At 36.7% G+C, this 125,786-nt stretch overlaps 3 protein-coding genes across 4 annotated transcripts; 2 read left to right on the top strand and 1 right to left on the bottom strand.

The window, feature by feature from the left end:
• Positions 1-11,344: 11,344 nt before the first annotated feature.
• On the bottom strand, positions 11,345-15,666 carry tmem151bb (transmembrane protein 151Bb). The gene is made up of 2 exons (XM_047157758.2): positions 14,881-15,666; positions 11,345-14,367 (listed from the first exon to the last, which is right to left on the bottom strand). The coding sequence occupies exons 1-2, from the start codon at positions 14,965-14,967 to the stop codon at positions 12,970-12,972; spliced, it is 1,485 nt and encodes a 494-aa protein (XP_047013714.2). The 5' UTR covers positions 14,968-15,666; the 3' UTR covers positions 11,345-12,969.
• A 25,465-nt stretch (positions 15,667-41,131) lies between these two features.
• On the top strand, positions 41,132-87,093 carry sntg2 (syntrophin, gamma 2). 2 transcript variants are annotated; one of them, XM_017477175.3, is made up of 17 exons: positions 41,132-41,975; positions 52,417-52,554; positions 54,652-54,708; positions 57,888-57,945; positions 58,959-59,002; positions 61,016-61,057; positions 65,472-65,559; positions 65,940-66,031; positions 69,741-69,868; positions 73,405-73,534; positions 75,676-75,714; positions 76,331-76,447; positions 78,547-78,618; positions 78,753-78,962; positions 83,588-83,680; positions 84,681-84,791; positions 85,893-87,093. In XM_017477175.3, exons 1-17 carry the CDS (start codon positions 41,907-41,909, stop codon positions 86,022-86,024), a joined length of 1,620 nt encoding a protein of 539 aa, XP_017332664.1. In that variant the 5' UTR covers positions 41,132-41,906; the 3' UTR covers positions 86,025-87,093. The 2 variants fall into 2 exon arrangements, with proteins under 2 accessions (XP_017332664.1, XP_017332665.1); XM_017477176.3 differs by lacking the exon at positions 41,132-41,975 and adding an exon at positions 52,675-52,798 and having other exon boundaries at positions 52,465-52,554.
• Positions 87,094-91,495: 4,402 nt separating this feature from the next.
• On the top strand, positions 91,496-106,207 carry tpo (thyroid peroxidase). Its single transcript, XM_053682675.1, has 10 exons — positions 91,496-91,530; positions 91,683-91,843; positions 93,114-93,246; positions 94,677-94,806; positions 96,076-96,282; positions 98,395-98,907; positions 101,629-101,887; positions 105,120-105,290; positions 105,432-105,669; positions 105,985-106,207. Exons 1-10 carry the CDS (start codon positions 91,496-91,498, stop codon positions 106,205-106,207), a joined length of 2,070 nt encoding a protein of 689 aa, XP_053538650.1.
• The last annotated feature ends 19,579 nt before the right edge of the window (positions 106,208-125,786 follow it).

The raw sequence follows: 125,786 nt of genomic DNA, 5'->3' as shown, positions 1-125,786 counted from the left end.
GTCTATAGCATACAGTGATGATATATTTGCTTTTGCAACAAATGCAAGCTTAAAGAGTCTTTGGAAATCTGCTTTTAGCTTCTGAATGTGGGCGAGTCTTAAAAAGCAAAAACAAAAAACAGGAAAAACACACACCATCCCAATGAATTGCTCCACTTACCAGAATAAATTGAATCAATGTGATAGATCCCAGAGGAGCTGAGGTTTGTCTAGTTGTGTATTTGAGCTTACTGTGTGTCACTAGAACTGTGTACTGCCTGTTTATGTTAAACACAGTCGCTTTCCTCTGCTCTATTTCTGAAGCACAGCTGCGTTAAAGGTCTATAAAATATTATTAAACATCTTTGGATGAAGCAAGTTATTTGCTTGAATCACATCAGGGCTGCTTAATTCAGCTTGTACATACTCATAAGACCTCTGAACAGCCAGTGAGAGAACATCATAACAGCTGAGCAAGATAGCTGAGCAAATAAATATTCTATTTACTTTGCTTGTACACATTTGGTAAATTGAATGTCAATGAAGCAGGTGTCCAGATGGACTAACCTTCTGCTACAAAGTTTCAGGATAATTTATTTATTTATTTATTTAAACACATCAGCAGTTTTTTTTTTTTTTTGTCCCAGGCTAAAGGTTTGAAGGTCTCAGTCTCAGACATGGACTTGTCGAGGATTTTTAAAATATTTAAAAAATTTCTAGCTTAATGAGGGAGCTATAATTCAATATAAAACATGTCTATATAGACAGTGCAAGAGTAGATCTTCATTTATAATTGTAGTAGCTTTATTTCTTAGGCAAGATTTTTCATGAAGCATGCAACATTCAATTTATCATTTTGGATATGTGGAGAGAGAAAAATACTGCAGTCATTACATCAGAATATAGCTGGTGGAAAAAGTAGAAGACTGCCTACACACAGTGGAGCTATACCTGACATTCCTGGAGAAGAGCAGTGCTGGAGCTTACAATCTGCTTCATATACAGCTCTCAATCAGCTTAATACAGTCTTATAGAGCTTATATACAACGTCATCCAGAATGCTGAATAACTCAGTACTCACCTTACATGTGTATTCAAAATAGAGTGTAATTGCACCAAGTTAATGAATGTGCTTATTTCTGTATCTGTACTTCCTTTACTTTACTGGTAAATCTAATTGATGTAAAGCGATATATGTAACAGTATTTAATCAATGTGTCTAAGTGAAGCACACATTTTCAAATTGTTGCTGTAATTCCTTTGGCATTGTGAGTAAACACGTGTCTGATACCTGCAAGGAAGAGAAGTGCTCATGAAATGCGTCATATCACCAGAGTCTGCACACTATTGTATAGAAGGATTCACAAACACCACACAGGGTAATAAAAACAATCCATAGCATTTTTGCTTCATTTACTTTCAATATTAAACCATTGTTTTTAAGTGCTGCCTAGAATGTAAGACTAAAAATTTCAGACACATAGACTGATCCATGTTTTGAGTGAAAATGTTGAAATAAACTGAGTTTAGTTAAAGATCAGAGCAATACTACTGTCCTATCACCTTACCTCTCTTTGTTCTGTGATAAACTGGCCTGTACTGAGCCATTATTTTACCAAACCATCAAGCTGCCAGCTATATTGCAAGCTATATTGTAATTTTTATATTACATTAAAGCAAAAACAAACATAAAGTGTTTATTACTGTGTAGTGTTGGGCCACTACAAGCTGTCAGTACAGCTTCAGTGCACCGTGGCATAGATTCTACAAGTATCTGAGGGATGAACATCATTCTTCCAAAAGATATTCCATCAAATAATGTTTTGATGATGGTGATGGAAAGCAGAGGTGGGTAGAGTAGCAAAGTAAAAGTACTAATTAAAATAATTACTCAAGTAACAGTAAAAGTAATAATGTTAATAATTACTTGAGTAAGCATAAAAAAGTATCCAATGAAAAGAAGCAAGTTACTAGATACTTTGGATCTGATTAAAATGAAAGGAAAATCATGAATCTCAGTTAACATGAAGGACTGCAAGTCACACTTTTCCGTGAAAGTCTGTCTGTTCTGTTTATATGATATAAAACATGATGAAGATTCAAGATGAAGCAGTAAATCACAGTCCTGTGATGGGTACAATAACACACAACCTGTCATTTTCAACACAAAATCTCTCTCTCTCTCTCTCTCTCTCTCTCACACACACACACACACACACACACACACACACACACACACACACATACACACACATCTGCATTTAAACAAGACAACAGAGAAAAAAAGAACAGACTATGGAATAGAACAGAAGGGAAAGTGTGTGTAGAGAGAGGGTGAGTGTTTGCGTGTAGGTGTGTGTAGGTGTGTGTGTGTGTGCGTGTCCTGCCTCTGACACGCTTGCTTCCTCCCTCTTCGGCCATTATCTTCCAGGATTGAGCCACTAAAAAAGTGAGAGGTTTTTGCATTCACATTCAGACCACTGCAGCGTATCAAGACTCGCGACCTCATTCTACGTGATATAAACTAATTATTAAAACATTTAACAGTAACGGAGGAAAACCACAGAATGTCATGAATTAAAATTACTTTTCTGTGATTAAAATTGAACTTGAGGAGGAGTTAAGCCAGTTAAACCTTCTCTTAAATGTAAAAAAAATAAATAAATAATTCAAAAAGATTGCAAAGATCATAGTATACGATCTACATAATTTTCATATTCATCAAAGCATTCACTGAGCCTTCATGCCCTGTGGATGGGGGCTGGGTCATCCTGGAGGAGACCACACCCATCAGGACAGAAATGCTTCATTATAGAATAACAGTGATGAGTGAGAATAACTTGTGTTGATTTGCATCACTCATGGAACACATGGACCCATACCATGCCAGCAAAATATCCCTCACAGCATAGCAAAGCCACTGTTTTTTCCTTTAATCTGTCATACATCTGAATATTTATTTTAGAGAGTCCAAATTAGATGTTTTTTTTAGCCTAGGTAATGTATTTAGTCGATAGGTGGTGTTGCTGTTTATTTGGAGTGGTTTTAGTTCTTGTGAAAGGATGACCAGTTGTAAGGTGCAGCTTCTGTGGTTATGGTGAAGTACTGATGTTCATTAATCATGCTGTAAAGCCACCAGCTGCAGTTCTGTGAGCATTAGCGCTGACCAGGACAAAGGATGTCTTCTCATCCTCTGACCCAGCACAGGGTTTGTCCAACACAGCACATTTTTAGACATTAGACAGGGATGCCCTGTAGCTGGAACACAGAGCTCATGAGCCATGAAAGGCTAACCAGACAACATGCTTACTGAACTTGGTACAGTGTCAGCAGATAGGAGTGTGTTGAATAAATCAGACATCATAACTGTCACACTGGTGGTTCTGATGCGTATTTAGCAAGCTGTAATATCACAAAGAAAAATGACTTCTTCTAACCAAAATCTCTCATAGTGCCAGTTTAACGTGATGGTGAATCTACTAAAGCAAAGCATTTACCCTGACCAAAAGCTTTTATTTCACTGAAATGTACTGACTTTAGGCATAAACAATGTCAACCACTCTCCTCCAATACTGAATATCTACAGCCATATTATATGCACATATTATAATGAAAATATTCTGTGATAAAGTTTGTATTTTATATAATGAAATTAAATGATTACAGAAACTTGTGATGATATTTTCCTTATTTTTTTCTTTCAATTTTATTATTCTTCAATGACAATCCAGTACAGAATTTTACCTGCTTATTTTCCATGACTTTCCAGGTTCGCTAGGACATACAAGTCATGCCACCTATTATGCAGAGGATCGAATCGAGCATATTATACTCTGTCTATTAAAACAAACGCACACAAACTCTCTCTCTCTCTCTCTCTCTCTCTCTCTCTCTCTCTCTCTCTCTCTCTCTCTCTCTGTCTCTCTCTCTCTCTCTCTGCAAATATGCTGACAAACAAACCTACTACATCTAAAAAAAAAAAAGCCTCGCAAAATAACTGAGATTAGCCAAAAATGTGGGCATTGGAAAATGGAGAATTTTTCTCAGCCTTTGAGTGGGAAAGAAATATTTCACATATATTTCTAATATACAAACTTTATCTGCTACATAATCCCCCTTTCCTTCTCCCATTCTTTGCAATGTATCTTACAATAGAAATGGTTCTTTACATCATAGATACTTTCTGTGCTTACACTTTGCTATTTTGCAGAAATATATTACCTTGTATTCCAATTATTTGCTCTAGAACAAGATCTTCACAGCCATGGACCATTTTAAACTAGCCCAATCTGGCAACCTTGTCATTAATTGTGCTGTCTGCTCCACCTTCTTCATTGAAAATGTTTGTAGAAAGAGTCTTTTCGAATTGCTGCTCATGCTGCATCACGAAGCAGTGTAACACACTCCGAGGAAAGCACTATCCATCCCCTTCTGCATCAATGAGCTCACAGATACCTATGATTGGCTAGTGTCACTGTGATTGATTGGGCAGAGAGAGTATGCCACCCCTTCCACCCAGAGAGCAGAACCTCCGGCCATGGATGGCTGTGGCATCATTGGGATTTGAATTTGCAATCTCTGGACAGTAGGGAGAGAGCTTTTCTGTCACTGGAGTCTCTGTTTTCATTTGTTCATTAATTAATGGCATGCATGGGTTGGTCCTACTTTTTTTTTTTTTTTATTATCAGCATGTATTAAATACATTCAACATCCCACATCTAACTAGGATGTGATTAAGACACTTAACGCACTCATTACTGACAGTGTCTAATTAATTCTAAGTAGTTAAGGGAGAATGGTGATGAAATGCTGCTCTGCTGTCCCTAACAATGATCTGGTGATTCAGTTACAGCATCATTGATTCAGCCTGCAGTTATAAAATGTGTGAAAGTAGCTTTAACTGAATAATGCCAGGGTGGCATATGTTGCTGCCTTACAGTCTCCAGTTTGATCCCCAGATTGACTTACTGTCTGCATGGTTATTGGGTTACTGTCTGTTTTCTCTGGGTTCTCTGGTTTCCTCCCACCTCAAAAGAACCCCGCAGCTATAGGGAGCTCCTACAGAGAATCAGATATGTGAGTGACAACTTCGAGCCATGCCCAGTTGGCCAACAACCAAGGCAGTGAGACTATGCTCAAAGTCTATGTTGTCGGTTTCCTTAAAAAAGTGCCTTGAAAGTGTCAGCTGTCAATATAATTTGAAAAGATTCATATACATAAACTGCGCTGTATTTGAAAGGTGAGGGAAGCAACAGAGGCACCATTTTTTCTGTCTGCACTACTGAATATGCAAAAAAGGATCATGCCTGCAGATATTTTGGGGGTGGTGGGTTGGGGGTGAGTGGGGTGAGGGGGGTGGAGGGTGAATCACATTTGTCAGAGACAGACCAAACACTGCTTTACTATATGGCTGCATGCTGTACCAGCTTCAAGGCTTCTATATACAGTAGCTATACAATAATAATTCACCATGCCACCATGCCACAATAAAAAGTCAGTAGAGATATGTAAAATATCCACACATGATGAAATGTTGTAGTGACCTTCAGAACTGACTTAATACACAGTTATACTGAAATTAGGCTTCACTTTGCATTCCAAAGACTTTAATTACCAAAACCAGGAAAAGTCAATTGTTAATTTGATATCCATTATGGTTCCTACCATAATACTATTGTAAATAGTTTTCAGCACATCCTATCATACTTCATACTGTCAGGTACAGAAATACAGCTCCCCAAAGACTTCATTTTGTAATATTAACTTTCATCTCAAATGAAATGCAATCATTACTATTATGCAGTCTATACACTCTGAGAGAAGACATTCTGATAGGCTTTTATGATTGCTTACACTGTGTCATTGCACAGTGGAACATATTTCTCAGTTACTAAAGCTCTTTTGCTATTGTCATTGGTACAAAGCTTTAAACACATTTGACTGGGGTTCACATTCATTGTGAACTGCTTGCGCACTTATTCCTTACTTCTTGCAAAACACATCTTCACCTCTAACCACAATTTTCACAATTAATTATTCATGAAAACACTAAGACATTACAGTAAATACTTCCATTTACAAATGAGTGAAAACTCATTGACCTATAGTAGTCAGAAAATGATCCAGAAAATGATCCAAAGGTAATGTTTAATACATTACTACCTCTTTAGTTATAGAATTTGTAACCAGTTTCAGGTTAAATTTCTTCAGAGACAGTGACAGCTTTTCTTTCTTTCTTTAAAAAAAAAATTATTAGAAACACGATTGTACAACAACTAGTTAAATGCATGTTTAAAACTGTGAATAATCTCCAAAATAAAGGTTTGTCAGAAATTCAGTTTGTACAACTTTTTGTTGAATACTCAAAATAAACAAACTGTAAAAGCCTTAAACTTATGTTTTTATTTCTAAATAGAGGGATAATTTTGATTATTTATCTATATTATTTAGTATTATCTGATACCAAAGCAAATACAGCAATCTCTCAGATTGGCTGGGTGAGAATATGTATGGGTGGATCCATGCAAGTGTGTAGATATGTGTTCTCTTTATTCCCTCAGTATGATGAGCAATTTAAGCATGACTAATTCACACAGCACAGTGATCTCAAGCTAACATGGATAATGAAAGTGTTATAGACTCTGCTGCACTGCACTTACATGGATGCAAAAGGGCCTGATCTAACTTCTTTAGTTTAAGCTCATCACTGAAGATTTCAAGGGTAATTTACTGCTAATGTCAGTCTTATGCTATTTTGAGCACAACCAAACTGTTCACATTTGCGGTCTGTTTCTATTTTTGTGTCCATAAATGAATGTGCTATGTTGATCTAGAAGGAGAGACACAAAAGTGAGAGTGGCATTTAAAATCCACTGAGAGTTTTTTGTTGTTGTTAAAAACGTGTTTTTTTGCACCTCCTGAAAACTGCTCTTAGCACAGCCACAGATATGCTGGTTTTCCTGACCTCAAGTGTAGCTTTATGAGTCCAGTCCTGTTTCTTACAACACAGTTTTGTGAATGTGCACTACTTACAGTACATATGCCACCCCAGCTTTATCCAAAGATGAACTCAATACATCAGAATTAACTCTTTTATCTATAACAATTAAAAACAAACAAATAAGTTGTGGCTACTAAAGTGCAGTTCACGCCAAAGCTATTATGAAGTGTATTTTTGTTGCACTTTAGTTCACACCAATTATAAGTCAACCAGTAAAAACTTATTTGTTATTCTGTGTGTCATGTTATTATGTGTAAGAAATGCCATAGAAATCCATTCCAAGTCCCATAGGATTGCTGTACTAAAATAACAAATATATTAACATAATAGTCATCAATATCAATCATGATAGAATACCAACAGCATTATAACCTACATGATCCCCTACCCTGAAATTTTCCAACAGTTTAACTGTTTTTAGGCTTTTTAGGCCTGATGAACATAATTTAAAAATCCAATAGCTCTGCATATGCCTACATATACACTATATGGCCTAAAGTATGTGGACACCTGACCATTATACCCATATATGGATTTTGAAAATCCCATTCCAAATTTGGTCTGCCCCTTGCTGTTATAATAACCTCCACTATTCAGGGAAGGCTTTCCACTAGATTTTTGAGCGTGGCTGTGGGGATTTTCCCGTTCAGCCACAAGAACATTAGTGAGGTCAGACACTGATGTCTGGTGAGGAGGCCTGGTGTGCAGTCTGTGATCCAATAAATTCCAAAGGTGTTCAGTGGGGTTAAGGTCAGGGCTCTGTAACGGCCACTTAGGTTCTCCCAATCTACTATAAAAAACAACATACTGCTCTGTTCTAAATATAGTTTTGATGACTGTTTTAATTGTCCTTCTGGTGATAAGAAGTTCACGAATCTCTGGAATGTACTTCTGTAGGTATATCAGTTCCATGATGAATGCCATGAAATCTAATGATTAGTTGAATGTAATTTAACCATACTATATAATAGCACTAGTCTGTCATGGAAAAACTCTCATACCTTTAGTTTGGTTATGATATTAAAGGGAGAAACTGAACTGTATTTTAGGAATACTGAGTTCTGCACTTAAACTTTGGCAAACCATGTCTATATGGAGCTCAGTTTGTACAAATGGGCACTATCATTCTGAAAGATGTTTAGGCTTAGTTCCAGTAAAGGGACATCTTAAAGTTACAACATACAAAGACATTCTAGGCAATTGTGTGCTTTGTGTTTAGGGAAGATCCACATATTACTGTAATGGTCAGGTGTCCACATACTTTTGGCCATGTAGTGTAGCTCACATATCTGCTGGGAAGTGTCAGCTAGTGTTATTTCAACATTATAAATTGTCATTACGAAAATGTCCCTATGCTGCACTGCACACACTTGGTGGAATGAGTGGAGTTGATTTGATTGGATCTCACAGTAACCATAATATAATCATTTAAACCCAACACCTTTTTTTCAATTTTCATCAGTCTACACCATGTTTCCACCTGTGCAGTGGTGCATGAAGATATTAAAAATATACAATGTGCTCATACAATAAGGTCTTATGCCTTGTTGTATACCTTATTTATTGTTTCTATTATTTCTATTGTATATGCATTTATGGAAATTATTTTCTTTATTTCTTTCTTTGATGTTACTCTTCGTACTTAAAGGTACATGTTATCTCTCATCTTATTTTGGAGAGCACATTATGAACATGAAAATAAAGCCCAAAATGTATTTATTTTGATCATTATTATCTTATACAACGTTAGTGTCTAATGCCATCTGACACATGGGTCTAAACATTTCAAAATAATAATGATTTAACTTACAACTTTTCATACCATAAAATGATGTCGTTTGGCTTATGGGAAATCTTTGCACACAGCGCCACCTGCTGGAGATGGTGTTGAGCTTCTACATATTTTTCATGCTGCTTACTGTAGACCTTGAGCTAGTATAACAATGTGATTAATGTAGGCTCCTCTGAATATTAGATGTAATAGATGGAAAAATACACAGTGCTGCCCGTGGACTAATATTATCTCTAATCTAAGCCTCTTACCATTCTCATTATTGCCACAATGGTTACATTTAACACAAATAATATTGTGAAAAATTTGGATTTCAGAAATCTCCCTAAACATTTGACAGTAAATAAAATAAATAAACAAACAAATGAATAAATAAATAATCAGTTATAGTTTTAAAGAGAATTAAAAGGTAAGAAGCCAAATTATTTTAAATACTTTTTTCCAGCTACACTTTGCTAGCTGGAATAAACATATTAATTTATTATATAGATATAGATGTTAATAAAAGTATTAAAAATGTAAAAGAACAAAACATAACAAAAACAATAAATGGTTTGGGTTCACTTATTAACTATTTGTATTTATGTAGCTTATTTAACTGATGCTCTTGTTCCAGATGTGCATGTGTTCATAGGTAGGTGAAATTGCTTGTTTGTCACATGACTGACCTAAACTACATTCAATAACTCAGCAAGCAACTGTTCTATTTCTAGAGGAGCACGCAACCATGTTGGCTGTTTGCTTCAGTTCCTGCTGCGACCACACAGCGATATTATGCTGCAGTTAAGGCAAGGCTCTGTGCTTATCTGAGATGCTTCTGTCCGAAACAATTTGGACACTGATCATTGTTCATCATCCAACTCCATCGGGGCCTGGCAGAACAAGCAGCTCTCCATCCTGCACTGAAATACAAGAGGTTGGGAAGGTTTGATAATTCACAAGAACGTATGAATTTATAAATCATGAAAATAGTGACTCTGCATCTGCCATGGTACACTGCATCTGTCAATTGATACAAACCCATACAAACAAGAGATTATATTTCTGTTTTAAAACACAGTAATTCATGTGGCCTTAAATAAATTTATTCTCATGACCTGCATTTAATTAGAGTTAGTGTCTCAAATACTCTATATCTATCTATATCTATCTATACACAGACATGATATTATTAGCTTATCTCTCTCTCTGTATATATATATTATTGTGCTCAAAATGATTTGGATGACTGATTTAATTCTCTTGCTGGTCATAAGAAGCTCACAAAAACCTTCTCAAGTATTCAAGTTCTTTGGTTTTATTCTCCGGTGATTTTTTAGGATATATTGTTACACAACCTTGAAACCTTTTGCTGTACTCTTTGCTTCAGCATTCTGGGTGACAGAAGGATCCATTTCTTTGCCAACCACCTAAAGAGAGTGATGCTATGTTTGGCCTCTGCTCTATAGTGCTCCTGCTGGGGAAATTTCTCTGCTGATTTTAATTTGTCTCATTCTTCACAAGAATGCAATTTAATGTGACCAGTGTGCACACTTCAACTACACAGGAAGAGGATCTCGGTCATGTTGTCTATAAAGGGGAAAGCACTCAAGAAAAAAAAAAACCCTCAAATAATTCTCTCTTATTTGAAAAGCAAGACTGAGATTGAAAGTTTTTAATTGATGTTTGCATGTATTTATATTAACAAGTTTGGCCTCATGTGACATTGTATAATAGATTAATTAAGGTATTGTACTTTTTAATCCAGAGAAGGTTTAAGAGTTGGTAAAATATAAGGATCTCTTTATTCTTTAATTTGGTCATCCTTTAATTAAAGGTCATAGATGTCTAATATTTCATGGTCATCATTTAGCATAGTCTCTAAATTTGTGATTTTACAGTTTATTGGGAACACTTTGTAACAATTTTCACCATACCTTCACATTCACTATTATATTCAATGTTTGTGTTTCATTAAATATACACAATATTTTAAATAAATAGGTCACGTGTACAAATTGACTTAAATAAATATGATGCAGAGAATTCTACGGAAATGTTTCTGACATTTCTTTTTTTGCCCAATCCTTGATTATTTTGATATCTTTATTCAATTTGCCTAAATACATCTTCCACACCAAAGAGGGGTACTGCAGGCGCATGTTAGCAGTGTTCCTGCAGGGAAGTCATGTCACAGCCATGCTAAACATAGTACTCTGTTAATGTGCTCTCTAATTGTGTAATTATATAATGTAAAATGTTAAACTATCTAATACTCATCTGACAATATCCGTTGTAATTCTGATTACCATTAATGTCCTAATTCTGCTCTCTTTCATTTAGCCATTTACTTTGCTACGTTTAATATCATGTTTATTCCTTTTGTGTTTGAAAATAATGCACAATAACCTAATGAAAATAGCCGTATTTTTTAAATGACATTAGTAATATATGTCACAATCATTTCCTTTTTAACAACATTCAAATTGACCACTATTTTTTCTGCCATCTGTTTAAGCTGATTCCTGAATGAAATGTGTTACTTTATTGCTGTGTCTTGTTGAGTATTCATTTCTTCCAACACACACCTCACTTTTACACAATTGATTTATTGAATGCTTATACTTTCACCTTGATGTGTCATATTGATGTTTTATTGTGTTTGTGCTACATAAAGGCAACATTGTGTGATTTTCCACAGACCCAATCAGTAAATGTGATGCAATTTACCCAGCTAACAATTTTAGGTAAGAAGAATATTTTCTGAATGGTTCTTAGAAAGCGAACTCTGTGAAGCAAATCATATAACATCACATTTTCAAAAAAGGTTACTTTCATACCAGTTTAACCTTCTTATGACCATTACTGAATGTTTCCTATAACATTATGGGATAGATGGGTATTCAGAGAATATAAAATGTAGCATATATCTAGTTTTAACAGTTTTCTTCTAGACACAACAGTCAAAGCACCAAAGATACAAATGAATCTTGGATTTCAGTTTTGGCAGATGTCCTTGGAAGAGGATCTGATGTTCCCCAATGTTCTGATTTGACACTGGTCTGATACAACTGTTTTCTAGTAAGATGTTGATAAAGTTCAACCATTCAGTAGATGACTTTGGTTGAGAGTAGGTAGTCCAAATAATTCGCTGTTTTAAGCTCAGGAAGTTTGCAGTGCCCTTTTTCATTGTGCCATGCTTTGTAATGCTCTTGTCCAACACTTTACCATCATACAGAAGCAACTTCCCACTGCCAAATAAAGTTCTCACATAACGAACATACCACATGTTCCTGGGTTTTAACGTCCACCCTGTGATCTGTCCACAACCTGGGTTGGTGTTTTACATACAAGCAATTAAAAAAGATACAACAGTCATACATTCCATTTAAATTGTATATACAGTTGAATGGCATACTATACTGGAGGTTAATTGTTGCATAGCCTGAAATGTAGATTTTTTTTTCCCTCAGCAGATTCAGATATCCTGTGTTGTATACTTATAATAGACAATATGTTCGTAATAGCAAACCATAGCATATTATCAAGTTACATCACACTGAAATGACACACAATGGATATCTCTTGTATACAATACATGGTGTCCTACATAAGTGTAAACCATACATGTTATAGTTTTATATGGTGATATACTGTACATCGCTTTTACTTTCAAAGTACCTTGAGAACATTCTTGTTCAATACACATAATTTGGTTTATGTGACCTTGAGTGCAACATAATTACAAAGAAAGGTTGTCCAGTAAAACAAAACGTTGTGATAAAAGTCAAAAGCACACTGAGAGGATATTTGCTTTGTAAAGACTTAGGCCTCCATATTTAACAAGACAAAGAAACACTTGTCCTGCAACATTACATAAAAATCTTGCAGCAGTAATTAGACCCATGTAATAGAAAAATTATTACTTCTAACAGGACACTGATTATTGCTGTGAATGCAATGATAATGTAGACAAAGTAGCTTCTGAATGTTTGATTACATTTTGGTAAATGCAGTGCTGAGGACATTCTTAGTTCTACATAAATACAAAGTCTGTCTTTTAGAAATGCACCATTCCCATAACAGCCTCTTTGTTGCAAATATTGGGCCATGGACACTGTGATTCCTGAGCGACAGGTCAATTTTGATTTTAGTATTGGACTGTTTATTAATATCCGTTTGTTTTTATTACTATCCCTCAATGGTGCATCAGTGAGCCTCATAAGGAGGTCTCTACACATGAGCTGTTTCTGTGGAAAGAGCGGTGATTGGGGCAGCTCTCACTGCAATGCACAATGAGAACTGGGAAGTAGAGCGCATCTTGGTAGGTTGGAGGGTCATCCTCAGCTGTGGCAATATGTCCAGAGAGACAGCGTGTGTTTTCGCTGGGGCTCTCGGGCTCATCCAGGCTACCGCTCCTCCAGAAGCAGCTGCGGCGTGAGCCATACAGACGGCCCAGTGAGAAGCGGCTGCTGCTAAAGGGAAGGCGAGGACTTGCATTGCAGATGCTCAGAGCACTACGGGAGAAGACTGAAGAGCTGCTGATGGCTCGGTGGCAACGCTCACAGTTCTGCCTGAAACCTCCTGAGCGCTGGGCTAAATCCATCAGACCCGCCTCTGAGTAACTGGGCACCAGCTGTTGGTTGGAGCGGATGTGCCATTCTAGCTCAGTGCTGTCAATGGTGTTGACCCTGGGAATGCGTCTGCAGTACGGATGCTCTTCACAAGGTGTCATTGGAATGTAGTCTGTTCCGAAGAGCTTCTCCACACGGTAGTGGACGTAAGATGTGCGGTACTCTGTCAGCACCCTCAAAGGCCAAGAGAATGTTAGGAAGGCAGCTGTCCAGAAGACATAGTTAGAGATGTACCAGGGGTGGTTGTCTGGATTTGAGAAGGCAATTATGTACTCTTTGAAGTCTACATTCTTCAGATGCATTCCCTCCCGGGCCTCCATATAATCATCAAGACCTTCATTGTCCGTAAAGAACCTGGCCCGCTGAGTAAGGTAGGAGTTCTCAGACTCCACATTAGCAAAGCTAAAGCACTTAGTGAACCTTAATTTGGTGATAGGTGATTTATCCAGGCCAACTAATTGTTTGGAAACATCCTTCACTCCACAGTGGCCATAGTCAAATTCTGCTTCAGCCACATGTGTGTTCACCCTCTCATGATACACCTGAGTGGTGGTGTAGGCATCACCGTTGCGGTAGCGTGTTACCTGTCGCGTTCGCCGGACATAATGGTAGCTGATGGCTTTCCACCAAATACAGGGCTTGGCCTGTTGCATCCTCTGCACCCTTTCATAGATTCCCTCTACATCCACTTTGTACTGTAGCTCGTTCCTTGCATGGCAGTGCCAGCACTCCACCAAGTAAACCACATAGAGCATGACAAGGAATGCTAAAGGGATATAAATATAACCATCGGAGCATGGACTGTCATGATATATCATGGACTTCCCTTTGTAGGTACTGTCGAAGCTTAGCCGGGTGACCTTGGTAACATGGCACCACACCATGGCTCCCATGCACCCATACATGAGCATGGAGAGCAGGAGGCATTTCCAGAACACTTCTCTGCACAGGGACTTGCTCAGTGACTGTTTCAGAGGCCTTTGCTGCATGTAAACATGGGGACAGAATACAGCATACATACAGTAGGTTTACATGGGTGCAAATAGATAATGGCTCATTAAGCAGACTGTAAAAAATCAAAAAGCAATAAATGCTTCACGGTTCAATGTTGCTATTACATAATCAATAAATTGCAGTGGTATGGGTTAATAATTTATTTTGCATGGCACTATCATTGAATAATATTGCTGCAAGATTATTGATGCACAGAAATGATGGAACACATTCAGTGCAATAAAGGATTATCCTAACAACTGTTACACAAACATACGAGTACTGAAGGATGGAGCCAGAATGATGAGTTTGTCCAAATGTCGTGCTTTTGCTCATTTGTTTACATCAGTGGCTTCTGAATGAACCCAGCCTAAGATGCAGATGCATGCCATATTCTTAATATTGCATGAATGAAAATGATTCGGGTCTGTGTACTAGTAAATCGTGCTATTTGTTTACGCCTGGTGCAGCATGATGGTGGTGGAATGAGTCTGTTTTCCTACCTCCTCTCTCGGGCTGTCTGCCTCCTCCTCTAACGCGGTCGCAGTGCTGCTCTCACTGCCTGTCGCAGCTGAGCCTGGCGGGGACATGATACAAGGATGCACCGGGGATCACCGTGCCAAAAAAAAAAAAAAAAACCTTAAGTGATGTTCAGTTGTTTCTTTAAACGCCAAACGATTCCGTACTAATAAATAAAAATCGATTTTTAATTATTATTATTATTATTTTTTTCAGATCTGCTTCCGTTTGCCTCCCGTGCAGCAGTGTCAAATCTTCTCCTGATCTTGATTTACCATGATGTCTCCAGCCGGATAACTGGTACAAATTGAATAACAGGAACACCATTAAAGGACATTACGGAGACAAGCGTAAACATGCGCTGAAAACCTGAGCGATGCGTGTGTAGGTTGTAGGATGTGTTGGATTCAGGATGCAGCTTTAGTGCGCCGCCATGCCTCCGGTGTGGTGAAGAAGACGGGTTAAGACGGAAGTTAGACGCCATTAAAGAAACGACAGCAAGATTAGCCTATTAACGCACCCGTGCTGATTTACTAGGATTTATACAAACCAAACGAAGGTTATTAAGGTTATAAGATACTTAGTTATTCGGCGGCTGGTGGAGGATGGGGAGCACGACCTTGTGCATGGAGGGTGGAGGACTCCACTCTTTCAGCCGACAGCAGATGTCGACAATTGGGCCAAATTCAATTAACGGAATTGCCTGACTTAATCAAGCAGCCGTTATGTTATTGAACTGAAATGCAAAACAAAAACAAAAAAAGTTTATTTTTAATTTATCATTGCCAACAAACATCCATCTTGACTCCCCCCCCCCCCCTTTATGAGTTTGTGTATTTATAAAGAAATTGTTTCAACTCAAAGTTTTAGTTGCTAATTATCTGCAGTCAAGGAAATATTTTATTGTTAACCTTGGGCATTTCTATTACATGTAACGTTTCTATCCAATATGATCAACTTGACACCTAACTAAGTGATAGCATTTCTTTTTATGCTTCTGTTATGTTTATTTTAAATGAATGAATAAAGTAACTCAGAACAAAACGTATTAAGTGACTCAATAGTATTAAAACAAGTTTTAAAACATACAGTCGTATTTGTATGTATGGTCAGTATTGTGCAAAAGTCAAAGGCCCTTGTAAAGAAATGCTATCAAACAAAGGTCGTTTCAAAATAATGAAAATAAATGTTATATATATATATATATATATATATATATATATATATATATATATATATATATATATATATATATATATATATAAAGATAAGATCAGATAAGATAATACTTTATTAATCCCCAGATGGAGAATTTAGGGTAAGTGAAGTACACAGCACTAAACTGAAGAAAGTCAGTATTTGCCATGACAAGTCACAGGTATACACTTCATATAGTTTTATGAGAATACTGCCTAGTAATAATATTGGTTTGGCTTTTTAAGTGTTTTGGAGAATCTGAAACTGTTCTTTTACTGACTTTGACAGTCACATTTAGGCTACTTCTATTTTTGCAGGTAATCCCGGACAACCACCATTATTTATTTATTTTTATACAATATGTTACTTCCTTTACTGACATACAAACATCTTTTTTTCTGTAACATTTACATCTAAGACAAGAAAGGGTGCCTAAAACTTTTACACAGTACATATGAATGTCAACAGCAAACACTTGTAGAATCTGACCCAGAGTCTATTTATTAAGTGTATTTATTCACTAACCCTTAGGATTTAAGATATACAAAAAGTTCAGCAAATATTTGCAAATAAAATGAATTAGCAAATAAAGAGAGAAAAAATGAGTTACAAGAGCTATTGAATGTTCTGTTTTTACAAACAATCAGCAAATATAATTACTTGTTACTTATATAGCCAACCCAGTAATTATTTTTGCTGATTGTATGTAAGAACAGAACACTCAATAGCTCTCATAACTCCTTCAACATTTTTATTGTTTGGCAGGTCAGTTTGAAATTTATAATAAAAGAGAATTATACCCCTCATGAGCCAGTTTGAAAAATTTGGTGATGTAATTTTCTGAAGTAGAAGTAACATTTTAATTGTCCACTAGATAGCAGTATCACTTCGTGTTTGTTTTCAGTTTCATCAATCTATAACAAGGCTACTCAAATATGAATCTCAGAGGTCCACTTACCAAATTTCCACAGAACTGAAGGTCCGTATAGGACAAACGAGCAAAATAAACCCCATGTATCTCATGAAGTACAACATGAGGCTAGTGTACAAACTAAAAAAATCCAGAACTATGTACAAAAAGTGGAATTTAGTGGGGGAAATTACGTCTTGTTTCTGTTACCAAAGTTTTAAATAGAAGGAGAAATATCAGAGAGCGAGAGACACTGTTGTAAATGTTAATTTGTAAGCCTGTGGTGGTACGAAATCTTCACCATCTTCATAGTTGAACATGCAGATTCACAGGTGTATATTGAGGTAAACATGGTCAATATGTGAGTGGCCACCTTCTGCAGGAGAGGAACATTTACTCAAATCTTTGTCCAGAAAGTTACAGGGTCACAGTGAGCTAGCAACTCTGTTTGTAGATAAGCAGTATTGGCCCATGGGCAGACCTTCTGTGGTTCCACTAAGAATTCTGTGACATTTTTGACTAGTTGTGGCCAGTCAGTAGCAATGGAGACTAGTTGTTTCAAATCTATACATCTATCTCGCTTAGCAGCTGCATTATGTATTCCTAAAGGTTCTCCCTTCTTGTGTGGCCATGGAGGTTTATCAGCCCTAATCGTCTTCACAAAACTCAGCTGTATAATCATAAAATTGAACAAAGACAATCAGCTGTGCATTGTGTTTGTTGGTTCATCCACCAAACACAATGCACAGCTGATTGTCTTTGTTGGACTTAACCTTTGTTATAGTATGGCTAAGTCTTCAGACCAGTACTTCAGTTGTTCTTGCTGCAGTGGAATCTGAACAGGGAATGTTCTCTGACTTTTCATTTATTTAGTTTCCATCTATCACTTCACTCATGCACTTTCACTATTTCAGCATCAGAGAAAGCTTTCTTGTGTTTACTCAAGACCCATCCCACTCGAAGTGAAGCTTCCGTTGCTCACTCTTCCTGTGTCATTGTTCTAACCATTGTTCTGCTTGTAGCTTGATATTTTGATTTTAGTTTTTTTTTTTTTTTTTTTGTGGCTCTTACCTCCGTGTTCTGTGAGTAGTTTTGTTCAAAATTTGCATGCTTGGTCTCATAGTTGCTCTTGACAATACCACTCTTAACATTGGCCATGGTTTCATTACAAATTAAGCCCATTAGCTTAGTTTTTCTCTTGGGGAGAATGAACACTTGTTTTTCAGTCCAATCTTCTTTAAATGAGCGGTTTTCACTGTCGACTATCCTTTTCTTGATACTGAGCAAATTTTAACACACCATTTTGCATGTTGAATTCGATATTGACCTACATAGCTAAACGAGTTTTTAAAAAGACAAGCTATTAAACTAACCTCCTGTCCTAGTGTCTGTTGCCATAGAAACTGTTTTACTGGCTCAATGATTGGATGAAACGGAAAGACAGCACGCGAGGTTTCACACAGATTGTAAGAAGGTGTTTTTCACTCCAAGAGTTTGTACTTGGTCCGTAATAAAATACATTTAGGTCTAGACTGTTGTCTCTTTAATTTTTCATGTGTAATGTAAAATTGTTGCTTCCTTGAAATTGTATAGACTGATAGCAACATTTTGTAAGTATAGCCATACTTCCAATACAGTGCTCTTATCAAGTATTGGTCACCACCAACATGCAGTCACCACTTTATTGTTTTACTCAAACGTTTATTAAAATTTTTTTGACACTCTTACAAATAATATTTTGTGATGCCTGCCTGGGAGAGAACAGTGTCAGGTCTCTACATGTAATGTCTAACATAATTGGAGATGTATAGAGTGATCAGGGTCCACTCCTCCATGCAGAACATGGTGGCTACTCGGCTACGGAAGGTTCTGGGTTGAATTCCCAGCACCACCAGGCTGCCACTGTTGGGGCCTCATATGAAATTATATGAAAAGTGGCTTGCGGACATCTTTGAAAGAAAACATGGAGTAGAATTTGCATCAAATGCATTTTCTTCCCAGTAGAGACTTGATGACTTTAATGTTGGAATTTTGAGTGAGTTCATATGTTCAGTTGTGATTTTTTTGTGACTAATTTCTGTACCTGTCTATTTTTTTGCTAGATTTCTAGTATATCATATTTGTAGGTTGAGTCTGGATATTTGGGTTATTAAATCAAGTATATGCAAATATGCAATTTACTGCACATTATTTACTGTACAGTATTGTACAAGTAAGTAATGATTACATAGAGAATATATTTACAAGTTGTTATTTCCATATGAAAATATATTGAAAATATATTGAGAATACCCACAAACCCTATACAAACAATAGAAGCACAATATATTATCATAATTTTTGCTTGCTCAGATCTTGGGTGATTACAGAGCCTGAGTATATAAATCTACCAAAACACACTGAACTGATGCACTGAGTATGTTATCTGGCATAAATGTTTGTTAAGCACTAACTCCCATTCTGTGATTTCTGTGCTTCAAGTATTCATGTCAAGTCAGGGTGAGTTTCCAGTGATATGTAATCACTGTATGTACCTGAGATCATATGCAAAGATTTTGCCAGAGCCATCTCTCCCTGCAGCTCCCTCCTGTTTTCCCACTGATGCTAAGCAAGGTTGAGCCTGGCCAGTACCTGGATGGGAGATCTCCTGGGGAAAACTAAGGCTGCTGCTGGAAGTGGTATTAGTGAGGCCAGCAGTGGGTGCTCACCCTGTGGTCTGTGTGGGTCCTAATACCCCAGTGACAGGGACAATATACTGTAAAAACAGCACAATCTTTACGGATGAGACGTTAAACGGAGGTCCAGACACTCTGTGGTCATTAAAAGGACACTTATCTTAAAAGAGTAGGGGTATAACCCCGGTGTCCTGGTGAAATTCCCCCATTGGCCCTTCTCTATCATGGCCTCCAAATAATACCCGTCACTGAATTGGCTAGATCACTCTCTCCTCTCCACTAATAGCTGGTGTGTGGTGGGCGTTCTGGCACGCTATGGCTGCCGTTGCATCATCCAAGTGGATGCTCCACACTGGTGGTTGAGAAGATTCCCCTCCATCCCAAGTAAAGTGCTTTGAGTGTCTAGAAAAAAGCTATATAAATGTAAGGTAAATGTATGAATTATTATTGTGTTCAGTTATTGATAAAATAAGTGCTTGCAGAGAAATCTGACCCAACAACTCTCAATTTTGTTTTAAGGTGATTTATTTTATTCCTTATAACCAAGCAGGGAATATTTCAAGTGTAAAAGTGTCACCAAGTATGACCTGTAACTTCAAATAACACTTACAAAAATAATGCAAAGACTAACATTGCCCTTTGAAATGTAAAGAAAACAGGAAACCTGACAAAGCACTGACTTGAATATATCAAATGTGTTCTGATAATATCTTAAGTTTGAGGTATTCTCTTTCTAATGATTTATAGAGTGTTTGTTCTTTGAAACAATTACATTCTGCCCTTTCTTTTCATAAAAAAAAATCCTCACTTGAGATTTCTGGAATTATTCAAATTGAATTCATGCATTAGCATGACAATTAAATAACTAATTTTTTTTTTTCCAGTATGTGATAAGATACTGCAAAAATCCCATTTAATTTTCCCTTCAAAAAAAATTCCCCCGACACTACAAAATAATGACCTTGAAAGGAAGTGGTGTTCCCATATGGGAACAATGACACTAGAAACAACAAGGCAAGAAAATGTCACACACTGACATTTCTACAGTGGAAAATACTGTACATATGAACATAGGTATGTGTCTTTTACAGCAATAACACTTTCCTCATATGATGTCTACAGTGAACAGTAGCTTACAACCAGGTTTCATCTAATTGAGTAATATATTATTGAGCTGTCAGTGAAAGCTGTTTAGATGGACACTGAGCCTAATCTTTGAATAACTTGACAGAGGATTTCTTAGTGAAAGGCCATTTTTGCCACAGAATGATGTTTGTTCAGTATACAGCAAGCCAAGCCTCAGTTTGTTCCTCTTTCACACAGTTTTAATTGCTATTCCAGGCAGCTAATCAATACAACTATACTAAATGCAACAATACTGACTCACTCTCAGCAGTGATTTTCATTATTTACTGGCTGCTCACTCATGTAATAAGAAACACAGATTGATATTGGTTGAGTCATTCTGATCTCTGCTATTGTGCAGCTGCCATAAGTCTTAACTCGTACCAATATCAGGATAATTTTTTGGAAGCCAAGTTCAAATAGTACTCGGTCACTCCTCGGTGCCTGATCCTCTTTCTTTGTTTGGTGTGAAATTGAACTGCAGGGTCATTTGTATGTATTTGATGTAATTCCAGCTAAAAAAAAAAGAAAAAAGGATAGAAATCTAGGAGAAACATCTTACCTTTCAGTTTGAGATCAATATCCAGTGTATGGTTAAAATGTAAAAAATGGTGCAGTTAATATTTGAAAATATTTGTGTTATAAGCCAAAGTGTTGTCTGTCTACATCTTGAGGATTAACAGTGACATCCACTAGATGTCACGTCAGAGCCAAAGCATATTTGTACGTCATGTTTCGACGTGTCAACCTTTAATGGATGATAACTTCTGCATTGAAGCATATTTGCATATTTGCATCATAATTCTGAAAGGGGGTTAAGAATGGCACCTAGAGGTGCACTGATGGAATGATCAGAAGTCTTCCATAAAGCTTATCATGCATATCTAGAGTGCTGTATGTCAACTAGTCTCCTGGTGAATGGCAATTAATTAGAGATTAATTTTGTGAATATAATTCTTTAATCTAACTGCTAATGTGGCATTGTGCCAGTGCAGCAATATAATGAGCACAAAGCATCCAAAAAGTGCTTATGTCTAGTGCAATATGGGAGAGAAATGTCAAGCTGCAGCTCTTCTCATCATTGTGGGCAGGAAATGCATGCTCACAAATAACTATATTTAATTTTTGTAGAGTAAAATAACCTGTTTTTGTTAAATAGCTAAAGTGTTCATGTATTTAATATGACAATTATGTAAAAATCTAGTTGTTAAAATATAAACTGGAATGGCATACAGTAGGGGCATATTATATATTCTCTTTTAGGACATGATATCTACACTCATCTCTGACCCATGTATTTGTGGAGAAAATCCCCAAATTGAATTTTTAAAATGTCTGCAAAATTACTGTCTTTCTACAGTGGGCTAACCTGTCTTTATGGTTTTCCCAAAGTACACAAACAGTTGGTTAGTGATCTGCCAGCTCACTCCCTCACTGGAAACAGGACTGGCCTAGGCACATTATCATCTGGTCAATAGGTTTATTGATATACTATGTTGTCAGCATTTTTGGTAGGAATGCCACAGCAAGACAGGTTCAGCCACAGCTTGGCATGTTTGATTTCTGTGACTACTGATAATGCTTGTGAAAAGCTGTAAAGTGAAAGCCACTTTATGTCTGCATCTTCCACTAGTCCATATGACAAGTTGCACAAGCTACAAGCTACTTAATACCAAATCTAGTTCCACTTTAGGATCACTGCTTTGTATGAAGAATACAGATGTTATGCAGCTTTTAGGAAAAGTTAGCAAAAATGCCAATATCTTTCAGGGTTTATGCCTATTGTTTCATACTATTGAGAAAACCTTGCCTGCATGCAAACAATGTGTAGATGCAGCACACACACTTAAGAGTATGCTGAAGTGACTCCCACGGGTCATACCTATAATTTCAACGTGAGTGGTCTGCTGTGCAACAGACAGTAGGTTTGACCTTATGGGTTATGAGCATAGAGGTCCAGTTAGTAACAGGCAAAACCATGGTCTGTTTAGCCCGAATGGGGCTATCAGCAACCCTGTTTGCATAGTCTGTTGAATGTGGTGCAGTATCATCTATAAAAGTGACAGTGGTGGTAAAGTATACATCTGTCGATTTGGCCAATCATGCACCAGTGAATTGTGTCTTTGGGCCTTGAACCAAACTAGGCTGTGAGCTGTCTGTTTGTGAACAGATTGACTTCAGCTTTGCCATAATTGTTCCAAATGAACTGAACCACTTTCTTATGGATTTGCCAATCTCTGGGTATAGGCTTGCTCCAAGACTGTGCATCAATTGTCTGATTATTTATGCAGCTCTCATTTTCATTTCACTTTCAGCTTTTTCTATACCCAACCCACTTTTCCCACTGGGGTTGCTGCTGTCAGCATCCATGAAGAAAGTCTATATATGGGTGATTTGTGGCTACTCATAATATTCTGACTGCCTTTATGATCAAGACAGCTCTGTCTTCTGTCAGAGTTGCTCAGCTCATAATTGACTTTCAGTCTAAGAGCTTCCACATGTGAAATCAGGAGCCATATTTCAATAAACACATTAACCATATTTAATCTTATATAAGCAATTATAATGGCAGACTACACAGTGTGTATATAATTTATCCACAGAAGAATTTGCTTAGCTTTATTCCTAGCCAAAGATGCACATAATTAAGCTTGTATGTTTGACTAAAAGACACTCGATCACATGTTCGGTATTCTAGATCATCTGTCCAAAAGCCATTTACTGTTTTTTTTTTGGAAGATTGTGTTCATCAGAGAAGGTGCAACAAGCCAACAACAAGTGATGGCGTTCAGAGCAAACCTCCAGTAGGGCACGAAATTGGTCTCTTGGCAGCAGAGCACAAAGCTGCAAATGGACAGCAAGTGTAAGGCAGGAGCAAGACCTGAGGTAGCAAGGTGCTCCAGCTGAGATAGGACTAACTCGAACAGCCTGCTGCAGCTGATAAACTGCACAAGCTCCAACACCAATCAAATCCCAATCACAGCTAATGGCCATGCAGCCCTACAGTTGAAAATTGCTATGAGTTTATTTTAGGAAAGAAGACTAATCTTTTGGATTCACTGAACCTGCTTTGGATGAAGCAGTCCATTTGCATTCTCCTCCACCTAAGCAGCTGTGGACACAATCAAGTATAACGAACCAAACAAGAGCCTTCATCCTTCAGCAGAATGTTAGTCGTGTCAGTACAATTAATGAACTCATTTAGGATTTTAAAAATAATGAATTTATGATGATTACTTTGTGATACCCTCCTGCTTTAGTGATCTTTTAATCTCTGAAAAAGACAAGTTTTAAATGCTAAAAAGCCCACTCCTGCTGAGATTCATATTATCTTATTTAAATGTGGAGAAAACCCCTGTTTACTATAAAATTTACTATATGTCCGAATACGAAACGGCAGTGGAGCTGCAGTAACGTCCCAACACTGGTGTATGTACAAGCAATTTCAAAGACAAAATAATAACACCATGGAATCTGTACTGTAGGTAGAAAAAGACATTTCTAAAATAAAAGAATGATATAAAGATAGGCAGGCTATGACAAAAGGAAAGGAACTAGGTGTGGACGCTCTCTGACACATTTTAATAGGTGTTCCATTTGGCAGTGTGTCCTTTTTGTTGCCTTTTTACCATAGCAGAAGTATATTCTTCCTGTCAGACCCTGCGAAAAGGCTAACAATGTTCAGCATATTGGTTCAGCTTCAAACAGTCTACTGAGTCCATCTTTTGGTTTGTACCATAAATTTTTTATTCAGTTAAAAGCTCTGTTCTATGTTACAAAGCAGATACCCACTTAAAAATAGTAAAGGTAGACTACAGTGCTTTTCACAGCACACTCAAAGACCATCAAAATGCTCCCTAAAATAAAAAAGTGGCAACTCTCAACTATAATCAAGCACCACTTTTCAAGCTGCTTGCTAATGCATCCCACATTATATATTTCCCACAGTGGTCTACAAAGTTGTATTAGTGAACTAGAGATAGGGAAAATCAGATGATGAAATGAGCAATGCACATTTAAACTGACTGCCAACACTCACAAATCCAGTCTGCATGGTGTTTGATAGCAGGAGCAGCAATAGAGGGAATAGCAATGCACACAATGGACCATGATGAGGTGCCTGAGGTAGAGAGAGAAAGTGATTAGCCCTCGCACAGCTCTACTGAATTACAGAGGGGATAAATACCTCCCTGAGAAGTATAAATGTAATGAAAGAAAGAAGAAGAGGAGAGCAGGAAAACATCTTGGAATTTTAAGGGTAAAAAAAAAGCTGTCTTGGTGATGTTGGAAATTAATATGATGCTTGGCAAAAAGTAATTACATGATTCCTTAGTGGTATTTATTTACAGTCTTTTAATCACCATTAATTTATGTTTTGAATGATGGAGTGAATTAATTCCAAACCAGTCTTCCAGGAATCCCCAGTGTTTGCTCTTTTGTTCTATTATTGCTTCTAACACAGTTGACTTAATGAGGGTTTGTAGAAGGAAGATGACCTGGGGAAGATCTGTAACAAGATCTGATTTAGGAGCTTCTTAATGAGCTAACTGAATATTAGCATTAGCCACAAGACTTATATGGCACAACAATTGTTATAAAATATCCCACCACATTTTAACATTGGAATTATCTCAGACTGTAATTTTTCTGCCAAAAATCCAGACAGTCACAAGCATCATGAAATGAATAATAGAACTAAGTGCTTTTGTGCTGTGTTGATCAATCATTGTTCACAAGAGGAGGTGTTGTGAAATAGCTTCCAAAATGTTTGCTTGAAATTTACAGAGAGTACTAGGATTTGGGGGACCTTGCTGGTTATATATTGTCAAATATGTCTTCTGTATTGTGTAATACATTTAAATTAAAACAATACGTCTTCTTATCCAGGCAGAATACTTATTTTAATGCCATAATATGCATGCAGTTCTCTTATATACAATGACACAAACAAAATTGTCATTATAAGACAAATTTGAGCTGTATGACATGTTAACTCTGTGTAGGTGAAGCTTTTGATTACTCATGGAACATGAATTTTCTAAAATGCATACTTTCAACACAGCTGAAATAAATGGGCCATATGTACAGCCCTGACTCCTTCACATCACTTTCTATTAATGCACATATTAATTATAATTACATTATAATTATAATGCTTCCATGACCTCAAAACCATATGCTTTATTTTGGACCCAATGGCGCTCCATGGTTAAGGTACCGTTGGTCTCACAGCTACCATTAATGTATTAGAACCCATGACCCTTGCCCAAGATCTCAACAACCTTTATGCATTTTGACACCTCAGATTTCTCACCAGAGTGTGAGATTCTCTTGGACTCCCCAGCCTCTGTTTGAACACTCTCCTAACCAGGAAGGACATCTATTTACAGCTGCTGAGGTGCAAGCCAAACAGGGCAGCACTGTTGGACAGGATCCCCGATTGGGTGCTAAAAACTTGTGCCCAGAAGCTTTCACTCATCCTTCACCTTGTCTTCTTCAGCTGGTTAGTCTGCAACGATTGCAGTTTAATGAAAAACATCCATTATCATGTATGTTGCAAAGAAATTCCACTGATTTGAACTGTTTAACTATTAGCCTGTAGCCCTTACCATAAACGTCATGAACTTTCTGGAGAAACTTCCCGTTTATTATTGTTTTCATACTTGGATCACAATAGTTTTTCAATCAATTCATAAATAGAGACACAGATGACACTGTGACTTGATGTTTTATATTCATAGCAGTAGTAAAATTTATAATCCATTGGCTCACACATTTATCTCCAGTATCGGAGCACCGCAGAGCTGTGTTCCGTGTGTGTATATATATATATATATATATATATATATATATATATATATATATATATATATATATATATATATATATATACATACACACACATGTATACACACACACACACACACACACACACACAAATGAAGAAATCATCGTACTTTAAATACATGGACCATTCATCAGCAATTTCACAATACTACAGTATGCTTCCTGTTCAACGATCATTTATGGAGAGAAAGTAGAGACAGAGAAGGAAAGATTAGAGCTGCCAAATGAAATCACCTTTCTTGAACAGGTCACATGTCTTTGATGCAAGGGATGCAAGACTGTTACCCCCCAGCTCATTCCAATGGGAAATTATGATGATTTCACCAAATATTGTCAATTTATTTACATGGTAAAATACATTTCAGTATGTATTTAGGGTAATTTCTAAAGATGTTAGGATTATTCTAAGACAAAACTGCAATTTTCCAAATGAGCCCATTTTAAGAGTGAGCTGTAATAACTTAATATATTATAAACATTACATGTAATAGTTTTGGTGAGAGGAAGGGATGAACCTTTTTATGTTAGTGTTTTGTGACATTTTTCATCCCATTGGCAACAATAGGCATGGTCTTGTTCTCATTGATTGTCTTGTATTCAATACTTTAAAATACTTTGCCATCACACCGTAAATTAAAGGCATTTTCAATCAATGCTATAGCAGTCAAAACACCCTCCCAAAAATGCTATAGGTATATGTAAGCTTAAAAAAAAAACTGTTTGCATCAACACACCTCCTCATCCTGTACTGGATTCATTCAGCTAGTTTTATTATATTGAATTATTTGTTTGTTCAAAATACTTTTTTGCTTGACATCCAAATAAGCCCCTAAAATTCACTTACAGCCATTGATGGTGATGTTCTTCCTAATAACCAATTCATCTGACCTCATTTTTGTAGCGATAACAAGACAAGCCCATGTTACTATAAATATCCCAGTAGCTACACTTACTTTGGCCTCCTCTTTTTGGCTCCAGTTAAAGGCCTTGTCTGTACCAGAGAATAGGCTTTGGCAAAAGCTTTGTCCCTTCTTTTGTATGTGCTCTGAACAATATATATATATATATATATATATATATATATATATATATATATATATATATATATATATATATATAGTCATTTAGTGCGATTAATTATGAAAAAAAATTACGTGTTAAAATGATTAACACAATTAACACACCCCGCTCGCACCTGTACACCACCTTACACTGCATGCAGTTGCCTAGTGGCGAGCATGATGCAAGGAGACAACCGAACTCTGCTTGGCCCTCTAAAGGGAAATTTTAAATTCAAAATGCATCCAGATGGAAACACTGATAAGACGAAAGTCTTTTGCACTATCTGCAATAAGGAATTTGCATACCATCAAAGCAATTCTAGCCTGAAATACCACCTGAACTCAAACATGTTTTAACGAGCTCTACAGTTAGCACAACCCCGGGTGATACAGTAAACATGCTCCGCCAAACCACACTGACCAAGAGCAGGCAGCACAGAATTACTAAGTCTACATCGGAAAAACTAACAAATGCAATAACAAAATGTATTGCTACAAAATACTTTTTTGTTTTCTCGTGATCTCGACATAACAAAAGTTGTTTTTTTGTGATCATGACTTAATTTTTAGTGTGTACTAAACATAACAACTATTTTTAATTGTTCTGGAGGCAGCAGAAGCTTAGCACAATCCCACAGCATCATGGATGAAGTTATTTTACTTTGATCAAGTACTCACTCAAGTTGAAATATCTCTGTGTTCATCAGTGACTGACATCTTCCACATTAGCGTCCAACATTCGAGAAGGGGACACCCCTCTCACTTTATGTGGAGATAAAGTCCATCTCTACAGCAGGCAATTAATTAAGTTTGTGATGGCGATGGCGAAGAGGCCAGCATGCATGTAGCACCATTCCCATTTACAAGGCGCAATATTTTCTTGTGATAAAATTATGTCGTGAGAAAACAACTTTTGTAATGTCAAGATCATGAGGAAATTAAGTTGTGTTCACGAGAAAACAAGAAAAAAAATAAAATAATGCATGGCCACTTAGGGTTTCCATAGATTTCTGTTGACTATAGGCCTGTTAATATGGTGTAAGGGGGTTGATTGAAGGATTTCGAATTACATCCTCCGATACAACCTAAAAGTGTAATAAATTCTATGTTGAATCAAATAAAATAATATATTTGTTTCTAAAGCTATTTTTTGTAATGCCTATAATATAAAAAGTGCTCTAACTTGTATACTGTTCACTCGATTTGGGTGAAAATATACTCAAATTAAAATTGATGGGGTCTAATATGGCCCTCTTTGAAAAAAAATTGGACACCCCAGTGTTAGTAAGAGAAGTGAACATAAAAATGCTCTCAATAATGAAAGCAAACAATTAAAAATGACATTTAAGGGCAGCCTTCCTTCCCTGCTGACCCACTGTCTTACACAGTTTTCTTTTTTCCCACCACACCATGTGCAGCTCACAACAGGTTGATAAGTAGCTTCAGAACTAGATCTATGGACCACTGAATTGCTTTATCCTGGTCAGAGTCACGATGTATCCTATCCCATTAACACTGGGCTTCAGATGGGACTACACAGGATACCTCTCCATAACAGGGCAAAGTTCTCACACACATACACACACGCATCCACACCTAGAGGCAATTCATCTTAACCAATCCACCTACTGGCATGTTTTTAGGAGGTGGGAGGAAACCAGAGAACCTGGAAGACATGGGGAGAACATGAGAAACACAAACAGAAATACAAGCTCTGGATTGAACCAGAGATCCTGGAGCTGTGATGCAGCAATGTTACCCTCTCGTAGATGTTTATTTCTTAAAGCATACTGTATGTTGAACTATATTTTAATGACTGCCGTAAGCCAGTCATATGGTGCATACTGATCTTACCAAGGCATTCATTTGGAATAGCACAGAAAATAAAACCACATTTAGTGAATAAAAAATACACCTGCATAGCTTATAGACCTACTCACAAAAGCCTGAAAAAACCCATAATAACAGCTCTATTAATGATAGAATTTGCTATAGTGCTTGAACAACTGCACCAGTTTCATGCTTTATAATAATATAAAGTTCTAAAAATGTTTGTGGTCTGTAAGTACCGAGACTTTTTAAAAAAGGGTAATGAATATAATGCAGTCTGTCCCCATTTTGGACAGGAATAAGGCACAAAGGTAGAATAAATTAGTCCTGTCTGAAAAAAAGAAGCTTATTTTTAGTCTTTGAAATGTCCTACTCCATATGCCAGCATAGGTGTTGCTTTATACTCCAAAAGCTCTTTCAGAAAAGGCTAGCCATTTGTGACCTGTCACATTAAGGGCATGTAGAGCAGAAACAGACGAGCTAAACAGAGCATACTGGGTTCTGTGTACATTCAGATATTATGTTTCAGGCAATAATACAGTCTGTTCAACCCCCCCCCCCCCCCCCCCCCCCCCCCCAGCCCCCACATAGGAGAATTTGGACTGATTTTAATTCAGCTCTTTAGGGTCAGATCCTTTGAGCTAATATTCTCTAACATTCAGTGAATTGAATTTCACAGTGGATACCCTGACTAATGCTACAATGGCAGCAAATGTTAGCCTAATGCACAATGATTTCCCATGGCTGTATAGATGTGTGGTTTCCTTCATCCATAATAAATAAGTTCAGGATCTAAGCTCCTGCATTTTGAAAGGCATTTCTCTTTACCCCACTCACTGCTGTTTGATGCTACATATGTACAAGGTGTTATCACCATACACCGAAGAACAAGCTTCAGAGGAGAAGGCTTCATTATCAGCAAGGTGTATTCATTAAACAGTTGTTGCTTGGGAATTTGCATTTGCCTTTATTCTTTCTGCACTCTCAGAGGTAACCACTATTCTTTGAATAGTCCTCTACTGGAATATAATCCAGTTTGTAGCTGCTTATTGGAAATATTAATGTGTGCAGTCTCCTATTTTTATTCTTATTCTTAAAGAACACAGACTTAAAACACTATGTTTTGCTGTAAAGTGGTTGTCATTAATGGAAGTATAAATACTTATAATGTTGGGTAATTATTTTGATCCTTTGCAAGAACTAAACAATATTTACAATACGTCAATTTGCGTGGTGTTTTGGGTATTTCTAAGTTTATGTGTGAATTTTAGACAAAAAAAATAGATTATTAGTTTCTTTTTCTCTACCAATGTGCTGTAGGAAATGTTTCAGATATTTTAAAATAGCAGCACATACAGAACTGTTTTATTCCACTTATACTACAGCAATTTGCCAATTTTTACATAAAGTTTATAAATGAATTATATCATAGTTTGAACCACTTATGATTACTTTTAATATTGTGAAACATCCACAAGACATGTTAGTTCCTGTTATCACTTACATTAAAGCAGCTTTAAACAGTCATTACCTCACCAGGCTTTCTTTTTTCTCTCTGGAAGTAATAAGTCAAAAACACCACCGTTTGTCATGTTACTGAGAAAGTCCTCTACCTTTAGAAAAACTTACTGACTGGAACATTGACACAGAAGACTCTTTCCATAAATATTGAATAAATGTCTGCTTTCAGTCTTTCTTTGTTACATAACATACCTTTGATCTATTTATTATTAGCCTTATTTGTACAGAGAGATTATATAGTGTTCCTGTGAATGAGCTGTTATTACTCTAATGTATTAAAACAAGCACTTTCATATAAACCTCTCAATTGAATTACAGATAGAACTACTATTTCTAAAAATCTGTTTATTAACCTAAATTAGATTGTGTAGTGTGTCCATGCACCATGCAGGTCCCTGTCATTGAGCTGCTATTATAGAAACAATAACCGATTAATACAAGCACATTAATATGAATCTGTTATTTTAATTACAGCCAGAACTACTGGCAGAGCTGCTCTTATAGAAAAATTAATCAGCACCTTCTAACCAGTCAGATTTGAGATTTCAATACTGCTGTGGTATGCCAGTTATAATTAAGAGATACATAATTAAGATAAATTATACATCATATATGCAGTATTTTAATGGTGTCTTTCTCAAGGGTCTGAACACTAAGGTGGCAGCAAAAAAAAAAAAAGATTACAAGAATAAAGTCATAATACTTTGAGAATAAAGTCAAAATTATGAGAATAAAGTCATAGTAATATTAGATTAAAGTCGTAATATTTTGAGAATAATGTCAAAATTATGAGAATAAACTTGTAGTAATATGAGAATATAGGCTTTGAATTTTGAGAATAAATTCGAAATTTTGATGTGAATGTGTTTGAAGTGATGGAGTGTACAAGCAGGTCTGTGCCTGTGAACTTAGATTAGTTTAACGGTGGACAACCATGGTTGGATTGGACATTCGGCGCACATTTGAGATTTGCTCCTAACTTTAAAGCAAAAGTTAAAACTAACTTTACTGCGATGTAATTTTGACTTTATTCTCAAAATATTACAACTTTATTCTTGCAATCTTATTATTATTATTATTATTTATGTGGCACTAAAATGCCATCTTAGAACACACATATCTTGGTATATAATTGAAATAAAACCTTGCATAGTTTTGCTACTACTATATATTTCACCCAAAAGTCAATACTTTGTAGAGCCACATTTTGCTGCAGTTACAGCTGCAAGTCTCTTGGGGTATGTCTATATGAGCGTAACATACCTAGCCACTGGGATTGCCATGCCACAAATTCTCAATTGGATTGAGGTTTGGACTTTGACTAGGCCATTCCAAGACATTTAAATGTTTCCCTTTAAACCACTCCAGTGTGGCTTTAGCAGTATGTTAAGGGTCATTGTCCTGCTGGAATGTACATGTCCATCCCAGTCTTAAATCTCTGGCAGACTGAAACAAGATTTCCAGGAATGGCCCTGTATATAGTGCCAGCCAAATTTCCTTCAATCCCAACCAGTTTTCTAGACCCTGCCGCTGAAAAGCATTCCCACAGCATGATGCTTCCACCACCATACTTCACTGTGGAAATGGTGTTCACATGGGGTGATGGGAATTGTTAGATTTGTACCACAAATAGTGTTTCCCATGATGGCCAAAAAGTTTGGTCTCGTCTGACCAGAGAACCTTCTTCCATGTGTTCGGGTAGTCTGCTACATGCTGTTTGGTAAACTCATAATGTGTTTTCTTATTTTTTCTTCAAGCAATAGTTTTTTTCTGGTCCAGTTGATTGGACCAGATATTATTTAGGGGGTTCACAGCAAAGGAATGAATACATATGTACTTACAACTTTTCAGTTTTTATTTTATTTTATTTTAAACAAGTAATTTTTTTCATTCCCCTTCAACCATTTGGACCATTTTGTTAGGTCCATTAAATAAAATCCAAATAAAAATCCATTTTAATTCCAGGTTTTAATGCAACAAAACAGGAAAAACATAACAAGCACTGACTTAAAGTATATCTTTTTTATTTCAAAGATAATCAGTCTTTCATAATTCAAATAAAGTTCCACACTGTGATCAGCCAGGAGAGACAGACAGAGAATTGAAAGCATGGAAAGACTTAAGATGATAAAAATAATTCACCACAATAGATGAAAAAAATGTTCACAGAAGTTTCACTTGAACATAAATACAAGCAAGAGCTTATACAGTATTACTATTGTGATGGTGGGCTGTAGCCCACGCACACCAAAGCCAACACGCTCCTTGCACAACTGCTGGCAGGGTGCTGAATGGACAGCGCCATTTCATCACCCAAATTGTTTTGGACAACACAGAAGTGCATGGCTACAAGAAACACACGGCTGGCAGCCAATGAGTGGAGCAGCCACTCTTCAACCTCCTGTAGAAGCCAGGAAGGTATAAAAGGGCGCATCCAACATACCGAGGTGAGCAAGTTCTCTAATGCTTCGTCTGGCGTCTCTCACGGTCTCTTTCACACAGAGGCCATCACGCCGAAGACAACACTCCCTGGTCGCACAGCACTCTCTGCAGGCGCCCACTCTTGGCCTCTCATGCCCTGGGCACCGTCTCAACACTGTTGCAGCCTAAACGCCACTTCCAACGCCAGGAAGCTCGCTACATGTGCAGTCACCTTCTCATCTCTCAAACCCTTTCACTCATTGAAAATAAAAGAGCACTTTTCCCCACGTCTGCCTCCAGTGTGCCTGTGTTCAACCCTGCCGCAGAGCAGCCCTGAGTAGCTACACTGTGTGTGTGTGTGTGTGTGTATATATATATATATATATATATATATATATATATATATATATATATATATATATATATATATATAGTACTTTGAAAAAGTAATTACTGCATCCCGATTTATTTTGTTTTTGTGTATCTCATACTAAATAGATCTTCAAACAAAATACAACATAAATCAAAGGCAACCATCAATACAGTTTTTATTTATTTATCTATTTTATTCAAGCAAAAAGTTATCAAAAAATCTCTCCCTGAAATCTGGTTGTGCCACCTTTAGCAGCAGTAACTGCAACCAAACGCTTCCGATAACTGGAGATCAATCTTTTACTTACTTCTAGGACTTGGACTTACTCCTATGCTTTGGATCACTGTCTTGCTGCATAATCCAGTTGAGCTTGAATTTTAATTTATGGACTGAAGACCGGACATTCTCCTTTAGGATTTTCTGGTAGAGAGCAGAATTCATGTTTCCCTCAATTATTGCAAGTTGCCCAGACCCTGAAGCAGCAAAGCATCCCCACACCATCACACTCCCACCACCATGCATGACTGTAGATATTGTTCTTTTTGTGGAATCCTGTGTTTGATTTATGCCAGATGTAACAGGACCTGTCTTCCAAATAGTTCCACTGTTGACTCATCAATCCACAGAACATTCTCCCAAGGGTTAAGGATCATCAAGGTGAGTTTTGGCAAAATTCAGATGAGCCTTAATGTTCTTCTGGGTTAGCAGTGGTTGTGATGAGTCAGTTAAATTGCTGTACACTTTAATTTTCATTTTGAAAACCAGATGACCCACCTTCAAATTATAGCATGCTGTTCACACTATCATAATCATTTATATTAGGTATTTTTCATTTGCACTGAGGCTTTACTTACATGCATTTGCCGCATGCATTTTTTAATGTGCAGCAATACTCAAAGATCATTTGGTTACACATCCATGTATTCCTTAATGATCATGCATGAAGGACAGGTCTCTTTGCACTTTTGAGTTGCAGTAGGGTGTCACCATTCCAAAAAAAAAAAAAAATAGTGTAGGATAGGGCTTGAGATGAAGAGGACATCGGACACCATGACTGAAATATTTGACCAAAGTCCCACCACATCTTGCAAGAACTTTTCAGGGTGTACAGCTGCAGAAAGTTTTATTTGGAACTGCCTCAAAGATATACCATAGCCTCTGTGAATAAACTTGCAGTGAATTAATATGACTGCTAGAAAGTTATTGCTGCATACTGCATTCCATATACTATTTCAGTCTCTGGCAAAAGAATGCCTGAACACAGGGAAAGAATGCTATCATAAGTTTTTTGAATGAGTCCTTTGCAGATCAGAATGTATTTCATGATCGTAGCCACCACATTCAAAAGACAGAACTTCCTGCTCCAAATGACCCTTTATCGTGGGCATTAGAAAGGTAGCTTGCAAAGAAACCTTCAGAAAAACATTATCAGTTGTTGTGATACTATTTACACCAACATCAGCATTTCATAACTTTTCAACTCTTCACTTGATCACATTAAAAATGTATAGTTCTTAAGGTATGAGAGTTAGGTACACTCATAAAAATGTTGAAATATCAACGGTATAACATATATAACAATATAACATAAACATTATTTTAGTTACATTTAACCTCTTAAGGTTTCTTTGGCTGTTGTAGTACCCCAGTAGGGTTAAAGCGCTTTAGAATACTAAAAAAACTGTCCAAAGAACCTTTAAAGAAGTATTTATATTATTTATCCATTCATACGAAAGCCAAAAAATTTACTCTTGCAATCAATTAGGTTTTAAGATGAACCAATAATATGGTAGTGTGTTATGTAAGGATAAAAAAAACTTCAAATGTATGGTTATATGAAAACAATCAACAACTGTGTTATGTTGTGATGCAACCCATAGCAATGCATATAGTAGCTACTGTTATCGCCCTGATTATTCTCCAATACCAGTATTTCCAGAAGTGTTTTATTTCTCTAATATCACAGCAATTTAAAATAAAAAAATCAATTATTTAATAATAATTATTAATAATGACATGTTTTTATTTGTTTTCAGTTACATTTAATGTTCTGTAACATCTACGAAACAAGTTAGCTCCTGTTATTATATAATATAGCAGCTATAAACAATTGTTCTTTCACCAGCCTGTCTTTTCTCTCTCTCTTGAAATTACTGACAAAAAATCAGCTTGTCATGTTGATGGGTTAGGGTTAGATAGGGTTTTACTGTCTAAGAAAAAATAGTTTCACCTCCTAATTGTTACAAAGTGCTGACAGTGGGGACTCCTTCAAAAATACACTAAATAAACAATGTGGAATGTCTGCCATATTCAGTAAATTGTTACTATAGAAACAATAACATATTAGAATGAGCACAATAATATAAACCTGTGCTTTGCCTTGTAGCCAGAACTACTATGAAAGCCATGCTGTTAAGATACATCTTTCAGATATTCTCTTCAATCAATCAACCTTAAATAGCTGAGCGACCATGTTCTGCTTTACAGTTTTAAGTGGATAAAGATGAAAACTAAATTAATGGCTATAATTCTTTACATTTGAAGATTAGAGAGATGATAATCTTTCAATAGATATATTAGCATGTTATGATACCCAAATGCATTCAAATCCTTTGCAGTCCTTCATTTTTTACACTTGGAGGAAAAACACCATGCCAAAATACACTATATGTTCTCAAAGATTCTTTGTTACAGTTCATACTTGTAGATAAATAAATGTACAGGTTTGTGTCTGACAGACACTGATGCACCACAATAGAAAGGATGCACCACAATATCCTTCTGTATCTGACTATAGACAGAAGCATTATTTATCCAGCAGTGTCGACTTTTGCATCTTTCTTTGTCTGCCATGACAGCCCAGGATATGTCTCTGGAGTATGAACGACAGTGCAGGATCACAGCGGCATTTCCAGTAATGATCTCTAAACCTTAAAGCCAGAGACGACCTCCATCTTGCTGTATTCCACCACTCTGTGTTTTCCCTGCTCAATAAACTCTCACAACATTGATGTGGTATTGTTTAACAGTGTGGAAAAGGAAGACATGCTCTCTCAAAGGGTTTAAACAAGTCTGCTTGCTCTGCTATTCATCAGCATGCTATGACAATTTTGAATTTTTTTTTTTATGGCTGCAGAGGTGTACTTATTTAATCTCACTGCCGTTTGTCACTTTCTGAAGTTCTTGTTTTTGTTAGTGGGAGGAATGCAGCCTAGGCACATCCACGCAATTTATACTGAATTTTGATTCTATCATTAAATAAGAGACTTTATTTCCTGCTCTGTAATCCCTGAGATCTACAGTGATACATTTTAGTACAAAATGTCTGTACTAACAAGGACTAATTTAATGAAGAATAATAAGTTGCATGAATAAACAAGGAACAATTACAGAATTCTGTTGTTTCGCATACACATTACTTTCATGTCTCTTATTAGTACTGCTTTCAAAAAACCTTCTTTAATTATCAGAATAGACACCTTAATAGACTCATAAGACAAACTGATTTAAATGCTTTGGCAAACACCGAAACTTTATATGAGCATGACATTAAGGTTATAGAGGTTATTTAATTAAGAGAGCAATGTGCATGTACACAAAAGCTGTTAATGAAGTTTCTCTTTGCTCATTATACATTCTCACATTCTCATGCATACATGAGGAGATTTCATGCTCACAACACACATTGAAAAAAAAAACATAATGCACTCTCCTTACTCTATTGAGGCTATGCAGATTACAGAAAGTACAAGCGCACTGGTTTAATTAATTCACAGCATTGTGAAGATGACAGGTTTGCTGTCTTAATTTTAAGTCACTGGCCAAAACTCTATTTATATCCTTCACTACTTAAAAGGAGGAGGGCTTTTCTAGTTTTTAATATATAAAATGTACACAAAAGGTATGTACCTACTTAAAGCTGCAGTAGGGAACCTTTTTTTGGTTAAAAATGAAAAAAAAAAAAAATCAATTATTGAGCAAGTACATAAAACATAAAAATCAGTGTTCAAAACTGTCTCCTTACCTTACCCCGATTCGCAAGAGTAAGATTAAAATAATGATTTATAATTTGAGCTGTCGGATCGGGTCGTGGGAAACGCCAGTTTGACGTCATTCGTCTTTGCGTGGTTACGTCACGTTCGTAAAAAAAGAAAGAAGAAGAGCCGGCTATTATATTGCGTGTGCGAGTGCTGAGGATGGTGGAGTGTTTGTAGCTTGTTTTTACAACAGTTACTTAGAATTTAAACTTGTCATCTAGATGGCTGCTTTAATCTGGATCGTTCTAAACATAATCATCGTTGACATTTGGGGAATCAGCTGTTGTCGAAACCAAGAAACCTCAAACTGCAGAGAGCCTGCAGTCAAAAGGGGAAAGTGTCAGAGCCCGTGCTAAAATGAGAATAAATATCGGCATGGCTTTTGAGAGATGGTGAAAACTCCGAAATCTGAAGGGATCAAAGAGTAAAGGAGAGACTGCGTTTTTCTGTTGAACAGGTAAGACATTTCAGTGGCTTAATAGGTAGCTAACTAACATTAGCTGATTCAGCTATAGGTATCAAGTTTCCTATGTTGGTTTTTTTTTTGTGTTTATTTTGCTATGGTCAGTGTGGTAAATTGCACTTTTTTTCTACTAGCTATGAAAGAGAGGAATTCACCTCTACTCCAAGAAAAACGTATCCGCCACCACCTTTGTTGCGATCTACTTTGAAAATGAAGAAAATGAAGCAGCCAGACAGAGGAACGGTAAATGGTCTGCACTTATATAGCGCTTTTTTAACCTTAGCAGTTCTAAAGCGCTTTACACTGTGTCTCATTCACCCATTCACACATACTCACAAACCAGTGGTAGCAGAGCTGCCATGCAAGGCACTAACTTGCCATTGGGATCAACTTGGGTTTCAGTGTCTTGGCCAAGGACACTTCGGCATGTGGAGTCATGTGGGCAGGGAATCGAACTGCCAGCCCTATGATTAGTCGACAACCCACTCTTCCCCCTGAGTCACAGCCGCCCAACTTGTGTACTGAACATACTTGAATGAACATCATTAAGAATGGCTAACTCCTTTAGTACCTCTTTGGCATGCTGATCAAGCCATTGCTTTACTTTACATTTAATATTTAATAGTCACTCTTTAAAAGGTATAATTTAGTATTTCATTAATCTGTCAAGTGATTGCTGATTAGCACATCACTAAGCCAACCAAGGCTATATCTTATGACCCTAATGAAATGTGATGAATAAAACTTCTTTTGACTGAGAGATGTTATTTGTAAAAATATTCCTAATTGTCAGGTACACCCCACTGATCATAAACAACAGACAGATAAATTACTTGAGAACATGTTTTCACAGTTTTTTTTTTCTTCTTTAATGAGGAATGCTCCTGGCAACATTTCTCCTTTATTCTCAAGGAACCAAAACAAGACCCATAGTCTGCTAAATATTAGATGCACGCACCCTTCCTCCCAAAGCAACAATATTGTGATCCCAGACGAAATTGGTGGTCTTTCACAAACAGAACCCCGCTGACAGTGTAAATGAGAACTCGCCTGGCGAAGCCCAGGTTACATCCCACAGCCCCCGGTTTTGAAAGGCTGCTCTGAATCCCCACCAAGCCACATCTATATTGCCTGAAATGAGCACAATATATAAAAGACAACAATGAGGCCAGAGGGATGGAAAAAAATCAGCATCTGAAGAAAACGTGAAAAGAGTATTAAGTTTCTCTGTTGCATTTCACAAGCCTTAACCTCAGGGGTATATTGCAAACTCTACAAAGATCTACCGGAGAGTGTGAAAGCAAGAATACTCTCTCCAAGTGAACTGATGCACATTTAAGAAAGAAGTACTAGTTGTCACTGGTAAACCTTTCAGTTGAGGTTAGATTTATGATATGTCCTGCTCACTACAGATTAATAAAAACACAAATAGATGTCTAAAAATATCAATGTATTCATCTCATTGTGTATATATAAAAAAGCCAAATATTCATTTTTATTTATTGAATACTTAAATTGGTATATGCTATCTTAAATAAATGTACTTTTATGGAGTTTTTTGGAGCAGTGCAAGGTTGCTTGATATTTTGACTGCTCTTAAGGATGCATAAATATTCTATTGATGTCCATTTGTTGAAGAATCCATCTCTCCAGGAGGATTTTTTTATGCAAGTCAAGTGTTTTTTATCAGTTTAAATGAGTTGGAAGCAAGAGGCAGGGGGGGAGGGAGAAAAAAATTATGCTTTCATGCTAAACTGTTGATGCTGCGTTCCCTGAAAATGTGAAATATCTTCCCCAGGGTGACTTGCATCCTGACATGCAAGGAATAACAACCATTGCGGAGGAGGTGAACAAAGCTGCCTCACAGGCTCAAGTGAAGGTGTCTCCCACCATCTCGGTTAACTGCTCTGTCATGCTGCATTCCACCGAGCATATCAGGATGAGCGTGGTGCAATTTTGGACCCTGCTCCCTCCTTTGCCCTTGCCAAAGTTGAGCCTGTGTGGTGTGCAGAAGCCCTTCTGTTAGACAACCCATGTGAAATGAATGTTTATCAGCCAGGCTGTCTAAGCAGCAGTGACCGGCTCTTTCTGGAGCCAGGGCTGCTGGATCTGCCTGTGGCTCTGTTCCCAGCCACGCTTTACATCCCACATCACATCACATGGGGAAGACACGGAAATGCAGTTTTACCACTTGAAATGTAGGCTGCAACGTTTGACACTTGTTAAACCTCTTTGGAGAAATGAGGTGTATGTCATGTTTTGATCATCATGGGCTAAACAAAAGTGAAACTCTATCACCCATATTATTTATATTAGACAAAGCAGTAATCAAATTATGCTGAAATTAGATTAAGCCTTAGGACAAGCTTGAGGTAGGTATCTCTGTTTACAAAATCTTACTAATTCATCATCATCTAGGCTACATGGAGATTCTGCCAACTATAAAGTGTAAAAACAGTCCATCAGTTGTGCAGCCCTTATTAAAAGTAATAATCTGAATAATAAAAATAACAGCTTCACTGGAAGCTATAAACTGCTGTTGCGATATACCTAGCAGTATTACTACCTTTAATGAGATGTGCTTACGAGTTGGCTTACATTATTTATTATTTGTAATTATCATCATGTTTAAGGTCAGTGTCATAATTCATCTGAACATCCACAGAAACAGTTACGAGGAACATCTGGAATTGTTCAGGATGCTCAAAGTGCTCAATAAATCTTGGACGGCTCATTTACGCGCAGCGTCCCTCTGAGTTATTAGTTGTGAAAAGCTAAATACTTATGTATTGTGCTGCTTCATTATATACTCCGTGCGTTTGAACGCAGCTCATCTGATAACTGTCCAGTACAGAGATTGCTGGTGTCCTCTAGCAGTACCCGTCATTCTCCTCGCTCATTCACTGCCTTTCAGGGCTTTGCGTCACGAGACCTGATGCACCACCTCAGAAACCATTCGGGGCTTGTCCAAATACCAAACAGACGACGCAACGAATTGCTTCGACTATAAAGAGGATCTGGTTACGAAAAGCTCTGTATACAATATAGGCTACAAACCAAGTTCGTTGCTCGTTAATGCATCCAGAGAAATATTACACGTCCCACGACTTACTGCCCGGACACACGGCAGTCCCACATCTTGACGTTACAGCATGAGCGCGCGCTAAGAGTCGCAGCGTCTGTCGGCGCTGTCGCGAGCTGCCATATCCATCAGTAACTCGTCTCAAACTTCCTGTCTTACCCGGCTTTTTAAAGGCGGAAGTTCTTACTTCGTGTGCATGCTATGTCCCTACTTCTGGCGGGTTGCGCAAAAGGAGCTGGAGCTGTTCAAACCGCGCTCTGAAAGGATATTTCGCTACCTGTGCCAACTTGGACGTTCCGAGGCTCTTCCGTTTATGTGCGCGCGATATTCGGCTCCCGGGAAAGTGAGCGAACCTGAAGCCTGCTTCCTCTCCCTATCACCCTCTCTCTGTCTCTGTCGCTTTCTCGCTGTTACCGGATAAATGTGCGAGCGACGTGCGTCCGGCTCGAAGCAGCGGCTGCGCGGGAAATGAACGCGGCCGGCAAACATCGAGCCGATCCGCTCGAGCGCCCCGGAACCCTCTGGCTCCCCACATGGGTGAGGAAACCCGGGCTCTCTTCCTTCAAACACACGCTGGAAATGCATCACTGGTCACTGAGCATGTTTGGTTTATTAGGCTGATGTAAAGGCTGGGTAAACAGGAGAGAACTCGGATTGCTATTTCCTATATTTCCAGGTCCTATAGAAACACCTAACGCAACTTTGTAGTGCATTGAGAACTGATACGCTTTAATAAATGAAGTTAAACGTGAAATTTAAACACGGTGGGCACGTGAGCGAGAATCTCGCTTTACAAGCATTACAGGAAGCATCATGCAAAAGCGTTTGAGTATCTTTTGTGCTGAAAGCAACATATAGCTTAATTCAGTTCTTGGCTTATACATGTAATGCATTTATTTGGAATTACGTGTATGGCAGTATGGATTTTTAAAGTTCCACCCTGTAAGTAAAAAGTGTTTGAGGTAACGACTGCAAAATATTAATATTTGTTAGACAGTATAATTCCTTGGGACTGGTGTACTGGTATTTCTTTGTTGTTCGATCAACCTGGCATTTACATCTGCAGCTAATACCGTGGGTGATTCATGATGATCCACAGGATTCCTTGTATCATATATCTGATAATATTACACACACATTATATATATATATATATATATATATATATATATATATATATATATATATATATATATATATATAAATTATTATCAGGTAAATGATGTGGGTATATAATTTTACACCTCTGTATCCTTGCAGAGCAGAGCAGTTTGTGTGGGATTCCTTTGGTTTTCATTTTCCTCTTTCGTAGAGATAAGATGTGACAGTGAATTGACTGTTTCTGCTTTCCCAAGTCTTAAAGTCATCTCATAAATTTGCTTTGTTGAAGCTGTGCTTGTATAACAGTTGTAGTAATGATGAATTTTCTCCATAAAACAGGAAACCACATACTAACAATCAGCTTGCTATTAATAGCACTGAGGGTCTGTATGCATTGTTAGGGATGCTTTTTCTGTGAATAGGTATGCTGTTAGTGTTGAGTACAGTGAATGAACTCAAATGAGTTTGCATTGAATATTCAGTTATTTCACAATATCTTGCACAATATCCTACATTTAAAAAAATTGTTTACTTGAGTTATATATTCTGACAGAGTAAGTAAGAACAAACATGCCAGAAACAAGTCTCATTCACACTGGGTATACAGTACAGTATAATAATGCATTTGACAGTGGTGATAATAAGCTCTGAGCTTTAACATTTAAATGTCAGAAAGTCCAGAAAAGTCAAGGCAGCTAATTCCTCATGAACCATAACTGTAAGGAGGCTTCATACATTTCTCCTGACAGCTGTACATGGAAGGGAGGTGAGACATTGCCAAGGTGTAAACATGTGATTGGATTTAACAAGAGATTTAAGAAGAGAATATCAAAGGCTTTAATGCGGGAAGGGCAAACACCATAAATGCATACAAATGTCATACTAAGTGTAAACTCTATCTATAGTTGCAATCAAAATTATTCAACCCCCATTGCAAATCAGGGTTCATGTCAAAATTTACAGACTTTCAGCTGTTTGCAATGAACAAATCAAACAAAAGCAATTGAAATAGTTAAACACAACGAATGCTTCAAGTGGTTTCCCCAAATTCAACTGAAAATGACTTCTCGAGTTTAAAAATTATTCAACACCTTTATGGTAAGCATATTTAATACTTAGTAAAGCACACTTTTGCTGTTATGACCTGCTGCAAATGAGATGCATAGCCAGACACCAGCTGGCAGTGTTCCTGAGGAATCTGAGCCCATTCTTCATGAGCAATGGCCTCCAGTTCAGTAATATTCTTGGGTTTGCGTGCTGCAACCGCCTTCTTCAAATCCCACCAGAGATTTTCTATAGGGTTCAAGTCAGGTGACTGTGATGGAACTGTAGAATCTTCCAGGACTTCTTCTGCAAACAAGCATTGGTTGAATTTGAGGTGTGCTTGGGATCATTGTCCTGTTAGAAGGTCCAATGACACCAAAGCTTCAGCTTCCTCACAGACAGCTGACTTTTTCTCCTAGGATTTCCGGATACTTCAATGAATCCATCTTGCCTTCCACACGCTGCAGGTTTCCAGTGCCAGAGGATGCAAAGCAGCCCCAGAGCATCACCGAGCCACCACCATACTTGACTGTGGATAGAGTGTTCTTTCTTCATTCTTCTTCCTCCAGACATACTGCTGATCCATCCTGCCGAATAGTTCCAGTTTTGTTTCATCGCTCCACAGAACAGAATCCCAAAACTTCTGTGGCTTATTTATATGATTTTGAGCTGACTTTTCTTGTGCTTTTGGGTCAGTAGTGGTGTATGTCTTGGAGTTCTGCGTTTAGTACGTGCCTTACTGTGCTCACTGAAACATCTGTGTCTGTTGCCACCAAGGCTTGCTGCAGGTCTTTTGCACTTTTTCACAACCTACCTTCTCAGAAATCTGGTTGCAGCTGTTGATAGCTTCCTTATTTGTGCCTCATACAGATTTTGTTTGATTTGTTCATTGAAAACAGCTGTTTGTACATTGTACATTGTACGTCTGTACATTTTGACAATAAACCTGATTTGCAATGGGGGTTGAATAATTTTGATAGCAACTGTGTAAAGCCTATCTCATATATACTTTCTTAAAACATTGAGAAGTTCATGAATTAAAATACAGACTCATGAATTTATTTATTTGCTCATGGTGCCAAAGAAAAACTCAGATTGAAGTGCCAATACTTTGAAATGTGTTGCTTTCAGGTCATGTTAATGTACAGTAGCAATCGTTCAGATTAAACTTGCTAATTAGATACATTTCCCAAGATGGCATTTCTCTATAAACCCTCACTAGTTTTAAGTGATGTATACTGGTTGAACCTACAGACGTTTCTATAAATAGCTATTTAGTATATAATAGATATGATATAACATGTGTCTGTAATACTAAGAGGCTATGAGTAAGGGACTTCTGTAATATTATTATAGTTTTTAAATCTGAGCTACAGTTTTAGTGTGAAAGATGACTGTCAGTTTTTTGTCTGAAACAGCAAGGTATTGCAAGACAGCAACACATAAGTTTAGTCAACATTCCACAAGAAAGAAAAAAAAATTCTGTGCACCTGAGTATTTAGATTTGTGTTTTGTGATTTGGTAGCATGTCTTCTTTTTTCTGTTTCTTTTTTGGCCATGCTGTATAAAACACAAACATTTGTGTGATGGGCAGTAGTGTGTGCTAACACATCAGGAGTCATCTTTCTATGACGCATCTGTCCACTTATTCCCAGAGAGCACATTTTTATTTTCAGATATTGATCATATGATGACATCATTAGAGCCAAGTAAATCTGTTTTAAATATTTGTAATTTAAATGTAATTTATTTGAACTGTTTTTACTCTAAGGCGTCTTTACCATTTTCCCATTTCTACACGATCCAGCTGAGATAATTGAGGCAATAAAAGTCATTGCAATATTCTCGTGCCCTGTATTAGCTTGCCTTTTAAATTGTGCAAACAGTACATACTTGTTTCAACACAATTCTTATTATGCCATGCAAGTTGTGATGTACACATACTGTAGGTATACAAAGACAGATGCATGACAGGATTTCTGCACAGTATAACATTCACTAGAAGAACAACCAGTATAGTTTGCACATTATATTTTTGCAATATTGGCCTTTGCAGTACTGATACTGCAACAGCCTATAATATTTAAAAGGGCACACAAACAAACCATCATTTTTGATTGTGATCTGTGAGCATTGTAACCTAATCTCAGAGCTTCCAGAAAAGTTTTCTCTGAGCAGTTTGATGAATCATAGCACTGGCAAGAAAAAAAAAATACATCAACCGGGTTTACCTCCTGTAGTGTCAGAAGCACTTTGCTTGCACAGCTGATGTAGGACTTCTGTTCGAAACGGTTTCTCCCTGTTTTAGCATTTACCTATTTTACAATACGCTGGATTGTATAAAGTGTGAAGCATTTGCTGGTACTGCGTAAAATAGAACAGAGCACTCTCTGTCTCAAGCAAATCTAAGGTTTAAGTATAAGTATTAAAAAAACATTTTTTCTTTATGTTTTATTAGTTAATATTACTTCCCTGACTTTCATAATAAATGGTAGGGAAGATTGTGCAATGCATTAATCTATATTTGAAATTCACATTCATCACCATGACAGTAGTCAATGTTTCAGCAAATGAAACATGAGATCATTTCTCAATATGTTATATTTATCATAATTTGAACACAGCTGTCTTTTCACTATTTCAAATACTGACTAATATTTAATCATGACCTTAGTCTGTGTGTCCTGAAAGTCTTAATTGGTCTGAAATGACATTTTATAAATCAAAATTAAGTATTAAATGACCTTGGTTAGAGTCTTAATCTTAGAATGTGTCTCACCCATGCACATGTTGCATAAAATAGAGGCAGAATTGTATATTAAGTAATAATCATTGACAGGGTGTTGTGCCTTTACCTGCTCAGAGTTGATTATTTCCCTATAACAGCATTGGTGGCAGTCTATCACAGGGCACCAGGCACAAACACATTCATACACTCATTCACACCTAGAGGCAATTTATTTTGGCCACTTACAGAAAAAAAATCTGTGTATTAGCTTTAGATTATGTGGAGTGTCCACAATACAAGGTCCTGTGAATTAGCTGTTACTTGTATTTGAACAAGTGCGTTAATATGAACCTGTGATTTGCCTTGCAGCTGGCACTATTGTCAGACCCGTGCTAATATAGAAAATTAATCAAAACCTTATGACCAATCAGAATTGAGAATTAAACAGTGCTGTGGTATACTTGTAGCTAATATTAGCTGTCTGCTGTTGTATTAGCATACCTAGAGACATAATGATATAGTGAAATTCTACCCAAAACCTTGGATACCAGCAAATTATCTCCCCGATTAAAACTTGTGTCTGAAGCTCACTGAATACTATGCCTTTATTAATTTATTTATTTTGTAAACACACTTCAGTGGTGTGACTTCTACATAAGATGTAGTAGCTCTGTATTTCTGTATCTGTATATCACCACTGCAAATTTACATTTAAAGTGGCATAGAAACGTCTTTAAAACATTACATTTAGTTTGTAATACTTGCAGACACCCTGCTCAGTGAAATGGCCAAGGAAGATACATTTCATCCTGATCTAGAATTAGTATGCATGACTCATTTGAATCAGCAGATGCATGGGCTGTAAGTTTTGACTATCATGAGGAGTTATAAAAGAAATCTTGTGCATATCTTTGCTTACAAGAAAATATATTAATTTCCTTTTTAGTAGCCGACGGGCAGTGCATAAAAAAATTTGCATTGTTCCAAATTATTCAGTTTTTGTTTGAGTTTGTCTTTGGGAATTTGGGAGTTTTCTGAAGTGCCCCATGCTGATTGATAACAACTTTACAACAATAAATTCAGTGAACAGTTACCCAGGGACAGGGCTAAGAAACAGTATAAAAAATTAATCGGTTTGCTCTGAGCAGAGATAAGCAGTGCAGAAAATTCTTAAATTCAAACACCAACATAACATTTCTTTACCAGTTAAAACAAAATCAAAAACATGTTAATATTGTTGCTTTTACAACCCCAATTCTGAAAACGTTGGGACAGTATGGAAAATGCAAAAAACAAACAAAAAGAGTCATTTGAAAATATAATTCACCCAGTCGTATATAAAAAACATTGTTAAGTCATTATTTGATGTTTTACTTTGAGAATTTCATTTATTTTTGAAAATATACATTCATTTCAAATCTGATGACTGCAATATACTCCAAAAAAGTTGGGACAGTCGGCTGTTTACCACTGTGTAACCTTTTCGTTTAATAACACTTATTAAGCGTTTGGGAACTGAAGACACCAGTTGGTTAAGTTTAGCAAGCGGAATTTTCCCCCATTCATCCAATATGCATTTCCTCAGCTGCACAACTGTACGGGGCCTTCGTTGCCTTATTTTGCGCTTCATAATGCACCACACATGCTCAATCAGAGACAGGTCAGGACTACAGGCAGGCCATGCTAGCACCCGCACTCTCTGCTTACGCACCCATGCGCTTGTAATTCGGGCAGAATATGGTTTGGCATTGTCCTGCTTTGGATGGCAGCATATGTTGCTCTAAAATGTGTACATATCTTTCTGCATTAATGGTGCACTCACAGATGCACAAGTTACTCATGCCATGAGCACTGACACACCCCATACCATGACAGACGCTGGATTTTGGACCTGACGCTGATAACAGCTTGGATGGTTATTTTCCTCTTTGGCTCGGAGAACACGACGGCTGTTTTGTCCAAAAATTTGAAATGTTGAAAAATTTTAAATGTCAGAGCACAAAACCCGATTCCAATGCGCTACTGTCCATCTCAGATGAGACCGAGCCCAGAGAAGTTGGCAGTGGACAGTGTTGATGTATGGCTTCTTCTTTGCATAGTAAAGCCTTAACTTGCATCTGTAGATGCAGCGGTAAATGGCGTTGACTTACAAAGGTTTACCAAAGTATTCCCAAGTCCATATCAGGATATCCATTACAGACTCATGACTGTTTTTAAGACAATGAAGTCTGAGGGATCAGTGATCATGCGCATTCAGAAGTGCCTTTACACACCGAGATTTGACCGGATTCCTTGAATCTTTTAATTACATTGTGCACTGTAGAAGCTGAAAGGCCCAAAATCCTACCGATTTGTCTTTGGGGAATGTTGTTCTCAAAGTGTTGGATTATTCGCTGGCGCATCTGTTGGCAGACTGGCGAACCTTGACCCATCCCTACTCTTGAAGGACTAGGCCTTTTTTAGAGGCTCCTTATATACTATGATTAGACGGAATACAACTTGAATGTGATGCCACTCCATCACAGGACACCATGCACATGCTCATTCAGACGCTCATTCACAGCTAGGGCATAGTTAATGTACCTGATTTTCGGAGGTGTGAGGAAACCTCAGAGGAATCTCATGCAAACACTGGGAAAACATGCAAAACTCCACTCAAACAGTAACCCAAGCTCAGTATAAAACTAGGGACCCTGGAGCTCTTTGGTGGCAACATTACCCAGCTCTACATACACATATTATTGAATGTCAAACAGTAATGATATTTGGTAATGTTCATCATAATAATCCATCCATCCATGCATCCATTTTCTGTACTACTTATCCTACACAGCATCACTGAGAGTCTGGAGCCTATTTCAGGGAACTTAGTACATGAGGCAGGGGACATCCTGGACAGGGGGCTAGCCCATCACAGGGCACACTATAATAATATACTGTATAACTGATTATTAGCACATGCTCAATTTAATTAGGTGTGCTGTTTCGCCGGCTTACCCGAACCGTCTTCAGTGACTTTTAATTTCACTATTTCAGATGCAGACATGCCACAGCGCTTTCTAAGCTTGCTAATGATTCTCCACTTATTCCTGAGATCAGCTGTATTAATGTGGTTTTCTGACCAAGTGAAAGGGCTCCACTCCTTCATTATTTTTCTCCACCTCAGTATTGTTATTTTATTCTACTGTGAAGCTAGACAGTTTGAAATTTTAATGTGCTGATACATTTTAAGCTTTATTGTGCCATGCCTCTTGGAAATGCTTTTACTAGAGACATGGCACCTTTTTAAGTAAAGAAGAACAATAGTAAAAGGGAAGAATGTTGGTGATTAAGATGACATTTATTTGTTATATTTCAGAGGTCGATATTATTAAAATGGTGATGATGCCATTTAATTATGCGAAGTATGCATATCATTTGTCTTTATCAGGATATCATTTGGATACCACAGAGGGCTGGATGATTAGGTTATGCACATGAGGCAGGAACGCTAGATGGTTTTCTGGTGTCTTAAATATATTGAATTAAGAAAGTTTCTTGTTAGCATTCATTTCCAAACTGCTTCAGTACTAATTACGTATGTATCAACTCTGTCAACTCTGCTAAGCTAAAGCTGGGTTTTATTTTGCAAATCACTGTAGCATGTCTTAAAAGACAGTTGTATTAAAATCACATTAAGACTATGCTTTTGGGAAATCTTGTACATTTGAGCTTGTTATATTGTCAATTTTTGTTTCAATTTTTCAACGTCATTCAGGTGCTTACTGTGCTCCAAATAGCATTTGGCCCAAAGGTTTCGTAAAGTTTTCGGTTGTAAATGAAGATCCTGGGCAAACATCCTCTTAGAACTGGACCGTTATGGGAACATTTGAGATTGGTTAATTTCTTTCCATATCACTTTGAAAAATCCCTATTGCAGGTTTCTTAGAAAATCCATCACTTAATTCCAAACTCTATATGATTTCTCTCCATTTTGCGATTAGCAACTTGGAAAATCAGAGCACAGATGTACAGCAGAGGCTGAACTGATTTACACCTTGCAGTTTCAAGTGACTGTACATCTTTGATTTGTAAAAAATAAAAAATAAAATCACGTTTTTTAAGGTGCAGTAGGTGTGATGCACTTCAAGCTGTGACTACCGTTCTCTATCAGTGACTTTATGGATTAGAAGGAAGGTTTTTAATCTTCATCTACGTGTTATATTGACTATTTATCACCTGTCTCTGCTGTGGAGAAAGGCAATATTCTTGGCTAAGGATCTGTGAGAAGCAGGCTTGGAGGAGTAGAAAATTATCAGGGCTGATCTCCAGTCAGCAGCTGACCTCCAGTCTCCTTCGCAGTAATGTTTTAATTGAGGCACCCTGTCATCAGATTCTCAAGGAACAATTTTTTGACAAACCTGAAACAAACTTTCCTGCAATAGTCAAAGGGCTGTGTGTTGTTTTCTTTGATTTTTTTTTTTTTTTGAAGCAGGTCAGACCTCCTACTTTTTAGTAGTGAAATCAGGAACCCCTCAGGCAGGACTACAGAGATAAAAGCCAAGCTGGAAATGTCAATAGATGCATGCATTTACTTCTTGGTTGATTTTACCACATCCACCACTCATCAGCTCCCATGCTTCCCATGCTGCATTTCCTAACATTGAAATGTGAAGTAATGGAAAATAGTGTGCATGCTATGCATCAGTGAAGAGAATGCAGCATGACCTTTTCTCTTGGGCTATGATTCTGCATTTTTTACCCATCTTTATAAACTTTAAAGTGAAACAGGATATATATCAAACCAGACAAGTGCCGCAAGATGTTCCATCCACAAACTGCATTCGCTGCTTGACAAATATGCTGAGAGCATTACTAACGTGATAAATATAGCCTGATAATTAGACCACATTCGTTATTTGTTTTATGCACACATGGGTCAGTTGGGCGGAAGGGTACTTGAGTTCTTCATCAGCGAATCATGCAGTATTGTACTCCTGGCTTAGTTATGCTAGCCATGCAATGTAAATCTCTGGAGGCTGATGCAGTCTGGTGCAGATCCCAAAGCGCATAATATATCATCGTTCTCATACAGTCAGACTATGATTCAAAACTTTGATTCATTATCTTGTCCCTCTGGAGTTAAAGGTGAAGGCACTCGACCTAAATGTATGCGTCTCTTGGGAGAAACGGCCCTGGTGCCAGGCAGAGAAATAGGCCAGGACAATGTAACTATAGGTCTACACCAATTAACGTCACCCTCACATGGGTCAGAAAATATACACACAATGTGTCAGCTAGCAGTAAATCCCTTATTGTATACTTAACACACTTTACTTTTCAATAACTCAGGTGTTTTTTATTGTATTTTTTACAGCAAGGTCAGTAAAGAAGAGGAGGAACTCCACGATAGGCTAAAATTCTCTATATATGAGAGTCCCTTTGTTTTTGACACTGTACTCATTAAATTCACCTACAGGAATATTATAGATTCACGAATGAAAATCTACTTTCCTGACCATTAGAGACCTGTTTGGTACAGACCTGTTTATATTTTGGTCACGTATTGAGGAATATTTTTCAATTTACCAGCTACAGGAATGTGAGCTTAGGATTAATTTCTGAGTCTAACTAAATTAACTGGAAAGCTTTATGCTATCTGTCCTTAGCACCTTATTTTTCTTTTCAGAGGTACAGACCAGAAAGCATGTTTTATTTAGTATATATTCAGTTAATCCATTGAAAGAGCTGTCTCTCATCAGAAACCTAAAATCAGTCTTCAGGCTGGAACTTTTCCAGAGTCAAAACTTGTAAACATGTTTGTTCCATGGAAGATTTCCTTATTTACAAATATCATTCTTGCATAATAAATTATGCATTATCTTGTCATCTTAATAAATTAAGATGTATTTCAGAGTTGACTGGGATGTTTCAGCTGTTGAATATCCTTTGTTTGCATTTGAAAGATAAGAAATACTGCTACTACAACATGTTGGATCAGCAGCTATGGAGAATAATACAATTACAATGTTGCAAATAATGAAAAAAAGCCCTCTTTTTAATGTTATACACACTGACTTGTGTAAAATCATTCAACTAACATTGAATTTTCCGTTCTGTTTACAGACAAAAACCGGACTCGCCCTTTTGTATGATGAAAACACCAGTAATACCTATGACATCCGTTTAAAGTTGACTAAGGAGATATTGATCATACAGAAACAGGATGTGGTCTGCATAGGTGGTGGAGCACATCACTTAAATGTAAGTACTGAGGCCTTGAAATGCGCAGAAAGATTTAATTTCACAGATGCTTGAGCTGCTTTAGTGGATTTCTAAGAGCCAAACATGCCGCATTTTCAGCTTTTTTAACACTGTCTGCAGGACCAGTGCGGTGTAATAGGAGGATCGTTGTGTTACTGACAGATTACAGAGGATCAGCAGAAGGAGAGGCATTAGAATTTTTTTTAGCATCCCAGTCAAGTGGCATATTCTAATGTGTACTTTTGTAAGCATGGCTCACACCGTCTTTCACATCACACACCAGTTGGCTTATTCTCTGCGCTCTAGTGCCGTCTATGTAAACTGACAGAAAAACAATTTACAATGCCGATTCTGAAAAAGTTGGGATGCAGTGTACAATGTAAATAAAAACAGAATGCAATGATTTGCAATGATTTGCATCTCATAATCCCATATGTTATTCACAATAGAACATAGAAAACATATCAAATGTTTAAACCGAGTAAATGTACCATTTTAAGAAAAAAAATAAGGTAATTTTGAATTTGATGGCTGTAATATGTCTCAAAAAAGTTGGGACGGGCTAACAAAAGGCTGGAAAAATAAGTGTTACTAAAAAGAAACAGCTGGAGGTTAATTGGCAACAAGTCAGTAAGATGATTGGGTATAAAAAGAGTATCTTAGAGAGGCAGTCTTTCAGAAGAAAAGATGGGCTGATGTTCACCAATCTGCGAAAAACTGTAAACAATTTGTGGAACACTTTCACAATAATGTTCTTCAATGTAAAATTGTGAAGACTATGAATATCTCATCATCTAGAGTACATAATTTCATCAAAAGATTGTGAGAATCTGGAGAAATCTCTGTGCACAAGGGACAGGGGTGAAAATCAATATTACATGCTCATGATCGTCGGGCCCTCAGGTGGCACTGCATTAAAATCAGGCATGATTCTGTAATGGAAATCACTTCATGGGCTCAGAAAGAACTCCAGAACTCATTATCTGTGAACACAGTTCACCGTGCCATCCACAAATGCTGGTTATAGCTCTATCATGCAAAGAAGAAACCATACGTGAACATGATCCAGAAACTCCGCCTTCTTCTCTGTGCCAAAGCTCATTTAAAATGGAAAACTGTTCTGTGGTCAGACAAATCAAAAATTTTAATTATTTTTGGAAACCATGATTCTGCATCCTCTAAACTAAAGCGGACTAAAGATGAGAGGGACCATCTGGCTTTTTATCAGCACTCAGTTCAAAAGCCTGCCTGTCTGATGGTATGGCGGTGCATTAGTGCCTATGGAATGGGCAGCTTTCACATCTGGAAAGGCACCATCAATGCTGAAAGGTATATACTGGTCTTAGAGCAACATTTGCTTCCATCAAGATTCCATCGCATCTTTACTTCTGAGAGACTCTGCCTCTCTAAGATACTCTTTTTATACCCAGCCATGTTACTGACCTGTTGTCATTCAACCTAATTAGTTGCAAATGGTTCCTCCAGTTGTTTCTTTTTAGTAACTCTTACTTTTACAGCATTTTGTTGCCCCCGTCCCAACTTTGCTGAGACGTGTTGCAGCCATCAAATTCAAATTACCTTAGTTTTTTTTTTTTTACTTAAAATTATACATTTCCTCTGTTTAAACATTTGATATGTTTTCTATGTTCTATTGTGAATAACAGTGTATGGGTTTATGAAATTTTCAAGTCAGTGCATTCTGTTTTTATTTACATTTTACACTGCATCCCAACTTTTTTGTTGTGCTGTGTAGTTAGTGTGGACTGATGTACTGTGTGTGTATTGTTATGTGCTGCATTTTTTTAAATTTATTGTACACATCTATTAGTTACACACTGCATAGTATGTAGTCCTACTAGTAGAGCCTCTGTGTTGTCTTGGATATTGCACTAGGGACCTAGAGGTACAATATTTATTTTCGTTGTAGACTTGTATTTGGATGGGATGACAACAATATACTTGAAACGTATTATCAGGCTGAGTGTGTGTTCAGGATATGCATATCCTGTTACAGTTAATGTTGCCTTTGTTAAACGTGACATTCTGATAATCATGTTGCCTTTATAATCCTACCAACTAAATTCCCCTTTTTTAAAGCACAGAACTGTTGTACTCCGGAGACAGGCAACTGGAGGTCTTGGTCTAAGTATCAAAGTAGGTTCATTTTGTCTGCTTTTTGAAATAATAATAATATGGTTATTTATAAAATATGGTTATTTCAAAATATTATTACTATGGGCTGTATTCAGAGTTGCAAACACATAGTGTGGAGTTCATACTGAAATTGTGCACAACAGTATTAAGAACTCAGATGTGTAAGTTACTTGAACAGTTGTGTATGTGAGGAAGGTACATGACATTCTGACAATCTTAAAGGCTATATTAAATCTGTTTAATATAGATGCAACAGGCGATGATAAACTAAATCTTGAGAAAAGACTCTTGATCCTGTTCTACGCAATTCACTCATGCATTAACTGGCAGATCTTGACCGTTCAATATGCAAATGGCCACAAATTGCGTTATTAAAAAATGTTGCCAATGAGACATCTATGTATATAAAGTGGTGCTTGAAAGTTTGTGAAGCCTTTAGAATTTTATATATATATATATATATATATATATATATATATATATATATATATATATATATATATATATATGCATAAATATGACCTGAAACATCATCAGATTTTCACACAAGTCCTAAAAGTAGACAAAGAGAACCCAATTAAACAAATGAGACAAAAATATTACACTGCGTCATTTATTTATTTAGGAAAATTATCCAAGATTACATATCTGTGAGTGGCAAAAGTATGTGAACCTCTAGGGTTAGCTGTTAATTTGAAGGTGAAATTAGAGTCAGGTGTTTTCAATCAATGGGATGACAATCAGGTATGAGTGAGCACCCTGTTTTATTTAAAGAACAGGGGTCTATCGGAGTCTGATCTTCACAATACATGTTTGGGGGTGTGTATCATGGCATGAATAAAGGAGATTGCTGCCCCTCTGCAATTTGCTAAAGATCACATGGATAAGCTAGAACGCTACTGGAAAAATTTTTTGTGGATAGATGAGACCAAAACAGAATTTTTGGTTTAAATGAGAAGTGCTTTGTTTGGAGAAAAGAAAACACTGAATTCAAGCATAAGAACCTTATACCCTTTGTTCAACATGGTGGTGGTAGTATCATGGTTTGGGCCTGTCTGAGCTGGGTCGACTTACCATCAACTATGAAACAATGAATTCTCAATTATACCAGCGAAATCTAAAGGAAAATGTCAGGACATCTGTTCATGAACTGAATCCCAAGAAAAAGTGGGTCATGCAGCAAGACAACAACCCTAAGTACACAAGTCGTTCTACCAAAGGATGGGTAAAGAAGAATAAAGTTAATGTTTTGGAATTGCCAAGTCAAAGTCCTCACCTTAATACAATAGAAATGTTGTGGAAGGACCTGAAGCAAGCAGTTCATTGAGGAAACCCACCAACATTCCAGAGTTTAAGCTGTTATGTACTGAGGAATGGGCTAAAATTCCTCTAAGCCGATGTGCAGGACTGATCAACAGTTACCAGAAACATTTATTTGCAATTATTGCTGCTCAAGGGGGTCACACCAGATACTGAAAGCACTTTCATACTTTTGCCTCTCATACTCCTGAAATATTGGATCATTTTCCTCAATAAATAAAAGACCAAGTATAATATTTTGTCTGATTTGTTTAATTGGGTTCTCTTTATCTACTTTTAGGACTTGTGTGAAAACTGATGATGTTTTAGGTCATATTTATGCAGAAATGTAGAAAGTTCTACAATTCACAAACTCTCAAGCACCTGTGTGTGTGTGTGTGTGTGTGTGTGTGTGTGTGTGTGTGTGTGTGTGTGTGTGTGTTCTCCCTCACTTTAATCTAGAGCTGCAACAACTAATCGATAAAATCGATAATAATCGATTATGAAAATAATTGTCAATGAATCTCATTATCGATTAGTTGGTCTGTGTGCAGCACAGGGTACATTTACTCATTACGTTACTTCTGTTCCGAAAACACGCATCGGAGAGTAAATAATAAAGTTGTGTCCCAAATGACGTAATATAAACTTACACTATGCATTATATACTCTACCTTCTAGTGTATGAATTTTAGAAGGGTAGTATCATCTCAAATGGAACATTAGTGTATACCGGAAGTATACAACGTTTCCCAGGCACATGATGTCAAACACATGTAATGCGACGCGATCTGATGTTCAATCAGATCAACTGATTAATCAAAAAAATAATCAGCCGATCAATCGATTATGAAAATAATAGTAAGTTGCAGCCCTACTGTAGTCAATGTTTGGATACAATTTCAGAACAGCTATAAGTTATGTTTGTTTGTGTTCTACCAAAAAGACAGATGACATCCCTGTCTAGTTCACTGTGTAAAAAATAGGATGCACTGGATCAAGTGCTATTTTATAAGTTGAGGTGCAATAACAAGGGTGGAAGTCATATTGTTAAATTAAGACAAATTTGCAGTGATTAATTTGATCATTACAACTGTTTGTGTAGCAATACTGTATATGAAACTCCTGTTAGATGTTTATTTGCCATCTTCTCATTTGTATATCAGCGTATTAGTCTTTCTTTTAATTTATCTATTTTTAAAATTGTTACATGTAGTGCAGCTGAAAGAAAAAATGTGCTATGTTTCTTCAGTCAATGCTTTCTATCCCCCATTTTTTGGGCTTAAAGAGAGTGTGTTTGTCTTTAAAGATGGTGGTTTAGACATTATTGAAAAACATGAACTCAAGAAAAATCTGGCAGCCTTGAGGCATGAAGTACATGCAGGCCATTTCATACTTTCCCAAAGTAAATATTGGAGCATCTTTAATGCTGTCTTAAGTTTCCAACTCTGAATACAGTCTTATGTGTGTGTATGTTTTTTTTTTCTTAAATTAAGATTAAAAGCATATGTTTAACTTGGTCTGTTCTTAGTTTTAGGATAAATCTTTTTAAATACACTTGATTTAAATTTTGCCTTAATAATTGTTATAGATTTATAAGTTCTAGGCGATTGTACACTGGTTATTTAATGTGTGACATAAATGCAATTGAAATAATCAGTAGTCACATAACAGACATATGTTATTATACAGTATGTGCATGGATCTCTTTTGGAGATCAAAGAGAATACTATAGTAGAGATTAAAATTCATTTTGCCAACCAGAAGTAACTTGGATGAGTGAATAGTGTTGAATGATTCGCTAGGTTATGAAGAGTATCTTGTATAATCAGTGGGTGGTGGGTTTATTAAATAACCTGGAGGGAGTTTATTTATTTCAGGGAGGAGCTGAGCATAAAGTGCCTGTGGTCATTTCGAAGATTTTCAAAGATCAAGTAGGTAAGGTACTATTGCGCTTTCCTTCCAATTATTGTACAGCTAAATTAGTTAAGGCTCAAGTGATTACTGTATGTTACCCTCCCACTATCAACACTGATTATCTCTTTTCAAGTACGTAATTTACAGTTTGTAGTCTGAGTTTGAAGTCTAGAGCCAAAACCTGCTTAATCTCTTGAGGCAGACTGTTTAATAAGTGTGTAATTAGAGGCCATATGCTTGTTCCTAGTATACTGATGTATGTGGACAATATGATCTCTGAGCCATGAATTGGAATTCCTCATATATAAGTATGCAACATCAGTGAACTGCTACATTAGTTATCTTAACCCTGAAATGATATTGTTCATGTCTTGTTTTTCCAGTTATTAATTCCCTGACTCAGATCTCACTCATACACTGAATCAATATCTTCGAAATTTCTTTGTGCCTTAATAGTAGATTGCATATTGGTCTATATCATGTATCATGTATGTTTTCTGTGCCTCACAAGAAGACCCCCGTAGAGTGACTGAGTGAGCTGTACAGACTCAGTCAAAAGAAAGAATATGAAGCAATGAGTGAAACAATTACCCATAGCATCAGATCAGCATGACACCATATGCAGAGTTGCGGTATTAGAAATATGCTATTATTTAGTCACATTTGAAAACCGAACTCAAAGTCTTGATGAGGATTTTTGAAACCTACTCCTTAATGACTTGGACTTAATGACTTTTGTTAAGATGATATAACCAGGAGGAACATAGTCGAGCTTTTGCTGCCGTGTGTTTAATTTCAGAAAGCTAATGAAACTCAAATGTATTTGTTATTCGTGATGACAAATGAGCTAAATTTCAGAGTTGTATGAATTTTGGATTAAAGCCACTTTTGTCTAGCACTCTGCTAAGGGCTGTATTGGCAGACTTCTCAGTCACCGGGGCTGATTGCCATTTCCATCACATTAGCACATATGAAATGACTAATTGTATCCTAATGTCTCCATTAACCTTTGGCACCTTGTGTCTGGCCTGCAGCTGATCAGACAGGGATGCTGTTTATCGGCGACGCTGTGTTACAGGTTAGTGAAGCGAGCGTTAGCTTACTCTTATTCTCCACAATGCCCAGGGCCATAGGTGCATGTCAGAGCAAGGTGCTCTCTGCATCCTAATGATGTTTCCCTCTGATTCATTTTCTCAAGGTCAACTGCAGGTTTAACCTTTGATCTCGTTATATGAATCTGAGGAATAAAAGAAATTAGACTTTTTTTTTTTTAAAGTACCCCCTTACTAACACAACCTGAAATAGAAAAGATGAGATTTAATGAAATGCTATACAATTTTTTAATTTTTTTTAAAATTTGTAGCCATGTCCTGTTTTGCTCTAGGGTAATCTTATTGAGCTGTGTTCTGTTGGTAGATGTGATATACAGAACTCTCTATATTCAACAGTGATTTAAGCTTTCCAACCTACTGTCAGTGAAGGGAGGCCTAGACACATAGATGACATTTGAGTGTGATTTGTCATCACTCTGAAATTATGCACACTCAAATCCCTGTATTATGCACTGGCACAGTTATGGCACATTTATTTAACAAAAAGATTCAGTGTAGACAAAGTTTTGCATTACTCTAGCTGTTAGTTACTTATGGGTTTTAAGGATGAAATGAATTACATATTTGACATACAGATCAGTTAGAGGCTAAAAGAAAATGATTGAATGAGAGATCATTATTCTGAAAATAGTAAATAAAAATTAAAGTAAATTAATGTAGACAACAAACTTTAAAAGCTGATTTATACTTCTGCATTGATGCACATTTGCATTTTTGCTTCTCAATGCAGAGAGGGGGTTTATAGGTAAGTGTGGCATGCAGAGACACACTATCCTCCAAGAAGCTACTAGACCACAGTATAGAAACACAGTGTGTGTCTATTAGGCAAATGCTGATTGGTTGACGGGGAGGTGTGTTTGGTTGCAAACATTGTGACGAGAGGTTGTGACCCTTCTTCCATGGATTTTATCAAGTGTTTTAGATGAACAAATACATCTGAAGTGTAAACAACAAAATTGCAAATAATAAAGTGTAAAGGCTTTTAGAAAGACTTCTATAGGCTAGAGGTGTACTTGTGCTCCTCAATCCCTTTTTGAAAGAGAAAACCTTATAGATAACAGCTCTTGACAGAAACTAATGGAAAACGCTTTTTTACTCACACTGTTAGTTTATTAGGTTGGAATCTAACAAAATGTCTCCTCTATGATAAAGCTCTCACACTGGACAGCTATAAATTAACAGCGAGAGTGAAACAAATCAGATTTATTCCGCTGTGTTTGTGTCACCTGGTGATATGATTACATAATTGTATAATTGATATATTTATCTTTAACTACAATCATGATATTGTAGCATATTCAAATATAAAGTGTGAGACAATTTCATCATGCAGGACTACACACTTTACTTTCTGTTTTCTTCTAAGTAAAGATGTAGCATATAGCATAGCATCTCCATTTTGAAACATTCTAAAGCATCTGATTGCTAGAACTGTGGATTTGAACAGTAGTCTAAGTATTTAATGAATTCATGAACCAATACTGTTGATAAGTGAAAACACTTCAGAAATGCTTTCGATAAGAATTGGTTTGGTTTATAATCGAGAACGCAAGATTTCTTTTTTGCTCTTTTTTTTTGCTTTTCCCTTTTCTGTAAATTCTAGTTGGGTTTGTGGGCCATGGCCCCCTACTGTACATTATATGCAAGTATGAATGTGGACACCAATGCAAGCATCTGTGCTTGCTGTCTTGATCTGCTCGATGCAGATGTGTGGTCACAGAAGTATAAATCAGCCCTTAAATGAAAAATGTAAAGTAAATAAAACATAATGTTAAACATTTATGGACTAACCGCTAGAAGGATGGATGTACATCTGGAACTTCACAGTATGGTACACTATGGAGTCGACTCCAATTTGTTGCACTGTTTCCAGCGTTGACTATAAAAGTATGACTATGACTGCAAAAAAATTCTTTTCAAATAAGATTGAATAAAAAATGATCAAATGTGTTTTTAATGAAAACGTTTGTCTCATGCAGATCAATGGCATCAATGTGGAGAAGTGCACACATGAAGAAGTTGTAAGTATTCACTCATCAGTTGTGTCATTATTCCTGCCTGTGGTATTGAAATGACAGTGATGGAGCATTGATCAGAGGTGCCTGACTGATCCATGTGCAATCTTTTATTATATAAGAAATATTTATCTTTTTCATTCTGTTGCTACACCATAATACAAGTATAATCTACAAGTATATAATACCATAATCTCTCTTTCTCTCTCTATCTCTCTCTCCCTCTCCCTCTCCCTCTCTCTCCTTCTCTCTCTCTCTCTCTCTCTCTCTCCCTCTCTCCCTCTCTCCCTCTCTCTCTGTGTTCTCACACCAAACAGCTGGTCTCTCCTTTCACATTAAGGAAGTCAAGAGAGATGATTAATGATCTTACTCTCAGAAACCAAAAGCTAACAATGACAAGCAGTTTCAGCTCTAACAATCTCTTTGTCACAGATTGACCACTGATATTTGAAGGATTACGATTTGATTATTATGTGTAGTCATATGGTAAAGAATAGACAGTGTCAGATAATAAGCTGTGAATATACTAAGCTTGAGGGAATCCATGATTGCCATAATAAAAGATGGTCTTGTGTTGTAAATAAATTACTTGTCACTCAGATGTACAGACGGGCGACAAATTGAAGTTAAAAATGGTGGCTCTGTTATTCTGTGGGTGGTATTTTGCTGTCATGGTTTGGTTCCACTTGTCTGCATAGAGGGTAGAGAGACTACAAAGATATTCTGACTGATCACCTTTATCCTATGATGAAACATTTCTATCCTGATGCAAGTAGTATCTTCCAGGATAACTCCACCTCCATCCACAGGGCATGAGAAGTCACTGATAGGTTTGATAAGGATGAAAGGGATGTAAAACATGCTATGGCCTTCTTAGTCACCAGATCTTATCCCCTTTGAACACCTATGGGAGATTTTGGACTGACTTGTTAGACAGTGCTCTCCACCACCATCATCAAAACACCAATCAAGGGAATATCTTTTTGGAAAAATGCTGTCATCTCTAAGGTACATTTCCTGAGTCTTGTTGAAACTTGTGGTGGCTGTCACGATTTCCCCTCGCGCAAAGCACTGGAGCTCGCAGCACGCTCTGAAACCTGAAGCACGAACTCGAAGTGCGAGCATCCGCTTCTGGGTTGTTCAGTGACATGGATTTTGTTTACGTCTCGTGCGTGTTTGTTATGGTTTATGTCCTGTCTCCACCATTGTATGTTATCAGGTGGGGCGGCTGTGGCTCAGGTGGTAGAGTGGGTTGTCCACTAACCGTAGGGTTGGCGGTTTGATTCCAGGCCCACATAACTCCCAAGTGTCCTTGGGCAAGACACTTGACTCCAAGTTGCTCCCAATGGCAAGCTAGCACTTTGCATGGCAGCTCTGCTACCATTGGTGGTGTGAATCGGTGAATGAGACACAGTGTAAAGTGCTTTGGATAAAAGTGCTATATAAGTGAAGACCATTTACCATGTAACCCTCACGTGTTATTATTAGTCTCAGCTGTTTTGTGTTCACCCGTGATTACGTTTGTTATTTAAACCCCTCATGTGTCCATGTTCGGGGCGAAGTATTGTTTGCGTATCCGTAACGTACCAGGCCTTTGATACTCTGACTTTTCATGGTTTCATGGTTTTGATCCTGTTCTTGTCCTAGGTTCACGATTCCTGTCTTAGCCTGGTTTATCCTGTTTGCTGATCGCCTGACCCATTGCCTGTTTTGGACCACACTTTTGATTCACGTTTTTGGATTTGTCTGCCTGCTTCTCTTCAATGAAGCTCTTAACTGCACTTGGATCCGTCTCAACTGCCATTACGTGACAGTGGCCCAACCCCTTACACTTTATGTCGAATTGTTATATAGTTATTTTCCTGTCTGTATATACACAATTGGCCAAAAGTTTGTGGACACCTGACCTTCACACCCATATGTGGGCCTTCCCCAATCTGTTGCCGCAAAGTTGGAAGCACATGCTGTAGCTTTAAGATTTCTCTTTACTGGAAATGGGCCTAAACCTGTTCCAGCATGACAGTGCACAAAGCAAGCTCCATGAAGTCATGGTTTGCTAAGGTTGGTGTGGAAGAACTTGCGTGTCCTGCACAGAGCCCTGACCAGCTTTGGGATGAGTTTGAATGCTGACTGTGTGCCAGGGCTTTTCGCCTGACATCAGTGCCTGACTTCACTAATGCTCTTGTGTCTGAATGCGCAAATCCCCACAGCCGCGCTCTAAAACCTAGGGACTAAGGAGGGACTAAATCTGGAATGGGATGTTCAAAAAGCACATATGGGTCTGATAGTCAGGTGTCCACATACTTTTGTCCATCATTAAAAAAATCATCATCATTAAAAAAAAAAGTACAGCACTACCTCAGTCAGTAGTTCTTAACAATTCGTAAATGAGAACTAAAGGATGGTTAAGGTTAAGGGTAGTCTGGTAAGGTTTGGTTCAGCAGTTGTCAATTTATAGAAAAATATAGCCAAATTGCTCTCAATTTTCACATTTCTTTTCAACACAGTGATTATGTAAAAGGAAAGTCCAAGATGATGTAAGTAAGTGCAAAGTGCAGAAACCTGGATACAATTCCATAGCCAGAGTCAAAACACAAGCAAATCCATATATCTTAATACAGGCAGACAGCCCAGAGTGAAAAACCTGATGACAGCAGAAACACATCTTGGAGAAAGTAGAACTAGAAAACAGATAACAAACAAGGAGTACAAGAGTCATGGCTTAGAATGGCAGTGTAACTGCATGTGATTTTGGAAGGACAGTCAAAACAAACTAGACACAATTGCTGACACTGACAAAGGAGCAGGAACCAGGCACAACAGATAGAAAACAGAAAGCTAAATGAAGTGTTGTGAGAGGTCAGAGTTCTTACTTAAACAATATGAAGTCTCTTAATATCATGGCATAATAAGAATATTATTAGAAGAATTTTGCAGTGCAGTAGCCTAATATTTGTCACAGGATGATATTAGAGATTACATATCAAATATTCTCAGAATGCTTAAAAAACAAAGATTACAAATTACAGACAGGTGAATGTAATACCCACTGTGCAGTGTCCCTGACTTATCCCGAGGTGATTAAAAAGTGATATGAAAGTACAAAAAATTAACTTTTTAGAACAGGTCTGGATTTAGAGAGCAGTCAGAGCTGAACGAACCGTAGTCATTTGTAAAAAATAAGGACTATATTAAAAAGAACCTCTTTACAGCAATAAATGTTAACGGAGTAGTTTTAATTCTAGTAAATTCAAAGCATGAAATCAAACCCATGTTCAGTCATCGTGTATTAATTAGACTCATGATCCTTTTATAAGCAAGACCTTAAAAGGGCCATATGTAGTTTCAAACGAGGTAAAGAGGCTATGCTCTAAGAGGCTTTGCTATAAGTTTCTGGCAAAGCATCCAATTGGATTTAATAATAAATGATAATTTGTGAACATTGAACTGAAGGATGAAATGAAAGTGACAAACATATCAACAGAGTGAGTGTAAACCTGAGGGTACACTAAGCATTGGCCTGTTTAAACATTTATTGAACAAAAACTCAGAGCTTGGATTCCTAATATTCTCTAAAATACTGCTGCGGAGTTTAGGACCTATACAAGAAAAAAAGCCTTTCCAGCAGGTTGTATGTGATCCTATGGATTAGCAGTAAACCTGCATCAGCTGTTCAAAGTGGTGGGGCGCTGCTATAATGCGTCGAGAGATCAGCAAGATATGCCGTATCAATGTCATTAAGGGCTTTAAATGTCAAAAGCATGACTTTATAGTCAGCATGATTTGGGGTAAGCCCTTTGTAGAAATTCTTGACAAACCACTTCTTATTAATCATAGACTGAACAAATTGACTTGACTAGATTGAGTAAGTCCTCTGGTTATGGTTTTGATCAAAGACTTTTAGAAGGTTCTTTAAAGAAGACAAAATGCATTGGCACATTCTGAAAAGCATTAGGCGGCTGTTTAGATAAAAGGGGGTAGTGCGAATTACTTGAACACAGGCTTTTCATATATTTGGACAGTAGTTTTAAATCATATGCATTGCGGATGATGCAATATAAAGCTACCAGAGACTGCCGGGATAATTACGTTTCTGAGCAGCAGTTAACTGGCCTCTTAGATCACACGAAAGCTTAGCAGAGGGTACAGAACTCTGTAATTATTCAAAGAAGTCGTATTGATCCATCATGAGCTTGCATTTTGATTTTAATAAATGAATTCATTCTAATGTTGAAGACCTTTTAAAGCCAGTTCAATGTGCCATTCTCATTTTATACATTTCCTTCACCAATGTTAGCTTTTTATCATGTCGACCGTCCTGCAGTGTTAAGAGGATATTATTCTCCCTATCCGTCTCCCACAGCGCCCTCACTGCCTCTCTTCTCTCCTTGTCTCTCACTTTCTTTTGTTTCCTGGTCAGGTTCATCTCTTGCGAACTGCTGGAGATGAAGTTACAATCACTGTGAGGTACCTCAGGGAGGCACCAGCCTTTTTAAAGCTCCCATTAGGTGAGTTTGCACTGCGCACCTTCACGAGCATTCACAAGCTCTGCAGGGGGTTACAACAGCTCTAAGCTGCTGTAGAGCTAAGACCTTTAAAGGAAATGTAGTGCTGCAACTGGATTTGGCTGCCACATCAAACTGTGTTCATCTACAGTCTCTATTAATGGGTCTTTTCAGAGCTGTTTAAAATGCCAAAATGAGCAAATGCGAGACTGGTTTTATTGCTTATGCTTTGTAGAAAAAGGCTCCGTTTGTTTAGATTTACTGTTTCAGTTGCTGGTTTTACTAATCACAACTGATTACAATAGTAAATCCAGATCATACAGCACACTAGCAGTGTGGTTATATATTGAATCGTAAACAGTCTGGGATATTTTCTTCTTCAGGCTCTCCAGGACCATCCAGTGATCAGAGTAGCAGAGCATCCTCGCCACTTTTTGACAGTGGTTTACATTTAAATGGGAATTTAAGCAACACGGTAAGTACATCTCTGCGTACAGTATTCTGTCAGTCAGTTCTATACAAACAATCCAATTCAAAAGAGTGGAAAGTTGCTTGAATGACAGGTTGTAAAGATGACATTAAAATAAAATCCACCCTGACCAAGTTGCATATTAACCTTGAATTATCATATCATCTTTAGTCTGAGCTGTTGATAGTGGTGCCAGTGGGAATTAGCTTTTGCTTCATCTCTAACTAAAGTGAACGATGCAGCAGTGCTGTAGTCTATTAGTCTGTCTTGCCCTCATCTGTACAATCTGTACAGGTTCCAAAGCTTTAACTTGCATTCTAATACTGCTCTCAGTGCCACTGTGCTTGCCATTTTGTATATCACTAACTAGCTGAGCCAAGTCTCTGCCATAAATCCGTACGACTGCATGCTATAGCTGCAGTTCATAACCAAATTTATTATTAATATGACACTGAAAGTTCCTGGAGCTAACAAGTAAAACTGATAATTATGCCTTATGTTTGAGATCATTTAAATATTTCCTTCTATTAAATATCATTGTAACTGCACTGCTGCACAGCACCAACCAACATATTACCACCAGAATTACTAAACATATCGTATATTTCATGTACAGTCAGATTAGTCAATAAGAATGATCACCACTGCCATTTTGTCATGTTCTATTTATACCCATGAGACTTTTTTTTAATGACTTCAGTAAATAATAGTGAAAATCATGAGGTGTTATCGGCCAGCATTCCATGCATGAATCTTTTTTTCACAGAGGTGTGAATATGATGGCTTGCTGAGATGTGAAAAGAATGAGCACGTGTACAGTATCTCAGTAGGCTATATTCTACCAGCTCCACAAGGCGCTAGCTGTGGGACCAGACACCTCATCCATCACATATTAGTCCCGTACTAATGTTATGTAAATCTCAGTGCCCTAACCATGTGAGTTCATTTCATCTTTGTTTAGTAAATGGAATTAGACAAGCGCCCTACGTAGTAAGACATAAATAAACAGCAGGCCATAGAGATTGCTGTGCTGGCGTTCCTATAGGGCAGGGCAGGTAGGTGACAGCTTATCAGGCAGCTTATTATCAAACAGAGAGTGTCATGTGAAGGTGAACATGCCATGACTTTCATGACTCAGTGCCTCAAAGCCCCAAGAGATTCATTCACATGAGTAGAAACACATGAATGAACATGTTGAATATGCATTAATCAGCTCGGTTATCAGCTCTGTTCTTTTAGAGGTACTGCATGTGCATCCTTTGAGAGCATGAGGGTGTGTGCTTTAATGAAGCCGTCTGGATGAAATATGCTCGGCATGACAGATGAAGAAGAATGAATGGATGGCAGGCTTGTTTCTTGTTTCTCTTTTCATAGAAGACAAATGCTTAAAAAACCTGCCCAGCTGGGCCACTCCATTATTAAACTGTCACTGTATCCAGGTAGCAAACATAGTGGGTAAAGATTCTTTATCCACATTTCTTCTATTGACGCTGACTCTTTTTCTCTCTCCTGTTTTCTCGAGTTTTGTGTTCAAGGAAAGATTGTATTAAAATATGAGCTGTGGTTGTCTAATTGCTGAGTCAACAAAAGTGTTTTCTAAATGAGGGTTTTTGTTAATCCTGCTTTACTCTTGATGCTTCCTTCCCTGCAGGTGATTAGAATTCGCAGAGCTTGTCATTCCCTGTATGCTCCTCCGACATTGAGTTGATTGACACTGTTTTGCTTTCACAGCACCTGGGGATGAGCACTGATTCATTTACATGCCTTCCAATAATTAGTGTTGCATCTCTCGTTACCTCAGAAATATCTTGTGGTATGGCAGGGAACCTGATATGAAGGACAACAATGTCAGTGGTGCTGGGATTTGGTCCGTGCTAGAGAGCAGGCACTTTGTCACCATAATTCATCTTGACATGGTGACTATATTTTATTCCTTGTCATCTCGGACTTTAGCACAGCGCGACATGAAAGTCAAATCAGGTTTAATTATCCAGCCTTGGTGTGCATCAAGAGTGAATCTCACTCGAGAAAGTGCCTAAGACGTATGCCTAATTGGCTACAGCACCAAACTTTTGATTTGATTACCAGTGTCAGAATTCACTTGGACAGCCCTCATAAATATAATGTGTTGAAATAGCTACAAACATGTTACATGTATATTCAACTGCATATAATCTAATTTCCTTATTAACATGTTTATATTTGGATCTAGTGGAAGTGCAGTCTGTAATGTATAATATGTAATTTCATGGTATGGTTTAATTTAAAGTACACTCATACTGTATGACTCATTAATAATTTGAAATCTAGTGAAAACTAGTAAGATTTATCTACTATGCTGGAGTATTTTCCCCCACAACAGAATGACATCTTGTTCTATCACAGCTTATCACTGTAACCATGCTCTATACATAAGTCAAGAGCAGAACTTGCAATTCATGACAATAGAGTGTAGAGCTGTCTAGCAGATGTTTTTTTTTAACCCTTTAAACTTCCAGAACCGATCAGAACCCCTGACTCACATTCCTCATTATATGCAGTACTGTGCAAAAGAAAAAAACTCACCAAGGTTGTCTGAGACCAGAAGCAAGTGTGACAGCCAACACCTGCAGAAGAACTGTGGCAGGTTCTCCAAGATGCTTGGAAAAAAAACCTAACAGCAAAAACTGTACCACATTGTACCCAAGAGAACTGATGCAGTTGAAAAGGGTGTTTTTTTTTTTGTTTGTTTTTTACAGTTTACCTTACTTCACAGTACATTTTTAAATTTAGAAACTTTTCATTTCCGTAAACATGTTAGCATTACAGAGTTTACTTATTATGTTTACACAGTACTATACCATTCTGCTTTAATTCCACTGTAGTTCTGAATAATTCATAGTAGTTACTAAACAATATGTTACGACATACTAATCCAGTATTTTAAGCATCTAAATTTGTTTTTCTTCCCTTGCAGAATATGCTTTCTGAATGTATGCTTTCTGAAATAAGAGTACTTCAGCCTGAGAACAGCCATTCAATCCTCTTTTCTCCACTGTGATTTAGTGTGGAAGTAGAGAATTGTGCTCTGTGGAAGTAATAATTTGAGGACTAGACAATCTCCGCTTTTGAGTCAAGTTAAAGTGCTGGAGGTCTGCAGAGAACCACAATTTATTGGTGGTCTTAAGGAAAATATTACCGATGTCTAAAACAAACACAGATTTTTTTTTTTCATGGAGGTAAATGAGGTAGGGAGATTTCCATCCAAAGCATGCAAATTAGCACCACACGTATATGCAATGATATGTATATTACAAATTTTTAACTTTTATCATGAAGCTGTTTTATAGCTGAAAGCTATTATAATGGGGAATATGAATAGCCAGCACAGGCTAATTTGTTTCAGTCTTTCTTCTCTTATTTATCCTGAAATGCTTCAGAGGTCTGATGCTATTTGCATATTTGCAGTAAATATATAAAGCATTGCCCTGCTTTTCAAAGTGTCAAAATGTTCTCATTTAGTAAATACTCTAGGATGGTGGTACGAAAAGAAGACGAGGTTTATTATCTAGAGGCGGCATGCAGCTTCAGTGATGCTACTGAAGCGTGCGACCCAGTTGTTGTTTTGCACTGATCAAAGTGCACTGAAGAGGGGCTAAGATGAACTGCCCCTCCTCTCATGTTCATGCTTTTGCCTGTCTTTCCACTTCTTTTTTCTCTCATTTATTCTATCTAGGCACCGTCTTCACCCTCCTCACCCTCGGCTAATGAACCAAAGTATGAGAAGCGCTGGCTGGATGCCGTCTCCCTCCCCCTGTCCATGGCTCGAGTCTCTAAACACAAAGCTGGAAGCGATAAATTGAGGTGTGGTAATCCGTCGTGATGCAATTCTAGATCCAAAGCGTGGCACAACCTGGCCGGTTTGTTGGTTTTGCAAGCATTTTTCATCTAAGTGAGTGAGTGTTAAGTCCAATATCTATGCAGCATCATGCTGTGTCTGAAAAGGTCACTGATGCAGATCACAGATAGAGGGGCACTGAGGTTTATAAGAAGTAGCTCTAACTTTGATAGACTGCTGTTGGATTGTAGGAAAACAACACTATATTTCTACTGAAGTAGAACTCCCAACCAACTTAAGTAGAAAAATAAATATTTAAAATGATTGCATTAAAGTTTTAAGCACATAATGTCACTATATGAAATAGAGTCTCCATTTATAATTAGGACTGATGCCTTTGAGTGTATTTATATTGTTAGCAGGAAGTAATTATATTTAGACTCCACTCACTCCAAAAGTAATCTCTTATCATTATTGCTTTGCTCCAAGCATTTGGTGAATTGGACGCCTACGTTTCTACTGTTTGACACCAAGTTGTTAGCTTGAAATTAAAGTGACGTGTGGGCTTCATAGACATGAATATATACAAGCTTATATTATCATGATAAATTATTTATATATAGATTTACATTAGCGGATAAAGCTCGATACTTTCCATTATTATGTGTTATTATTTCTTATAGGAGGACATTTTTCCCTTCATGAACATTGGATACTAATCAGCAACCCTGTTTTGGAAATCTACTTTTCTACAGAATCCAAATCTAACACACCTGCTCCACATAATCAGGCTACTCAATTACATGGATCAGGTCTGTTGGATTAGGTTGGTGATCACTGCCCCAGGCTATATAATGGATATAATGGGTCTTATTCTGTTTTTTTTTCTATACCCTAGCTAGCTTTGGCTTAAATTCTAATATCCATGCAGATTCTCTCCATTACTATTCGTCAAGGAAGCCACAAATAGATTTATTAGTTTGCTTCAAATTCTCTTCACACTTTCATTTCCAAACAGTGTCATATCCCCAGAAAGAGAGATTCATTGATTTTTATCATTTCAAAACTCCTTTTTGAGGCTCCCTGGAGAGTTTGCATCACCCCCTTTTTTTTAGACCTAAATTCTTATGCCTTCCCACACCCATTCCTATCCTATTTGTTTCCACTCATTCTGTCGTTCATTCCTCTGTTAGAGCCCTTTCACAATGCATGGCAAAGCCCAATAAAAATGCACTTCTCCTGACTAATGGATTTTTTATTGTGTTCTGTCACTCACACAGACAGTTTCTTGGTTTCAGAGGACTTGACTGCAGCCTCCTGCTAGTTCAAGCAGAACATTACATTCTCCAGGCAATTTCTATCAGAACCAGACCAAGCAGAGTATCGTTCTACTGTACGCATGACCTGTATTAATTTAAATTATGGCACTTTTTAGGAGAAAATATGAGTCTAATTTTGTGACACATTATGGCATTTGGCTGTGGGAGTATGTATTATTTAAAAAATGTAGATAAAGTTCAAATAATGTTATTTGTATTTGTATATAACATGGTATTATGTGATGTCACTTCAATTTCATGAACAATGAACAATGAAAATACTTTAATTGTGCAGTACCAAACAACACTTAGATTAAACCATTTAAAACTGTACAGTATAAATGTGAAGCATTAAACTCAGTCGTTCTTCTTAATTCCTTTGATTCCCTGAGGAACAAATACTGAAAATGAATAGCTTGTTTGTGTTGTTCATCCAAAACTTTATCTAAATTGCTCAGTGTTCTAAACTAAAAGAACAATATGCAAATCATTCTCATAGCAGGCAGCTCTAATGATGTGCATTTCCTCTCATTTCTGAATGACCATGAGCTGCATTCCTGTTATTTTTGGATATAGACATTAGTATGTTGTAATAATGAGCACTGAATGTTGACAGCAACTTTTATTGTCAAGGTTTACTATAGAGTATAGATTACACAGTCATTGCACTGTAACATTTCTAATTCCTGGTGATTATCTTGTGCCACACTACGGTCTCTATTAGATAATATATTACACCAGGGCTTTGGAGAATGCTACCATATACTTGTATGACTTGGACTGACAATAAAGTTCTCTAATCTACTTATTACTCTATTAGCTATTCCCATAAATTCAAATACATATTGACAATTTTTATTTTGTCTTTCTAACACTTCATTACATGAATACTAGTCTGACTAATGCCAGAACTTTGGAGGCCAGTTCAAAGGTGAGAAGTCTTTGAAATTGAGACAGCATTAGTGATTTTGAGCTGCTAAGCAACAGGGTGTACTCATTGTTGCGCAAAACCAGTGTTGATACTGCAATGGATAATCATTTCTGTTATTAATTTTTTTTATAAATTTACAGATTATTTCTCTGTGACTTTCAGTATACAGCTTTGTTGTACCATGTTTTGTGGGGGATTGTGTAACACATTAATCCATGTAAAAATGGGCCATAACAGTAAAATGTGTGGAAAAATCCATACATTAAGATGAACTGCAACTGATAGTTATTTCCTTAGTAACTGTTTTATACTGATCAGTTTAACTGTGGTGTACTGTACATTCATACACTCATTTACACCTAGGGGCAATTTTGAGTCACCAGTACTGGCATGGGGAGGTGAGAGGAAACCAGAGAACCCTGAGAAATATTAGATAATTGTATATAATTTCTATTTAACAAACCTACATTCCTACAAATGCTGTTTAGAGTAGAATCCAGCTAAGCAAGCAGGAAGCGCCCTTTTGGTCATTATTTCTGAATCTTCTGAATTTTGTTGGCGATCTTTAGGTTATATTATTAAAAATACATTTCCTACTTTTGAGAGTTCATTCTCTCATCTCTTGAAGACCCTGATAAACACAATTGCTCAACCATCATACAAATGCGTTTTGAAACTAAACTCACAGTCACTTTACTTTCTGTTGAACACAACTGACAGCTGTCATTAAGTAGTCGGTCCACCAAATCAAAAAGTAATTCATCTACACCAGGTCGCAAACACATATATAAATGAAATGTCAAAGCCATCACATTAGATGCAATTGATGACAAGGCTACCATGTATTTTTTTTTTATTTTTTATGAACAGTTCAATAAAACTTCAGTACAAGAATTATACAAAAATAGAAAGAAACTGCTATATCTGAACGCATTTCATTCATAACGACTATTTGCTCAAAAAATGTAAGACTGTAAATAAACATGACCCTTCTATACCTCTGAGAGCATTTAATTCTTAAGAAATGATCTGCATTCTACTAATTACTATAACTATTTATTTATACACATGGCATAACATTTTATGTAGTTGTCTTAATTGCCTTAAGAAATTTCATTTCTGTGGCATCTGTGCTCATCTTACATGACACATTATCATCTGCCTATTTATGGCTGTAACTCAATTTGCTACAAAGACCTGCTCAGCTGAGGCCCGTGGAATTTTCTGTGCTTTATATTAGCAAATATATTCAGTTCCACTCTATTCAACCCCCCCCCCCCCCCCCCCCCCCCTCTTTCTCTTTTCCATCCAGGTCAAACAGTTTCGAAGTATTTGCATTAGATGGAGCATGTACCAATGTTCTACAGTTTTGCACTGCAGCAGAAAGTACAGATTGGCTTCAAGCAATATCAACCAATATTAATGATCTGACCCAGGAGTGTGTGAGTATTGTGTAGCATGCAGAACACTGATGAGTATGCTTATTGGATAGCAAAAGCCCCTGAAAATATTACTATTAGAAACTGGAAGCTCAGATAGATGCATATAACACACACACACAAGACAATTACAGCTAATTCTTTTTTTTCCCCCACCCACTAACATGGGATAGAGGCTGGTGATGAGATAAATTGTTGATCATAGCAGACAGAACAGGTAAAAGCAGCCCATTATTCTGTTTGTACTGAACCTTAGACACAGGAAGTGAGCTATACCATTGAAAGGGTAAAATTTCAACAACACGGTCAGTTATATGTGGTACCCTTTTAGTGTAACTAGACAGTAGAAATGCTCACATTCCCACAAATAATACACAGCTCCATTGCATATAAACTTTATTTTCTGCCCTGTTTTTCATAATCTTGTGTGCTTGTGCCGAATTCCCCTGTTGCAGTGTTCAAAACCAAGAACTAAAATCCTACAAGAATGTTTCCTAATGATCTCATTTCCTGTGTAGCGTGTTAATTAGAGCACTGATGATCTAGTGGGCCTTTTCTATAGCCGAGCTCAAACATGTTCTGATTTACTGCCACACAGCTGCCTGGCTTACATGCAATTACTGCCCTTACGTCAGCTAATTATGGATCCAGACACTGATTGCTAAATGTTCAATTAAATGATGATTGTATGTGTGAGTGGGAAACGGAACTCTGACTTTTATTGTGGTGACCTATAACCCATAAATAGATTGTATGAATCTTGGCTTGTCACTTGTGGCTTTGTGGAAAGAGGTTAGAAAGAGGTTACTAACAGGTCCTGCCCAGCAGTTCAATGTTGCTGAGGTTATTGCATGAGAAATTAGCTTTGTCTTTGTTTGTGAGCTTTTGACAATTATTTTTGAACACAGTTACTCATTAACAAAGGATGGAATGGGGTGAAGCGGACAGATTTTAGAGTTGCAAAAGTTTTCAGTTGAATAGTGTACAAGATTGTATGAAACTAGAACAATTATGCGCTTTGTCCATTTTTATTTTTGTATAAGCTAACTCCCTGCCAAAATTATTTGATTGCAGTATATGCTATTTTCTACAAAACAGATAGCTTAAAGCTGACCTTTTCTGTAATAGATCATCTGAACAATTGTGCACCAAATGTATTGCATATCACAAGCCTATTTACTAAGGAATAATCTACAGTAAGCGATTTGATGCAGCAAGATGCAAAATAGTGTTCTGGAAACCACTTCAAAGATTATTTTCTGAAAAAGGCATGCACCAAAGTGTTTTATTCCACTTGCACCAATGCAGTTTGCTAATGATTACAATTTTGACTTCATTAAGGAATGATATGTCATGGTTTCTGTTCAATTTTAGATACATTTATTGTTGTGGAATCTCTGTGAGACACTTTAGTTCCTGTTATTACTTATGTTATAGTTGTTCCCTCATCAGCCTCCATTTATTATTAGCCTTAGATCATATGGGGCATCTACCTACAAGTCTCTGTGAATAATCTGTTACTTTTTAGCTCATAATATATTAGAACATTAATATAGACCTGTGATGTTAATTACAGCTGGCATTATTGTCCGATCTCCTGCTGTAGAAAATCACAGACTCAAAGAATCATCATCACCTTCTGACCTATCAGATTTGAGAATTCAACACTGCTGTGGTATAAAGAGAGAATCTGAAAGTGGTATAAAGATTGGAGGAATATGGAGAAGGTTCATTTGCTGTCTTCTCTGAGAAAACTCTTTCTTTGACTGCACTTCAATTCAAAGAATCTAGATTAAGGGCTGATTTCCCTGATACGGGATGACTTGAATAACTGTGTACATATCTCTATGCATCAAATGATAAAATCATATGACAAAAAAAAATCGGGCCAAACTTGTGAATAAAATAACAACATTTTCTTTTGCTAATGGTATCATTTAACTCATTAAACTTTAAGGATTCATTGTAACTGCATCATCCTTCCTGTTATTTTTATTGTAGTTAATGAATATTTCATGGTAGTTATTGATTTGTATGTATTAAGTTGAATAACTGTGTAATGAGATCAGAGTTTAAGCTTAGATTCATAATTATAGCTTCATAATAATGAGATGAACTGTAAAAATGTTTCCCTTTTTTTCCAGATAAAAAGTGCAAACAAATACTATCCTCCTGATGAGCAGGTATGCCTTTATTACAGTGTGTTCCTACTTATTCTCTACAAATTCATAGTGTTCTACATGTGGGTCAAAGACAAGAAAAGTGTTCACTTTGCACTATATCACCCCTAGCATTCATAAAAATGCTTTCAAGCATTAAAACCTATGATGTAAGAGCAGTAATGTGCACCATTATTCTGATTAACAATTTTCCTCTTTAGAATTGTCTCTCCTAATCTGTAATTTGTTCTTGTGAGCAACTTTGAGAGAACAGGGAAGAAAGAGTGGGATAATATAATATACCTGTGTATGATTTTTGTGTGTGTAAAATATGATTCATAGAATTGCAAAAAATGAAATCATTCTGACCTATATCATCAAGGGTGAAAAAGGCTGATCTACTTTGTCTCTTCTATTCTGTATTCAGTTATTATGTGACTTTCAGTAGTATTGTTACAATTACATAGGCATCTATGAATATAATATTATTTGCAGTTGGTTATAAAAAAAAAACCCAAAGCTTTTATATACACTAGAAGTCAATGGAAGGTGGTGGAATGTGTGTACAGTGCTCGATGTGTGAAACTCTCTGCAGATTGTGGGAAATCGATTTTCAGCCCGCCAATGTTTCTCTGTGCAGATCATTCATATGGGTTGGGTGTGTGAGCACCTTCACAGGAGCAATGCCAACCAGGTTCAAAGCTACAAGTTCTTGGCATTGAAAGGCTCCTCTCTCTACATTCTCAGGGGCCCTCCTGTAAGTCCATAACTCTGTGAAGTAAAAGCCCAAACACTTTCTGCACCAATTATAAATCATAAAGAGTACAACCCCACCCAAGGACACTTTTAAGCCAAGGGGATAGGGCAGTCAATCTTGTGTTTGGCTGTGTTCCTTCCATAAACATATTTTAGGCAGCTCTGGTTCTTTGCGGATGTCAGCGCATCCTTCATAGTCATATATAATGAGTCCATTAGTTTTAATGGATTGTATAGAAGAAAAGCTATTACCAGCACTCATAATAGGACATAAGTTATTTGTGACAAATGTTTTATCATTTCATTTCTTCCACTGAAATGCAGCCTAGCATTGCTTTTGTATTCATTTGAGTTCTAAAACTCTTCTACTTCAGTAATACAGTGACAAAACTTTGGCTTAGTAAATAATTATGTTTTAGATTTATTACAAGCCCAATTCCAAAAAAAGTTGGGACACTGTGTAAAATGTAAATAAATCTAAATAAAAACAGAATGCAATGATTTGCAAATCACATAATCCCATATGTTATTCACAATAGAACATAGAAAACATATCAAATGTTTAAACTGAGTAAATATACCATTTTAAGGGGGAAAAAAAGGTCATTTTCAATTTGATGGCCGTAACACATCTCAGAAACGTTGGGACGGGGGCAACAAAAGGCTGGAAAAGTAAGTGCTTCTAAAAAGAAACAGCTGGAGGAAAATTTTGCAACTAATTAGGTTAATTGACAACAGGTCAGTAACATGGCTGGGTATAAAAAGAGTATCTTAGAGAGGCAGAGTCTCCCAGAAGTAAAGATGGGATGGAATCTGGATGGAAGCATATGTTGCTCTCAGACCTGTGCATACCTTTCAGCATTGATGGTGCCTTTCCAGATGTGAAAGCCGCCCATTCCATAGGCACTAATGCATCCCATACCATCAGAGATGCAGGCTTTTGAACTGAGTGCTGATAAAAAGCCAAATGGTCCCTCTCCTCTTAGTCCTCTTTAGTTTAGGGGACGTGGTGTCCATGGTTTCCAAAAAGAATTAAAAATTTCGATTCGTCTGACCACAGAACAGTTTTCCACGTTGCCTCAGTCCATTTTAAATGAGCTTTGGCAAAGAGAAGACAGTGACGTTTCTGGATCATGTTCACATATGGTTTCTTCTTTGCATGATAGAGCTTTAACCAGCATTTGTGGATGGCATGGAGAACTGTGTTCACAGACAATGAGTTCTGGAGGTGTTTCTGAGCCCATGAAGTGATTTCCATTACAGAATCATGCTTGTTTTTAATGCAGTGCCGCCTGAGGGCCCGAAGATCACTGGCATGTAATATTGATTTTCACCCTTGTCCCTTGAGCACAGAGATTTCTCCAGATTCTTGGAATCTCTTGATGATGTTATGTACTCTAGATGATGAGCTTTTTTACATTGAGGAACATTATTCTGAAATTGTTTTTTTGCAGATTGAATCTCTGCCCATCTTTACTTTTGAAAGACTGTTTGCCAATTAATCTCCAGCTGTTTCTTTTTAGTAACACTTTTTTTCCAGCCTTTTGTCGCCCCTGTGCCACCTTTTTCGAGATGTGTTGGGGCCATGAAATTCAAAATTGCCTTATTTTTTCCTTAAAATGGTACATTTACTCAGTTTAAACATTTGATATGTTTTCTATGTTCTGTTGTGAATAACATATGGGTTTATGAGATTTGCAAATCATTGCATTGTTTTTATTTACATTTATTTATATTTTACACACACTTTTTTGGAGATGGGGTTGTATTGTCAGTGGCATAGATGATAAACATCTGGATTATGAAAAACAATTAATTTATTAAGTTCAATGATAAATCAGTATATCTGTCTCAGCTCAGCTTATGGTACACACTCAGAATAAATTGTTATATAAATGTTTCAGCTCTTTGGGTCACGCAGAAGGATATTGAACAGATATGCAAATTTGCAGATAAAATTTGCTGAGCTACAGTTTCACACAATATCAAAAATCTTCTAAAAACTGAAACTGCTAAGCACCACAGTGCAGAGTTTTCTTTCACTGTACTATGAATGTTGTATAAGAACACTCAGTGCAATGTTGCTCCCCCCCCCCCCAGGCTGGTGCATCAGAATGGGCTCAAGCTGAGGCCACATTTAACCTCTGTGAGGTTCTCTTTAAGGTTCATAAGGTAAAGTTCTATGCTTATTATTAGCTTTTTATGCCAGCAGCAGTATGTGCTAATAGCTGTTCTGCTCGTGTGCAACAGGGTCACCATAAATGATCATGTAGTGTATAATGAGTTGGCCATGTTTCTCTGTATAGCTGTGGATAGCTGAGGACTGTTGGATTCAACCGAAGCTGTGCGTGGGCCTGCAGCAGGACTGTGAGCTGCGGGACAGTGAAGGGTTCAGCTTTAGTGTGCTGGTGGGTCATGGGCAGAGCTACTGCTTCAGTGTGGAGCTGGGTACAGAGCTGGCACTCTGGGAAAAAGCCTTCCAGAAAGCTGTGTTCATGGAGGTGCAGAGAACAGGGGTGAGTGCAATGGATTCTGTGGTAAGAAATCTCAAGCTGGTGTTTCATGATATGTATTATATATAGATGCTTTAGGACTTTATAAAGATTAGAATATCTGAAACAAACAAAGTTGGCATTATTAAATAGACCTATATATATTTATTTTAAACCACAGTTAGGTGTGCATTACATGATTTTAATGCATGACAAGATGAGGAAAAGAACTTCTGCGGAGAGTATTAAAATACATGTACTGCACACCTAGCTGTGGATTATCCTGCTTATACCATGGTCACTTGCCAGCATTGACTAGTTAAAGCTCTCATATATGTATTGCTAAAAAGTGTTAATTTCATCTATGTATGGAGGCTTTTGTGACTCCCTGCAGAATTTATTATGATTAATTACTACAAAATATGTTTCCATATAAATATACTGTATATGGTCATTAAATACATTCATTCTCAATTTCTTGATATCAAATCACTTTACCATTATATTTTAATCTAAGAACCATTTTATCAAGTAACACAATATAATACCTACTTCGGTTGTAATTTATCCAAATTGCTAAATTTTATAGATTTGCATGAAGAAAGAAAACTAAACTTTTGCAGTAGTACATGTGTTTATTATTTTGTAACCTGTTTGTGTGTGTTGGTAATAATTTATATATTGATGTTATTATCTGTGATGTCTTCTCTTTACAATGAAAGGCAGACAGAAATCTAATTTACTTGGATGTTGATAAATGTCTGTTTATGTTGATGTAAATGTCTGTCAGAATTGTTACAGATATAATTATAGTATGACTTAGTAATTCACTGATGAACCTAGCCAATAATTACATCTTAAGGATTTTTCCTTCTAATTTATATGGTATATCATACTATTTTAGGTACAGTGACCTCTTAACATGAAAACATGTGTATTACCAGTCCACAACACAGTCATTCTGAATAAATAATACAGTTTTTCATGTACAAGTGAACCATTGCTTTTAATTATCCTGGCAGTCCAGAACAGAAATGTGAAACTGGAGGCAAGCCTACTTCCCCCCTGTGATTTGTTCCTTTTTGAACATTATTATTGCTTTAATTAAATTTCACTAAAGAAACTGTTTTGTAAGACTTACCCTCACTGAGCCGTTAAATTGCCTCTGCTGCACAAAGCAGTGGCTGGCGGCATCATTGGTTTAGTGACAAACTCCAGTAGGATAACTTTTGTAAAGTGTGAGCTGCCTTAAGTTCAGGAGGTGAAGGATGTAATCCTTAATCAGTCATTAAGAACGTTGCTCTTTAGGGCCAGGGAAGGTCCAACACATAACTTTCTTCAGCTCTAAAGCATAGAATGCATGTATAAATGAAATGATTATGGTAAACATTCCACACTTGGCATTTCTTTCACATCATATCATTCTACAAGAAGTGAATAACTGGGTATACAGAACTACAAGGTTGGACTAAATAAAAGCTAGTCTTTTACTGAGAGCTTAAATGGACAATAATGAATGGTCTTTTCTTTTCCCAGGCTTTAGCTGATAGCCACTTAAGCTGTCTAGCAAACCAGCACATAGTGCTTAGAAAATATTAACATCTTAATGTGTAATGAGAACATAAATCGAAAATTATTTCAAACTAGTCAACCAAGCTGCATACTATCATGGTTTGTTTTCATCCGAATTCATCCAGGCATGCTTATTAAAGAACATCTTCAGATGTCAGGTCAAGGATTTAAAAAATGGCCAGCAGTGCTTGATATAATATTCCTTATTCTCAGAATAGAAATAGAGGTTGAGAAAAGGCAGCTCAAAGCCTGAGGGCTGTGATGCTCGGTACCCTTAACTAGAGACATTTATAAATAATACAAAGGAAAGAAGCTGTCAGAAAAGATTAAAATCCATATAATACAGCAGAAACACAAATACAGCATGTGTAAACCCTTCCGTATTCCTCACTGTGGTTCTGCACCGAGGTTCTTTACAAACCCCAAGAGATTGTCTGCATCCTTCTCTGTAAAATGGTGTTTTTTTCCCCCCAGCTTGGTAGGTCTGTAAGACGGCAGTACTAGAGGTTTGTGAAAGAGCATGACAGATATAATAATCATATTATGTTCTGTGGGCTTTTCAAGTGGCGAAGTCATGGGGAGTTCAGGAGCATGATTCCTCCAAGTTCTTTTTCTTTCCCCTTTAACTATGTGAATAGCTCCCAAGCCAAGCTCCTAAGTGAAGCAGTTGAAAAGTTCACATTAGATTTAAAAGTAGAACGAGGAAGAAGCTCCTCTTTCAGAATGTATTAATTGAGATTAAAGACTTGGTGCCCTTAATCCAACCAGTAAAATCCCTGTTATCAGTATGCAAAACTGGAGTCTTCAGTGGTTCAGCTGCATGTAGTGTCCTTATTTGGATATAAATATAGTTAAGGACTCCATTAAACAACGTGTGAGGCTGGTTTGTAAACCTACCACTTTCATCGTGTCAGAAACATGTTTATTGGGTGTAATTAATTAGGATTTTAATGCTTGATTTCATGGCTGACTTAAAGACCAAAGTTAAACTCCATGTGGCTTGGTTTCTTCCAGTCATCAGAGCTACTTGAGTTGTTGATGAGTTTATTCTGCATGTGTGAGCATGCCCAGTGTGAGGATTATCCCTAGGCATTTTGCAGAGAAGGCTTGCATGTGGCTTTGTCAGTGCTTTACACAAAATGGAAACAGCCGAAGGAGGAAAAAAGCACCCAGCCTTATTGTTGTAAACTTGAGTCATTGTTCTATGTGGGGCTAGTGAATGTGATGGAGAATTTCAATTAGTGGGTTATCCTCTGTTCTCCAGCCAATTAGTCAAACCTCCTGTGGTCTGTAATAAGTGCTCAGCAGTTAAAGCTTAGGCTGCAATTCAAAAAGGTACAGTGTAAAATAAACATGACCAGCAAGAAGATAAAATACCTTTTTTTTTTTTTTGTCCAGTTCATTTAAACATGACTCGCTTGATGATTTTAAGGTCAGCTCATTGTGCAAAAGGTGCACAGCGGTATTGTTGTTGTCACCAGCTGAAGTGAGATGAAGTTCTGGTACTCTGTGGTTAGTGCAGCAATAAACATGCGTGGATTTCAGCATTAAGAAGACAGATCAGATTTAAGCTTCAGTCAAGCTGATGGGTAAATCCTAAAGCACTCTTCACTATGTGTTTATTGAATTCCCAGAGGAAACTCTCCAATTAGCTCTGTATAGTCTATACTTTGCATGTCACAGACAGTGCTCACACAAGGCGACATCAGGCTTTTCCCGTCAGATGAATGTCTCTTGCCTCGTAAGTCATGGCAGTGTGTCTGGGAATGAAGCACGTGTCACATTTTGCTGACAGGCACTGTGATCAAGGCCATTAGCAGTCCACCCTTGTGCAAAAGGAAACGTGGAAATAAAGTGCAGCAAAATCTGGCATGCATTTTAAGATACCAGATTTAAGGATGCCAACATGGATTCTAAGGATGCTGTACTGTTATAAATGTAGAAATAGTTCTGAAATTCTGGATGATTGCTTTCCATTTGCAAGGGAATAAAACCATTGTAGTGGCGATTGTCAAATATACAGCAGCAGAGAGCTACAAAGAGCTGAAGAAAAGGTTTCTTTTCTGGACAAATGCTTTCAGAGAACTGCAGCTTTTCTAGAATTTATAAACCTATAGGCTGTGTGACATATGCTTTATGGCTATAAAATGAATAGTAACAGGGGCCCAGGAGAATGTGTGATAAAGCCAGCATGAATGGACATATTTTCCATATTAGTCAATGATATGAAGCAACACCAAGAAGTAATGGCTTGTAAATTTTAATGGCTTCACTTTAAATCCAACAGATTTGTTTTTGTTACAGGATGACCAGATCACTGAGTGACCATAAAATCTCCCCAGCTGATGTCTAATTGATTTAACCTGGCCACTAACTCCATAGTCACAAATTTCGTGCATACAAATGTTGCCTCTCAGTGGAGGATGTGATGGTCATTTAGAAACCGAAGTCAGCAGTAACCCAGTAGCATCACAGCTACAGTACAGCAATATTATATATGGTGAATAGTAATTATTAAGGCTAAACACAAATGCCCATTTCTCTGACTACAGTAATTATGGAGTGAGATGTTATTAGTCAACAAAAGAAAAAGAAACATGGTTATCAGGGTTTTCACAGCTATCTTTAGTCCGTTTCTTTTTATTCCCATTAGCACATTGCTCATGGTTTTGCTAGAAAGCAAGAGAAATGGCTCGAATAAGATAACGCCCTCTGGCAGCGTGTCCTCTAAGACAGATTATAACTAAATTGTTCAGTAAGAACAATAACTAAATTGTTCTCTATTGACTTCATAATATATTCATTAGATTTCAAACCGTTGATTTTTCTCATTCTCCTCTCTGCTAAAAAGACAAGTGCTGGGCAGCTGTTGCCATAGAGACTGAAGTCTACCTGTCCTTTTCCTGGGGAAAGTGACAAATATTCACCTATTTACATCAGCATGAATGAAATAGTTCGATAATATGGCCAGGCAGTACTGACCTAGTGCACTGAAGTGCCTGTTTGATATGTTGTGTTTCTAATTTTAATTTCTCATGCTTCACATTAACTGCTAACTTTTTTTCCTTACTTCATAGTCAAAAACCTACATGTGCAGTAGCCAAGGGAAAATACTGTGCTTTACAGTCGACTTTGAATCCGGCTTCTCCTGCTCTGAGAGCATTTCAAAGGTAATAAGGACTAAAAATATGTTGGTCTTGACTCCATCTTTACTCTTGGTGACACAGGCCTGTGTGCCACTGGAGGGTTTAACATGTGCTAATTTTGGGCCAAAAGGAAGGACAGTTCAGAGCCTTCAAAACTTTCATATTCATCAGCTTGTGCTGTGAGTAATGTCTAATTAAAGTACATTTCCAGGCAACTTTCCCCTTATTATCAAAACATGGCTAGATGAAATGACTCATTATTAGATCTGGATTATTATAAGCTTGACTTATAGACCAGTCTGAATATTATTGGCCTATACAAGGCTGACAGGCTGTTCTAAATCTGGCCTGCATTGTTAAAGGTTTGAAACTAATTTGCATAGGAGTGAGTGTGTGTTAGCTGATTGGTTTTGCTCTATAAGGCGGCCACAATAACTGGCGCTGACGAATATGCAAACGAGGCCCGATCAGGCTTTTCAGCAGCTCTTAATGAGCTGCTTTCACTACAGACTCCAGCTGTCCATCTTTGTTTAGGACTTAGAAGAGCTCTATGCTCATGGGCTGGTACATCAGTCCATTTGTAAAGTCCTTCTATATGAGCTAGGCAATTAATACAATCCATTTTGAATAATAAAACAAGGATGTGGAGTGAAAAATGGCCACGAATACAGTAAGCGTGCAGTACCAGCTGATGCAATCATAACTACATATTTATTTAGCATATGACATTGTCATATTACTCTCTGAAGAGTAAACATCACTTTTATCCTTTTCAGCTGTTCTTCTGTTCTTTATTAATGGCTTCCACTCTTGGCTTAGAACTGAATATACAATCCCACACAGTCGGAGATAGATTTGTTGAGGACCGGGGGTACGGAAGCCTTTCTGACATTAGCAGTCTCAGAAATACAACGGCAATTTAATATCCTGCACACAAATTCCAAGCCATTTGTCAACTTTAACTTAGCTTTAGTGTTTCGACCTGTCTGCTTTATTTGATTTATTCTGGTCTTGTCATCCACAGAAAGTCATTTGGAGATATAAATTTTCCCAACTGAAGGGTTCCTCAGATGATGGAAAGACAAGAGTAAAACTTTTATTTAAAAATTCAGAAAACCAACAGATAGAAATGAAGGTAAGTTGTGTATATTCAGTACATTAATGCAATCCATGCCATCAGACTTGTAGAATCTCAAATGACTTTTAAAACATGTGCAAAATGTCTGGTTAAGAATGAAGTATGATTACTCATTCTTTAGCAGATGAGAATTAGATGGCTTGGTAAACACTTGTTTCCCATCTCGCATTTTTTCATGGTTCACTCTTGCTAGTAATTGGAGAACAGTAAATGTTGGGCATGTGGACTTTTTTACTGGATTTTTTTATGCATTAGACACTAAACATCTAGACAATTAAATTGCTTATCGTGATTTTTTTAATGGTAAACTGCAAGCAGGGAAAAATCAATATTGCACAAGCTTAGCATGTGCAGTTTGTGGCAGACGTTACAGCTGTGCAACACTAAACCTGCGGCTGAAACAAGAACTTTATTATCATAAACTGCTGATGAAGAACATTATCAGTGTCTTAAGAGCTCTATAATGTTCAAGCACTATGTGTAGAGGTTTACAGTCAAACCTCTGCTGGTCCTGAGCAATAACAACCAAACACAATTTAAGTTTAATCCTGAGGTACATTCAGTTTAACTAACACAATGAAAAAGATGGAACCCTGCTTCTGTAGTGACAGTCCAATTTTGGTGTCACTGATACTTCAGGCTCTGATGAGGCTCAGTATCTGCTTTCATATAAATATCTATGAAGTGAGCTTTATTGCTATAATGGTACTGCTATCACAGAGCTTTTCAGGTTGTTCATACCCTCTCCATTTCCAACTAATGATAAAATAGTTACAATAATCTTGCTCACTTTTTCATATTTTGGTTTTCACACCCTTTAATGTAGATACGTGTTTTACACATTTTCAAATTTCTGTCATTTTAAATTAGATAGCATTAGTATTTTGCAAAATGCTTTTTTTCACACTTCACCAGACATGTTGCACATATACATATAAGGAATATTGGATATAATTAAAATATTTACTAAAAATGACCTCAATCTGCAATCACATGCATCCCATTGCAATTGATCCTGGAAAATAAACCTTGATTTAATACATAAAATTGTATTTTTGGAGATCTGGTGACTTTGTCTTTTTTCATTGACACAATCAGGAGCTGGAGTTTGCTAACCTGACAGCTGTTCTTCACTGTATCCACTCCTTCATAGCTGCCAAAGTGGCCTCAGTGGATCCACTCTTTGTCAACAATCAAAGCATCACACGAAAGTACATGTACAACAGCTAGAAACACAAGTGTTGTAGGGAACATGTACCATCTTGTCTGTGGTTTCATCTACTATTTTATGCACAATATCTATGAATATATCTAGTTCTTGTTATTTTTGTATGACTCTTCTAAACTAAAACATTAAAGAAAACAAACTTTTGGATTAGATGATATTTTGACATGCACTGATTAATGGTTTGGTACTTGATTATCCTATCTTCACTGGTCTGCTTAAAATGAATTCATGTTGATCATGTAGCAAAGCAAATGTTCACATGTAGTACATGGCATTATGGGTTTGTAAATGCATGCATTGCATTTAACACTTTACAGACCATTACGGGTGAACCTTGGAAGAAGTTAATACTCTAATATGAACTTCTGTCCTTGTGTCTTTATCTAAAGTTATTGACCGATGATTATGATTATCCCTAAATCAATGTACAGGTTCAACTGTTAAAATATATTTTTCACAATTGCAATCTCCATTATTATACTTTGATCTTGTTTTATCAAACTGCTGCACAGTAACTGCAACGAAGCCTCAACTTTTAGCAACTTTTAGCATGAACTGAAAGTGGCATAATTTTGTATTGAAGTGTCCATGATTATCATCTTTTCAATCTAAAATTCCTTAACAGTAACACATTTCACAGATTTGTAGTATAGCTGTTTGATTAAATAGTAATTAGATCACGTAAGGTCGACCAACTACCTTCATACAGAAGTTTCTTTCTCTTTCTAATCTGTGATCAAATTGAAGACCCATAATTTGCCACATTGTTCTGTATGGTGTTATTCAGTACCTTTCCAAATAAAGGAGCAGTTAATTAACTGTTGACAAAAAGGTGTATGATCTCTTTTGTGCCCAGATCTCTTTTGTGACCAGAGTACTGATAACACTTTGGGATGTTTAAAACTGACAGGACTCTTTGTACTGTCTCTGCTCATTGTTCATTGCTATGCTGACAATTAGTGCAATTACAGAAGATAAACACTAATGTACCATGCAAAGTGAAATTAAAACTAGGCTACATTAATTGTTCTGCCTCTGAACTGCTTCTTGAACTGACTCTGAATTTCAGTAAAAAAAAAAAAAAATGTACATCATTAAAAAAAATTGTTTAATTGATCCTATTTCTTGGATTTAGTTGACATTACAAGCTCAGAACAAAAGGATCATCTGAAGCACTTTAGTGTGAAGCAAAACCCTTCAGAGAGTGAATTCTACGGTAGCAGCACTCAGTTCTATTAAAAAAATTTCTGCAGACTACCGGGCAAAAGGAAGACAACTACTTGAAACTGAACATTTCTGAATAGAGGAAGGCTTAAATGAGCTCTGTTAAAATAAAACAGCATTTTTAATTTGCATTACAACCTCAAAAGAGATGACAAGATCTTGCTAGGTGGAGCACTTCGACACAGTCTCTTACTGTTAAATTATGCACACACCTTCACACAGGAAAAGTTCCTGACTGAAGAGGCTTGTAATTCAGTGCTCAGGCTTTGTGTCATATGATGCAAGCTATGTGATGTTAATGTGCACGTACTGATGCAGAATAATCACAGTTCCAGTTACCTTCAACAGATAAAAACGGATGTGAACACTTGGATTTCTTAAATCCCTTCAAGGTCTTAAATGTTAGGTGTGTGTGAGGTGGGACAGATTCATGCAGGGCTGGAAAAATAATTCAGTACTTTACAGTACTTTAAAGTACTAATTACAAGTCATATAGGTATCTTCTTCTTGTATCAAGCAATACTCTGACTTTGCAATACGTTAGTCTCAGTTTAATATTCAGTCATTTCAGTTTAGCATCCAATTAAGTTCATCAGTGTAGAAAAAAAAATATCCAAGCTGTTGTGTTGACCTTGAAGATGAACATCCGTAGCCTTACCTTACTCTCAGTAAAATTTTTCAATATGCTATTGTAAGCAAAGTCTTGTATAAAGTAAGGTATGTCCTTGCCTCCCTAGAAGGCATGAATGGCATCTAATTTGAAAAAGCATGTTGAGGTAAGTTTTGCTAATATATGCTAACATTAACTGGTTTTATTTAACTAGCTTAGCCTGTTTTCTTCACTAATGCCAGGTTAGACTAGCATCGATTCTAGTAGTTAATGTACAGTAACTGGTTAGGCAGCAAGTCAAATTCTAGCTAATGGTAAACATGGGTTATTTACAGGATAGTGTGTTTCTTCTGATAAATTCCTTATCAAACATAGTATGCATATAACCAGATTATTACAGAGTATAGAGATCAAATAATGTTTTCAGGCAAAAAGGGCATAGTTACTTTTAAAATGAGAATCATCTTCTAACATCCATCCATTTTCCATACTTCCAACCCCAGAGGTGTGAGGCAAATATGCTAACCACTACATCTTCTAACGGTTTTAGATAAGTAATAAAAGTTACTTTTCACATGAAAATACAACATTAACTTCATTTTTTCCACTGAGTGATAACTTTGACGTACATGACAGTCTAGTGTGTATATTTTTGAGGTTTCTACCTACGTAAGCTGTGCACTTGAAGAACAGCAGAAAAGACTACAAAATCAAGTGGCTTTTGTGTGGGGTCAGCAGAGTATGACTGTGTCCTCCAGAAGGAGAAAACTCCAGAACAGAAACATATGTGAGTACACATCGAGAGCACGATACCACACCGAAAGACATGCAGTAAGAAAATTTACTTTCATATTTTATTTATAGGAGCCTAATTACTGCTTATTCATAAAATGGTTTGGGTGGTAAAATATTCTGTGTTAGATTTCCCTTGCTGATATATATATTAGCATGTGATGCAGACACAACTATAGCATATATATTTATAACTTTTAAAATTTTTTAATAACTGTAGTTTGTCCTCTGTGAGTTGGAAAAACAATAGTAGAGTTGTAGCAATAATGGTAAAATGCTCACAGACTATATATATATATATATATATATATATATATATATATATATATATATATATATATATATATATATATATATATATTTTTGTTGTTGTTGTTGTTGTTGTTGTTTTAGCTCTGTAACAATGTTGAACTCTACACCCAGGCTGCTACTTTGCTGTATTTTGCTTTCTTACACATCTGCAGATACAACTCCACCTGAACGTAGGTCTTGTTTTATTCATCACGTAGAATGTACCTGATTTATCTCCATTATACATCTTACTTTAATTTGCATATTAGCACTTCAGCTAATAGCATAGCGTAAAAGTAGTATAATAAATAATCACATGGGGTACACAGAATTTTAAATCAAATTCTCTGTAACCTGGGTGATAAGATGTGCTTTTGTGACTGTTTCTGATAATTAGCTGAGGTCATTATTCATCACCCAGCAGATGTATTATAGATTATTCAGCCTTTGCGCATTCACATTCATAAGGAAATTAGTTAGAATTTATCTGTAAGATATTCTTAACTTAGCTACAGTTGAATTTGGAGAAACCACTTAAAGTATTCATTATGTTGAACTATTTCAATTGCTTTTGTTTGATTTTCTGTAAATTTTGACAATAAACCTGATTTTCAGTACGGGTTGAATAATTTTGATTGCAACTGAATATATACTGGAACAGGCAGGATCACTGTATTGATAATTGTTATTGTATTGAACATATCTTGAAAATAAGCCGAATATACACCAACGGTCTAAAGACAGACTTATTCTATGTTTTTATTTTACCCGCACATTTGAGAATAATAAAGTCATCAAAACTCTGGAGTAACACAAATGGATCTAGGGGAATTATGTTGTGATGAAAAATCCAAAATAAATCAAAATAATTTTGTATTTTAGAATCTTCAAAGTAGACACCCTTTTTACCTAGAATTTCCAGAAATGTATTGTTGGCATTTTCTCAGTATCTTGAGGAATCCCCCTGAGATGCTTTTTAAACAGTATTAAAGGAGGTCCCACCAATGCTGGACTCTTATTGGTTGCTTTTCAGAATATTTCGCTCCAAGTCATCCATACAAGTGCCCTCCACTAATATTGGCACACTTGGTATAACTTGCCTTGTAACGTTTTGATCTTTTGTTTAAAAGGTTTATCTATAAAAAAATATATTAATATTGTTCAATATAGGTGTGCAACAATTATTGGCACCCCTATGAATTCATATGAGAAAAAGATATTTGAAATATATTCCCATTGATATTTTTATTTTATTTTTTTAGTACACCTGGGTGACCAGGAACAGGAAATTGTTCAATCATGACTTCATATTTCACAGATGTATAAATATAAGGTAACAGCTAGGCCAAATTCCCTTAGTCATTCATTGGTAAGACCAAGGAATATAGCTGTGATGTGTGGCAAAAGGTTGTTGAGCTTAACAAAATGGGAAGTTACTATAACAAAATAGCAAATGCATTGAAAATGCCCATTTCCACCATTAGGGCAACAATTAAGAAGTTCTGGAAATGTTATGAATCAACCTGGAAGACAATGCGTGTCTATATAAAGCACTGTTTTGTGAAGAGGATGGTTCATGTGTGTATGTATGTGTGTGTATATATACCTACACATACATATACACACACACATATACATACATACATATATATATATATATATATATATATATATATATATATATATATATATATATATAGATAGATAGATAGATAGATAGATAGATAGATAGAGATATAGATATAGATACACATACTAATATCTGATTTAAGGCATTTATAGAGCATTTCTGATTCGTAAAGTTTGCTGCTGTGTTCTTTTTTTTTTGGAGAGCTTAGGATATATAGCCGTATATAAGTATATGATAAGTATAAGTATATTAAGTATAAATGTCTGTGGTTGAGGTGAAATTTAGGAAGCTTTACTTCTTTCAATGATTAAAGTTTAACTACAGGGTGTCCCAAAAGTCTCCAAACATAGGAGAAATGAACAGTTTTTAGCCAAATTTCTTTAAATTTTTTCATACATGGTTTATATTATATATTTTTTCAGATAGTCTTTAAGATTGCCTTTGACAAAAGAAGAATGCATTGGTGTACCAGGAAAAGATACAGCACAAAGATAATTTAAAGGAATACATGCGAAGTGCAATTACATGCACGACACCAAATGTGTTAACAACAGTTCATCATGAGTGGGAGAGACTCTGTGTGTGTTTACAAAGAAATGGCAATCATATAGAGGATGTTTTGTAGATAAAGTTACATTTTGCTAAAAAGTGTTACCTTCTCCTATGTATGGGTTTTTTTTGGACACCCTTATTATTTAACAGTAGTCTATTATTATAATATAAAAACTATAATAAAAAAGTGAATACTATTCAGACTTTAGGTGCATCATACAGTAATAGCTAAACCATAATAACTGAACCATTTGCGCCTTCATTGTATGTCACAGTGTGGATTTTTAACTTCTACAGTGTAAGTCCCATAAAACATATCGTCTTTGCGTTTCTCAGAAACTTTGCTAATTTCTTCAATACAAGAGAGTCTTCAGATGGTCAACAATGCAATTCATCAAACAGCAAAAGGGTAAACAAGATATTTTCTTTTGCATAAATTGCTAATTATGACAGGCTATCACATTATATAATTATTATCTTATCTTATTATATCATTATATAATAATTATTTTAAATGAATGAAATAAATAGATTTACAGTACCTTTCTTTCTGAATAGCAGGAATCAGTCTCAGCCATCCTACATGCAGATGTTTGCTTTCTCCAGGCAAGCAGCAGCAGGAAGTTATGAAATATCAAATGCAGCAGACGTCTTTCAAACCACTCTGCTACTTCTAAAGAAAAAGGAGAGTAAGAGGCAGAAAAGATCTGTCTCTGTTTCAGGTAAGATTCTGTTTCAAGAAAATTAAAATCATACTTTCATTTATACTGTAGGCTAAAATCCGATATTACAGGAGACTTATTCATTTTTATCTTTGGAGAATTATCTGTCAGTATCCTGTGACATTATACATTTGTGTAAACCTATGTAGTATTTTAGAAAAACAATTCTACTTTGTTTGGTACTGGCATTTCTGGATCCTGGAGATCTACCTTCCAACAAAACAGTTCCTGCTGCTATTCTAACAGACCTGTTCTGGCTAATCAAGAGGACAGATTATCTGGAGCAGGTGTGTTGGATTAGGACTGGAAATCAATTCAGTAGGAAGGCAGATCTCCAGCTTGGTGATCACTATATTATTCCAAAATTTCCAAAATGTAGTCCTTAAATAAGGAATAAAACATGACAGGGCATGCTGGTTTAGGAAAACAAATCAATGATGGTATGGTGTTATACAGCCTGATGCGAAGGGAAGTTCCTGTTACCACCCTGAAATTTATTATTGTCCTATAAGATATCCTGAAGCATTTGATTCCTCTTATACTACAGCAATTTGCCAGTGAATACAAGTTTTAATTTGTTAATGATGGACAGTTTGTAGTTACATTTAATGTTATGTGAGGCTAATTACTTCCTGCTATTGTTTATATTATAACAGCTATTCTATCTTTTGAGGTTAATAAGACAAAAAAGCAGCTTGTCATGTTACTGTGAAACCGGAGTCCTCTGTCCTGAAAGTCCTTCCCCGTGGCAGAAAACCTACTGACACTGGAGACTCCTTCTATAGATGTTAAATAAACATCTCCTTACAGAACACATGACCATATCAATAATTAGATGGTTTTCTTTATGAAATAACCTCTAGTTTTTTAAAGTATGTTTCTTATTACGCTTAGATGATGTGGAGAGTCTGCCATACAAGTCCCTGTCAATGAGCTGTAGAAATTCTAATGTCTTAAAACACGCACATTAATATAAACCTGTGATTTGAAATCCAGCCAACACTATTTGTCAGAACTATGCTGTTAAGAAAAATTATTCAACACCCACTGACCAATCAGATTTTGGAATGTAACTGCACTGGTGTATAAGTGTAGCATAGCACAACTGTTGTAGTAGCAGCATTTAGCAGGAGTGAAATTTCAGATTGATTGAATGCAGACTTGGTTATAAAGGTGTTACATTAATCCCAGTAATGCATGTTTTAACAAAAAAAAAGAAAAAAAAAGAAATTGAATTTAAATGAGTCGATTAATTAGTTAATTTCTTTAGAGCTTCTTTCCCTGGAGGAAATGGAGCTGATAGCAAATCTGTCTGGGTGTCCTCCACCCCTACAGCCAGCCAGCTGTCCTATAGGAGGAGATTCAGAGAAATACCGCACCATCTCTGGAGTGTGCAATAACAGGTATCTGGCTACTCTCTTAATAATTCATTCATAACACACTGCACAATGCCCATCTTTCAGGCTGTTTTGAAACCGTATTAATCAGCCCTGTGCTTGCTCTCATGCTAACCGGACCCTGGCATTTTGCTGAAGCAACAAGGCCAAGTTGATAAGATGAGCTATGACAGATAGGATAGGTCAGGGCTTGTGGAGCAGATAGAGGGTATTCTATTTGCAGCATGAATGTGAGAGCAGCTAAGGAAAAGAACTAAGCAGCGTGAGAATCATGTATTATTGCATCAAATGTGTCCAGCACACAGAGAGATGCTTGAAATCAATATTTAAAGCTACTCCTTTGGTGTGTGGCATTACAGGGTTCAGGCTGAGCTTCTCTATAACACGGAACACAATCCTTTCATTCATGCACTCAAGCATTATTTAAAATCTAGGTTTATTAGAGAAAGTATGGCATCTTTCCTTTTCTTCACTTGATTGGAATTATTTATGAGATAGCACAGTGGTCCAGCTGTAATCACATAGTTGTATGTATGATTATAATTGCTATTTCTACTAAAAGCTCAAAATTAGCCCTACAAATATAATAATTACTCTTTATGTGATTATTATTTATTCTTTCCATTCTGAAACTGTGATTATACATAATTGTAGAAGTGGATTTCTACATGTAAATATTGAACTGTTTTCATGAAAATGTTTTAAAGGGCATCAAGTATATACACTACTACTAAGTCTGGATTCACTTGACTGAAATGTTTCTCATGATCTTAAAAATCTTTTGATCTGAAGGTGAATGATTAATTGTTTGAAATCGGTGTTGTAGACAAAAATATAGTTGTGCCAACATATTCATTTCTTTCATTAGAAAACTAACATTTTATTTACAAAAAAATATATTTTTTAAATGGATGACTTGGAGTGAATTATTCTGAAAAGCAGCCCAATAAGTGTCCAGCGTAGGTGGAAACTCCTTTAATACTGTTTAAAAAGCATCTCAGGGGGATTGATCAAGAAATCGGTTGAGAAAATGCCAAGACTAAATTTCTGGAAATTCTAGGCAAAAAGGGTGTCTACTTTGAAGATGCTAAAATATCTAATAATTTTTATATATTTGGATATTTTTTTTTTTTTTTTTATCACAGCATAATTCCCATAGATCCATTTGTGTTATTCCACAGTTTTGATGACTTTATTATTATTCTAAAATGTGGGGCGGGGGGAGAATGAGTGTGTCCAAACTTTTGACTAGTAGTGTATGTAAGTCAGTATGTATGTATGTTTTATGCCACTCTGCTCATATGTAAATATTACATGACTGACAGCGTCTCTGTTTGCAGAACAATATGCAAATACTTTTGTTTTCCTCAAAAAATGTGGTTCTACATGTCATGAAATGTTTCTGAAACAATATACAAATGCACTTTGTTATTCAGAAATAAACCTCTTTGGGGAGCAGCCAGCACGGTCTTGGCCAGATGGCTCCCAGCAGAGTATGAGGATGGAGAAAGCCAACCAAAAGGCTGGAACATTGGGTACCAGTACAGCGGCTTCCGTCTCCCCCCTGTAAGCTACAGACACTCATGCTCACTTAATCATGAAAAACAAGAGTATTGGAGTGCACAAGTTTAAAAATATCACAATTAAAATCAATTTAACAAGCTATTTATAAGAGCTGGTAATTAACTGTCATTTTAAGCCCCACTATTTAACTCTGCTTTACTTTCTTATCACTTATTTTGCACCCAATTATGAACACAGGCATTTTGTTCAATTCTGGATGTTCTGACACTTTATCCTTAAAGTTTCCAAAACCAGCTGTTCTTTCACTTTGGGCACCTGGCGTCTGCCATCAGTTTTGTATAATGTGTCCACTGGAGGTTCACCCTGTATTTTTTATTTATTTATTTATTCCAAAAATATATCCCACTGGGTCCATTTTTACTACATTTCCAGGCAGTAAAAATTCATACCCATGTCTTTATAGCTGTTAATTAGACATTTCTTAGACAAGGTGATCATAAATAAATAGAAACAGAAATATTCAGAACAAGATTTGCTCAGAACTCTGCGAGATCGAGACTTGCCCAGAACTTGTGCTATATATAGGTTTGGAAGATTAATTGTGTATAAAAAAGATGTTATGTTTATAATAGATAAGTGTGGGAGTATATCTGAAATGGATGACTCAGGAAGTGAAAAATTGCTGCATTTTTTTATTGTGATGTGAGATTGAGAAGTAATATTTTTGTATAGTATTTAATGAGGGTAAAATCAAAACAGGTCAGTTGAATGAGTATGAGGACTCCTTGAGATCTGCTATAATAGCATGTGCTCGTTTCCACAAATGTTCCGGAAAAACAACCACTTTGATCACATACAAAGTGGGAGTATTTCTGACATGAAACCAAAGAAAAGCTGAAAGTGGAGGCTGATGTCACTTATTATTTATTTATTTATTTATTTATTTATTTATTTACAGGAGTAAACCCTAAGACCCAGGGTTTTGCCTCAATCCTGTTGAATATAGCAGACATTTAGGATTACAACAGATTCAATCTTCCTCACAGTCATACATCTGAAGTGTTTCAGCCGCTAAAACAATCTCAGTAGCCTTTCTTGGTCATCTCTTAAGTAAATGGGAGACTTAGTCCACATTAAAATGTATGAGACAGGGAGAATTATTTATTTAGAACTGAGCAGAGGCCTGACAGCTGAAGAGAGAGGCTAGAAAAACAACACATAAAATTACGAAAGCATTTTTGGTCTAGGAGCTGAGCACATTAATCACATTAGTCTTGTCTGATTTAAACATCACATCAATCATATTTTAAGGTTCGGGAAGTCAGCAACAAAATTATGCAAATCTCCAGCCAGTGCTGCTTAGAAGATGAGGCGTATTCCCAGATGCTGGTGGACTGGGGTCAGTATATAGACCATGACATCTCCTTCACTCCTCAAAGCACAAGCAAAGCTGCCTTTTTGGAGGGATTCAACTGCCTACACATGTGTGGAAATTCCAATCCTTGCTTTCCGATTCAGGTAACATTTACACACAAATGTCAGCAAAAATGCCACAAGATGGTTTGAATAGAGTATTTTTTTTATTATTATTATTTTTTTAATGGCCTTGTGTATATGACAAATCCAGCACCCACCTGTCAAAACTAAAGGTGCCAAAAAATGTTCTTTGGAGCAGTGATTCTCAAAGTAGTCTGTGAAGTATAACCAGGGGATCCATGATTTTATTATTATTATTATTATTTTCTTACAGTGGTAGAAATCATTGTCCACTGTTATCAAAGTTGCTATAAATAGTTTTGTGTTACTGATGTTATTACTCTAATTAAGTGGTCAGTTGAATTGAATAGGTTTATTCCTAACTTCAATAACTGAAAAACAAGTCAAGCCTATAAATAATGCCAACTTGGAACTAACCTGGCCAGAATATTGCTGCAGACATTTAAATAATGAGCATGTTATTTTAATGCTTAATAAAATAAATCTGTACTGGGGGGGTTTGTGGATGATGATGATGATTTTTTTTTTAAATATAAAAACATATTTTTTTAAAAGTGTCATAGAAGGGGGGGTCAATATGGAGGGTCAATATTTTACAGTTCAGCATCCTGAAATCATAGAATTGTCAGGCAGAACCTTATCATTTCAATGTCTCTAAATGTAGAGTAATGTTTTTGATACGGCCAGCCTCCTATTGTAAGGTGTGAATGTATATGCCACAGTTCAGGAAAGGTCATTTTAAATGTGAGTTAGAGACGGGCTTAGTAGGAGGATAATCAGTATCTGTGACAGGAGCCTAAAATTAAAAAGTGTATATCTCATTGATTGCTTCTTTATCACTGTCAAACCTCAAATACTGGTGAAAATAGCAAGTTGCTAGTGTGACTCTCTCTTGACAGAGATACGTTTCAGACTCCTTCGGGGCAATGACTGCTCATGAAAATACAGTGGGAAATTACAGAGCAGTGTTGTTTTGCAACTAATCTCAGTATCCCCAGCTAGAGGCAAGAAGGCAAGCACCATAGATACACAGAACAGTGGAATTTATTCTTATTCATGATGACCTTGAGCACACACCAGACTCTAAATACCAATATTATGATATTCATCAGGATAAATGATCAATAAGAAACAAATAAAAACACATTGCTGACACATATGGTAGTGAAGGGCACAGTAGGATGTAAGCCTCCTGCTGGGCTTAAAAAACTGCCTTCCAAATGTTGCAGAATATACAAGCTACGAAATCCATGGCACAGCTCAAAACGAATAATTCGGTCTACATTGAATAATTTTTTAAAGATATTCATCATGAAACCCATCGTACACAGTGATATATGTATTGCTCTGAGCATACTGTTAGATCAAAACCAAGCGCATCTTCAGCGTGCTAGCCTGCAGCACTGAGAACTGGCCCTGAGCAGCAGAGCTATTTTAGGAATGTGCAAGCTATGTTCCAGAGAACGACTTCACAGCAAACAAACTATAGAGCAAAATGAAACAAATGTGACTGGCCAGTAATCTCTGACTGAAAATGGACCTTTGTCAGAAGCGTTGCCCTAAACCTCTAGGCTGGAGTTATGCTAACTTAGCTGTGGGTTGGGAGCTCATTTAAAGAATCTTCAGCTCTGAAACCAGAGAGGATTAAACATTTTAGAAGAATAAATAAAGAGCTTTACGGAAAATTACATTTAAGGAGCTGATACTGTCAACCCACAATAATACTTTGCTTGAAAATGGCACTAAAACACTACTGCTCTGCTTTTCATTACATTTATTTATTTCTGGTCAAGCTACACTACACCTGAATCCTATTATAACCTTTGCAAATACATATTTATTTATTTATTTAAATGCCAAATTAAAAATATTCTAATGATGTGCTTAAGATACAATATTTAGCTGCCTCATTAATCAAGTGCAGATATCACACAAAGGATATTTCAACTTTAATGCCAATTTAATTCACTCTGTAGGATCATAGAGAATTAGATGAGGCAGTGTGTACAGGGCTGAAGGGCTAACATGGACAGTTGTTTAGAGAGGAGACAATTAGACATTAAGATGGAAAAAACATAATCTTTGAAAACATAATGTACTCTCTGTGTCCCTGTATTTATGTGTGTGTCACAGATTCCTCTGCATGATAAACTGTTTGGAAGTAAGAGCTGTCTCCCATTTTTCCGCTCGGCACCAGCCTGCCTAAATGGCCCAACACACACTCTGCACCCACAACAGATGCTGCAGAGACAGCAGATGAATTCAATCACGTCCTTCCTCGACGCATCTACTGTCTACGGACACTCTGTAGAATTACAGAAAATGCTCAGAAACCTCTCGAGCTCTGAGGGTTTGCTTGCAGTTAACAGTGAACACACTGATACTGCAGGCCGTGCTTACCTGCCGTTTGTCAATAACCCCACGTCTGCATGCTTCCAAGAGCCAGGTACAGGCCCGAGAAAACGCCTGGAGTGTTTTCTCGCTGGAGATAGCAGGGTGAACGAGATTCTGCCTCTGATTGCTCTTCACACGCTCTGGGTGAGGGAGCACAATCGCATTGCCACACGATTGAAACAACTGAATAGCCACTGGAGCTCCAAGACGATCTATCAGGAGAGCCGGAAAATCGTCGGAGCTTTGCATCAGGTATGAGAAATCTACAGCGCTATCTTCTACTCATATCAGAGGGACAAACAGCTTGACTAGTGTTTGGAAACAATCGATCATCTCTGCATCATGGCCATCGTGCCATGTCTCGGGAGAAACTTCCTTTTCATATGGTAAAGCTGGAACTCTTATTATACGCTAATTGTAGCAGAAATCACCACAAAACTCAAACATTAATATCAATTTAAGACTGATTGAGTAATAATTTAAGATTGGGATGAAGTTTAAGCACTATTGCTCAGAACTGGAAAAGCTCTGGGGTGTAATTAAATCAAAATTATCTCACTGCTGAAGTTGAACAATGACTGCAATGAAACATGACTTCTCAAGTTAATTTATGTAAAATACATTCCATAAATTACTTATGCTTCACAAACTTGACCTCTAACGGGTGATTACTAATGATGAAGCTCTGCATATTTGGGTCCTATTCTCTAAACTGCATAAAAGTACACGCCTCAGCTTTACAGAAAAAGAGAATGTAGGGAAACTGTGCATTACATACATTTCCCTGGAACATTACCCATATCACTCAAACATTAAGTATAATAAACAAATACTCCTACAATTGGGTATGGCATCATGCCCTTCTTTCCAGCCGAGGATTTTCAGTTTCAAAAACATTTAGAAGTAATGGCTCGTTTATAGCTATAATTTTACACAAACTGATACATGAATATAGTAGAAAATCTGAAGCTAGACAGTTGGCCAGCTTTATTGAGAACAGTGTAGGAGGAAAATAGTTTCATCATTGGTTATGCAGCTTCAAATCCTTCTCCAGAGGTTTCAACATAGAGCAGCGCTCACATGCTCTGTAACCCATACTGAAACTGCAATATGCTGCTTCTATGCTGCCAGTGTGCTGATTCTTTTATATGTATTATTAACAGTACCCAGGAAAATTAACTACCATATAATTAGCAAAATCATTTCCATAATGGATGCTGAAGCTATTTTTCCTTTTTGAATGTATTGTTCCATTTAGACCATTTCAGAATTTCTAATGCTGCAGAGTTCAAATAGCAGGGGCAGCTGGTATAAATGGAATAACAGAGCTAAGCCCTGCCCCTCTCTTTCAAAGATAAAAAGACATCACTTTAATGGTTCATTTTTGGCATCCACATCAGAGTATTTGCTATTATGCCTTAATGCGTATTATTTTAGATCTTTTTTGGAACCAAGCTCAACAGCACCACCAATGGCCATGAGAACACAGAATGGTATAAAGAAGTAAGACTGGCGCTGAATTCTTTCTAGCCCAGAATATAGATGCATGCAGCATATCAGTGATCATGTCAGGTGATTACACAAAGTAAAACACCCCCTAGATTTGATCTCTAGGTGGGCTAATTCGACTGGCTCACCGACACATTTGTAACAAGTCATCAGCAGTGATTGAGAAGGCACATATGAAATATGGGTGTAATCAGTGCGAATGAGGGGGATTATTTATTTATTTATAGCAATAACATCCTTTTTCCACAAAATGCATTTGGTGGAGAAACAAAAATAGATGGCCTATGCAGACATTGAGCAAAATTACACAAAAGGACAGATGACAGCGACAGCATTTTTGGTATGAACAATAAGTTAGAGTATGAACTGCATGAAACTAGTAGGGCACTACGGACTTGGAACATTTAAAAAATCGAGTTTGTGTGTATGTACATGTGTGTGTAATAGTTTGTCCCACATCATACTTATTATGCCATCAAGGAGACCTCATGACATAACTGGCCAACCCTAATTGTTTCGTTGTCAAGCCATTGACAGATATTAGATTTTAGCTTACATCTAATATCATGACCAGTCTTCACTAGCAAACAGAAAGGTGATTCACCAAACTCAGAAGAGAATACATTTATAGATTAAAGGCTGTCAGCCACAAAACTAATGTCTATCCTCTTTGAGCAGTCTGTGCTGGATCAAAGAAACATTTCATTGCCAAAAACAGGATCTATAAGGTTGAATGCAGCTCATGCCCCTTAAATTAAAGTGGCAGAGAAAGAGACTCTGAAGTGCTATGAGACAGAAGTAGATGAGATGCGTCAAGCAGAGTGTGCACTGTTTTAACAAAGTCCCAGAGGGACTGATTTCACAAAAAAGCAATAAAAAATGGTTTCCAGTGCCTGGTGGTGAGGTGGTTACATTATAGCTTTAAGAACAGTGAGTTTCAATATACAAAACCCGGCTGCAAGACAGTGAAGGTAACATTTTCAGTCAAACAGACATTGTAGGGTCCACTGAAACATCTACAGTACAGCAAGGATTTTGTTCAGCTTAGCTATTTTCTTTTTCTTTCTTTCTTTTTTTTTTAAAGTTAACTTACATGAAGTTGATAAGGCCAGATGAATTTCAGTGGGATGGCACAGGGGAAAGAAACATACAATCTTATCTAATCTCACACTTCAGCATGTCCCAAATTGCTATCTAACACACAGATATCTAGTTGAGAACAGTAGCAAAGCATTATGTAGACTTAAGTGAGCAAACCTGGACCTGCACTGCTCAAATGTATCACCCTTAGGTCATCTGGAACTTCTGGCTTTTTTCCCACCATTTATCTCACTTGGAACACCTATACATTTTTAAACCCGGGAAGACTTAGGTCTTATCGGGGTAAAGTGTATTAGCATTTTCCCTCAACTTCCCCAAAATAAACCTTAGATAAGAATCTAAGGCTGTGTGCTCTCTTTACAGATCATCACCATGAGGGATTATATTCCAAAAATCATAGGAGAAGAAGCGTTTGATCAAATCATTGGACCTTATGAGGATTATGATGATACTATAAATCCTTCTGTCTCGAATGTGTTTGCCACCGCCGCATTCCGCTTTGGTCATGCCACCATCTCGACACACATCAGGAGGCTGAATGAAAGCTTCCAGGAGCATGAACTCTTTCCTTCCTTAAAACTGCATCAAACCTTCTTCAGTCCATGGAGAATAATCGGAGAAGGTACATATTTGTTTTGCTTGTTGATTCTACAGTATAGCTCACTGTCACTATAATTTTCAGAAAACCAAATCTACTTCAAAGGAAAAGAAGAAAATGAGAAGCAGAACCACTCTCTCTGCCTTCATTATCATGTTGATTCATACAGATAAGGCAGAAGATAGTAATATTGAATATATTAATGTTAAATTGTGATCGCTCACATGCTCAGATGCAGACAACCCTCAAGTCCTAGTAGACTAATTAGAGGAAGTACTGTATGATACGTCCCTACTTTGGTTGTAACTCATGGATTCATTTTCAGAAGCAGACATATTTCTCACTTCCATATCTAGAAGGAATTTTTCCAGATTTTTAAAATATTACAGTATATTATAGTGAGAACTCAGAAGGGTTCCCCTCTGTAGGGGATGAAATTAATGGCTTTTTGGAATGCAGTGGAATGACTATGTTAACAAATACCACAATTTAATAATGAACAGGCCAACTAAGCAACAAAAACTTCCCCAGGCTACCATGCAATATTTAGGAGGTACAGTTCACGTAGCCTGATTTTAGAAATTTACAGAGGAAAAGAAATAAAAATGCATGAGTTATGGGCTGTATGCTAAAGTAGTGATGAAAACATCTATTTGCTATGCTTTCAGCTGTTTTATTCCATTTAAGTTACAATTTAATATTACCAATTTCAGAGGTGTAAAATTCTTGAGTAATTGTACTTCATTATTAAAGTATTATTTTGGCGTATTTATACTTCATTTGAGTATTATTAAAATTAAATATTACATTCGTACCTAATTACATTTCTAAGGAAAAGTTGACTTTTTACTCTCTACATTTTTATTTAGACTTTCAAAGCACTCCTTACAAATAACAATTTTTCATCTAATTTGAAAAAGAAAAAAAACACACATTGAGGCAAGTTTCGCTAATTAGCCAACATTAAACATTTAACTAAGTTATCCTATTTTCATTTATATTAATGGGTTAGAGTAATATTGATTCCATTAGCTAATGTAATTGGCTAGGCAGCTAGTCAGTTTCTAGCAAATGGTAATTATTGGTCATTTGCATTATACTTTACTTCTGATCAAACTATGTAGCGTTAGTCATGCATATGACCAGCAAATTTACAGAGACTGAATGGCATTTACAAGACATAGTTCAGTGGATATAAAATGTCTACACACCTTGTTAAAATGGCAGGTTGCTGTTATGTAAAAAAATTAATCCAAGATAAATCAGGTCAGAACCTTTTCTACCTTCATTGTGACATTTTAAACTATTAATTAAAGTGGAAAAACAATAAAAAATCATTTTAGGGGGAAAAATTAAAAACAAAAAAATGTACAAGAACCCGTGTGCACACCCCTAAACTAATACTTAATTGAAGCACCTGTGAGCATTCAATCTTTTTGGGTAAGGATTAGTTTGGCACATCTTGACGTTGCAATATTTTTGCCATTCTTCCTTGCAAAAGCATTCTAACTGTGAAATTGGCTGGGCATCTGCTGTGCACAGCCATCTTCAGGTCACCCCACAGATCTTTGATTGGATTTTGGTCTGGACTCTGGTTGGGCCATTCTAAAACCTTGAGCTTGTTTTGGTGAAGCAACTCCTTTGTTGATCTGGAGGTTTGCTCTGGGTTGTTGTCAAGCTGAAAGTTGAAATTCTTCTTTATTTTAATGCTTTAGCAGACGCTTTAAGGTTCTACACCAAAATTGACTGGTATTTGGAGCTATTCATTATTTCCCTTCACCCTGTTTAAAGCCCCAGTTCCAGCTGAAGAAAGAGCCCCAATGTATGATGCTTCCACCACCATGTTTCCCCATGGAGATGATGTTCTTTTGGTGATGTGCCAAGTATATCTTTTGGTATTATGGCTCTACACTTTGGTCTCATCAGACCAGAACACATTATTCCACATGGTTTGGTGAGATTTATGTATGTATTTATCTAGTTATTTGTTAAAAAAGGCTTCCGTCTTGCCACCCTACCCTATAACCCCCACAGAGATATGAAGAATTCAGGAGATTGCTGTCACATGTAAGGAGCAACCAGTACTTGCCAGAAATTGCTGCAATTCTTTTTATGTCGCTGTAGGCCTCTTGGTAGCCTCCCTGAACAGTATTCTCCTGATCTTCTCATCAATATTTGAGGCACGTCCTGTTCTTAGTAGTTTTACTGTCATACCATATTTTCCCCACATCTTGATAATTGTCTTTACCATGTTCCATAGTACTGTATATCCAATGGCTTGGAAATTTTTTTGTAACCCTGATTGATATTTTTCCATAATGAGATACCGTACCTGCTTTGTAAGCTCTTTGCTGCCCAATTGCTTTTCCAGTTTGGGGGGGGGGGAGTTGGGGGGTGTTAATAAGTTAATAAGTCACTTTAATTGATGGCAGATGTATACTAATTAGTATTTAACAAGAGTTTGAATGTGATTGGTTGATTCTGACACTACCACATTCCGAATTATAAAAGGTGTGTTCACTTGTGCAAGCTGGGTATTGGAAGTTTTTTGTTTTTCTTTTTTTCCCCCGAAAAAACATTCCTGGGTGTTTGTCACTTGATATTTATATGGTGCAATTTCACAATAAAGGTAAAAAAGGTTCTGACATGATTTAACTTAGTTTCATTTTTTTTCCATCACAAAAACCTGCCATTTTAACAGAGGTGTGTAGACTTTTTATATCCACAGTAGTTGCTTTAAAATGAAAATGATCTTCTAAAAATTGTCCAGCTTTCCTTCAAAAATGATCATTTTGAAAGGCCCTTTATAGTAAATGATCATCACTTCAGTTTGGAATGACCCTACAGTGGGTGTGCCATCCTCAAATTTTTTGGGAAATGGGAGGAATCCAGACATGGGGAGAACGTGCACAGAAAATGGATAGTATCCTGAGGTCAGGATTGAATCAGGGTCCCTGGAGCTGTGAGCCAGCAATGTTTCCCATTGTACCACTGTGTCTCTTCCATGCAATTACAGAGACTATAAAACAGTACATAGAAAAATGGTGTTCTATAAATATATTTCTATATATAGCTATATATATTTTTTTAAATTAGGAAGAGCTTTATTAATACAGCCATTGTTTTCATATCTAATCATCTATGTATTTTGAGTAGTTTGATATACTCTATTTGGGGCTTTAACCATAAATGTATCTTTTTTATAGCTGTGTGTAAAACTTGAAGTATAGCCTCTCTGGCTGATTCCTCTCTACAGGAGGATTGGATCCAATATTACGAGGTCTCATAAGCCGAGCAGCTGCCAGACAAAACCAACATCATCTGATGAATGAGGAGCTCACAGAGAAGCTCATGGTGCTCACTATTCCAGAGGCACTTGATCTGGCAGCTCTAAACCTCCAAAGAGGACGAGATCACGGCCTGCCAGGTGACTGCACTGCCAACAGAATTACACACGTTGTAAATTACAGTCTGTTATATTGTTAAATAAATGACTGTGACTGTACAGACGTGCTTAGAGCAACCCTTAAGGCCAAATATAATATCAACTCTTTAAAATGCATTTCAGGTTACAATGCCTGGAGGGTGTTTTGTGGATATGACAGAGTGCAAAGCAAAGCAGATCTGAAGGAAGTGATACATGACAAGGCTTTGGTGAAAAAGATAATGGAACTGTATGGGCATCCTGATAATATTGATGTGTGGCTGGCAGGTCTGGTAGAGGATTCAGTGCCTGGCACTAGGACAGGCCCTCTGTTCGCATGCTTGATCGGAAAACAGATGAAGATGCTCAGAGAAGGTGACAGGTAACTCGCTTAGTCCATCGTTATTGTAAGTGGTGAATTGTATGTCAGTGTGGAAGCCTTGTCAAATCATAATGGAAAAGAAAAACCCCTCAAAAGTGTGGTCAGGGGTGAGGTGCACTATTTTATAGATCGATTTTTAAAAAAAAAAAAAAAAAAATGAAAGAAAGAAAGGAAAAAAGATTATTTTTTCTTTATATAGCAAAATATAGAGACCTCTAATTTAATTTATATTTAAATAGAGAATTTGATAATGCCTTTCTATAGTCACAAAATTATTGTGTCAGTCTAAGTCTAGATACACTGTATGTGTTTCAGATTCTGGTGGGAAAAGCCAGGTGTGTTTTCCCAGCAGCAGAGACAAGAGCTACAGAGACACTCACTGTCTCGAGTCTTATGTGACAACAGTGGGCTGACAGAGGTCCCCACCGACCCCTTCCGTGTAGAAATGTACCCTGAACACTTTCTATCATGCACAAATATACCTTCAATGGACCTGGATGCATGGAAGGAGGACCCTGAAAAAGGTAGTACCTGTTAACCAATAAATAAAATAGTACTATATATATATATATATATATATATATATATATATATATATATATATATATATATATATATATATATATATATATCGCCCACTTCTCAGTTGGTTCACAATAACTCCAGTCTTTTTTAATTTGTTAATTGGAATGTTGTATTATGTATGTGCTTGCCATGTTTCCTGTTAAAGTCCATTGCAACCTTGCGACAGCTTCCCGATCCAGCCATGAAAATGATAAATGATTTCAAAAGCATTCTGGATTTTTTTTTTTAATTATAATATATATATATATAATATATATATATATATATATATATATATATATATATATATATATATATATATATATATATATATATATATATACACACACACACATATAATAACATTTACTGTGCAATAGTCTTAGGCACATGCAAAGAAATGCTGTACAGCTGAGGCAGTAAACTGAAATAAAGAGCAGTAAACAGTAATGAATGAAACAAAGTCGATATTTGGTGTGACAACCATTTGCTTTAAAAAAATTATTAGTAGTCTCTGGAACAATTTGTGCAGTTTTATAAGGAAATGAGCTGTAAGTTTTATCGAGCATCTTGCAGAACCATACACGGTTCTTCTGAAGACTTTGACTGTCACACTTGCTTCTTATTTTTGCAGCAAAACCCAGCAGGCTTCATTGTGTTTTTTGTCTGAAAAGTGGTCTCTTACATAATATGCTGCTTTCTTTACTGACATACAAAATTTTTCTGTAATTTTGTGCTGGAAATCTAATGTTTGGAAATATAAAATGTTTTTTTGTACTGACCCAATAATGCAGAAGTCATAAAATAAAAATCTATAACAAAGTTTGTCCTAAAAATATTGGGTGGCTAAGACTTCTGCACAGTACTGTATATACTCAGCAAAAAAGAAACGTCCCTTTTTCAGGAGACTGTATTTTAAAGATAATTTTGTAAAATCCAAATAAGCTTTACCGATCTTTATTGTAAATGGTTTAAACAAAGTTTTCCATGGTTGTTCCATGAATTGACCCCCCCGCGCCTCTTTTTGTTCAGGGACTCATTATTCCATTTCTGTTCACCAAATGTCTGTGAAATTTGTTCAGTTTATGTCTCAGTTGTTGAAAGTTTTTATGCTAATACAAATATTTACACTTGTTAAGAAATTTGCTGGAATAAAAACAAAGCAGAAAAGCAGTTGAATGTGAGAGGATGTTTCTTTTATTGCAGAGTATATTATATATATATACACACACACACACACACACACACACACACACACACACACACACACACATTTACACACACATACAAACATAATTACAAATAAAAATAAAATCATTACATTTCCCATTTTAATGAAGAATCGTTAAAATTGCATTTTGTTTTTTATTTAGTACTGCCCTGAGTAAGCTATTCAAGCTTATTCAAAACAGCAATATGATACATTAAGATCCAGGGGGGTGTAAACATTTGAACAGGATGATTGGTGTAATTTGTTATTTTGTTTAAATATTTTACATTTTTTCAGTTAGTGTTGCCCTTCAGAAGCTACATAACATATTTATGGTTCACAGGAGACGAAATAGTAACAGTTTACATCAATCATCCTGTTTAAACCCCCTGGCTCTTCATGTGTCATGTTGCCTTCTTGAGCATCAGTGAATGGATCTTAATATGTAGCCACTGTTGCAAAGGGGTTAAATATGCAGAAGATGCTGGAAAAGCAAAGAATGTGCAGGACCTGGAGGATTTTTATGAAGAACAGTGGGCAGTTTAACTGCTCATGACAAACAAGGGACTCATGAACAACTATCACAACATAAAAGCAGTCACTGATCATCCAGGCAACAATGCACAGTATTAAGAATCAAGTGTCTGAACTTTTGAACTGGTTTATTTGTGTTGTGGATTATATGTAAACATCTATTATGTGAAATAGCAGTACAAAATAAAAAACAAAATGTACCTATTTTGTATGGCTGTATTACTCGATTCTGCATGATCAACTATTCAAGTAATCTATAAATTGCATTAATAAAGCAATATACTTAATATACCATAGATAGATGTTTGGCTCTTCTTTAACATTTGACTGTGCTTATGTTCTTGACAGTGAAAAGACTCACATGAGACTAATCTTACTAAAATACACTGACCAGGTATAGTCTCTTTAACATCTACTGGCGAAGTGGTACTAAAATCCAGTAGTAGACAAGCACTTGTGCACATTAACCTTGATGAATCAGATACTGGCAGGGTAAATATTTACATTACATCTGGCAGACGCCCTTATCCAGAGCGACTTACATTTATCTAATTTATACAACTGAGCATATGAGGGTTAAGGGCCTTGTATAAGGGTCCAGCAGTGGCAGCTTGGTAGTGCTAGGACTTGAACTCACGACCTTCCGATCAGTAGTCTGACATCTTAACCACTGAGCTGAAAAGCAAAAAGTTGCAAAAAATAATAGTAACAGGGACAGTAAATGATAAACAGGAGATTAATATAAGCCAGGTAATATATAACATTTTAAATATATTTTGTTGAATGTTTTAAACTCACTTATATTTCTGACTCACTATGTAGACTATTATTGACTCTTGTTGTTTTGGGGATTTCCTTAGCCTAGTAGCTCTAATGCAAAACTAATAAAAAAAATAAAAAAAAGCCAAACATGCCCTGATTGATTACATTTTGCAGTAAGGAGATAACTGAGATAATTACATTTTTGGCTGAACTGCAGAGGATGACTTCAACTTGCAGTGCTTAAGCTCTTGTGGACTCTCAGGTGAGATAGAGATTGAGCAGTTAATTTCAAATCAAACACAATGAGTGATAGTTTGTTTGTAGTTTGAGGAGGTTTGTTAATCATGAACACTGTGAGAGCCAGAAATATTTATTAAACTAAAATGGAACTCTCTCTCAAGACAGCTCTGAAACAGAACAAGACAAAAAGCATCAGCCTAAAAAGAGGCAGATTGAGGATCGTACCAGCATCAATTGATTCATTATACCATGTGTAAAATATCATGATGTATTTGTACACATGCATTTGTTGGCTGCTTTGTGGATGACCAAAGTCTAAAGCTTTTAGGTATGACCTCGGCAAATTCCTATAATCCGTCCACTCGATGGTTATTGAGCGTCTTGATTACAAGTGTGCTCTCTAAATGAGTTTTTCATGGGCCGGCAATCTTTTCAACTCTGGAGTTCTGCCTGATGACAAATATTGATCCATTAGAGAAATGTAGCTCTGCCAGAACAGTGAACGTATTCACACTTGTTGCACAGAGAAATTAATCTTTATAATGAGTAAATAAACAGTTATCTATGAATAGATTATAATTTAGAGCCGAGAGCACCTTGCAGAAATTAATCTATAAAGCATGTGAGAGGAGCTAGATCTGAATCACAGCCTAGTCTGTTTGTACAAACTGCAGCACTTGTCATTCTCCATAGTTCCAGATATGAAAAGAGAGGCAGGTTTATTTAGGCTGGTCCTGTGACCTTAAAGGTCATGATACGCTCAAGCCACATCTCTAGTATTTATTCAATCTACCTCTGAAACCAGGCTATGTAATAGGCTGCTACTGTGATAATGTCCTTGGGAAAAGAGAGAGGGAGGAAATGGATGTCATGGCATACAGCATTTCCCAGTCCTCAGGCCACAGAAGGCACACATACATATCTCTCCACTGACAAAATATCTCTTTCCTCTTATGTGACTGCCTTTACACTATCCAAAGGCATACAGCCCAATATCATGGCATATGACACTCAAAAAGCCTCTTTCGCCAACATCCTATACAGTCATTTTGTCTTTTTGAGAAGGCTTAACGGTTGAATAGAAGTGCATCTGTGGAATTCAGAAAGCAAAGGAAATTCTGTTTATGCTGGTCATCTCAAATACCAGGGGTTAATTTCTTATTGCCCTCTAAAGTGAATTTAAAAAGCTGCAAGCTGAAGTGTCAGATACATCTCATAAAGCCTATATACATCACATATTATTCATTCCTGAGGGTTTTTTTTTTTTGTCCCCTTGAGGGTGTATTCCTGCCTCATGCTCGATGTTCCTGGGATAGGCTTCAGATCCAATGTGCCTCTGACCAGATTTTTTCCCTATGTGTCTAGGAAGAATGCCACTTTCTTAATTGAAATTTTGTTATTATATTTTACAGTATTTTAAATATAACTATGTTGGTCTTATCTTCTACTTCAAAACTGTATGTAGTTTTATTAAGTTGTATATCGTGTGGCATTGTAGTTTGTCCTTGTTTCCCCACCCTGTTGTATTTAGAACTTGTGCTATAATCTGGCCTAGTCTGACATCGCTTTCACAAATTGACATCCCATTTTGGGGGTGTTTCGACTTGCTAGGCTGGTGAAATCCCAACCCTTCTGTTCTTTTTCCTGTTCTATCATGGCACTACATTTTTCACTTTGTCAAAGTAGTAACTCAAGGGTTAGTCATTATCCTTCCACATTGAGTATTCTCTAGCTAAAATTTCCTCTGTATTTCCACTCTGTGGTGTTTCATCCTGTTATGTCAGTGATTCCTTGAGGAGGGAATACACACATAACAATAACATGGAAGGTGTTCTCACATCAGTCATTTATATGCAGCTTGAGCAATACTGTGGGGTACAAAAGTCAGTCCACACTGCGAATTTGAACATTTTTATACCAAAGAAAGAAATGTTCAATATACTGAATATTACATTTTTAAGAATCTGCGCTATTTCTAGGTCAGTATTTAAATGTAAGCAAATTTGTGCTATTAACCATGTTAACTCCTTTGTACAAAAAGTCAGATCTTCCTTGAGTCTTATCCCTTCCACTGAAGCACAAGTTCAGACCAAACTGATGGATTTGATTTAACAGGGATCATCAGGTTTAGTAGAATCCACGCCAGCTCGAGTGCATGCTGTAATTAAAGCAAAAGTATGACAAATACTAAGAAATTCTGAAATTCATCTAAATTGTATTAAATTAGAAAAGAATTTTGGAGCCCACTGTATATATTGTATATAAATAGACAAAGTCATATTATAGGTTCATCTTATTTTCTTCTCTGAATGATGTAGATCTACATGCTTCAAGAGATGGCAGACTGAACCATGTGTTTTAAGATTCTGCCTGAACAAACAAAATACACACAATTAAAAAACACAGATTGTACAATTAATTAAATTAAGCTATGTAAGGTGTGTTTACCTTAAACTGATTGCTCTTTAGAAGGCTCTAGAATTGTTTAGTGTAATTGGCAAATGGTGTTTGTGTGATTTTTTCCCCCAGTTCAGCAGACGTAAATGATTTAGACAGCACAGAAAGGCATGCATGATGGAGTTTATCGGACTGTCCAATGGTGTCATCATCACAGTGAACTGAGGATGCCTCAGCTGTGTTTACTCAGAGCCGCTGTCAGAAAAAGGACATGCAACAACCAGAGTAAAAGCCAAAGCAAAATCCTGTATAAGTACATGTAAAATATCTAAACACATGTGATGCATACTTAAAAACACCTGTTTTTGTTCGATATACAGTGCCCTAGAATTCAACAGTTCATTAGAAATGGATCAATTCTCTTCATGAGTAACTGCTTTTTGTTCTCCCACATGGTCTATGCCTATATGTGCAAATCTGCAACAGAAGCACAGAGGTGAATACAGTCATTTCATCTTTTTGGGAAGGCTTAACAATCGAATAGGAGTGCATCTGTTGAAAGCAAATTCATTCTTTGAAAGCAAAGAAAATTCTGCTTAGAATATTCCCAGTTTTATACTCGAATGATTGAACATGCTCAAGCCATCTAATTTTTTTTTTTTTTTTTTTTTTGCCTTTTGTCATCTCTATATGAAAATGAGCATGGATATATTCATAGATATACAGGCTACATTTACATCTTTACCACAAGACAAACCTCTTTAAAATGCAAAGGCTCAGGTTTGACAAATAGGCACAACATACATATACACCGATCAGCTATAACATTAACACCACCTGCCTAATATTGTGCAGGAACCCCCTTTGTGCCACTAAGACAGCTCTGTACCAGTGAGGCATGGACTCCACAAGACCATTGAAGGTGTGCTGTGGTATCTGGCACCAAGACATTAATAGCAGTTCCTTTGAGTCCTGTAAGTTGTGAGGTGGGGCCTCCATGGATCGGAATTGTTTGTCTAGCACATCCCACAGATGCTTGATCAGATCACATCAACTTCGAGAACTGACTGTTCACTTGCTTCCTAATATTACCCACCCTTTGACAGGTGCCATTGTAACAAGATAATCAATGTTATCACTTTTTATATACACTGATCAGCCATAACATTAAAACCACTGACAGGTGAAGTAAATATCTTGTTGTAGTTTTCTTTCTGAGACTATAATATAAGAGCAAGATATTGAGGAAAAGCTTGACAGCTTCTTTTAAGATTCTTTGAATAAAGTGGAATCTTGCATTACAGGTGGACTAATTCCATGTCTGATACTCTGTACAACTACAGGCCTCTCATCTGACTAGTAAATTGGAAATTTTGTACATCTCCCTACCTCAAAATTCTCCTTGAGGTTTATGTTCCCTCATGCAACCTGCGATCAGTTAACGACCAATGCCTGGTAGTGCCTACTCTGTGAGGCATGAGGTCTCTTTCCGGAATCTTCAAACTGTCTGTCCCTCAATGGTGGAATGAACATCCAACCTCAATCCAGACAGCAGAATCTGTCACGATCTTCAAAAAATGGCTAAAAACCCACCTCTTCCAATTTCTGTGTACTTTATAAAAAGTAATTGCTTGTGAAAGCCTCTAAATGAGAAGGTATGATAATAAATAAAGCAATACTGAGACCCATAAATCATCACAGTCTATTCATAAAGTAAATAGAGCAGATCTGTTGCTTCTTGAACAAGCACAAGCACAAGGTTTTAAAGAATAGAAAATCCTCAATGAGATATTTTAGGCTCTTAATCCATGTAGTTTATATACATCCTGGCGTTTGTATATTAGAGAAGTTCCAGAATCACATATTAAACAATGGGAATTTAACTTTAGGAAATTTTCCCAAGGTAGCTTTGTAGGGGAGTGAATTTTGCATGTTGTCCCTGTATCCATGTCAGCAGGCGAATTAAGTACTCTATGTATATACAGTAGCCCCTAGGTGTAAATTAGTGTGTGAATGGGTGCTTGAATGGCTCCCGGTAATAGACTAGCATCTAATCCTGCTGGATCCTCTATGACCCTGACCAAAATAAGCAGCTAATTAAGATGAACCAATGGATATATTTCTAAAGCAATGATCTAAACAACCTGAAGCATATAACAACTTACTTTACAAATGTTAATCTAGGTATATTACAGACATACTGAAATATACATACTGAGAATGCCATTCAATAAGCCCTGAGGTGTACTGCAGGTGAACTGCATGTGCACAATTAGGTCTCAATTAGGTGTTCAATTGGTGGAGTTGAATGATTTTTCTTTTTTACTAATTGAGTCCACCCCCAGAACCTATGGTTGTTTAACAAGAGTTAGAATTATATTACTTTCAACTGCTTGAAAGTCAAGTTATAGTACTATAAACTTGTGAAATTCATACTGATTTAAGAAATATAATATCATATACACTATATACCAAAAAGTATGTAGACAACTGAGCATAACCCACAAATGTGGGAGTTCCCCAAACTTTTGCCATAAAGTTGGAGGCACATGATTGTCTAGAATGTCTAGTATGCTGTAGCATTAAGATTTCCCTTCACTGGAACTACATCATGGGGCCCAATCATGTTCAAGTATGAATGCTAGGTCCATAGAGACATGGTTTACCAAGGTTGGTATGGAAACACTCAAGTTGCCTGCACAGAGCCCTGAACTCAACCCTACTGAACACCTTGAGATGAACACCGAATGCACACCAGGCCTCCTTCCCCGACATCAGTGCCCCTTGCCTTTTGATGCTCAACAATCATAGGTTAGGTGTCCACATACAGTTGGCCATATAGTGTTTAATAATAAATTACTCCATCATGAAAAAATCACTGCCAGTGTTTATCCTGGTTTTATTGTGTTTCTTGTTGTTAAGATTTATCAAAGGACAGCATTGTTTTTGCTCACAGGAGAATTAGCTGGCTGCGATAACCCATATAAACACAAACAAGCAACTCGGCCCATAATACTATAGTTTTCAAAATGTTTTTCTCAGACACATAATACAATTGTGTTCAGGCCACTGCTTAGACAATTATTTTATCATCATCATCATCATCATCTACATATTTTCTGTTATCTCTACTAGTAAGAAAAAAAAACTATTGTACCTTTAATACAAATTATCTTCAGTCTTCATAGAAATAATTCAACATTCAAACCTCAAACTGAACTTGTCAAGTGTACAATCATGATCATAACTGACTGACTATCTTTAAAACAAGGTCTGTATTAAGGTCAGAAGTATGTAGAAAATTAACCACAAGAGAACTGTTCTTCATATAATACCGGAGATTCTTTGTATGTTACCATAGATCATCAACATTCATCAAAATCAGAATGTTGTTATTTATGTGAAAACAGAATTCAGAAGTTATCAGTTTATGTATCGTGACCTCCATAAGCTCCACAGCCCTACTGGTCTTGATGAATGACATTCACAACAGAATGAATCAATTATACAATATGTATTTTTAATGTGATTTCTGTGTATAATAAACTTAGTGCAACATGTGCATATAAAGTAAGGTGTCATGTTGTTTAGATCATTGTTTTGAAAGTTCTTTGAAAGTTTTTTTTAAAGGCTTTTAATCATTTGTTCTGTCACTCAGCTTCTGTAAGCGCTTATTCTTGTTCACGGTCATGGTGAATAAGGAGTCTATGCCAAGAACCCTGGGCTTGAGGCAATTATACAACCTGGATAATCATGTCATTTGACCTAAAAGTTCTAGTACAATTTAAAGCTGCACTAGAGAAGTGTGCCACAGGTGCACCGCTAGAGAATCTTCTTGAAATAATGATTATAACAAGCACTCTCATTCCTTCAAAAGCACCCTAATGCCCACCAGAGCACTTTATGACATTTTGCAATTCACAATCATGCAGTGATCTTTTCTTATCCCTTTCATCACGAACAGTGTTTCATTTTTAAGCACATAATTTTTTATTCTACTTACAGATAAGTCAAATTTATCTCACACCAAAAAAAGAAAAGGTTTAACGCTTAAATGTGCCATAGCTGAAGTGATAATTGCACATTAGCCTTCCGCCTACCCCAAAGGGAACGGGCAGAATATATATCTTCATGTTTGCATGAGTTAAAATGTCAAACTTTAATCACCGGGCAAAAGGAATAACGATGAAGTGCTTTGAACCTAATTGAAGTTTCTTCTTCTTGTGAGTGGTGCACATGCTGTAATTTTAGAGCACCTTAGTTCTTTGGTTCTGTCTCTCCCACCATCTTGCCCAGACAAATTATTTCACTTTTTTCCCAGCACATACATCTGAGGGACAATGTGAGAATAAGAGACAAGGAGAGAAAGAGAAGAGTAAGGGATGACAGCAGGCCACCACCATTTACCCTGCTGATTGCCTACATAATCCCAGTTCAAACAGCAGTAAGTGAAGAAGCGAATGGTTCAGAGCTCAGGCTCTCTCTTCTCAGTGACACTTCACACAGAATTCCTGTTCCTCATCCGTTTTATTATTCACAGTGATGATATTACTGGCTTATGAAATATTTGCAGCACTCAGAGTGTGTCATGGTGACATACTTGACCTTAGGTACTGCTGAACAGGTGTATTATATTCAATTGTCATAATCAAGTGAACTTGTATGAGTAAAAAAATCATGTTAAGGGTGGACTAAAAGTCTAAATTTTTTGTGTACGATTTGGTAAATTTCATCTCACCTTCTGGCAGTTATCAATAGAACAATTTGCTCAGAACCTCAGTCTGTGTAAAGGGGAGAATGTCCTCCAGCATCAGGATAAAGAGGTAGCTCTACTTTACCATCAATTTAGAAATCTTAGCATTTGTTTGAATTTTAGTTTTAAAACCTCAGCATGAATATGAAGTTACATTATTGTAAATAATAATTATAATAAGAAATGAGCTAGTCTAGAACATTAAACAGGGAAACAGAGAAATGGAAATACCTTTCAAATAAATGTGAAACCTGAAAAAGATGCATATTGCAATTATTTGCCTAATTTATAAAAAAAAAAAAAGGAAACCTTCATTACTCTGCTGTTGTGAGAAGCAATGTTTAAACCGTAATTTTCAAAAAATAATATATTTTTCTTTACTTCAATTCAGACTTAGATAGCATACAAGCATACCATTTTCATTAACAGTGAGGTCAGTTAAAAGCTATTAATTTACCTTCAACATGGCGACTTCTCGACCTGCAACTATTTATTTATTAATCTTCTGTAACCTCTTTGTCCTGGTCAGAGTCATAGTGGATCTAGTTCCTATCTCAGGAACACTGGGCATGAGATGGTACTACACCCTCAATGGGACATCAGCACTATGTACACACACATTCAGAAGCAGTTTTGTATAGCCAGTCTACATACAGTACTGGCATGTTTTTGAGGAAAACCACAAAGACATGGGGAGAACTTGTGAAACTTTACACAGACAGTAACCCGAGCTCAGTAGTGGGCCGTGAACCCTTGGTCTGTGAGGCAGCAATGCTGCCCACTGTGCCACAGTGCCACCTGGCCAGGAACCAATTTCCTCTAAAGCAATTAAAGAAAAAATACTGCATTGAGGGCATTTTGTTTTCACAGATATTACAGCTGGAAGAAGAAACTGTCAGTTCTTTCAGTTTGCAGTAGAGGAATGTTCTGCATTTCTCAACAATGAAAGCAATAGTTTACAGTCATTACTGCAATGACTGTTGTTTACATGGTGACTCAAATATCTACCAGTTTTATAAGCTCTCTGGACAGACAATTAGTCACATCCACTAACTGCAGCATTGTACAACGTTAGGCTGTGCACCTGACAAATGTACCTTGGCATTAAAGCGGATGCTCGGTTGCTGGCCAGATTGTGAGGTTATCTTTTATATTTCATGTCCATGCAGAATCCTGACACTCCCAAATGTAAGGTGCACAGGGCCAAAACTGTGGGTTACTTATTCAGTCAGCATGATGAAACACGAGGACACATTGGCTGGCCTGTAAAATCACCAGACCTCAATCTCATAAAACTTGTGGGATTATATGGAACATAAGGTGAAAGACTGAATGAGTCATACCCAAACTTTAGATAAACTACACAACAGCTAGAAGAACAGTGGAATAAACCTGAAAAGACACTCTGGGAATTCTTACCTGAGAGGATTAGCCCTAGCATTGGAAGGTCTATTAAAAAAAGAAAGGACACATGCAAATAATGTTTTGTTTGGGGAGATTATCTCTTGTCTACCACTGTTGTTCTTTTGCACATACAGAGAGTGGACTATTTGTGGAACATCTGACTGAAAGTAAGTAAACACAAATGTAATGTACAGATTAGACAATTTGTTGATTTTTGTGAAGTAAACAGAAACAAATGATCACTGCAGCAAACATTTTTAACAACAAAACTTTCTGTAAATATTAATGCACAGTTACTTGATATTGGATTAACGTAAACAAATGAATACATAAATAAATAAATAAATAAGTGAGTAAGTAATAAATAGTTGGGGCACGTGCAAAGGTTTGGACAACCTACTACGTCAGTATTTAGTAACACACTCTTTTGGCAGATATCACAGCTTGTGAACACTCCTCCTTGCAGAACAATTCTAGTTCAGAGTTGTTATTATTGGGCCATCTTGCAAGTCAGGGGGCTGTGCTTCAGCTTGCATTTCTTGTAGTTCATGACACATTTTGAGTTATGTTTTGGATCATTGTCTTCTTGAAGAAGCCAGTCTCTTTTTAGCTTCAGTTTCTTGCCTGACTGAATCATATTCACTTCCAGAATTTGCTGATATTAACTGGAATCCATTCTTCCATCTACCTATGCAGCGTTTCCTGGGCCATTGGCTGCCATGTGACCCCAAACCATAACAGATCCACCCCCCTTCTTTACAGCTGGCAAGGTGTCCTTTTCATCAAATACCTTTCATCAATAACTTTCCATCAATAACTTTCATCAAATGTCCTTTTCATCAAATACCTTTTTTTCTCCAAACACCTTTGGTGATTGTGGCCAAACAGTAACATTTTTACTGCATCTGTCCACAGCCCTTGTTTCTAAAATGGTTTATCTAGAGATTGTTTTGCACAGATCAAAAATGTACTTTTGTGATAAGGTTCCAACCAAGGTTTCCTTCTAATGATTCTTCCACGCAGATCATGTTTTGTAAGCAATCTACTGCCCAGTAGAATGGTGTAACACTTCCCCAGTGTCAGCTAAACCTTCCTGCAGGTCCTTAGTGTCATTTAGCAAGTTTACTTTGTCTCTATGCCATATTATCCTGTCACATTCCTATTAAACATTATCTCATAAATGTGGTGTCCCACATTTACTCTAGCATGTGCATTGTAGGTCTAATGAAAGTAATGAAGTTTGAGTTCAGGGAGATTTGTAAAGTGATCAACAGCTCTGGGCAGTACTGTCTTTTAGATCAAATTTCATTTGATTCTTATGCAAAAAACAAAACAAAAAAACAAACAAACAAACAAACAAACAAACAAAAAACCCTCACTTTGTTGTGCTGCAACCAGAAGACAAAATCATTGGACTTTTAATTGTAATGCTGTATGATCCACGGCTAAGGAATGCTTGATCTTCATAACAAACCATGAGGGAGGTGCAACTGATCACAGCCTGTCTGTGAAATGCACATGGGTTCAAGAAATACAAACATTCTGTGCTTCCTGAAGTTCACTACAAACATTGATTGTTGTGGGAGACTTGCATGATTTCCTTTTGAGGAGTGGCACACTTTGATAGACATAAAGGGTTTTTTTACAGTACAGGATCAAAACATTTGCCCGATTATTTTTTTCTGGAAAGATCAGGCATTTTGCATAGACAATCGTTCAAAATCTACACATAACAATATAGCTGCTAAGCAAACTTCTATAACCTTCGCTGCTCAATATAGAAGAAACCATTTCTGGCAAGAAGCCCAGTAATTCCTAAAAGCCTAGCTATATACACAGCCTAACAATTATACAGAGTATGTTTAGCTCGGCATTATAGATATACTGTAAAGTAGAATTACATCCCTGCTCTTTTTGGTTTTCTCTGTATGAGTGGAACATGTAGTTCAAAGGAGTTAAAGGAGCATACATACACAAGTTCTTAAGATAAATGTACACAATTGAGATCCTGACTTGTTATTTAATCATAAAGATACCCGGAATTCACAGACTGCTGGTAAAAGCAAAACACAATGTGCTATTATTGTCTCTTGTAAGCACAAGAAACAACACATTTGTACACAACTGTCTACATGCTATGAGGGATTCGTTTTTTTTTCATTTTATGTATTATTATATATTTTTTTTAATTAGTAAGACCTTTAATTAAGATATTAAGATGGATCTGATAAATCATCAGCTGGTGTTGGAAAAGTAATCATCAAATTACCAAATGTTTCCAGGCACGTCTTTATTTTTTGCAATTTAATGTCATCCTTAAAAGCTTCTAATAATAAATAGCACTTTATCCTTTGGAGGTTAAACAGATTTACCCTTCTTGTACTTTTTGTGTGTGTGTGTGTGGTGGTGGTGGTGGGGGGGTGTAGTCACTTAACACTACACCACACATTTTTGAGTAAAATAAGCACAATGTTTAATTTGGAGCACTGTGTACCCAAAACCAGAGGACAGTCTTGTTGAGTGAGTATGAATAAGCTAGACTGACAGGTCTAGTTTTGCCAAGCCAACCTTCACTGGCCTTCTCCTGCAAAGATTCACATTATAGGGTAAAATATCTTATTTATAATCCAAACCAATTCAGTCAGTCCTTTTTATGTGTATATGCATGTTCATGCATGAGTAACAATGTACAGTCTGAAGGACATGTGATTTGCAAATTTATTTGCTGCATTTTACATGTTGCTGCAAAATATAACCAGGAAAGCAGTGAGGTGGAACATAGTAAGAGAAGACATTTGAGGAAGAACCCACTGAGAGAGAAAACGGAGGAAGAAAGAACATGTGAGGGAGAACACAGTGAGAGAGAACATGTGAAGTAGATCAGAGTGAGAGAGAATGTGTGGTAGAATGCAATAAAGGAAAACATGGTGAGGGAGAACACAGTGAAGGAGAATACAATCAGAGAGAAAAATGGCGAGGGAGAACATGGCAAGGGAGAACACAGTGAGTGAAACTATAGTGAGGGAGAATACAGTAACGGAGAATATAGTGAGGGGACTACGATGAGGGAGAATACAGTAAGTAGAATGCGGTGAGGAAGAACATATTTAGGGAGAATACAGTGAGGGAGAACACGGTACAGTAAGGGAGAATATATTGAGGGAAAATACAGTGAGAGAGAACACAGTACAGTAAGGGAGAATACAGTAAGGGAGAATATATTGAGGGAGAATACAGTGAGAGAGAACATTGTGAGGGGGAGGGGGAACATGGTGATTGAAAAAATGTGTGAGAGAGACAGAGAGACAATTCTTATATTTCATCTTATAGTCTCAGCCCTGGAACACCACAGATGTGGAAAACCGGTTATCGTTAAATGTATGTGTTCAGATGCCTAAGCCATACATAAGTCAGATGTGAAAAACCATCGTTATCAGATGAAAACAGCAACTCAGTCAAATTTGACTGGAACACAACAGAAGGATCAAGGGGTATTCGCCTCCACAAATGAGCAGCGGCATGTCAAAAAAGAGTCATGAAGAGGAGAAACGCATATATTCAGATATATAAGAATGATGCAACTCAAGGTAATCAGCTGATTAGAATAAAGAAAATGGCCTGAGGATTGAAGGCTAATTAGACCAGCTTTAGAAAGTTGAGTCCCAAAAAACCCCACTCTTCACAACATCTTAATGCTTTTAATTTCCTGTAATGTAATATGGTTTTAAACTCATGTTAATTACTTATTCAACAGAAATATTACATGTGAAGTACTAAACTCTAGACTAACATGGAGAGATATAAAAGCCCTTCAGCCTTCTGAAAAGAAGACTCTGCCACTGGTATTTTCATTATTCTCAGCTTTCAAGAAGAAACATGCATCGTTTTTATTTTTTGTTTTTTAAAGTATGGATGGTACCAACACTACATAATCAGATTCACTGTTGAAATGTGTCACCTAATTACAGTGTACATTACTTATACTTTTATATAGAAACTTGTTAAAATTATTAGGTATATTTTAAACATACCTGAAGTTGAATAAGTGTATAGCTATCATTATGTAATATACCAAAATTACTTATGTTCATTGTAATAAGAGTGGTGGCTTGGGAAAACCCTTTACATGGTGAAATTATGACATTTTGTACTATATGCAATTCTGAAAACTACATTACAAATTTTCTTCAACTGAAATGCATATTTTGTACGCATCTCAAAAGTGAAAAGGGAGAAAACTGTGTTCCACTGACAGACATGATTTAGTGCCTTGATCATAAGCATGATCCACATCAGTCTATTGAGTCTTATTATTTGACTGTTCACGGTTTACTCTTAAGCCCTGTTCACACCCAGACATAAAACGCGTGGCTTCAAAGCAGCAAATGTTTTTAACGTCGAGGGGTTATTTATTTATTTTTATGACATGTTGCGTGAAAAACTGGCCGATCAATGAGATTTGCGCTTTTGTTAATGTGTCCGGAGCCGAAAGTTACATAAAAGTACTGATGACTTAGCGTCATCAAGTCGCAAAACTGTCTTAAGTGCAAAACTGTCTTAGCGAGGAAGACGAGGCAAAAAAGAAGACGAAGAAGATGCAAGAACCCACCATTTTTGTGAGAATGCTTAAGTGACATACCCGAAATAAAATGCTCATTGCTAATAAATCCTTCTGCCTACACACATAAACAAGGCGTCATTTGAAAGCACCAGATTCAAAATTACACACTAAATAATATATTAAAGTGTATTTATTATGTTGTGCCTAGTTTGACAACACTGAAATGCAAGCATATATTTTAATGATCCATTTAATTCTATCAGTGTTGCTTTCTACAATAAATAGCATCATTTGTTTCTTTGCCTCTTCCCTGCAAATGATAATCCGCTGATAGTCCATTGTATTTATTTTGAACCTGGCATGTATCAAAGTATTCCTTGAACTCTTATTAAAATAGCTAAGTGTCTCATTATTGTGTCGTTGTATCATCATATTGCCCGCAAAAAAAGTCTATTCATATTCAATATTTCATCAGTTTGCAGGAACATTAACATTTTTGGTTTACAACAATAGTTGCTTTATACCCACCCCCTCCCAAAAACAAAATTACATTTAAAAAAAACAAACATAATCTGGGTCTTCCCATAAGTATGTTAATGGTATTGCTGTGACTTTAATATAATTCAAACCATCAGGCCTACTTATTTAAAAACAGTATATTGTTTAAAATTAGAACTTTAAAGATTTAGCTTCAAATAAGTATTTGTTGCAGTGGCCAAATCACCAAATACCTTACATTTCGCAATGTCAGGGAGTGAATTCTCACTTTCATTCAGCGCCTCGCCCGCGTTTAACGCCTGGGTGTGAACACCCAAAAAAAAAAAAAAAAAACGCTGAGAAAATTGTCCCGGTATGAACAGGCCCTTACTTTACTGCTGAAATAATAGTAATAACTGATTAATCACAGACGGTGATTAATCAGACGGTGCAAAGTGGATAATTTCATCGCTTGCATTAATATCATTTACAAACTTAAATTTAGGGCTGGGCAATACAGCTAAAAAAATGATCACAATATAATAATTTCATATCATTCGGTGTTCATAATTATTGATAAATTTGAATTTTTTTTCAAAGACCAGATGAAAAAAGGTTTGAATTTAACCACTGTATTTTTAATTTACCCACTTTATTAAGGCAAACGATTAATTTTAGTTTTAACAGTCAAAAACAAAATATAATTTAAACAAATATCTTCTCTTATATGTTATATGAAGATTAAATAAGTGTCAAAAAAACTCTTTAGCTTAATAAGTAAAATGTTACAGAATGTGTGCAATGTAAAAGGCAAACTTTAAGGGAGATCAACATGACATTATAGCACAGAATGGGACTCCTGGTGCTCTGGGTTGTACTCAGCCTTTTAGCATAGTTAGCCTAGCCTCGTATAAAACTTCCACTTTAACACTGTGCTGAAGTCCGTGTCTGATGAGTCAAGCTCCTGCTCTGAGGACACTCACTGTCCTCCCCAGAGATGACATTTTAAACAGGAAACACAAACGCAGCTAAATGTCACCTTTCTTCCCGGCCCGCTGTTCAGAGTCACACGCACTGTACATGTGCGGAGCACTGCGCATGCGTACTACAAGTCTCTCGCAGCTTGTGTATCTATATTTGGCCAGGATGTTTTTTTTGTTTTGGTTTTTTGCAAAGCTTACACACAACGGTGTTCTGATGTTGGTCAGACAAAAAGAAACCAAAAAAACAACAACACAAAAACTGCCACACTGGTGAGCTGACATGTCCTTTTTGATACACAAACATCCTCAGCAGGCTCCGAACTCATTTCGGCATGTGTTCGTATGTTCTGATGTCACATGGCGATTACGCAACCGAACCCCACAGATACGTAACTTGTTATTGGCTGTTTGCTGGTCACTCGTAGCACATTCCTTTATCAAGGCATATGATAGACTTTATGATCCAGGGACGACGCACGCTTGAGGGTTGTTCATGCAAACAAACTTCATGTCTGTTAAAATTTTATCCAGCATTATACCGAACATTTTTTCTATCAATAAAGGTCGATAAATACCGATACCGTTTTATCACCCAGTCCTACTTAAATTGACCAATTTCGCTGTGGAATATGATCAAAAGTAAGCTTGTCTAGCTTTTTAGGCTGAAAGCATAGGCATGGTTATACAGTAAATAAAATGTCAATCATTTTCATGAAATATATTTAGTGCAGATATCAAAGCATGTTATAGGCAGAAAAATCCAATATTGATAATTAATATTGACAGTGACTACATTTACATGGACAGCAATCTAATTATTTACCTTATTCTGAATAAGACTATGTTGTGATTAAGGTGTTTACATGAATTGCTTTTAGAATATTCCTTTCATGTTCCCGTCTTACGTTATAGATCATAGATCGATTAACATCCTTGTGCCACGCCATCCAACGTTCCTTCCAGAATTTCACATATTAACATACAGTTCGTCTTCGTTATTGTACCATATACAGTTTTTGGTGTTTTTATTTTTAATTTTACGAAAGCTTCAAGTGCAGTTAATTATTTGTCATGCTGTATGTGCAAATAGACGACTACTTGAAGTCCGAAACCTGTACTTACCTACTATATAGTAGCTGAAATACATGTATTTCACCTACTATGTAGTAGGTAGGTAAGAACGCGGTTTTGGACGCAGCCGTGCTCTCTTGTTTGCCATCAAACGGTTGAGCACTGCCGAGTGTGTGTGTGCTGTCGCAAAATGCGGTGAAAACTCCCACATGATGTTAATAGTGTGATTAAGGTGTTTAGATGTCTGTAATGCACGTCGATAATGCGACTAAAACAGGAGTACTCCACATGTCTTAATTCGATTTGTGTTTACTTCAACTTTAATCGGATTACGGTAATCAGTAATCGCTGTTTACATGGTAGTTTCTTAATCAGAGTATCGTCTTAATCGGGTTAATATTGGATTATTGTTGTCCATGTAAATGTACTGAATATATTTTCTTCTTTGCTATTTGGTAAATACAAACCAGTGTTCTATTGATTTGTTCACCTTTCTAGATATTGCATAATCACAGGGCAGCATACTCGCTGCCCCACAGAGTTATTATTGCACTTAGCTTCAAACAAAATTTTGACCGCTATGTAGTTATTATTGTCAATCTGCCCCAATAAAATCTATGTGCACAAACCGCTCTGGCCTGAAAGAAACCTTACTGACAAAGGTACACTCCAGTGTCGATCTTTCAGCAATTGATGTTTGTCAGCAATAAACTTCTATTTAAAATGACCACAACAATCCGATAACCATCAGAAGGCACAAAATCTTTGTAAACGTACCTTCAAAATCTCTTTCTATAAGTCTTGGTATTCCTGAAGACATTTTTCTCAAGGGCTCTTAAAGACTGGAAGTGGTCTCATAAATATTCATAATCTCTGCTCTGCCCCCTCCCATTCACACATTTTGAAACACTTATTTTCAGATGTGCGCACTGAATCATTGTATTTAAAGGATGAGACATTGACAATGACATGTCTAACAATGGAAACCCGACAGATGTAAGATTGGGGAAATAGGATTCTAAAGTCTCTATTATTAAAGAAAAACTGAAGTTCATATATTAGAGGGTAGGTTGAAAATTTAGGTTATTATTAATTAAATACATGCAGAATACATTTTCTTAAAATATGTCTGTACAATTATAATTTGGAGTATGTTGGAGT

This window comes from Ictalurus punctatus, chromosome 9 (genome assembly GCF_001660625.3).
Source record: "Ictalurus punctatus breed USDA103 chromosome 9, Coco_2.0, whole genome shotgun sequence".
Classification (NCBI taxonomy): domain Eukaryota; kingdom Metazoa; phylum Chordata; class Actinopteri; order Siluriformes; family Ictaluridae; genus Ictalurus; species Ictalurus punctatus.
This window is presented reverse-complemented; position numbering and strand designations above follow the sequence as displayed.

Coding starts and splice junctions, on each gene's coding strand:
- tmem151bb (XM_047157758.2), bottom strand. CDS start 14,967: ATGTCCCCGCCAGGCTCAGCTGCGACAGGCAGTGAGAGCAGCACTGCG. Junction 14,368..14,880: donor CAGACAGCCCGAGAGAGGAG/GTAGGAAAACAG, acceptor GTTTACATGCAG/CAAAGGCCTCTGAAACAGTC.
- sntg2 (XM_017477175.3), top strand. CDS start 41,907: ATGAACGCGGCCGGCAAACATCGAGCCGATCCGCTCGAGCGCCCCGGA. Junction 57,946..58,958: donor GATTTTCAAAGATCAAGTAG/GTAAGGTACTAT, acceptor TCTGGCCTGCAG/CTGATCAGACAGGGATGCTG. Junction 84,792..85,892: donor ACCAACAGATAGAAATGAAG/GTAAGTTGTGTA, acceptor TGACACAATCAG/GAGCTGGAGTTTGCTAACCT.
- tpo (XM_053682675.1), top strand. CDS start 91,496: ATGGTCAACAATGCAATTCATCAAACAGCAAAAGG. Junction 91,531..91,682: donor ATTCATCAAACAGCAAAAGG/GTAAACAAGATA, acceptor TCTGAATAGCAG/GAATCAGTCTCAGCCATCCT. Junction 98,908..101,628: donor TCGTCGGAGCTTTGCATCAG/GTATGAGAAATC, acceptor CTCTCTTTACAG/ATCATCACCATGAGGGATTA.